This window comes from Vigna unguiculata, chromosome 5 (genome assembly GCF_037176805.1).
Source record: "Vigna unguiculata cultivar grain cowpea cultivar isolate G323 ecotype 2 chromosome 5, ASM3717680v1, whole genome shotgun sequence".
Classification (NCBI taxonomy): Eukaryota; Viridiplantae; Streptophyta; class Magnoliopsida; order Fabales; family Fabaceae; genus Vigna; species Vigna unguiculata.
In genome coordinates, this window is record NC_140796.1 from 10,385,260 (window position 1) to 10,508,478 (window position 123,219).

General features: G+C 32.8%; 11 protein-coding genes, 1 long non-coding RNA gene, 1 other non-coding gene and 2 pseudogenes across 24 annotated transcripts; 10 read left to right on the plus strand and 5 right to left on the minus strand.

The window, feature by feature from the left end:
• Positions 1–8,910: 8,910 nt before the first annotated feature.
• Positions 8,911–16,089, minus strand: LOC114183245 (alcohol dehydrogenase-like 4). The gene is made up of 10 exons (XM_028070182.2): positions 15,882–16,089; positions 15,636–15,772; positions 15,450–15,499; positions 14,855–15,192; positions 10,568–10,650; positions 10,162–10,237; positions 9,994–10,055; positions 9,800–9,895; positions 9,463–9,624; positions 8,911–9,191 (listed from the first exon to the last, which is right to left on the minus strand). The coding sequence occupies exons 1-10, from the start codon at positions 15,967–15,969 to the stop codon at positions 9,081–9,083; spliced, it is 1,203 nt and encodes a 400-aa protein (XP_027925983.1). The 5' UTR covers positions 15,970–16,089; the 3' UTR covers positions 8,911–9,080.
• A 3,404-nt stretch (positions 16,090–19,493) lies between these two features.
• LOC146886055 (secreted RxLR effector protein 161 pseudogene) lies at positions 19,494–22,296 on the plus strand (annotated as a pseudogene).
• A 7,108-nt stretch (positions 22,297–29,404) lies between these two features.
• On the plus strand, positions 29,405–41,014 carry RUS5 (root UVB sensitive protein (Protein of unknown function, DUF647)). 4 transcript variants are annotated; one of them, XR_014995055.1, is made up of 15 exons: positions 29,405–29,712; positions 30,096–30,155; positions 30,516–30,673; positions 30,798–30,898; positions 31,294–31,352; positions 31,501–31,547; positions 31,628–31,706; positions 31,802–31,874; positions 32,645–32,734; positions 33,457–33,516; positions 33,608–33,721; positions 34,144–34,204; positions 34,289–34,407; positions 39,732–39,862; positions 40,478–40,544. XR_014995055.1 is itself a non-coding variant. In XM_028070880.2 (15 exons), exons 1-15 carry the CDS (start codon positions 29,558–29,560, stop codon positions 40,712–40,714), a joined length of 1,506 nt encoding a protein of 501 aa, XP_027926681.1. In that variant the 5' UTR covers positions 29,407–29,557; the 3' UTR covers positions 40,715–41,014. The 4 variants fall into 4 exon arrangements, 3 of the variants coding, with proteins under 3 accessions (XP_027926682.1, XP_027926681.1, XP_085529379.1); XM_028070880.2 differs by having other exon boundaries at positions 29,407–29,712; positions 39,770–39,862; positions 40,478–41,014; XM_085673253.1 differs by having other exon boundaries at positions 29,640–29,712; positions 30,096–30,142; positions 30,481–30,673; positions 39,770–39,862; positions 40,478–41,014.
• Positions 41,015–47,126: 6,112 nt separating this feature from the next.
• Positions 47,127–50,604, plus strand: LOC114183829 (E3 ubiquitin-protein ligase AIRP2-like). Of its 2 annotated transcripts, none has more exons than XM_028070983.2 (5): positions 47,127–47,691; positions 48,824–48,968; positions 49,304–49,370; positions 49,507–49,741; positions 50,270–50,604. In XM_028070983.2, the coding sequence occupies exons 1-5, from the start codon at positions 47,570–47,572 to the stop codon at positions 50,448–50,450; spliced, it is 750 nt and encodes a 249-aa protein (XP_027926784.1). In that variant the 5' UTR covers positions 47,127–47,569; the 3' UTR covers positions 50,451–50,604. The 2 variants fall into 2 exon arrangements, with proteins under 2 accessions (XP_027926784.1, XP_027926783.1); XM_028070982.2 differs by having other exon boundaries at positions 47,141–47,691; positions 50,231–50,604.
• A 1,717-nt stretch (positions 50,605–52,321) lies between these two features.
• Positions 52,322–54,917, plus strand: LOC114184008 (Peptidase S24/S26A/S26B/S26C family protein). Its single transcript, XM_028071234.2, has 5 exons — positions 52,322–52,460; positions 53,071–53,240; positions 53,326–53,398; positions 53,790–53,955; positions 54,613–54,917. Exons 2-5 carry the CDS (start codon positions 53,087–53,089, stop codon positions 54,721–54,723), a joined length of 504 nt encoding a protein of 167 aa, XP_027927035.1. The 5' UTR covers positions 52,322–52,460; positions 53,071–53,086; the 3' UTR covers positions 54,724–54,917.
• Positions 54,918–55,367: 450 nt separating this feature from the next.
• On the minus strand, positions 55,368–56,087 carry LOC146886056 (uncharacterized). The gene is made up of 2 exons (XR_014995035.1): positions 55,950–56,087; positions 55,368–55,636 (listed from the first exon to the last, which is right to left on the minus strand). It is a non-coding gene; the product is annotated as an uncharacterized LOC146886056 (long non-coding RNA).
• On the plus strand, positions 55,743–59,106 carry LOC114184840 (uncharacterized; annotated as a pseudogene). Its single transcript, XR_014995034.1, has 4 exons — positions 55,743–56,089; positions 56,368–56,723; positions 56,809–58,504; positions 58,620–59,106. The product of XR_014995034.1 is annotated as an uncharacterized LOC114184840 (transcript).
• Positions 59,107–64,308: 5,202 nt separating this feature from the next.
• Positions 64,309–70,553, plus strand: LOC114185932 (protein yippee-like). Of its 3 annotated transcripts, none has more exons than XM_028073900.2 (6): positions 64,309–64,445; positions 64,702–64,823; positions 65,993–66,036; positions 66,900–67,008; positions 67,103–67,158; positions 70,399–70,553. In XM_028073900.2, exons 2-6 carry the CDS (start codon positions 64,728–64,730, stop codon positions 70,439–70,441), a joined length of 348 nt encoding a protein of 115 aa, XP_027929701.1. In that variant the 5' UTR covers positions 64,309–64,445; positions 64,702–64,727; the 3' UTR covers positions 70,442–70,553. The 3 variants fall into 3 exon arrangements, with proteins under 3 accessions (XP_027929701.1, XP_027929700.1, XP_085529242.1); XM_028073899.2 differs by lacking the exon at positions 70,399–70,553 and adding an exon at positions 67,316–67,584; XM_085673116.1 differs by lacking the exons at positions 64,309–64,445; positions 70,399–70,553 and adding an exon at positions 67,316–67,584 and having other exon boundaries at positions 64,588–64,823.
• Positions 70,554–75,637: 5,084 nt separating this feature from the next.
• Positions 75,638–79,489, plus strand: LOC114186054 (uncharacterized). The gene is made up of 6 exons (XM_028074054.2): positions 75,638–75,920; positions 76,102–76,248; positions 76,344–76,455; positions 77,297–77,411; positions 77,745–78,695; positions 78,955–79,489. Exons 2-6 carry the CDS (start codon positions 76,122–76,124, stop codon positions 79,189–79,191), a joined length of 1,542 nt encoding a protein of 513 aa, XP_027929855.1. The 5' UTR covers positions 75,638–75,920; positions 76,102–76,121; the 3' UTR covers positions 79,192–79,489.
• An 824-nt stretch (positions 79,490–80,313) lies between these two features.
• On the plus strand, positions 80,314–84,452 carry LOC114185699 (Protein kinase superfamily protein). Of its 3 annotated transcripts, none has more exons than XM_028073574.2 (6): positions 80,314–81,018; positions 81,462–81,565; positions 81,648–81,795; positions 82,035–82,272; positions 82,570–82,720; positions 83,864–84,452. In XM_028073574.2, exons 1-6 carry the CDS (start codon positions 80,943–80,945, stop codon positions 84,221–84,223), a joined length of 1,077 nt encoding a protein of 358 aa, XP_027929375.1. In that variant the 5' UTR covers positions 80,314–80,942; the 3' UTR covers positions 84,224–84,452. The 3 variants fall into 3 exon arrangements, with proteins under 3 accessions (XP_027929375.1, XP_027929374.1, XP_027929373.1); XM_028073573.2 differs by having other exon boundaries at positions 80,323–81,018; positions 81,504–81,565; positions 81,648–81,858; XM_028073572.2 differs by having other exon boundaries at positions 80,329–81,018; positions 81,648–81,858.
• Positions 84,453–92,063: 7,611 nt separating this feature from the next.
• CPL2 (carboxyl-terminal domain (ctd) phosphatase-like 2) lies at positions 92,064–99,156 on the plus strand. 3 transcript variants are annotated; one of them, XR_003604735.2, is made up of 17 exons: positions 92,064–92,595; positions 92,688–93,158; positions 94,131–94,341; positions 94,591–94,748; positions 94,835–94,905; positions 94,985–95,090; positions 95,188–95,268; positions 95,450–95,591; positions 95,686–96,062; positions 96,163–96,220; positions 96,417–96,547; positions 96,624–96,677; positions 96,947–97,043; positions 97,646–97,809; positions 97,956–98,051; positions 98,439–98,515; positions 98,804–99,156. XR_003604735.2 is itself a non-coding variant. In XM_028072531.2 (16 exons), exons 1-16 carry the CDS (start codon positions 92,323–92,325, stop codon positions 98,841–98,843), a joined length of 2,511 nt encoding a protein of 836 aa, XP_027928332.1. In that variant the 5' UTR covers positions 92,064–92,322; the 3' UTR covers positions 98,844–99,156. The 3 variants fall into 3 exon arrangements, 1 of the variants encoding a protein (XP_027928332.1); XR_003604736.2 differs by lacking the exons at positions 97,956–98,051; positions 98,804–99,156 and adding an exon at positions 97,176–97,233 and having other exon boundaries at positions 98,439–98,521; XM_028072531.2 differs by lacking the exon at positions 97,956–98,051.
• Positions 99,157–106,486: 7,330 nt separating this feature from the next.
• LOC114184232 (Carbohydrate-binding-like fold) lies at positions 106,487–108,063 on the minus strand. The gene is made up of 4 exons (XM_028071514.2): positions 107,699–108,063; positions 107,380–107,425; positions 107,127–107,290; positions 106,487–107,020 (listed from the first exon to the last, which is right to left on the minus strand). Exons 1-4 carry the CDS (start codon positions 107,885–107,887, stop codon positions 106,694–106,696), a joined length of 726 nt encoding a protein of 241 aa, XP_027927315.1. The 5' UTR covers positions 107,888–108,063; the 3' UTR covers positions 106,487–106,693.
• Positions 108,064–108,448: 385 nt separating this feature from the next.
• LOC114184249 (receptor kinase-like protein Xa21) lies at positions 108,449–110,838 on the minus strand. Its single transcript, XM_085673212.1, has 2 exons — positions 109,517–110,838; positions 108,449–109,435 (listed from the first exon to the last, which is right to left on the minus strand). Exons 1-2 carry the CDS (start codon positions 110,112–110,114, stop codon positions 109,020–109,022), a joined length of 1,014 nt encoding a protein of 337 aa, XP_085529338.1. The 5' UTR covers positions 110,115–110,838; the 3' UTR covers positions 108,449–109,019.
• On the plus strand, positions 108,653–108,955 carry LOC146886057 (signal recognition particle RNA). Its single transcript, XR_014995441.1, has one exon.
• Positions 110,839–110,977: 139 nt separating the features above from the next.
• LOC146886058 (uncharacterized) lies at positions 110,978–112,150 on the minus strand. Its single transcript, XM_085673213.1, has one exon. It carries the CDS (start codon positions 112,148–112,150, stop codon positions 110,978–110,980), a length of 1,173 nt encoding a protein of 390 aa, XP_085529339.1.
• Between the last annotated feature and the right edge of the window lie 11,069 nt (positions 112,151–123,219).

The window sequence follows — 123,219 nt, forward strand, 5'->3', positions numbered from 1 at the left end:
TGAAATTCGAACATGTAACATATGAGCCGTAAAGATGACATGTAAACTCGACCCGTAAACTGAACTAACTTAGGCCACCTGTCAACCACAATCCGTGAACCCAATCCATAAACTTGGCTCGAAAAGTCGAAACCAAACTCAACCAGTAAACTAGACTGTAAACAAAACTAACAACTTGCCCTACATACCTGACCCTTAAACTCCGGCCTAGAGACCTGACCCTTAAACTTGACCCCTAAACTCGGCCAAAAAAAGTCGACCCGTAAACCTATCGAATACACTCGATCACAAACTCTTCCCGCAAACTCATATCGTACAATTGACCCGTAAATTTGACCGTAAACTCCAACCGAAAACACGACCCGTAAGATCGACATAAAATTCGATCCCGTAAAATATGAGCCACAATCACGACCCGTAAACTTGATTAACTTATTCTACCCGTAAAACTCGGTTTGTAAACCCGATGCGTAAACTCGGTTCAAAAATTCGAAACGAAACGCAACCTATAAACTAGACCCGTAAACAGGAACAATAAACTCGACCTGAAAAACAGATCCGTAAACTCGACCCGTAAACCTGGTCCGTCAATCTATCCAATAAAGTAGATCGTAAACTTGTCACGTAAACATGACCCGAACAATCGACCTGTAAATTCAACGGTAAATTCAAACAAAAAACACGACTCGTGAGATTAAGTTAAAAATTTGACCTTATATAATACGACCCTAATCATGACCCACAAACTCGATCTTTAAACTCGACCTGTAAACTAGATCTGTAAACTATATCAATAAACTCGACCCATACACTTTATCTGTAAACTCAACCTGAAAACTCGACTCGTAAACTCGTTTTGTAAGCCTATCCCATAAACGCAACCCATAAACACAACACGTACAATCCACCCGTAAATCCGATAACACCACCCGTAAAATCCACATAAAAGTCGAACCGGTAAAATATGAGCCATAATCATGATCCCTAAAGTGTTCATGTAAACTTGACTAACCTATTGGACCTGTTTAACAGGATTCATAAACGGGATTGGTAAACTCAACTCGAAAAGTGAAAACGAAACTCAACCAATAAACTAGACCCGTAAAGATGACTAGTAAACTCGTCCCATAAACCTGAACCGTAAACTCAGCCCGAGAATTCAACCCATAAAATCGTTCCATAAACCTATTCAATAAAGTCGATCGTAAAATTGTCCCGTAAACATGATCCCAAGAATCGACTGGTAAATTCCACCGAAAACTTGAACAGAAAACAAGACCCGTAAAATTGACATAAAATTTGAACATGTAACATATGAGCCACAACCACGACCTGTAAACTTGACCCGTAAACTAAACTAACTTAGGCCACCTGTAAAACATGATTCGTAAACTCAATCCATAAACTCGACTCGAAAATTCGAAACCAAGCTCAACCAGTAAACTAGAGCAATAAACAAAACCAATAACTCGGCCCAGAGACCTGACCCTTAAACTCGGCCCTCAAATTTGACCCGTAAACTAGACTAACTTAGTCGACCTGTAAAACACGATTCATAAACCCAATTTGTAAACTGGGCTCGAAAAGTCGAAACGAAACTCAAACAGTAAACAAGAGCTGTAAACACGACCAGTAACTCAACCTATAAACGTGACCCTTAAACTCGGCCCAAAAACTCTACCCGTAAACTTGACCCCTAAACTCGGCCCGAAAAGCCGACCCGTAAACTCGGCCTGTAAAGCTATCGAATAAACTCAATCGCAAACTTTTCCTGTAAACTCGTACCGTACAATTGATCATAAATTTGACCGTAAACTCAAACCGAAAACACGACCCGTAAGATCGACATAAAATTCGACCCCGTAAAATATGAGTCACAATCACGACCCGTAAACTTTACTAACCTATTCGCCCATAAAAGACGGTTCGTAAACCCAATGCGTAAACTCGACTCGAAAATTTGAAACAAAACTCAACATATAAACTAGACCCGTAACTAGGAACAATAAACTCGACTTAACAACCTGACATGTAAACTTGACCCGTAAACCTGGTCCTTAAACCTATCCAATAAAGTAAATCGTAAATTTGTCTCGTAAACATGACCCCTACAATCAACCTGTAAAGTCATCCGTAAAGTCAAACAGAGAAGATGACTCGTAAAATTAAGTTAAAAATTTGACCTTGTATAATACGACCCTAATCATGATTTGTAAACTCAATCTTTAAACTCGACCTGTAAATTCGATCTGTAAACTCGACCAACAAATTTGACCTATAAAACATGACCCGTAATCTTGATTTGTAAACCCATCTCGTCAACTCGACTAGTAAACAAGATCCGTAAACTAGACCAATAAACTCGACCCGTACACTTGATCTGTAAACTCAGCCTTAAAACTCGACTCGTAAACTCGTTCTGTAAACCTATACCATAAACTCGACCCATAACCACAACACGTAAGATCGAGCCATAAATTTGACCGTAAAATTGAACTGAATATACCACCCCTAACATCCACATAAAAGTTGAACTCGTAAAATATGAGCCATAGTCATGACCCCTAAAGTGTTCATGCAAACTTGACTAAACTATTTTACCCGTTAAACACGATTCATAATCAAGATTGGTAAACATAGCACGAAAAGTCAAAATGAAACTCAACTAAACTAGACTCATAAAGATGACCAGTAAACTCGTCCCATAAACCTAAACTTTAAACTCAGCCCGAGAATTCAACCCATAAAATCGTTCCGTAAACCTATCCAATAAAGTCAATCGTAAAATTGTTCCGTAAACATTACCACAAAATACCCGTAAATTCGACCGTAAACTCGAACCGAAAATAAGACCCGAAAAATTGACATGAAATTCGAACATGTAACATATGAGCCGTAAAGATGACCTGTAAACTCGACCCGTAAACTGAACTAACTTAGGCCACCTGTCAACCACAATCCGTGAACCCAATCCATAAACTTGGCTCGAAAAGTCGAAACCAAACTCAACCAGTAAACTAGACTGTAAACAAAACTAACAACTTGCCCTACATACCTGACCCTTAAACTCCGGCCTAGAGACCTGACCCTTAAACTTGACCCCTAAACTTGGCCAAAAAAGTCGACCCGTAAACCTATCGAATACACTCGATCACAAACTTTTCCCGCAAACTCATATCGTACAATTGACCCGTAAATTTGACCGTAAACTCCAACCGAAAACACGACCCGTAAGATCGACATAAAATTCGATCCCGTAAAATATGAGCCACAATCACGACCCGTAAACTTGATTAACTTATTCGACCCGTAAAACTCGGTAGGTAAACCCGATGCGTAAACTCGGTTCAAAAATTCGAAACGAAACGCAACCTATAAACTAGACCCGTAAACAGGAACAATAAACTCGACCTGAAAAATAGATCCATAAACTCGACCCGTAAACCTGGTCCGTAAATCTATCCAATAAAGTAGATCGTAAACTTGTCACGTAAACATGACCCAAACAATCGACCTGTAAATTCAACGGTAAAGTCAAACAAAAAACACGACTCGTGAGATTAAGTTAAAAATTTGACCTTATATAATACGACCCTAATCATGACCCACAAACTCGATCTTTAAACTCGACCTGTAAACTAGATCTGTAAACTAGATCAATAAACTCGACCCATACACTCTATCTGTAAACTCAACCTGAAAACTCGACTCGTAAACTCGTTTTGTAAGCCTATCCCATAAACGCGACCCATAAACACAACACGTACAATCCACCCGTAAATCCGATAACACCACCCGTAAATTGTTAGGTGCTACCTACTAGTTCCTTGCTGTAGCTACTAGCTGCTAGCTGTTAGCTCTAGCTGCTAGCTACTAGCTACTAGCTGCTAGTTACTAGCATCTAGCTATTAGTTGCTAGCAACTAGTTATTAACTACTAGTTGTTAGTTGTTAGTTACTAGTTTCTACGTGCTAGTTACTAGTTGCTAGCTATTAACTTTTAGCTACTAGTTGTCAGCTACTAGTTGCTAGCTACTAGCTACCAATTCTAGCTACTAGCTACTATCTACTATTTGCTAGCTACTAGTTGCTAGCTATTAGCATCTAGCTTTAGCTACTACTACTAACTCTAGCTACTAGCTTCCAGTTGTTTGCTATTAGCATTTAGCTATACCTACTAGCCCCTAGCTACTAGCTACTAGGTTCTAGCTATTAGCTCTAACTACTAGGTCTAGCTAGTAGCAGCTAGTTACTAGTTGCTAGCAACTAGCTACTAATTGCAAGCAACTAGCAGCTAGCGCTAACTACTAGCTACTAGCTTCTAGCTCTAGTTACTAGTTAATACCTACTACTTACTACGTACTTGCTATTCGATACTAGCTACTAGCTATTAGCTTCTAGTTACTAGGTTCTAACTACTCGCTGCTAACTATGGGTTACTAGTTACTTGCTACTAGCTACAAGGTACTAGTTTTAGCTACTAGCTATTAGTTACTAGCTACTAACTGCTAGCTACTAGTTCCTAACTACTAGTTAATAACTCCTATCTACTAGCTACTAGGTCTAGCTACACGCTACTAGCTGCTAGCTGCTAGCTACTAGCTACTAGCTACTAGTTCCTAGCTACTAGCTACTAGTTCCTAGCTATTAGCTACTAGCTATAGCTGCTAGCTAGTAGCTACTAGTTGCTAGCTCTAGCTATTAACTACTAGCTACTATCTGCTAGCTATTAGTTGCAAGCTACTAGCTACTGGCTATTGGCTTCTACGTACTATCTACTTACTACTAGCTACTAGCTCTAGCTATTAGCTACTGGCTACTAGCTTCTACGTACTATCTACTTGCTGCTAGCTACTAGCTCTTGCTATTAGCTACAAGCAACTTGCTACTTGCTAGGTACTAGTTGCTAGCTACTAGTTCCTAGCTTTAGCTACTACCTACTAGCTCTGGCTACTAGTTACTTGCTAGTAGCTACTAGTTACTTGCTAGTAGCTATTAGCTACTAGTTGCTAGCTACTAGCTGCTAGTTTTATCTACTAACTACTAGTTACTAGCTGCTACCTCTAGCTGCTAGCTACTAGTTATTAACTACTAGGACCTAGTTACTAGCTTATAGCTACTTACTACTACCTCTAACTACTAGTAACTAGTTGCTACCTATTAGTTCCTAACTACTAGCTACTAGTTGCATCAACTACCTATTAGCTGTTAGCTACTAGCTACCAACTGCTAGCTTCTTTGCTAGCTACTAGCTTTACCTACTAGCTACTAGCTGCTAGCTACTAGTTGTTAGCTTTTAGCTACTACCTGCTAGCTACTAGCTACTAGCTACTTGCTACTAGCTACCTGCTACTTGTTACTAGCTACTAGTTCTAACTACTAGCTACTACCTACTGGCTACTAGGTTCTAGCTCTAGCTACAAGCTACTAGTTGTTAGGTACTAGTTATTAGCTACTAGTTACTAGTTACTTACTGTTAGTTCTAGCTACTAGTTGCTAGCTCTAGCTACTAGTTACTTGTTGGTAGCTCTAGCGGCTAGATATTAGCTATTAGCTACTAGCTACTAGATGCTAGCTACTAGCTAATAGCTATTATCTACTACTTATTAGTTACTAGCTACTTACTATTAGCTTTTAGCTACTACCTACTAGCTCTAGCTACTAGTTTCTAGCTAATAAACTATATCTAACTACTAGCTACTAGATTTAGCTACTAACTACTAGAATTAGCTACTAGCTCTAGCTTCTAGCTGCTAGCTACTAGTTTCTAGCTGCTAGCTACTAGTTTTTCGCTGCTAGCTACTAGTTTCTAGCTGCTAGCTGCTACATACTTGCTCTAACTAGTAGCTGCTAGCTACTAGTTTCTAGTTGCTAGCTACTAAGTACTAGCTGCTAGTTACTAGCTATTAGCTGCTAGCTACTAGCTACTAGCTGCTAGCTGCTAGGTACTAGCTACTAGTTGCTAGCTACTAGTTATTAGCTATAGTTACTAGCTGCTTTAAACTACCTACTAGCTACTAGCTATTAGTTGCAAACTACTTAATGTTAGCTCTAGCTACTAGCTACTAGTTACTAGTTACTAGTTACTAGTTACTAGCTACTAGCTACTAGCTGCTAGCAACCAGTTCCTACCTACTAGATTCTAGTTACAAGTTGATAACTGCTAGCTACAAGGTAGCTTTATTTACTAGCTCTATCTACAAGCTACTAGATGTTAACTACTAGTTAGTAGCTACTAAGCTCTACCTACTAGCTACTAGCTGCTAGCTACTAGTTGCTAGCTACTAGTTGCTAGCAACTACCTACAAGTTGTAACTACTAGCTACTAGTTACTAGTTCCTAGCTACTTGTTCCCAATTACTAGTTCTTAGCTACTAGTTCCTAGCTAATAGCTACTAGTTGCTAGATACTAGGTTCTTGCTACTAGTTGCTAGCTACTAGCTGCTTGCTACTATCTACTAACTGCTTGCTACTAGCTACTTGCTGCTAGCTACTTGCTGCTAGCTGCTAGCTACTGACTCTTCACTACTAGCTACTAGCTACTAGGTCTACCTACCTCTAGTACTTACTAACTACTAGTTACTAACTGCTAAGTATTAGCTAAGAGTTCTTAGCTACTAGCTTTAGAATCTAGCTACTAGCTTGTAGCAACTTGTTGTTACCTACTAGTTGCTAGCTACTAGCTACTAGCTGCTAGCTGCTACCTACTAGTTGCTAGATACTAACTGTTGGCTACTAGTAGCTAGCTACTAGCTGCTGGCTACTAGTTGCTGGCTACTAGCAGCTAGCTACTAGTTGCTGGCTACTAGCTGCTAGCTACTAGCTACAAGCTTTTAACTACTAGTTGCTAGCTACTAGATGCTAGCTCTAGCTACTTGCTACTAACCCTAGCTATTGGCTACTGGGTACTAGTTCCTAACTACTAGTTGCTAGTTATTAGGTGCTTGCTACTAGCTGCTAGCTTCTAACTTCTAACTAATAGCAACTATCTCTAGCTACTACCTACTAGCCATTAGTTACTAGCTATTAGTTGCTAGTTACTAGCTTTTAGCTCTAACTACTATATATTAGCTGCTAGCTACTAGATATTAGTTGTTAGCTATTAACTCTATCTACTAGCTAATAGATGCTAGCTACTAGTGGCTAGCTACTAGTTGGTAGCTACTAGCTCTAGCTACTGGTTGCTAGCTACTAGCTATTGGCTACTAGATACTAGTTACGAGTTATTGGCTACTAGCTCCAGAATCCAGCTACTAGCTAGTAGCTACTTGTTGCTAGCTCAGTTGTTAGTTATTAGCTACTAGTTCGTTGCTACTAGCTGTTAGATACTAGTTGCTAGCTATTAGATCATAGCTCCTAACTATTAGCTACTAGCTTTATTAGTTACTAGCTATTAGCTACCAGCTACCAGCTACTAGCACTAGCTACTAGCTACTAGCTACTAGCTACTAGCTACCAGCTACTAGCTACCAGCTACAAGCTACTACCTACTAACTACGAGCTACTAGCTACTAGCTACGAGCTATTACCTACTAACTACGAGCTACTAGCTACTATCAACTAGTTATATCCACTAGCTACTACCTACTAGCTAGTAGCTAGTAGATAGAGCTACTAGCTAGTACCTAGTAGATAAAGCTACTAGCTAGTACCTAGTAGCTCATAAGTGGAGTTATTAGCTCATAAGTGGAGCTATTAGCTACTAGCTTTAACTACTAGCTACTAGCTCTAGCTTCTCGCTACTAGTTCTAGCTTCTAGCTCAACTCTACCTACTAGCTAGTAGTTACTAACTACTAGCTACTATTTGTAGTTACTAACTATTAGGTACTGACTACTAGTTATTAGCTACTAGCCACTAGCTATATCTAGCTTCTAGCTCTAGCTACTAGTTATAGCTTCTAGCTACTAGCTACTAGCTACTAGCTTCTAGCTCAACTTTACCTATTAACTAGTAGTTACTAACTACTAAGTACTATTTGTAGTTACTAGCTATTAGGTATTGATTACTAGCTTCTAGCTACTAGCTCTAGCTACTAGTTGTAGCTACTAGGTAAAAACTACTAACTACTCGCTCTAGCTACTAGTTCTAGCTACTAGGTAAAAGCTCTAGCTATTATCTACTAGTTATAGCTACTAGCTCTACCTCTAGTTACTAGCTATTAGCTTTGTCTATTAGCTTTGTCTATTACCTTTATCTATTAGCTCTATATATTAGCTCTAACTTTAGCTACTAGCTACTAATTCTTAGTTACTAGTTCTAGCTACTAACTTTAACTTTAGCTAGTAACTTTAGCTCTAGCTAGAGTTACTAGCTCTAACTCTAGCTTTAGGTACTAACTACTAGTTCTAGTTACTAACTACTATCTACCAGCAACTAGATACTAGCTTTAACTTCTAGAAGTGATTAATTATTGTGATACATGTATAACATACAATGTTCCAAATTAGAAATTAAAAGATATTACTCATAATAAAATGTGGCAAATGCTTTTTTTTTTTTATTGTTATTCCTGTAGTTCTAATAGGAATTTCTTATGTCTACGGTGGAATCAAAATTTTATTCAATTCACATATCAATGTAATCAAAGAATATGAAGAGAAGTAAGTACGATAAATTGTAGTGAAATTTTGTTATGAGTATTAATATCATTTTCATTTATTAGTTATTTGTAACATGCACCGGTGTAATCAAGGATAAAAAGTTGATTAGCAGTACGGAACACGAGTTGGGATTTTTGGTTTGCTCTTTTAGGACGAGTCCATTTCGTCTCATTTTGTGACCCATTTTATGAGTGGATATGTGGTGGTTTCATATTTGGTCCTATCTTATTGTATTCTCCGAAGAAGTGTTTATTATGACAGCAAAGAAACAGAGAAAAAGTAGCAGTTTTGCACTCTTACCAAGTGATGGAAAGGAAACAAAAGCTGAGTACACTTACAATTATTCTCTTTTTTGTCTCTAATACATTGTTCAAAGGACCAAGACCTTACACATTCGACATTCGTAGTTGAATATACTCCTATTAAACAAATTCAAATACATCATAATTCTCACCGCCATTGCTAAAGGGCATCTTTGCTTAGAAATGCAGAAGACATCTCAGTGATTTCCCTGTGATCAAAAGATCAAAGGCTTTGTCTATCTCCTCAATGGGTAGCTCGTGAGTGATGAAATTATCCAACTTTACCACCTAAAATGATTACCCAATACCATAACAAACAAATATTAGTCCATGCATGATTTTATTAACTCTGAAACCATTTTCAATAATTTATTTTAAGACTAACTCAGTTTCACAGCTGGTTTAGAAGTTAAGATTTTAACTCATTTATATACTATAAACTTGTTTTATTTCGGTGTAATATAAGATCTCAACAAAGTTAATACTATTTGTTCATCCAAATTCAATGCATAATTTCATTGATTTGTAAAAGGAAATTGAAAGTAGTGATGATCCTTACTCCATTTCCACACTGTGTGGCAAAATGAGGCAACTGACTTTTCCCTTTGAAACCTCCAAATACCGATCCTACGATACTTCGGCCATTAAAGAGCTCCATCGGGTGGATAGGAAGCAAGTTTGGTGATGCATGAATTCCCAAGATCACAGTCAATCCCCAACCCTGTGGCACGAAATTTGGAACTGTAAGGTAATGGCTTTAAATAGTAAAATCTTGTGTAATGAATCTGAAATTGATCCATGCTTCCAAATAAAGGATAAGTTTATGAAAACCTATAACAATGATACTAGAACCATAAATAAATGTTTGAAAAAATAGCTTGAACATAGCCATATACCGCATGAGCAGCCAAAAATGCATCTCTTAGAACATTCCCGTTTCCAGTACATTCAAAACTGTAGTCTACACCTCCATCAGTCATTTTTCTTATTATCTGCAAAAAAAAAAAAAAATAGTTACTGTTTCGTTGGAGAAAATGCATGAGTATCATAATTTACTTTTTGTGAGATGAGGATGAGAGAAAATGCCAACCTCGTATAATGGCTTCTCTTCATCCTTTGGGTTTATGAAATCAGTGACTCCCATCGCTTTGGCTTTGAGCACAAAGAAAATACAGTATATTATACAGAAAGGGGAAAACAGAGGAAGATTAACATTTCAAATAAAACTTTGAAAGGTCTTTTTGATGAAGTTAGATACCTTTGATGAATTTATCAGGGTTGATATCGACACCTATTATTCTGGAAGCACCTCTGGCTCGTGCCCCTTCTGCAACCTAGATTGAATCCAATTTAAAACCAACATCTTCCTTAGATTTTTTTTCTGTTTCATATATTACTACGGCTTAAACCTAATTAATCAGAAGAGAACAAAGATAACCTAAATTACAACATTACATGTTTTTTTTATGATTCTTACTACTTTAGCCATCACTTCTAATATAGGAGAAATAAATTTAGTGGTTCGATCGAAGATATCATATGTATGAAAAAAAGGAAGAAGAAAGTGAGTCTTATTCCAAGTTTAAGCAAATTATTAAAAGTAATTTCAGCTTTAAGCAAATTATAGTGAAAGCAAAGATGTTGGAAGAAGAAGAAAAACTTACTGCTAACCCAACAGCTCCAAGACCAAAAACAGCCACGGATGAACCAGAATGCACATTAGCAGTATTCCAAGCAGCTCCAACACCTACATTTTCATTCCATAATTAGTTAATAACAATAAAAACCCATTTTAAAGTTTTCTTTTATTGAGAGAACAGAAATAAGATAGACAAAAATGAAAATATTATACGGAAGACCATCATATAATATTATTCCTCTTTCATCGTACAACATGAATTCTTTACCAAGTGGTGCGGTAAAGGTGAATCTAGTTAAATTGGTTAAGGATGAATCTAGTTAAATTCAATTAAAAAGATTTTATCGAAAAGTGTGTTTTGTTGTGCTCAAAAATAACAATACAAGTTAGTGACAATTATTGTTCTAGAGAAGATATCAACGTGAAAGAAACTTGCATTAAAAGGAAAATAATTAGGATTTTAAGTATGAATTTGATTTCACATCAGAGAGAAGAAGATATCAATGTGAAAGAAACTTGCATTAAAAGGAAAATAATTAGAATTTTAAATATGAGTTTGATTTCACATTAGAGAAAGAGAAAAGATATCAATGCGAAAAAAATTTGCATTAAAAGGAAAATAATTAGGATTTTAAGTATGAGTTTGATTTCACATTAGAGAGAAAAAAAAATATCCCGAACAATATATAAAAAGGAAGACCCATACACTTATTTTAAAGTTTTTGATTAAAAGTAAAATCTTAACTTTCTTATACTAAATATCAAATCATATCTTTTATATATATATATATATATATATATATATATATATATATATATATATATATATATATATATATATTAAATTTATTGATGTCAAATTTCCACAAGTAAGCAGAAGTTGATAGAAAATTCATATTTAGGTGGGTTGAAAAGATAAAAAATAACTATAGATTAAACTAAAATATAAGTTGTTTTTGAAAAAATTAATTTATAGATGATAATTTTTAAATTTGATAAATTAATTATCAAATATAAAATTACGTAAAAATATAATTACCCACTTTTATTATATATATATATATATATATATATATATTATTAAAAAAGATATTATTATGTAAGTATAATTTTAGATTTTTTAAAAATAATTAGGTTCTTATTAAACATTTCATTATTTTTATTTATTTGAAATTATATATTTTTTATTTGAAAAATCCATTTTATTTAATGTAACTGATCTAATTAATAATTAAATTTATATTTGTTTTTAAGAAAAATATTTTTTGTTAATTTTCAATTTAAACTACTATTACATTAGTTTTTTTTTCAATTTTTATTAAAGATAGTTTTCTCATGACAGAGTATAATAAAATATTAATTACTCCAATTTTTAACGTTATATGTTTTTTTTTAATTTTAATTATATATAAAAATAAAAAAAACAATAAAATACCCAATAGAAGTAATGTGATGGTAAAATAAATATTTAATATCATTTTTAATCATAAATTTATATTAACTCAAATTAATGAATAAAAATAAGAATAATTAATTAATTAAAATATAAAAAATAGTACAAGTAAATTAATAAATTATATAAACTAATAAATAAATTAGTAAGCAACTTATTGATAATTAAAATTAATATTATTTGTTGTTGTGTTACTTTCTACTTATTTCAAACCATCAATTTAAGGATGAAAAAAATATTCATATTTGTGATATTCACGCTAAATGGGTATCCATGGATAGAGAGAGTAACAGATATACAAATATGAATTAGTAACATCATCTTACTTATTCTCTAATTTTCTTCAATAATTTATTTTTAATTTTTATAAATAAATATGTGTGTCTCCAACTAAACATTAAATGTTTTTCCACAATTCACACGTCACTTCTCCCAACCCGAGCCCACGCATTATGACATTAAAATCTACTCAGCTACCCATCAATGTGATTCCCAATGCTTCTATTCTCATTCTCATTACTCCAAATTTCTACGCCACTTTACATGTCAACCACACAAACTATCATTATCTCCCATGGAAATCACACTTTAATGTTCTTCTATCTTAATGATAGAAATAGACTCAATTCCTATAAGAATAAAACTGGTTAAAATGAAATAAAATCTTAAAATTTATTGTTCAAGTTAATATTCATCAAAATTGTAATTTTATTTAGAGTATTTTTTTTTTCTTTGGCCAGGTAGATTCTTTAAAAACTTATGAAAGGATATCTACATGCTATTTTAGGAGTGTCAATTACAAATTTGTTACATGTAAGTTTGATTCTGGTTAGAAATTCTATTTGTTGGAGCGTGAAACTAAGTCAGAGCATCATTTTATTTATGATTGTTTTATATAAGGATTAAAACATCTTTTTAAGTGTTTTCTTTAATTTTATTTTATTCTTTGTTGATAAAAAAAAAAAAACTTCTTTTTGTCTTTGAACTTTTACATAAAGATTGTTTGCATTTCTATGTTCTTGGACGTGTCTCTTTGATTGGGAAAGATAAATCTTTCCTAATTTATGATCATAGTAGTATCTTTAGTTTGATTATCATTGTTTTCTATGGACAGATTTGAGTTTCCTGTGTGAATCAAACATTGTTGGGGTTTTGTTGGAGTAGATTGATTTCTAAGTGAGGGAAACTATCTTCGTTAAGTATTGTAATTAAGTTAGAATTTGATGTTTATATTCATGTAAGTATCATATTTACGTGCTGGAGCATGTGATTCACGAACTAGAGGAAGATATTCTTGAGAACAAATTTTTTTATTAGAATATTGTAAATATATTAGAAATCTTTTAAGTGCATAGATATTGAGTTTGGTTAAATTACCAAAATGACATGATTAATTTTAGAAATTATATATAAAAGTTGAAAGTGCCATAAGCACAAAAAAAACTCATTTTCTCAATGATTTGGCCTTTTGCCTCCTTTTTCCTGGGCAAGTTGGCAAAACAAGTATCCTTTTATAGATATTTGTACATATTTAGTGAGAAAATGACGTGTGGATGCCATGATTTCAGGAAAGAAAGTGAAAGAAAAGGTAAAGTCTGACATCATTTTTAAAGTTCACTATTTAAAAAATAAAATAAATTATATATAAAATGACATGAATATTCAAAAATAAAAATATGATTAAAGATAATTTATATAAATATATATATATATATATATATATATATATATATATATATATATATATATATATATATATATATTATTCGTATGTCTTTTAAGAGTTTTACCTTCGATCGGAAATTATATTTTTTGTTATTTAGGGTCAATTTTTTTTTTCTATTTTTCATCAACCAAGCAAACTTGAGCAAAACAATATTATTAACATTTTTTTAAGATAATATTTTTTAAGTACGAATTTATTATTGATTAAACTTTTAGGAATTACAATAAGTCTTTCTTTTGATTTTCTGAATTAAATAAATTTAACCAGTTGCAACAAAATATTGAAAAAGCACAAGGTCAGAAACACAACATGAAATGTAAGAATGAATAATGTTTTCATTTTATAAAATTTCAAAACCTTTTTAGTCAAACATTCCAAAATGAATGTTTACATTTTATAAAATTCGAAAACCTTTTTAGTCAAGTATTCCAAAATGAATATTTTCATCTTACAAAATTCCAAAACGTTTTTAGTCAAATACTACTCTTCAACTTGAATAAAGAAGAAAAGGAAAGAAAAGTCGTCAAGACCTGGTAAAAGTTTTTTTGCTGTGGAAAGTTATGATATATATTGGTCAAGTAATCATGTCGTAGATTATATATTATTTAGCAAAATTTTCAAACCATGTTTGTTTTTAATGTTATCCTAACCAAAACATTTTTAAAGGGAAAGATAATAATCATGTACAACTTTTAAATAGAGGAATATAGACCGCGACGAACACAAAAATAGTACTAAAATTGTTATCATAATGCATCATTCAACGAAGAAAATTGACAGGGCAGCGAGCACATGAAGTGAACAATCATAAACAAATTAAAAAAATAAAAAGAAAAACTCAAACAGCACGGAACGTGATGAAAATTGAAAAACGAAATCACAAATGTACAACCAAACAAACAAAACCTTATACGCAATGCTAGATGTCAGATTCATAATGTTTTTTTTACTTTTTTATATACTTATATTTCATAAATACTCTTTCAAAACTCCAAAAAATAAACATATATAGATAAATAAAATTAAAAACTAAGAAGAATGTAAGAAATAATATTAAAGAAAAGACGGAGATGAAAAAACAGTTATATGTGGTTAGTTAAAAGGTAAAAAGTATGTGGGTTTGTTTGACTAACCAGTGGAGACGCCACAGCTGAGCAAGGTGAGGTTTTTGGTGGTGAGAGTGTGATCGGAGTGACGGAACTTGACGACGCAGGCGGAATCCACCACCGTGTACTCGGAGAATGTGGAAGTGTTCAAGAAATGGAAGATGGGTTTTCCATCAACGGTCGAGAATCTGCTTCTGCCATCTCCTTCCATCACCTTCTTCATCGGGTTCACCCCATACCTCTCACACATGTTGCTCTTCTCACACTTGCAATAACAACACTCTCCACACTCACCATTGAATATTGGCACCACTGTGTCCCCTTCTTCCACCTCACTCACCCCTTCCCCCACACTCTCCACAATCCTACACAAATCCAATCAACATCTTCAATTTTCGATGCAAGTCTGTGTTTTCAATCAAAAATACATTATTTCATACACATAATTAAATTAAAAAAAAATCATTGATTAATCTCTCAACGGATGCGTGATGACCCAAAATTCTTTTAAATATTCAACAATTCATTATTTTGTCTGAAAAAGCATCTGGGTAGGACACATCAATGATCAACCAAAAATATAATTAAAAACAAAAAAAAAAAAAAGTTTGTCTTGTCTTACCCGGATGCTTCGTGGCCTAAGATACGAGGGTAAGCGCGCTGAGACTCGTTCTTTGGTAAATCACGACAACAACAGCAAAGAAAAGGCAAAGCAAAACAAAACAAAAAACATGAGACAAACAACTTATTTTATGGTTGTAATGAATCATAGGAAGAGAAATTAATGCATAGATTAAGCTGTTCTTACCTCGCCTCGCCATGCGCTGAGATCGGTGTGGCAAATGGAGGTGTAGAGGATTTTGACTCGAACCTCGAATTTCTGTGGAGGATGAACAAGAATTTCCTCCACCACGAAGGGTTCTCCGGGACCATAAGCCACCGCAGCTAGAAAATAAGAACACACCCATATGAATGAAAATTGAATATGACGATGAAAAATTAAGATGAATGAAGTGGTTAGTGTGAGATATATAGCATGTGGGTTGGTATAAACCTTTGCAAGTGATGATCTTTCCCTTGGTGTCCCTCGGTGGCTTTGAGTTCAACGAACCGTTCTCATTTGCCATTTCTGAATATGTCATGTTGCTCTCTGCAAATTTCTGTCTCTCTGGTGGTTTTGTGGAAGTGGGGAGAAAGAAGATGAAGCTAGAAAGAAAAATTATGAGTACGATGAAACGGTCCCTCTGGGAAAGACCATTTATGGGGATGTCTATCTTTTTTAAATAATTTACCGGTCTTTTTAAATTTATGCAAAATCAATTTCCAGCCTTGAATTTAAGTTTCATTTCATCCGGAATTTATTAATGGATCAGATATGTTTTTATTTTTTAAGTTTTAATGAATTTTAGAATTAGTTTTTTTTTTTTAAAATTTATATTAATTTAATTTTTAATTTTTATAATTGCATAAATTTAGTTTTTTTTATCAAATTTTGTTAAGTTTATTTGACATTTTAAACATATTTTATTATAATATTTGAGTTAACATTAAAGCGAAAATGTGTCAAACGAATTTAAATACTATTATGAAATGTACTTGAAAGTCATATAAACTTAACAAAATTTAGTTAACAGAACTAAATTTATACATTTTTAAAGATAAATGACTAAATTGATTAAAAATTTTAAAAAATAATTAATTCTAAATTTTACTAAATCTAAAGAGAGCTGAACATATCTAATTCTTTATTAATTGTGATTGATTTAAGCTTAACAATAATTATGGACAAAATATCTATACATTCATATGGTTGGAATTTATTATTGATCTAGACAAATTTACGTCAGATGAAAAAAAAAAGTAACAATAAGAGAAAATTACAGGGCGGAATGTTTCAGATTATGCATTCCTTTTTGTGACATTAAAAAAAAAACTAAAAAGATAAGTAATTATAAATGTTATTCATTTAAAAAAAAAAACACAACTTAATGTTAATTTAAATATTAAAATTTAACATTTTTATATTAATGATCTTTCCAAATTTGATGAGAAGTATATATAATTATTACAGTTTTATGTATATAGTTAGATATTAACTAAAGAAATTGAAATACTAAGTTATCATATATTTACACGTTGAAAATAGAAATGAAGATTTACCTATTTTCATATAAATTACATAATTTTATTTCTTTTAAATTTTTTTATTATTTTCCTATCTATTTACACTTTATGCATTTGTTTATTGTTTTTGAATAAACATTGAACATCGTTAAATGCTGCCAGAAAAGCAGGTATGTTGTTTTTATGTGGGTTCTGGACGTGAGTGGTTGTTAGGGTCGGTTTCATCGCTTCCAATGGGATCCGGTTTGTCTTTCTCTCATCGATTGACTTTTTAAATATTTATGACGAATTTCTAATAAAATATTTTAATATTAATGAAAAGGTTTAATTAATCGTAAGGTACCCAGATTAATACTATTGTGTCAAATCGGTACCCATTTTTAAAAAAGTGTCAATTGTATCCCAACTTTTGAAAATTGCTTTAATTAGGTCCCTTTCAGACAGAGTTGACTAACGCTGTTAGTCAACGTGTCACATGTCAATTTTTGATTTTTTTATTTTTATTTTTAATTTTTTAATTTTTTTTTAAAATTTTTTTTCAAATTTTTTTTTAAAAATTCTTTTAAAAAAAAATTAAAAATGCCACGTGTCGAGTCCCTGTGTGTGACACGTGGCATTGTTAGTGCCACGTGGCATTGTAATGCCACAGTGTCACTATTAGATGTCATTGTGTTGATTTCGATTTAGTCCCCACATATGTCTTTTTGTTTCAATTTAGTACCTAAGTATGTGTATCTGATTCAATTTTGTCCCAATTTTTTTTTTAATAGTTAAAATATTTTTGTAATCCATTTTTTATAAGATTAAAAATAATTAATTATAAATATTTTTACAAAATTAAGTACTAATATTTATAATGTTTCTCTCAATTTGACCAAATTTATTATTTGTATGAATGTTATACTATTTTTTTTTATTAAAAATGACTTAATAAAATGACTTTTACCACTAAATTTTAATATAAATATCAAATACTTAATTTTTTAAAAACTTTTATACTTAATTACTTTTAATTTTATTACAAAATATTTTAATTATTAAAAATTATTAGGTCAAAATTGAATAAAATACACATAAGTAGGTACTAAATTGAAACGAAAAAACATAAATGGGGACTAAATCGAAATCATTGGCATCTGATAGTGACACTGACACGTGGCATTACAATGCCACGTGGCACTGACAATGCCACGTGTCACACACAGGGACTTGACACGTGGCATATTTAATTTTTTTTTTTAAAAAATTTTAAAAAAAATTAAAAATTAAAAAAAAATTAAATTTTTTAAAAAAAAAATCAAAAAAACCACAGATTGACACGTGGCACATTGACTAACGGCGTTAGTCAATTCTATCTGAAAGGTACCTAATTGATGCAATTTTCAAAAGTTGGGATGCAATTGACACTTTTTTAAAACCGGATACCTATTTGACACACTAGCCCCAAACTGGGTACTATACGATTAATTAAACCTAATTAAAACATCACATTTAAGATGAAAATTAAACATGTCATAGATCTGTTATTCGCACACCCAATTTTAGTCTCACTTGTCTCATCTACATCTTTAATCAAATCAAACCTTTTGGCCATCTAAATAATAAAAAAAAAACAAATGTAATGATATAACATTTTAGATAATGAATAATACGAGCTCATAAAAACAAATAAGCACGGATAAAAACCAACTCTATCTATATTCTTCACTACAAACTAATAGTACAATTCATTTTTGTCATTGCATTTCCATACTTAAAATACCACCATATACAATTGGATACATAAGCAAACTCCAATAAAAACGTTGTATACAAATAACATGACAGAGAAGACTCAACGAAATAGCAGATGGAAAAAAATGATTTGGTGTGATTAGAGGAAAAAGGATAATTGAAATTTCAAAAAATAACTCAATATGTGAAAAAAAAAACTAAAATCATATAAAAAAAACATCCATACTGGAAAACCATAATTGTAAAACAATTATGAACATTTTGGGAAAAGAACTCACCTTATTTGAGTATGTCAACAAAACCTAAAAAACGAAATGAACCACAAAACGTCAATTAGTTATAGCCTACGAGCCTGACACTGGAGAAAGAGTACAAATGATACTATATGGACTTAACCAAGTTTCTCGGCAATAGTATCTTAAGTTCAATCTAGCATAATGTCCTTTGAATTTAAGGAAAAAAAATGTTGATCAGTGTATATACCTGAAGGTCGGTGCGAACAAATTTATATTTCTGATTTTGTATATTACTGATATCTTACTTGCGACTAATGATTATGGTCTATTAAGTGAAACTAAGAGTTTTCTCTTTAATAACTTTGAAATGAAAGTTATGGGAAGACATACTATGTAATATAAATAAAAATATTTTGTGACAGATCACAAGGATTGTTAGGTTTGTCTCAGAAATAATATATCAATAAGGAGAGATTCAAAATGGATAGATGTTCAACATTTTTCGTTCCAATACAGAAGGAGACAAGTTTAGTCTCGTGCAATGTCCAAAGAATGATTTGAAACGGAAACAAATGAAAGATATCCCTTATGCATCTATTATTGGGAGTTTGATGTGTGCTCAAACATGTACGAGGCCAGATATTAGCTTTGCAGTTGACATGCTTGGTAGATACCAGAGTAATCCAGGACTGGAGAATTGGAAAGCTGCAAAGAAAGTTTTAAGATACCTACAAGGAAAAAAGAATCACATGCTTGCTTATAAGAAATTTGATCACGTTGAGGTGATCAGTTATACAGATTCAGACTTTGTCAACTGCATGAATACAAGAAAATCTATATTTGGTTGTGTGTATCTTTTAGTTGGAGGAGCGATTTCATGGAAAAGTGTGAAACAGTTTGTCATTGTTGCATCCACCATGAAAGTTGAATTTATAGCATGCTTTGAGGCCACGATTCAGGCTAATTGGTTACGAAAATTTATTTCAAAACTTGAAGTAGCCGACAGTGTTGCCAAGTCGTTGAAATTTTATTGTGATAATTGTGCAGTTGTCTTCTTTTCTAAGAATGACGGGTATTCCAAAGGTACTAAGCATATGGAATTAAAATACTTTGTTATTAGAGAAGAAATTCATAAATGTAGAGTGTCAATAGAACATATTAGCACTTACCTTATGATGGTTGACCCCTTAACAAAAGGGTTATCTCCAAAATTGTTTGTTAGCTATGTAAAGAATATGAGCATTATGTCTACTATTGAATATTGAATGCTAATGTTATTAATTTTTATGTTATGCTCTAAGCTCTTTGATATATAAGTTTCTAAAATTTGTGTTTTATTCTTTATGTTTATGCTTGCAAATTATGATAAAGAAAACAAATTTTGTTATTGTTATTACTATTGAAATGATATTATGTTTTAATCCATTATGGACTTCTAATCCTAAAGTCGTATTAAGGAGAAAGAGATGATACAATAGTTCATGGAAGGAAACACGTCGACCAAATGATTTGCAACCACCATGACTCTTGTTACTTTTGTATCTTTGATTATGAATAATGATGAAACTAATTTATGTAAGGTCCTTTAATGCACATTATGTTTATATATGTATTAAATCGTAGAACCTTATGACATCATATGACTCGAGTGGGAGAATGTTAGAACTAATTGACAAATTAATTTCTTCTATGTGACTCATTTGAAATATTATGATTGGTCCATAAGTGATTTAATAAAATATAAGGATTTATTGATTATTATGAAAAATTATAATATAATAAAATAAAATTAAAATAAAATAAAGCTTAACCTAACTTGATGGACATTGGTTTATACAAGGGATTAGGATTCTGTCTCTCGCCATAATGTTCTTTCACAATAAGCCATCAGGAAAGAAAGTGTGAGAGAAGAAAGAAAAGCAAAAAGAGATAGATTAGGAAGAGGATGTTGAAGAACAGAGATTGAACCATGCATTCTCATTGGATCTCCCATGGATAAATGTTAGTATCCTATGATGACTTATATGTGTTAATGTGTGAGAATCATGAATCTTAAGATTCTAAAGTAGTTTTCTTGAATGAGTTATGATCATATGAAAAACTAAAAATTAATTTACATGATAAACTTGTGGTCTATCCTTGGGAAGAATGGAACCAACAACTGTATGAAGACAATGGTGCATTGTTCAATTCAAAGGGTCATATAAATATCCAAAAGATTCGTTCATGTAAAGATTTGACAGATCTATTTACAAAGTTTATACGAGATGAGAACTTTGGAGCAATTAGTTTACAAAATTGGATTTTGTTATCTCAATGATGTAAGTTTACTTGAAGAGGAGAAATAGAATATGTGATGAACAATATTGTATTAAACAATACAAAATCATGTATTCTTTTTCCTTCACTAGGTTTTATCCTAAATGGTTGTTCATAGTAAGATTTTGACGAGAGACATTCTCTTATTAATGAACACTCAATCAAGTGGGAATGTTATAAATTAATTATTGCCTATTGATTTGATATATTGATTAATTACTCTTTATGAAATTTAAATTTTTGTATTAAATTTTTGATTTACGGGTTACATCTTATATTTATAACTAGAACTTTTCTTATATGTAAAAAAACACACAAAAGATTTACTCTTTGTTATCTCTTCTTCTTTAACTTATTCTTACTATAACTATAGCTTAAATTTAGAACAGTTACAAATTATGTAACAAATAGTTAGATATTTTTAAATAAAATTCTTAGATTCTTGGAAAAACACTAATGAATTTAACTAATGATATTTTAATAGTCTATGTAAGGCCCATTTATTTCTGCCTAAATCCTTAAGGGCTACCCCAAAGTTGGTTGGGCCTAGGGCTGGCCCAAAAAGGGGGGGACCATACCCTAAGTCTGCCCTAGACTAATCTCTTCTCTCCATTCACAGAAATCGCAGTCGTCAAGCCCCTAACCTCTCCCCAGAAGCTTTGCTAGGGTTTACTCTATCCCAATCAAGCGAGTTTAGTTCATCTTCTTGATTCACGTAGGTACTCTGTGACTCATACGCCTTTTTCCCTTTCGTTGTTCATTTTTCCAGTTAGGGTTTCGTTGTAAGTTTATGTTAAGACTTATTCCGTGGTTCTGTTCCAGCTCGCCCATTCCTTCCTTGTACTGTTGCATCTCACTGTTCAAGTCGAACCCCTGTTCTAGCTAGTTCCAGGTAAGGGAAGCTAGATTTCACGTTTTTGATTCACTTTTAGTATGCGTTGTTTCTGTTTCGAGTCTCTGGTGCTAGTATGTTGTTTATGATGATGTGAAAATGTTTTGGGTGCTGTCATGAGTGAGTTCTTGATTGAATATGCATGGAACAGTGGTGGGAACTGATATATTCGCCTAGGCGAGCTCATCTCTCCAGGCGAGAATAGCGGGAACTCGCTCAGGTTTCTGCCCGAGCACTCGCCTAAGCGAGCGACTATATTTTTTGAGCGACAAACAGTCTCGCCTAGGCGAGACCGCCTCGCCTAAACGAGAAGTCGCGAAACCTTCCAGGGGCACTGTCGCAGTCTCGCCTAAGCGAGAGTCTGTAGCTTGAGCGAGACCTAGCTTGGATTTTGGCTGTGCTTCATTTTATGAATGTTGTCGGTTGTTGGATTGGCTGGATCATTGATTTATTGTATAAAGGGGGTGGATATGCATGTACTATGTATGTTATGGGTGGGAACTAATGATATGGTGATGAGCTTGGCATGGTATATATATGACTGGTGGTTGATCATGAATACTAAATGACATGTTAATGGTATGCATAGGAACTTCATGATTGGTTGGTTATGTATGAGTAAGGTTTGAGTAGGACGTAATCCCATGACCCTTGTAGTGGGGCTCATGGTGGTGTCTCATCATACGGACGTAATTTCATGGGCCCTTCTGGGGGAGTTCACGGTGGTGCCTCAGCGATAGGACATAATTCCATGAACCTCGAGGTGAGGGTTCACGGTGGTGCCTCGAGACCAAGACGTAATTCCACGAGGGTAACGTGGTGGTGCCTCAAGGCCAGGACGTAATTCCACGAAGGCCACGTGGTGGTGCCTCTTGTAAGGGTATAATTCCGCGAAGGCCTCGCGGTGACGCCTCACTGCTAGGACGTAATTCCACTGTCTCGTGGTGGTGCCTCATTGAGCGTATCCGGATAGTCAAGTTTTTGTGTCTTATATGGTTTGGTGCCTCATATGTGGATGTCTGCCATTTATGCCTGAATATGAAATTGTATGTGTCAACACCCAATTTCGTCCGGCTAAATAAATAATAGAATAAATAATAATAATTTGTTTTTTTCAGAAAAAGGTAAAAAAATAATAATAATAAATAAATAAATAAGTTTTCTCTTTGGTTTTTTTGCTTTGTCTAAATAATAATAATAAATAAATAAATAAATAAATAAAAAGAAAAAAAGCTTTGTTTTAATCTTGTATGTATTTTCTTTTGAGGCTTTTGTTTCTATTTTAGCCCAAAATACTCTATACACACACACACCGTTTTTCTTGCAACTAATGGTAGCCCAAAATTTAGTTTTCGCACCCCCATTCTATGCTTTGTCGTTTCTGCTCCAGATTAAGAAGTTAGTCTAATAATTAGAAACATAATATGCTCTAATATTTAGAATTATTTACTCTGATTTTGTGCTCTGATTTTTATGACATCTCCTTTTCCAGATGAGGAAAATATTAATATGTTTCTCAAGAATATCTTTTTTGTAACTATAATTAATCTGTCCTTATCACGTTTGATTTTGTGCTCTGATTTTATTACACCTTTTTTCCCATATAGAGAAAGTAGTAATATAATTCAAAACAAAATCTCTTTTACTAATTAAAATTAATTTTGTTGATCACGTTTGATTTTGTGCTCTGTTTTTTTATATGATTTGATTCCCATTTTGTAATAATTTTAAGACCAGTTCTTGCCTTTTAAAACTCATTGTAATTAAAGCAGACCTTTACAATGTTGTGTATATAAACCCATCAGAAGAAGAAGAAATTAACTTTTTCTCAAAAATTTCTAGAGCCCTCTTTCACTCTAAGCACACATTCTCTTTTAACCCTCGCACATAAAAAAAAAACCCACTCACCCTCAATCGCCACCCCCACGTGCTTCTTAGTGTTCTAACGCAGCTATTGTAAGTCTGATCTCCCATTCAGGTTCGCAAATTTTTTTTTATTATTTGTGTCATGCAGTATTTCTCGAGATGTTTTTTTATCTTGGTTGAACTTGATGTTTTCACTATTTCTTTTGATATAAAAAAAAAACTTTATTGTCATGCTTTTTGGGGTTCATTAGTATTATAATTAAGGTTTTGTTGATTGCTTTGGGTTGTGAACATTGTTGCGCGAGTAAGTGAGAGATATCATGTTTTGATGTTGTATGAATATGTTGTGCCATATTTTTTTCATGTTAAGGGTTGTATTTTTTTTCATATTAAGATAATATGTTTAATCCTAAAACGTTATTTCCTAATCTTTTATTCATTTTTTTTCCTAATGTTTTCATAAATTGTGAATATAAAATAGTCAAATTTTGTTGGGTATCAATGTCTTATTTTGAAAGTTTTTCTAAAGGAGGTAATAACAAATAAATAATTTAAATACCTTTTTAACTTTTAAAATGTATAAGTGCTCGTGTGACCGCTCGCGTCGACTTAGTACTTAATACCTTCGCTTTTCTATAAGATTACTAAAAAATACAAAATTTTCAAATATTAGAAAAGAGTGATATCAACATCTTCGAACAAATTATTTTCAAAAAGTCTTTTTCATAAAGAACGTGACCCTGATTCTCCATTATGAATGGAGATTCGTAGGAGCAAGGAGTAATCCTTGTCGGGCCCAAAAAATAAAAAAAAAATCTTTTTTTGTTTCCTTTGTTTTTCTTTGTCATCTTTATTTATTTACTTATTTATTATTGTTAATTTATTATTATTATTTTTTATTTTTTTTATTTTGTTTTATTTATTTATAACTTATTTATTTATTTATTTTAAAAAAAATAAGTATTTAAAGGAGACCACATCAATTTATATTTTAATTAAAGGTACCGTCTTAGGATGGACGTTGTAGGGTACTAACACCTTCCTTACGCGTAATTAACTCCCGTACCCCCAATATCTGTTTTCGTAGACCTTGTTCTTTTTTATGGTTTTTCATAGTTTCCTATAATAACTATGGTGGCGACTCCAAAACTCTTTTTTACAAAAATTTATTTTTTTGGTTCGTCATCCCGTCGCGATTTCGGTCGTGACAGATGACGACTCCACTGGCTTACCCTTTGCTTACCCTTTGCTTGTTTGTATGATTGTGTGTGGTTTCTTCCTTTGCGATGATCATCAACCTTGTTGATGTGAGCAGATGTGAGAACCTCTGGCAGTGGTAATAATAGAGATGTTGCGGTTTGATGATATCTTGGACGACTATCAGACTCATTATGGAGGGGCCTCAGCGTTTGGAGTTTAGTAGTAGTAGTAGTTTCACTCGCTCTTGGCGAGTTTTGTATCTCGTTTAGGCCTGTGGAGCCTCTTCCTTTTGTTATGGATACGTTGGGATACTGTGTATGTCATATTTCGTCTTTCCGCACTCTCTGGATATTTAATATATGTGGTGTTTATTTAAATTGATTTTATCTAATTAATTGGGACGTTACAGTCTTGATAACAATTAATTAGTTTGGGTAAAAGAATATCTGTATTTAATGAATGATAACCCTATTTAAATACATTAAATGATTATAAGAATATATGTATATTAAGGTTGAGAGGATGATATTTGTTCTTCTTTTTTCATTCTTTAATTCCTTTTTCTTTTATATAATTCCAGTTCCCAACTCCAAAGTGGAGAGCGTAAATGTGCAATTCATTCACACAAAAGTTATTAACCTCACGTTTGTTACGAAATTAAATTATTGCCCCACTAAACACGTCTATCACGAATTTGTGCGTTTAGGAACATAATTAGGAAATTAAAGTCTTGTTCAGTAAACACGTCTCTCACCAATTTGTGAGTTTAGAAACATAATTAGGAAATTAAAGTCTTGCTAAATACACGGTTTCTTTGACTCAAATTTCACAATTGTATGTAGCAAGTAATACTTATTCAAAAATATTCATATTTTTTAAAAAATTATCGATTAGAGTAATTTCAGCGTATAATTACACCATTTTAATAAGAATTAACGTACACCTATGATATTAAATTTTGTAATTCAAATAAAAGTCAAATATATAAACATATTTTAATACAATAAGTGTATTAATAAGTATGTGTATAAAATAATCGGTGTTAAAATCCAAAAATTTGAAATTGGCAGAAAATAAGAAAAAGAAAAGATGGAGCCTTAGATTAGTTTGGCTATTTGTTCTCGATATATCTAATTCGAGTTTATGACTCCGAAGAAATAAATAACTAATGAATATATTTCCCTTTTATATAATATATGTTTTTTATAAAATTTTATTTTCTTAATACACATAATATAATTGATAGATTGTAAATCCTTGTTTCAATTTTATATTTTAAAATTATAAAACTTTTTCCATGTCTTTTATTTGTAAAACGAAAAAAGTTATAAAGTTGACCAAAATGTTAGGTTTCTATACAGTGAGCAAATTAATTACAGGTTGGCTGCGGAACTGTAACTGATCTCGTCTGATTTCCAAAGCCTAACTTTACTGTGCTTATCTAAAATAAATCATACATTTGGAAAAGCTATTTAAAAAATTACTTTTAAATTTTTTGATTATGAAATATTGTATTATTAATAATTATGTTGATAAAATTAATAGTTAAGTAAAACTTAAGACATTTATATTTTAAAATTCGAGGAACTCTTAAATTATTAAATTGGGTTGTTGAAATTTGTCGTGAATCACATAAAGCGTTTATTTTAAAAATAATATATTTGTGTTTCGTATTAGTGACATTTAAGAGGCGGCGAAATTCTAAATAGGATTAAATTGTTTATATTTTTTAAAGCAATAAAATTAGTTTTAAATTTTTTAAAATATGTCATGTTTTCTTAATACATGATTTTATCACCTCCTAGATTAGTAAGAGCGACAAAATATCACGTAATCTGAAAATTTTAAGAATTACATCTGAGAAAAACTAGAAAAATTAAAATAATTTTTTTATTTAAAATACTCATTATTTCATTCATTCGGGACTATCCTAAATTCTTTGTAGATAAAGTTAGAAGTGCATAGAAAAAGAGAATGACTTATTCAATTTATCTCCCACCCATTTTCAGAATAGTATTTGTTATTTACTTAATGGTCTCTGTCCAAACTTGACTACTTTTATTTAAAAAAGTTTGACTTTTAAACTTGTCAATTGGATCTTGTTTCCTAAAAGTAAAGGCCACGTTTTGGGTCACAAATGACGTGACAGGTAATAATGAAGAGAAAGCTATGACTTATAACTTCCAACTCACATATCATTTATATTCACATTTGGTAGAAATTAATTAATATTAATGCTATAATTGCCATTTAGAAATTTGTTATACTTGAAGTGAACCTAAAGTTAAACATTTTACTGTTCGGATATTACATATAAGTAACTATATGCATTTGAAACATTTGTTTAATAGATTTCTAGAACCATCACATGACATGTCATATATATATATATATATATATATATATATAATAGATTTCTAGAACCATCACATGACATGTCATATATATATATATATATATATATATATATAAGGGTTAAGTATGTTTTTAGTCCCTGAACTTTGGTCTAAAATTGGAATTCATCCCTCGTCGAAACTTTGATAAATTTTGGTCCTTAAACTTTAAAAATGAATGAATATAGTCCTTTTAACCCAATTTTGTTAACTTTTTTTAAGTTTTAAACGCATTTCTCAGTAAATATTGGAGTTATTTACACCTTTTGACACATTTTCAACTCAATATTTACTGAGAAATGCGTTCGAAACGTAAAAAAAAAGTTAACAAAATTGGGTTAAAAGGACTAATCCATTCATTTTTAAAGTTTAGGGACCAAAATTTATCAAAGTTTTGACCAGGGACGAATTTCAATTTTGAGTCAAAGTTCAGGGACTAAAAACATACTTAACCCTATATATAATATCTTACAGGATGTATTATGATGAAAAGTCAAATTGATTTGAGAGATGAAGAAAAGATTATAATGTTGTTTGGATTAATAGATTTGGGAAGATAAATAAATAGATTTAAGGGAAAAATTTGTAAAAGTTTATAAATGATAGGATGGATGTGATAATTAAAAAAATTGTATTAATAAATTTTAAAAAATATTAATTTTTTTGTATTAAAAATAAAATAAAAATAAATTAAATTTAGTTGAAATTAATTTTTAGTTAATAGAAAATATGAATTATTTTTTAAAATAAACATTTTATTATATGTAATTAATTTAAAATAATGTATAATTGGTTTAAAATAATTTCCTTTTAAATATTGAATTTAAAAAATTATTAATACCATTAATTAATTAATTTTGTCAGTATTACATTGATTAGTAATTTAAACAATAATATTATCGTAAACAACTCCAAGTTAGGGACCGCCTACATACTGCAACAAAAATAAAAAGACATAATTGATTCTCTACTTCAAAACTCTTTCAAAAGGCACAAATTCCCATATCCAACTAACTTTTGTCTCATTCTATCCTCATTAGATAGAATGAAATTCATTAAAAAGAAAGGGGTGTAGGGGTAACATTTTATTATAATTTTAGTGAAATGTAATTTTGGATTTATGAATTGTATAGGCGTGCAAAAAGAAAGAAATGTAGGCCTAGCCATTAGGCCGAAAATAAAATATGATGGTATCTATTAAGCCCAAGGGTCTTACTACTATACCCTAATATTTTCTTCATACACCCTATAACCCTATCTATGAAAACGGTCTAACTACCTTCATTAAAAATATTAGAAATCCTAATATTCCCTCATTCTTTCCCCCTACTAAAATTGAAAAATGTTACCATGGGGAATCTCTTTAGACTTGGTTTCTTTCAAATTTGTATTTTGCCTTCTGAATTATCTTTTAATTTTGTATTACAGATTATACAATATAAAATATATTTTACATTTTGAATTGTTTTTCAAATTTATATTATTGATTATATAATTCAAAATATAAATTTACATTATAAATTGTAAATAAATTTATATTATTAATTATATAATTTAAAAAATACAAATATTATGTAATTCGAAATATGTTAAATTAATATTTTCGAATTTCAGTGTAATCCGTACAATCCAAAATTATAACTAAAACATACACACAAATCTTACATATCCTTTTTTATTAGTTTTAACATGGGTTCAATTGGAATTTAAGAAAATATGGAGGGTAGTAAGAAAACATGGGTGTAGAAAGAAATTACCAAAGTCCAAAACTAAATTCGGCCATATCAGTTAGCTTGACTATTGGTTCGTTCTTGACTCGTGGCGCGTTCTTCTCTTCCAGTTTTGGAGATAGTGTTAATCATATTAGTTTCAGCCAGACACAGAAGAAGCAAGAACCAAACTCTTTGATATTTTTACTGTTTCACAATTAAAACATAGGAAGCTTCGAAGTTTTTCGTTTCTTGCAATGTCTCACACCTTGCAATTTTCATTCTCTTCAAGTGCATTCAATTCTTCAATGAAGGTGGAGAAGATGAAGATAAAGAGACTTAGAATTCGTTGCTTTCGTGTTCTATGCTCTTCTGAGCGCTCCAGTTTCGAAGATAATGCTGATAATGCGGGGTTTGATACTTCTTTCTTTGGAAGTTTTGTTTTGCTAAGAAAATGGTAGATTTTTGTGCGGACAATGTTGACTTTTTCTCTTTACCCAAAAATTATAGTAGTTTATGGAGGATGAGGGGACGTGGATAACTTATCTCTTATAGAGAGGAAAATGGAAGAATTACCTTTGGAAAAAAGAAATTTTGCAAGTTGATGAAATATTTTACAGTGACCAATTTCATTCAACAAAATTATGGATAAGTTATCCGTGTGTGACAGGAAAAAAGTGATTATGGAGAATTTTTTCCGGGTTAACTTGCTTAAACGAACCAAACTTTTGAATTGGGGTCTGTTTCACTATTACAACAAACTATTATAGTACTATTTTATTTTCTTTGTTTCAGAGGTCAGGTTTCATCTCGGGTGATCTTGGTGGAGAGATATAGCAATGGTACTGCGAAGAGGTTTTTGCTCAACTTTACCAAAATTTGGGTTCTGTTCTTCATTTTCTTTTTAAATTCTGTAAGTGTACATGCATGAAGGTTTCTGTTTTAGTAGAATACTACTAACATTCTGTAAGTGTACATTCATGAACGCTACTTCACATTGTACTTCGTAAGAAAACGTGAATGAAATACTAAAATCTGCATGCATCAAGTATGAACAAAATGGAAATAGTGGTCTGTGTTTGGTTGTTCCTGAGAATATTCTAGCAACCTCTTGTGCTGTTCACTTTTTCGCCCTTTCCTTAATTACATAAATTTTACTTTGGTTGTCTTCTACAAACAGGCTTCAACTATTACATCTCCTCCTCTTATAAGCAGATATGTATTAGGTGATGATTCGCAATTGCAAACTTTTCTTGTTGACGATGGAAGGTCTACTAGGCCAAACAGGTTTCAGGATTCCCATTCCTCTGATGAAAGACTATCGTGGCTTCCAGACACAATCAAAGATTTTATCCTACCAGCAGGCTTTCCAGGTGGTTAACCTTTAAACACTTTATGGGATGTTTCAGAGAGAACCTTCTGGAGTTTTAGCTTCAGTAATTATGCAAAGTTGGAGGCAAATAATTTGCTTACTTAACTTTGTCAGTCATGATGCAGGATCAGTTTCAGATGATTACTTGCATTACATGTTACTACAGTTCCCTACCAATGTGACTGGATGGATCTGTCACACCCTTGTAACTTCGAGTCTTCTAAAGGCATGCCAATCTTGCTCAAACTACTGATTTTTTTCTCAAAGATGTTGTAGTGCGTTTGGCATGCTTACTGTTGAAACTGATAATTAGTACACTGCACAAAGCCCTGTTGTGCATGTCAGGGAGGTTTAATCTCAAATAAAATCATTAGAGATGGTTTTGTCATGTACTTGCTACTTGAGTACATTCTCTAATAGTGATTAAAGTTTCCTGATATATGGTCGGAGGTTATGTCCTTTGAAATCTGTTAGTACTAACCGTCTGGATCTAACATTTTGCATTTGTATGTTCTCCATAACAATGTTTTCTTTTCCTTAAAATTACTTCTTTAGCACATAAATGCAAGGAATGATGACTGTGCTTTCTATCTGTCGTGTCAAATTTCTACTTAACTACAGGCTGTTGGTGTTGGCTCTTTCTCTGGAAGCACAGCGGCTGCTTCTGCTGCTGCCATCAGGTGACTCATAAATTTTAGAGCCTATGCTTTTGCATACAAATACAACATTTATATGCATATAGTAGTATCATAAATAATTTCATGCTGCCATTATTTGTCAATGTAATTTGTATGTTGTTAATTTTATGATCTTGCTCTATAACTTTAGATGGGTCTCAAAGGATGGCATTGGAGCCGTAGGACGCTTATTCATTGGTATGGCATTCACAAAGTAAGCTGAAAGAACCAGAAGATGTGGATTTTTACTTTTAGCTAAATGTTGCTCTTTTTGACAGGTGGGAGGTTTGGAAGTCTTTTTGATGATGACCCCAAGCAATGGAGAATGTACGCAGACTTCATTGGCAGTGCTGGAAGGTCTGTGTAGTATGCCTTGTTTTCCTATGCAAACATGAAAATAAATTCTGGCCCTAGAGAGAGAGAGAGTCTTACACTGCTGACATCTCATGCAGCATTTTTGATCTGACAACCCAACTATATCCTGGCTATTTCCTTCCTTTGGCATCTCTTGGAAATCTTACCAAGGTACTTTATTGTGCATCTTTACTCTATTAAAAGAACTACTATTATTAATTAATATTATAAAGATATGGAATTAAAAGGGAACAGCTAATGGATAATGATTAACTTTGGATCAATATCATTCAATGGCTATCCTTGTCCTGCTACTAACTTTTTTATTGTTCAAGGAGGAAAATAAATAAAAATATCATAGAATTCTATCCCCAAAAGGAGAAAAAAAGCAAAGAAGGTCAGAAAGACAGGGAATGAGGGTGAATAGAATAGAAAACAGACACAAGATACTCATCTCTTGTTTATTTGGCAGAATGGAATAGATATATTGATATCTGACGTGGTTGTGCATTTTCTAAGCATAGATAAATTATATTCAGCTATGCACAGAACGTATAACATTGGTTTTTACTTAGAGGGGTGGTTGGTTTCGTGCCATTTTTATCCTTCTTTACACTGAGAGTTTGACCTTTCCTTATACCCTTTTTTATCTTTCTCTTCACATTCTAAATGAATATTGGCTACCATTTTGTTCTTGCTCTTCTGTGCATCCTCCCAAACAAGTTCCTAGCAATAGAGTCAAAATGTTCACTTCCAAGCCCACCTTAAAAGAGGATTACCACTTCGAAAATAAGTAGTTATGACAAATTCTTTTTTTAACATAAAACCTGAAAATAGTGATTTAAAAGCAGTTGTAATTCCACAGTTAAATGTTTGCAGATGGATTGCTTAATATCCAATTTATATATGATAGTGTAATTTTCTGCGTGATATTCAAACAGGCTGTAGCAAGAGGACTAAAAGATCCCTCTTTTCGCGTGATTCAAAACCACTTTGCAATTTCAGGAAATGTAGGAGAAGTAGCAGCAAAGGTATACTCTCACATTTTAAACTTAGAATTGAAATCCGTAATTTCTGGTAATAGTATTTTATTGTGATTAAACATCTAGAAAGCCTCTAGGGTTTTATGAAAATTGCATTGGTATTTCTTATTCTCATGCATTCAAGTATTAATTTAAATGTTGATCTCTCCCTCCATGAATGTTTCTCATATGAAGAAAATTTCCTTATGGTGCTCCCTTTATTAAAGCAATGAGGGAGGCTGATTTTATTTCTTAATTTATATTCACCTTCTTCTTGTCTCAATCCAAAAACTGTAATGAGCCTCTTGGGTGGGGATTAATTCACCAAACTAATCAATCATATATAAGTGTTATTTGCCTCTGTTAAGGAAGTAAGCACTAAAAAGCAGTTATGGACGCAATGAGGCTGATATTATGCTACTAATAGCAAGATGCCTTAAGTAAGAAGTCTTAATATAACCTACCTAATCTTCATGACAAAAAGAAATCATTACTTATTTTATTTATTCTTAGTTACATATACCAGTTATGCCAAAGCTTTTAATATATTCTTAGACAAATCTTTGAGCCAGAAAGCCAAATCAAGATGATGGTTGGACCTAGAGTGGACTGGTCTATACAATGTTATTCACTACATAGTTTTGTGACTTGATTCACCAATTGTCAGTGTACGAAAGTCTGGAAAACGTAAAGGTTTTTCCTCACACAATTGTTTCCTCAAAATTTCTCAGGAAGAAGTTTGGGAAGTGGTTGCTCAACTGGTTGGCCTTGCTTTAGGCATTTTGATTCTGGTAAAATTCATACATTTTCTGGAGGGCTTTGATTCTTGGCACCATGACGCTGTTAGTTGACAGGTTCCATTATTTTATTTTATTTTTGTAGGATACACCTGGCCTTGTAAAATCATATGGTGTACTTTCGTTAACTTGGTTGAGTATGCGAGTTCTGCATCTTTGGCTACGCTATGAATCACTTTCAGTTCTTCAGTTTAACACAGTAAGAATGCACTGTATAATATAATATGGAATCTAATGCATATAAATCTCTATGCTGGTAGAAAGACCTTTCATATTGGACTTCCAATAAGATATTGATTTATAATATCACTAATGATAACCGTTCTGTTTCCCATTTTTCTTGCTTTGTGGCTTATTTATTTGCCAAAATCAAGAGGGAAACAATTATCGGAAAGATAATGAATGAATTTGGATTCTATGCTGCACAACAGAGATGCTATATTTTTTGTTTTTCTTTATCTCTAACATAGATAGGTACCAAATATTGTCCGTGTATGAGGTTCAAATACATAGGATCATAAGACTATCTTCTAGCTACATCCCTTCCGTTTCTCTAAACAATAAAGGAGAAAATCCACTTATATTTGTTTAGTTATTTATCTTTTGTGTACCTATTTGCAGATAAATCTAAAGCGTGCTCGCATACTGATAAAATCATACATGTTACATTCTACTGTTCCAGGTTACATTCAGACAAATTCAATGATATGCTGCATCAGTTATTTCTCTTCACGTATGTTCAAATTGCCAAATGGTTTTATTTCAGGATGCACAGATTGCAACAGAGAAGAGAATATATTAATTTGGCCACAGTTCATGAAGCCAAAAATAATTTTTGGCTTGCCATTGGAGAAAATGGACGGTGTGGAGAGATCTCACTTTATGGTATAAGACCTATTGCTGCTATTGTCACAATTTTATGAAGCAAACCAAGAGGTTCTGTTAGGTTTCTTAGAGCTAGAAACCCAAGCTACTCGGGCAGAACTCACTCACACCAACACAGAAAGAAACAGAAATAGACTTTTATTATTCTCTCAAAGAATGCGTCCAGGGAAAGACAACAATTCCCCCCTCACAGGATCTGTTATGACTCCTGTTTACACTTACAAAAACAAAACGAATACCCCCTTTTACAACACTACCCCCCTTCTTATTTATACTTTTCCTAAAACAAACTTTCATTCCCAAACAACCTACTAACAGACTAACTAACTAACTAACTCAGTTCTTATTTCTTCTCACATACACCTTTAATATTCTATCATTACTCCCCTCTGGCTGAGCAACCTTGTCCTCAAGGTTGAAGTCAGGGAACTGCTGTTGGATAGTTGTGACGTCTTCCCAAGTAGCTGTTTCTACCCCTTTATCCTTCCACTGAATTAAGACTTGCGGTCTTGCATCTTCCTTCCCTGGTATAGGTCCCCATCTGTTATCCAATATCTTCTCTGGGAACCAATTAGAGGTCCTGCCTTGCAAACCTTCTGGCAGGTCTTTCTCAACTTGATGAGTGCCTACTGCTTTTTTTAATTGTGAAACATGAAATACTGGGTGGATCCTGGCAGTTTCTGGAAGTTGTAATCCAAAGGCTACTGGACCTACCTGTTTCAGCACTAGAAAAGGACCATAATATCTAGCAGATAGCTTTGGGTGCAGTCTGGTGGGCATTGAGACCTGTCTATGGGGGCGAATTTTCAGAAAAACCCAGTCCCCTACTTGGATGGAGGATTGTTTCCTGTGTTTATTCGCATATTTCGTCATATGCTCTTGGGCTCTTGCGAGGTGGAACTTGAGTTGGCTCAAAGCTTCATCTCTGGTCATGAGGTCTTGTGCTACTGCTTCCACAATGGTTTCTCCTGGAATAAATCTGCTGATGGAAGGAGGTGGTCTGCCATAAACTATTTCAAAAGGGGATTTTTGGGCTGCCCCGTGAAAACTGGTGTTATACCAGTATTCTGCCCATGAGAGAAAGTGAGACCAAGATTTGGGTTGTTCTGAGCTAAAGCATCTCAAGTATGTTTCTAAGGTTCTATTTAAGACTTCAGTTTGGCCATCTGACTCAGGATGGTACGCAGTGCTCATGTTTAACTGTGTTCCCTGCATTCTGAATAACTCCTTCCAGAAGAGACTTAAAAATGTAGGGTCTCTGTCACTAACAATAGATGCAGGAATCCCATGTAGTCTCACTATTTCTTTGGCAAACACCTCTGCTATGCTCTTGGCTGAATAAGGATGTTTAATTGGTATGAAATGCCCATATTTACTTAGTCTATCCACCACCACCAAGACTGAATCATACCCATTGGATTTTGGTAGCCTGACAATGAAGTCCAAACTAATGTCCTCCCATACTGCATTGGGTATGGGTAAAGGTTGTAGCAACCCTTGTGGTGAAGATGCTAGGTACTTGTGTTGTTGACACACCAAACAAGCAGCCACAAAATCTGTTACCATCTTCTTCATTCCAATCCAGTATAGTGATTGGCTTATCCTCCTGTAAGTTCTGAACACCCCTGAGTGACCTCCTGTAGATGTGGTATGGTATTCAGCCAGCAGTCTTGGAATCCAAGCAGAGTTGGCTGATAGCACGAGCCTGCCTTTATGATGAAGTCTTCCATGTTCTAAAGTATACTGCCCCTGCTTCCCAGGATTCTCTTTCAGCCCTTTTATGATCTTCTGTAATTCTGCATCTTCTTCCACTTCTGCCAATATCTTCTGGAAGTCCTGCCAGAATGGTATGGACATTATAGTCAATTCTTTGTCATCCTCCTCATTCTCGCCCCTTCGAGAAAGGGCATCAGCTACTTTGTTGGATGCTCCAATTTTATAAACAATATTAAATTCATATCCCATCAATTTGGCCAACCAATTCTGCTGGTTTTGTGTGGTGATACGCTGCTCTAACAAATACCTTAGACTCCTCTGATCTGTATATACTGTAAATTTTTGCCCCAATAAATAAGGTCTCCAATGCTGTATGGCTAAAACTAAAGCCATCAACTCCTTTTCATAAATGGACTTAGTTAAGGAAGTGTCCGATAGGCCTTTGCTGAAGAAAGCAATAGGACGTTTGTCCTGTGTTAGCACAGCACCCAGCCCACTGCCTGATGCATCACACTCAATGGAAAAAGGTTGGCTGAAGTCTGGTAGTTTTAGAACAGGGGCTGTTGTTATAGCTTTCTTTAGAGCCTCCATAGCCTTAGTGCTTTCTTCATTCCAGCAGAAACATCCCTTCTTTAATAGACGTGTTAATGGTTTTGCTACTTTTCCATAGTCTCGGATGAATCTTCTATAATACCCAGTCAACCCAAGAAAACCCCTCAAGGCTTTAAGATTTTTTGGCAAAGGCCACTGATGAATTGCTGCCAGCTTGTCTTGATCCATCTCTACCCCTTTTTTAGATATTACGTGGCCCAAATATTTCACCTCTTGTCTCCCAAACTCACACTTCTTTTTATTTGCAAAGAACTGTTGCTGCTGCAGTGTATGCAACACCTGTTTTAAGTGACCCATGTGATCCTCCCATGATTGGCTGTAGATTAAGATGTCGTCAAAGAACACCAATACGAACTTCCTTAAGTATGGCTGCAAAACTGTGTTCATGGCACATTGGAAGGTTGCTGGCGCGTTGGTTAGCCCAAAGGGCATGACCAAGAACTCATAGTGGCCCTGATGTGTGCGGAAAGCTGTTTTCTGTATATCCCCTTCATACATCCTGATTTGGTGATAACCTGCCTTCAAATCAACTTTGGAGAAATAGGTAGCACCATGTAGTTCATCCAATAACTCTTCTATCACGGGTATTGGAAATTTATCAGCCACAGTGACCTTATTCAAGGCCCTATAGTCTATGCAAAACCTCCAACTCCCATCTTTTTTCTTTACTAGGATGACTGGACTGGAATATGGGCTATTGCTGGGCCTGATGATTCCAGATTTCAGCATTTCCTCCACCTGTTTTTCTATCTCAGATTTCAGCAGATGAGGGTACCTATATGGTCTCACATTGACAGGGTTTTCACCTACTTTGATAGGTATTTTATGATCAATCCCCCTCCTTGGTGGCAGCTCCAGTTTTTCTTGGAAAATGATCTTATGTTCCTGCAAAACCTCCTCCAATTCCTCCTGCTGCTTGGCTGACAATCCTTTCCCCCCTTCTTCCTCTTCGTGACTGGTTAATCCCAACTCCCACACTAAGGAGATTGCTTCAATTTCAGTTTCCTTCAACAGGGCTTGTGGTGTCACAATTCTTTTTGTCAGAGTGGGATCCCCTTGAATGTTCACCACTTTTCCAGCCACATTAAAACTCATGGTTAAGGTGTTCCAATTTACCTTAACTTCTCCTAAAGATGCTAGCCATTCCACTCCTAAAATCACATCAACTCCTCCTAATTCAAACAGGAAAAATGTCTCTTTAACAACATGATTCTCCAAATTAACTTCTACATCTTTGCAACACCCTTGTGTTTGCTTCTTGTGTCCATCCCCTAATCTGACACAGTAAGGAGGGGTATCTTCCACCATTAATCCCAATTCTGTCACCAATTGTGCTGAAACAAAATTATGACTCGCCCCACTATCAATTAAAATTAATACCTTTCGCCCATTGATATCTCCCTGCAATTTCATGGTATTATTTTGCGTTAAGCCTCCTGCTGAGAACAGAGATAGCTCCATTCTTTTGTTTTCCAACACTCCAATTCTCTCCTCTCCTCCATCCTCCTCTCTGCCCTCACTATTCTCCTCATCTTCTGCTAGAATTACCACTCTCAAGCTTTTTTCTGGGCAGCGGTGGCCTGGCCCAAAAGCTCCTCCACAATGAAAACATCTTCCTTCTTCCCTTCTCTTTAGGTACTCTGGGTAAGGCAAGTTTCTGACTGCCCTGTTTTTACTCCCTCCTGTTGTTGGATTTCCACTTGTCCTAGAGCCCATAGATGAGGTTCCCCCTCCTTCTTTCCTTGCTGTACTCATATTGCTGGGAGAAGACTGAGAGTTTCCAGCCCCTTTAAAAGTCTCAGTTCTTGATACCACACCCATTCCTCTCTGAAATCTGGTGTCTGCTGCTGATGTTGTCCGATAGGTGTTTGTTCTTCCTGCCCATGATTCATTAAGAGACTCCTCCACATCCCTAGAGATCTCCATTGCCCTCATTAAATCCCTTGGATCATGTGGCTTTACTTGGCTTCTGATCCGGCTTTGTAATCCTGCAAAAAAATACCCCAGTAGTTGTTCTTCTGATAAATCTGGAATTTGAGCCACCAATCTTTCAAATTCTTGTACGTATTCTTCTACTCCCTCATTCTGCCTTATGGATGCTAATTTCTCAAAGACTGTACTCCTATCCTTGCCTCCAAATCTTTTATTCAAAGCTTCGACAAAACTCTCCCAAGATGGGTTCTTGGATTTCTTTTTCCAGAAGCTAAACCAATGACTAGCGTTTCCTTCCATACTTATGAATGCTAATCGTAATTTCTCTTTTGGAGAAATATTTTGAATCTCAAAGAACTTTTCTGCTCTAGCAATCCAGCCCATAGGATCACTGCCTTCAAAAGTTGGTAACTCTACCCTTTTCATCCACTGCTTCTGGACCTCTTCTTCACTGTCAGAATCAGACTCCTCCTTTCTGATCATCTTTACAACTCCTTTCTTGTTGTTAACAGAATTCTCCCCATTTTCAGAACTCTTCTCAGACCCTTCTTCTGATTTCTTGCTATTCTTAATCATATTTCTGATTTCGTGAAGATTTTCTTGAATTTCCAAGATAATCTTCCCATTCTCGCTGGTCCACCTTTCCAACGCAGCAACTCTTCCCTCCATGATAACAGGCCCTTGGATCCGGCAGGTCGGACCAATTGTTAGGTTTCTTAGAGCTAGAAACCCAAGCTACTCGGGCAGAACTCACTCACACCAACACAGAAAGAAACAGAAATAGACTTTTATTATTCTCTCAAAGAATGCGTCCAGGGAAAGACAACAATTCCCCCCTCACAGGATCTGTTATGACTCCTGTTTACACTTACAAAAACAAAACGAATACCCCCTTTTACAACACTACCCCCCTTCTTATTTATACTTTTCCTAAAACAAACTTTCATTCCCAAACAACCTACTAACAGACTAACTAACTAACTAACTCAGTTCTTATTTCTTCTCACATACACCTTTAATATTCTATCAGGTTCATAATTATTTTCTGTTTTGTTCAAATAAAGCGCTGTCAGAATCGTATAATTATGTTATAATAGAACAGGTGGAGGCACTTCTGAAGTTATATGCAAGTGAGAAATATATTCTCATGGTGAATCAGCAACCAGAAGATTTGAGGTTTTATGTTTCTTTCAAGGTATGCTTTAAATTCCCTTGTGAGAATTAACTGAAAAACAATCTTCATTCTACATAAATTTTATCATTATTATTATTCATGACATGACCATTCACCCAACAACTTAAGCCACTTGGGATATTTAGTGGTTTATAGTATTTATATACTCTTTTGACCAAATTCTTAGGAATTTGATCCTTGTCACCACCATTCATTAATAAAAAGTTGAATTTTTTGACAAGTGGTTCTGTTCATTGGTCCATACTTCTAGCCCATAAGGCCTATTATGTGAGGGGACGCGTATCTGCTGCATTGTCTTCGTTGCCTCAAGTTGATGCTTCTCCAAATTTCCAAAGAGTATAGAAATATCTAAAAAAGAATACTAGCTGCCACCTCAAGGACTAACTTGACAACATAATTGAGGTTGTAAAGTAGCAAGGAAAAAAGTATTAATGACATGAAGAAAAAGCATATAGAAGAAGCAACTTGAAGAATCAAACACAAAACAGTAATATGGGGAAATGCTGTTATGCGTCTTTGAGATGGGAATTTTAGAATTACTTATGGAATTTAGAAAAATCTATTTTTTTAGCTGGATATGTTTACTGTACCTTCTCATTGATAATGAAACTGCAGGTTGGAGCCACAAGTGTTTCAGTATTACGAAGTGTATGGCAGACTTTCTGGTTGAGTGAGAACTGGGATAGTGATGTTAATATTTGTGATCAAATAGCTAACAGCCTAATGGAATTGGAAGAAAGGTTTGAGGATTTCATTCAAAAGTTGAAAGATGCAGAATGGGACACTCAGCAATTAAATTTGAAGGTTCCAAAAAACCTCTTTATTGATGATGGTAATACCAATCCCCTCTAAATTCTAAATTGATGAAGCTGAGGATGTTCTATAATGCAAAATCATATGACCATCATGAGGTCCTTCTTTAGAGTGGAGGCATAAATGAAATTGTAGATTTTGTAAGCAGTTTTGCAAGCATTCAGATCAAGATAGTATATTCACACGCAGACATTCAACTAAGGTGGACACAGTATTTATGTTGGCCAATTGGCTTGTATTAACTCATTGAATACCAAATACCCTCTTTGATACTTCATAGGGAGGCTCCTGTTGTAAACCGTTTGTTCTCAATTTTGTTTAAAATATTTCTTGTATGCATTTTTTCTGGACAAAGCTCATTCATGACTGACTTCTGTGGATGTATCAGTTAGGTTAATCCTGCTATCTTTAGTCTAAAACAGTTCGTTAGTCTGTCTTCATAAAAAGTTCATTGATTCACCTTTTGAGGGAGATATTAATGCTGATTTAATCAAATTAATTGCCCTGCATAAAGATGATATGGAAAACGAGTGTATAGGGTGTTAAAGCCTAGCTTCATAGTTGACAACTTTTTTGGCTTGTGGTCATTCACTAGCAGTAGCATTAAAGAGAATTTGATATTATGTACTTTCTTTACTAATGTGGAAATATTCCTAAATAGCTTACTTAACTTCAATTCTTAGCTCTACCATCAAAATAGGATGACAAATGCTCCCATGCACTTCCAAAGCTGAATTCTGCAGTGCAATTTAAATCTTCAATAAGATGGTGTTCAATTTTGTATGCAATAAGTTACCTAGTCATCTAATGATAATATTTTAGCAACAATCCAAGCATTACCATTGTCTTTGTAGTAATTATTAAATGCACAAAATAGTTTTTCCATTTTAAAAACAATGCCAAAATTTTAACTACCTACATTATTGAACATTCAATTATCATCTTTTACTCTATGAAGTAAGCAGAAAAGCACGTATCTGTCTTAACAATAAAGCTAAAGCTTTTACCCCTTGAAATTTCACCTCCTACCCCATCAAACAATTTCCGAAAAGTAATTTCCAGAATGGTTTATTATGTTCCGGAAAATGAATTCCGGATGTGATAAAATAAGTGATAGGGTGTAGGAAAAAATTATAGGGCGCAAGAAGCATTACCACTACTAAAGGACAAGTGTGGCCTTGAACCGAAAATCTTTTGGAAAAAAAAATATATTTTGACAAAATTTTATTTAACAAATTTTGACAAATAATTATTTTTTAATAAAAAAATTATAAAACTTTATTATTTGTTTGTAAGTTTTATAAAAAAATTACTCTATTTAATAATTACGTTAATATTGTCAAACAAAATATTTGTAAAAAAAATCATTTTTCGTTTTGGAAATGGTAAACACTAAAATTGTGAAACTATAAAAAAGAACTAAACCAGAAAAGTGTGGAAGAGAAAAAAGTGAATTATGATGTTAGCACAAGTGCATATTAGGAGTAGGAAATATATTTTAGATATTATTACCCTCTTTGTTACTTTTTTTTGGGTGTAGGCAATTATACTTTTGGTATTTTTAACAAGTAACAATAAATATTATATTTATTAAAAGTATTTTTACTAGAATATACTTACTTTTTCCATAAATACATTATTCTTACATACTATAAAGATACACATTAATGTAATATATTTGTTGTAAATTAGAAAAAAAGTTTTCTGATAACACTAGTCGATTTAGATTAGTAAAAACTAAAATTGAAGTCACTTTAAAAGGGAGGAAATGTGTTGCTTTGATGACATATTTCACCTTTTAATTATCATTAATTTATAAATTTTACCATTTAAGTTTTCTAAGTATATTTTATCATCAAAGTTTTCAATTTTTACATATTTCACTTATTTGTTAAACCCTGATTGTGAGTAAAGAACCATAAAAGAAAAAGAATCAGAACATCATTATTTTATTATAATTTTTTGGATTAAATATGTTTTTCTCTTCAAGTTTAAGTAAAATTTAAAATTAGTCAATTTTTAAAAATTTTAACCAATTTAGTTATTCATCTTAAAAAATGCGTGAATTTAGTTTTTTTAACTAAATTTTGTTAAATTTATTTGACGTTTCAAGCGCATTTCATGACAATATTTGAATTGTTTACACCGTTTGACACATTTTCGCTGCAATGTTAACTCAAAAACTCAAATATTATAATAAAATGTATTTAAAATGTCAAATAAACTTAACAAAATTTGGTAAGAAGGACTAAATTTACATATTTATAAAGATAAAAGACTAAATTGGTATAAAATTTCGAAGATTGACTAATTTTAAAATTCACTTAGTCAAAGGATAAAAACATATTTAACTCTAATTGTTTAAAATGACATTGTTTGATGTTTCCACTTTTGATTTATTTATTAAAACTTTTTTCATTTCATCATCTTCTTAAAAATCAAATACAAACATAATTTGAATGATAAGATTTAAAAAAAATAGTTGTCTGGTAAAACAAATACTTAAGTTTATAATATTAAAACAATATTTGGTTGGACATGTAACACGTTTCAATGTCTAAGTAGTTTTCTTCATTTTTCAACGGTCTTTGTTGTTGCTGTTCCTCAGTTTTTAGTTGATTTTGCGATTTTCTTACTATGAAAAAATCTCTATTTAATTTTTTTATATTGTACTTTTGTATGTATTTAAAATACATTAATTTTAATATTTAAAAAAATTAAAATCAGTGTATTCTATAATAGCATCAAATAAGAGAATCTGGACTATAATAAGACATTGTTGATTTTCCTAAATTTTCAATCACAAAACGTGTATCATAATTTCCTTAATTTATAATAAAGACGAACTATATGCTCTTATTATTACATATTTTGAAACTATTTTGGTACATGTGTTACACTCACAAACATTCCTGTGTAACCTAAAAAACTGAACTTTGGATAGAGTTTGAATTCACGTTTGTCATGTATACACGTGTAAAAGAAACGTATATTTGTTAATATACAAGAAAAAATTGTTATGTCAATTTTTGTTTCCATCACACTGAGTTAGTATGTTCCAGGCTTGTAGCAGTTTAGTGCAAGCAACACATAACATAACTTCTGTTGCCACCTTTTTATATTATTCTTTGCTTTTCCCAATCTCTCATTAATGAGGGTGTTACCATGTCACCATCAACAAATCAAAATTGTTTAAAGGGTCATTTTCTTCATTTAATGATCACTTAACCATTTCAAACACAACTAGATTACAGTTGAATTTAAATTAAAACAAATAATTTTTTATTATTATTATTATTATTATTTAAAAATTGAGTGATATGTTTTAGGTTAAATATGTCTTTTTAAGTTTAGTGAAACTGAAATTAATTCATGTGAAAAATTTAATATATTTTGATTATTAGATTTTAAAAATAATGATATAATTATTTTTATTTTAATTATGATATAATATATTTTTTTATATGTCAGATGTATTTCATGTCAGTATATAATTGTTTATATCGTTTGACAATTTTACACTTAAATATAAGTTGAAAATCGTATTTGATGTAAAATTTTAATACAATTGAACTAAAAAGATTAAATTCATTTATTTTTAAAATTTGAGAACCAAAATATATCAAAGTTTCAAATATGAACGAATTTTAATTTCACGTCAAAATTCAAAAACAAAAAACATATTTAACTTTATAATTTTAATTTCTTATATTCTTTTTATTCAATTGGATTTCCTTATATTCTAAATAAAGTCAATTTGATCATTCCCTTAAATTAACTTTAACATTTTTAAAAAAAGTATTATGTTTCAAAATTTAAATCATCTTTTATCTTAATATCTCTCTTATTTAATAATAACATTTCTCAAATTTTGATAAATATCACCTTCTAAATGTCATTAACACTAATTTAATGAAAAAACTAAATTTACTTAAATTAACAAAACTCAATTAAATAAAATAATAAAATTCAAACTAAATCATATAGCTTAATATAAAAAACAAATTACTGATTAGTCCATCTTGAAAATGTTCTGTATCCAATAAACAATGATTTTAAAGATGCACGGTTCAAGAAACGTAGCTTCTTGAACAATTGGTTCATCACGTTACTTGCAAGTATGATCCAAAATTAATCTTTTCCTTTGGCAAGGAATCCATCAATCCAAAATCGTTGTGGACAAAACCAAAAGTTGCGTTAGGATTATATTCCGTCGTGGCGTGAAGATTAACTAACTAAACTTTATCCAACAAAAATTAATCAACAAAAGGTGTTGCATCCTTCGCAACTGCTGTCAATAATTTAATTACCAACAAATCATTCTCCGACACTCCAATCTCTTCCTTCGCTTTCGACGGCAAAGCAAATCCAACACAACAAATATGGATAACACCGTCGTTACAAACACTTTTTCTTAATACTCTTCTTCTACACATTTTTTTCAGCATTTGGTGAATTATATGTGGGGTCTGCTAAAGAGAGAATTATTGAGTTCAATTTACGAGATTAATATTATTTAATTCCCAAAATTTTAAGATAATAAATTTAAGAATATTTTATACGATGTTCAACTTTTTTATTTGTATTTAATGTGAAATTTCCACTCCCACTTATATTCTCAATAATTTATAAATTGTATGAAATCTTATTTCATAAATTTGTAAAGTTAAGTATAAATTTATTTACTTAGAATTCTTTTTATATTTTTAATTATGATAAATCTTATAATTAGGATATTTTTCATTTAAAAGATAACGAATTATATTTTACAAAATGATTTGGGTAGTAGATAAAACTATAGACTTAGTATTTCTCATTAAAGTAAAATGTAATGTCATTTAAATACGTGAATTTATATATAATTCAACTCTATAAAATTACTTAAGATGGATTTTTTTTATCTCAGATATATATTACCACTAATGTATTCTAGATATTACCACTAATGTATTCTACAAAACTGTGTTCACAAAAATAAATTTGACTATAAAAAGTTCATAATAATCTATAATTTTCAGTTAAACGTGTTCAATTTTGACTTTGAGAATGATGTAACTTAAGCAATTGTGAACATGAAATAAATCAAGGGTTAAATATGTTTTTGTCTCTCAATATTCGGTAAAAATTAGAATTTGTCTATCTTTAAAACTTTGATCCGGTTTAGTCCTCTAACTTTAGGAGTGTATGGATTTAGTTCTTTTCAACAAATTTTGTTAAGTTTATTTAATATTTTAAACGTATTTCATGATAATATTTGAGTTATTTACACAGTTTGACACATTTTTGCTTCAACATTAGTCAAGAAACTATCATGACATCTGTTTGAAACGTCAAATAAACTTAACAAAAGTTGGTTAAAATGACTAAATTTACGTAATTTTAAAATTGAGGGACCAAATTGAATCAAAATTTTGAAGAGGGACTAATTTCAATTTTTATTAAAAATGAAGAAATAAAAACATATTTAACCCATAAATAAATAAATAAAGAGGAAGCTTGGCTACATAGAAATTGCTTAATTTAGTGGATGAATTTTACTAGTACTTTGATTTCAAATGTTAATCTTTGGGAGCAAGGAAAATATTTCTTGTAACACTAATATGTCCTATCATTTCACTTCTACTATTACAAATATGTTAAAAGTACACGAAAGTAATTAAGAAAAATCTTGTTACGTAATAATTAACGACGACTATATTTAAATTTAATTTTTGTGTATTATCACTGTTAAAAAAATAGACTGACTTTGTCAACGGTAAAAAATAACCGTATTATTTGTTACTTTTATAGATAGTTATTACAAAATTTAATAAATTTATTATGTATAGCAGTTTGGGATAATATAATAATAGAAAAGATTGTATAGTAACTAAGAATGTATAAATTGCTTTTTTAAAATAAACTTTTTACTATTTTATAAAAGAAAAATATTTTAATTTGTCTTTATGGTGCCAAGACGATATGATTTTACAATAATATGATATGATTTCTTTGTATTGAAATTACGTTACTCTGCATTATTATTCTGTATTGAAGTCGTATTACGTTAGTATAACTTTAACTCGTATTTTTTTTTTAAAGTTACACCAGATTAATAATTTTAATATTAAATTACCCTAAATTGATTAAAAATCTATATTTTTTTTCAAGAAAAATAGAAAATAATACGTATACAAATAGTGTAGCAAGAGATAAAAAGAAAACTTTAATGAATAACAAAACAAACAACCATTATGCTAAGCACTTTGTTAATTGTCCCTAACTAACAACGATTTTGTTAATTATGGTAAATTATGATAGTTTATTGAAAGGAAAGAAACATATAAACTGTTATAAAAGGTCTGAAAATACATTAAATTGTTACAATAACTGTGAGTACCTACAAATTCTGTGAGTAGTATATTAAGAGATGGAGAAAATTTATTAAGCAAAGTGTCGGAATAATAATTCCATTCCAAGAGCTAAAAATCAAGAAAGAAATTCTCGTGGAAACGTTTATCACGGGAAACTAGCAGAATGAATCTTGCATGAATCTCACGAAGAAAAGAGAAAAAAGAAAAAAAAGGTATAAGTGTTGTTTGGGTAATATTTTAAACAAACTCACGATCATGACGAGATATACAGCTACTTATATGTATGTACAAATACAACACGAACGAGTTACGTGTTGCTCAAGCGAAAACCCAGCAAAATTTCCCAACACCCTTTTACCCTCTCTCTCCATCTCAAACTGCTGAAATTTATGATTAGTTTGGTACGAGGAACGGGTAAAACGGGGTATTTGTTGGGTTTCATAGAGTATTTCCAATAGAACTGTAGTGCTAGGAAGAAGGGTCACGGGATTTGTTTGTGGGTTTATCATGTTACTTGTTGTTTTCTTGTGAGAGTTCATGAATGGGGTTTGGTCTGAAAAGGAGGAAGAAGAGAGGAGAAGCAGAGGAAGAAGAAAGGATGCGCAAGTCTTTCAAGGATTCACTCAAAGCTCTTGAAGCTGATATCCAGTTCGCCAACACACTGTAAATTTCCTTTTTCCCTTTTCTCTTTTCAATCTAAAACCCCACAAGGTTTTTCTTTTCATTCAGTCATTTTGAATGCTACCCTTTTCCCAAATATCTTCCTTTTTTGGAGAAGATGCTATCTTTCTGGATTCCAAATTGTGGGTTCTGTTCTAGCTTATGATGGCTGCAATCATGTATGGGGTTTTCCTTTTCATTACAGTTTGGTTCTGTTCGTCCTTGCATCTTACAATGTCATGGTTTTGTTTTTCTCTTTTTGTAATAATTTCTTCCTATGCTTAAGCTGGTGTAAAAGACCAGTGAACTGTGTGTGCTCTTGAAGTGGAGAAGATAAAATAGGAAAGTAAGTTCAAGGAAAGGAGAAGAGGGTGTGTAATATAACCATTAAATATGGATTAAGAAAACAAAAACACAATTTTCTATTGAACTTTCTTTCAATAAAGTTTTCGTTTTGAAGGAGACTGAGCAATTCAATTCTTTTGGTGTTTTCCCATTGGGAGGCAAGGATGCCTCAGTTTGTGGCATTGTCACCTCCTTTTGTAAAGAGGATCCAATAAAGTTAATTAAAGTACACCCTTTTTCATTTTTTTTTTGGTAATGGTGGTGCTTCTTTACCAAGTTCAAATTCCCTGCAAATTTTTGACTTACTTTAGCAGACAAATTTTTCAATTTTTGAACAGTGCCGTTCAAAAGCATAGCAGATTACTGTGCTACAAGGCAATGAGACATGTTTGAATACTAACTTCCAATTTTTTGTGCATTTTAAAGCTGTAAGATGACTCACCCTTTTCAATTTTTTAATTTTAACATTATTGTAGTGTAGACTTCTTTTTGAACACATAAACTATATATAAGGTCAATTTACAATATATAAGCAAGTGTAAACCTCATTTTAACAAGTTGACTTTACAAGCTGATTTTGTAAGGTTGAAAAATGCTTAAAATTCATTTCTTAACAACTTCTATCATTAAAACAGCAAAATGAGATAAAGAAGCTTTTATGTACCCAGTTTAAATGATACATAGCTGCCCATTCTCTTCATTGTTTCATCCAATGTTAAATTTGTCTTGAAAAACGTTCATTATCTAAGCTTTTTAACTCATTCTTTGTGCTAAATATGGTCTTAATCAGAGCTTCTGAGTATCGAAGTGGAGGTGCCAGCTTCCAAATGAGATTGTCCTACAGCCCAGCTGCACAATTCTTCCTTTTCCTTGTTCAATGGACTGACTGTCACCTTGCTGGAGCCTTAGGACTGCTCAGAATTCTAATATACAAGGTCTTTTCCTGCTTTTTCCTTTAGCTTATTAGTATTGCCCTTTTCCTTTAAACATACCATTTTGAAGCATACTTTCCATACAAATATAATTTGTAAAATGTAGCCATAACCAATGTTACTATATTGTTCTCATGCTAGTGAATAATAAAGAAATTTTACATTATCATCCAATCATAAATCATGCTATAAGGTGAACTCGTTTACTTTCACAATGACTTCCTTAAAGTCATAGTAATATTGACTTCTGAATGCTTGATAATGTAGAAGTTTTTACACTGACAGAGCTTATTCATTAAACTCAAATTAAACTTTGATACATATTGGGTTCATCACAGGCTTATGAAGATGGAAAGACAACCATATCCATTTACGAAAGAAAAGCCAGTCTAAAGGAATTCTATGGTAAGTGAATAGCAATACTGGAATCATGCCATGTGTGCATTCATATGATAAGATTTGTTATCTTTACCTTAACTTTTCTGGAAAAGTGCTTCACAATCCAAATGTGATTACTTCTACACCCTGACTATAATAACAGGTGTGGTGTTTCCCTCTTTATTGCAACTTCACAGAGGAATCACTGATGTTGAAGACCGAAAACAAAAACATTTATGTGCTACTAAGTATAAGCTTAAAGATTTGACAAGCAAAGGAAAACTTTCTGAAGCTGACATCGAGAGAGAAGAAGAGTGTGGTATTTGCTTGGAGATGAATAGCATGGTTGTATTGCCCAACTGCTATCATTCAATGTGTATGGAATGCTACCAGGACTGGTAAGTGAATTGATACAACAATTTAGAGCAGAATAATTTTCATAATTAAGTTTGTGTTGTTTTGCATAGATTACACCTTCTCAGACATGTTGAACATGAATCTAATGTGAGACAAGGATTTCTGATAACCATCTTAAAAGTCATGGTCTCTTAGTGTTGGAAATCCAAGTGAGTCTAAGTCCTACACTGAGTAAAAATGAGGAAGTTAAGCATCATACAAGGATAAAGACCCATAAATTTATTACCGTAAGGTTTTGGTGACCGCTCAAATGAGTCCTATATTGAAAATGATTTGTAGTCAAATAATTGTTTCACCTCTCCAGAAACATTTTTACTTTAAGTAAAACAGAGATATGAGGTCACTACATTTTTCTTGTGTGAAATGTGCAAAATTTCTGCCAAAAGCCAAACTGTGTATTTATCATACCTGTTATTATTTGAGGGCATGCTTTTTTACTTCTAAGGATTCTTGTTTTTCTATTGGTTTAGGCATGAAAGATCTCAATCTTGTCCTTTTTGTCGAGACAGTCTCAAAAGAGTAAACCCTGATGATCTTTGGATCTACATTAGCAGCAATGAGATCAATGACTTGGCTTCAATCAACAAGGAGAATTTGAAAAGATTGGTCATGTACATAGAAAGTTTGCCTCTAATTGCCAGATCCTACATTCACCATCTCATATCATCACCGCTAGTGATTGCCAATTAGTAGAAAGCTCATTCAAGCCTATTAGTTTTTAATACTTATGATTCTCAGTTTGTGCAGGAATTTCTCCATTTGTAAATACTTGTTACCCTTGTGATCACAGTCCATATTATATACTCATTTCAATGGAATTAAGTTAAGGGTTCACCAGTACAAATATTCCACATGTCCATGACCATAACACTTATTTTGCTTTGCATTTTTGGTTTTGTTTTATGGATGGTGCTAGCAATATAAGTAATTAATTAAAGCAGAACTACATGCTCATTTTCTCTATGTAGGTATTGTTTAGACCTGTGATGCCTTTTTTGTTGTGGTGGATGAGACTATTCAGGTTGATCAATTTTATAAAGGTATCATTTTTATAGTTACACATTAAAAATGAAAATAAAAGAAGAAACGCCATTCTCGAAATATACTTATGAGATTTATTTGATCTCAGAAAAATTTAATGCTTTTTTAGTAATTACGAAATTATAACTTTATTTTTCATTTTGGATATTTTTTAAAGATTAGTACACAAATTTAGGAGTTTGGTAGCAAGTTTTATGTGAATTTCAAGTTTGGGAATGTTTCTTTCATAGGCTTGATTTATGTTTTAAAAAATAAGACTTTTTTTTTCCATTAATACTTTCTCATAGAATCATTCTTTTAGGAAAACAAAGTAGGAATTTGACTTTTACGATTTAAAAAGTGTCTCATCATAATTAAAATAATATATTAGTCCTCTAAAATGTGATAAATCATTAAAATTTATCACAAAAAATCTTCCGTTACTTTTAATTCTTGAAAATATTATATAATTTTTTTTAAAAATATTTATGGGAAAACAAGTATATTTTAATGGAATTCATGATTCTTTCAAAATATGTGATCTGTTCATATACTTTAATCCTCATTAATTTTTCAAAATTGTTATAACTTATATATGTAACTGTTCTTTAAGAAATATCCCTTTCATTGAATTTTAAGTATAATTGTTTTACTAGTATAATAGAATTGAGTTTGTAAAATAAATTAACAAAAGTAACAAACAAATATTCTAACAGAGAAATAAAAAACATAAAAGATCACTTAATTGAAATCCTATACTCGAACACTAAAAAATTTGGACTAATGAAGTCACTGAGATATCATATTAACATCCATAAATAAACAAAAATATTAAAAAAATATCAATTTAGTTATAATATATTTTAGGATTTTTATCGAAAACCATGCAAATTAAAAAAAAAATCGAGTGAAATTCTAGAAGTATTGGATATTTCGTAGCAATACATGTTATAAAAGAACTCACTTTGTTTATTTATTTAGATTCAGTATTTTAATACGAAATATAATTATAATTGTTAATTAAAATAAACATTAATACTGTGATTTTAATTTATAATTATACTATATTGTATTATTCTGTAAATAAATACATATTTTCTTTTTTTAAAATTGTTATTTTACGGTGTTTAGTTCTCATAAGGGCCCTTTTATTTATTTGTTTTAATAAAGTATTTTTGAGACCATACGAAGATGTAATTCATATTTTAGAGATTTTATATAAACGAGTTACCTTTCATTTATTTACGTTATTAAAATATATTTTATTTTAAAAATATATTATAAGAGACACAAAGTAAATTTTTTTTAAAATACAATGAAATAAAATATAATTTTCATAAGTAAAATTGAGACAAATCAACTTCTTGCTACTTTCCAAAAAAAATCATAAAACAAAAATATTATTTACACAAAATTAAAAAAAAAATCTTTTTACAAATTTTCAAAATTAATTTTTAGATGCTACATAAATGAACTATAATTAAGGAAATTAGTCACAATTTGGAATTGGGTATTGCAGCATGCGTGTAATGTATATTACCCACCTATAGGCCCAAACACTTCATTTCAACAAAAACCTTTAAATCTGAAGTCTCGTTCTCTCTGTTTAGCTCACAACACCATTTTCAGTTAATAAAACGAAGTTACCCTTACACCCATCGTTCCTCTCTTCGTTGCCTGGTAATTAAATCTCCCTCTTCTCTTTTAAGGGTACCCATATATTGATGTAAGATCTTTCAGCAATGTCACCGGATTTTTTTTTATGTGCTTTTGCACTTGTCCTTTTGTCTATGTGCTTGTAAGGTGTTTGATTAAATGCCTCAGTTACCGTTGTGTTTTCCGAAGTTTACAAGTGATAAATATTGCTACTTTCACTGGCTCTTCAAAGTGAACCTTGCAATTCGGCATTTTCAGAATGCCCAGTTGATGAACTTGTTCCATTTCTTCCAACCCTGTTGGGGGTCCCTATTGGATCACATTTCGCAGGGTTAACAATCATAGGAACCCGCTATATGCAGAAGCAAGGGAATGCGCACCTCTAAGCTTTAATGCTCTGGAAACTTGCCAATTTGATAGATTGGTTTGGCATTGAACATGTTGAAGATATCAATTCTTCTGAGTTTTATGTGCGAATTTTCTTGTTAATGTTTGTTTATTTATTTATTTTTTATATTTGAAACAGTACAATATTTTCTTGTAGTTTGTAATTTTGTAGTGTGTTTCACTTTCAATTGCTCTTTTATTGATGTGCTGTGGAAAACTGACTGCTGACTGTGGATTTTTGACATAGATGTGCACCTAAACACATGGGGTCAACCAGTTTTCTATGGAACTGTACTAAGAAGTTTGTCACAGCTGCTGTCATCACTGTGACTGTGACTGATCGTTTTGGGACAGTTGTTCCTGTTCGAGGTGGCTCTATGTCTCCCACATTAAATCCTAAATCGGGTTCTCTGATGGGTATTTTTCTTGCTGAAGGAGTTCATAAGAAAATATTACTTTTACAATTTCAGATTTTGTTGCTTGACCATTAATTACACTGCAGATGACTATGTTTTTGTTGAGAAATTTTGCCTTTTGAGGTACGGATTTTCAAATGGCGATGTGGTGGTCTTCCGGTACTGTTTTTTGTCCATCCTTTTCTAAGTATTGTATGCTTAAAATTATATGTGCATTTATATGCCGTATCTTCCTTTCTTTTATAAGATGTCTGGGAGATAATTTACCAAGTGACTTTAGAGTCTTGTGAATTATCATGTCTTTGGATTAATATTGCATCACAGTCGGAATTGTTGTCAGTTGTTGGTTTACTTTGTACCTGGCTTATTAATATTAATAGATTATTGTGATGTAACTTATATTCATTGGTTGGCTCTTGCTAAAAGTGATGCTAATTTTAAGATCTTGATCTATACTATTATGACAATTTATGTTTCATTAGAATCTATATTTGACACCTATTTGTTTTTTTTTTTCTAAGTTTTAATTGGCATTCTAAAACTTTTGTAGGTCCCCAACGAATCACAAGGAGACACACATAAAAAGAATAGCTGCATTACCTGGTGAATGGTATGGCACTAAACATAACAACGATGTGATTCAGATCCCGTTAGGACATTGTTGGGTTGAGGGAGACAACTCAGCCTCTAGCATTGATTCAAAGTCATTTGGACCGGTAAGTTGCTATTATCACTGAGTTTCTGGCATGATACTGTTATGATGTCCAAAATGAAGCAAGGAAAATAAGTCTCGTGTAAAGGGTCAATGCTTGAAATGAGAGAATACAAAATTGAGGAGGACTTCTGAATCGTACTTAGTTTAATATTGCATTGTGAGAAAAACCTTAAGATTTTTATTAACAGATGAGCAGAAGAAAGTACGGTTCATAATAATTACGGGGTAAAGCCTGACTAACTGGGCTTCTTTTGCTAGAAAAAGATGAAGATTTATTATGTATCAATTGCAATTGTGTTCACTTATTTTAAAGCATGGTAGAGCCGAGGAGTCTTTCTGATTAATTCAGGGTCATTAAATTAGATTAAATTACATTACATTGCTTAATGTTTTCAATAGTTTCACCATCAGATCAAGTTAATAGTTTACATTCCACTGTCTCAGCTTGCCTAGTAACTGTGTCTTTTGGTGCGCCTAGGCTTGACACTAAGCTAGTATATCGGTCAAATTACCAAACTCTTTGTAGTTAGGAAGTTATTATGTTTGCGTTGACAGAAAATATTTTCTAGTTGGCTGTTGTGGACTTTGTTTATCCTGTAACGTGGACTATGGTTAATGATTTTTCTTATAATTTTGGTGTGACCTGATGAATTTGCAGATTCCTTTGGCTCTAATTCGAGGAAGGGTTACCCATGTTGTGTGGCCTCCTCAAAGAATAGGAGGTGTCGAGAGTACTCCACCACAAAGATTATCTTCTGTAATAGAATAAGGCTATTTTCGTTTTTGTATATTTGGATCCCACCTCTATTGTTTAGTGCCTCAAATAATAGGTGTGAAAGAACTACTCAGAAGAATCTGACGTTCCCTTGGATGGGGGAAAACAGTTGTTATTTACTAAAGTGTTGTGATAACTAAAGAGAAAACGTGAATTGAAGAGGAAAGGATAAATCTTGTTATTTAAAATGAGCAGTAGCCGATGGCTTTTATAGCCTTTTATGCGTAATGAAGCAAAACAGAAAAACCACGTATCATGGCAAGTATACACGGAAAATAAAAACAATAAAAACCCTCAAGAATCGGGTTTATTAAGTATCATGGCAAGTATACACGGAATATAAAAACAATAAAAACTGACCCTCAAGAATCGGGTTTATTAAGAACGTAAATAACAAATAATAACTAATTGAATTAATTAATTTGTATGTATCTCATAAATTTATATATTTTAATCAAGTTTTACTAAAAGAATTGAATATTTAAAATATTTTTTACTTTTATCTAAGCATCCTATTATTTGATTTTTGTGGTCAACACCATTACTTATGAATTTTCATCCCTAACTCGATTTCTTTATTCATGGATCCACTTGTTCCATCCCCTTGGTGCACGTGTTCATTGATGAGTTAGAGAAAATAGAATAAAAATCATATTTTGACGTAAAATTCAAATAATAAAAAACTTACATTAAAAAAAAAAATTACATTGGTGAATTGAGATGTTCAAAGGGCAACGCTTTGATGAAGTCATAAAATGATCTTGCAAGAAGGGTAGAAAGTCTGAGTCAGCACTGCACTTTCTAATACAGATTCCACTTGCAATGCACACCACACACATTTTCTTTTATCTTCCACAAATATGGACGCTCTTCAACCAATCCTATCATAATTCTTCTACCATGTACACTGTTGGGGTGAAAGAAAGAGTGCATGATGTTTTACATATACCATCAAAGACTATAAACACGTATATAGTTGATTTATCTAATTTGACGTCATCTAAAATTGATTCATAGTTAATTTATTAAAAGGAATCAAACCAGACCCACTTTTCTCAATTAAGAGAAATTTAATGTTTATATTTTGAATACAAAAGCAACTAAACATAAAAGTAAACTATACCAAATGAATCAATTCAACGTAACTTCATTTGTCACTCAATCTAAAGAAAAACTAAAAAAGTAATAAAATTTACGAGCAACGTGGATTCTACCCATACCTCGTCGTGTTCAACCAAAATCCATAGTAAAAGATATCAAGCAGAGAGTCCAGTCCACATTGGTGAATAGAGATATGCAAAGGGCAACGTTCTGATGAAGGCATGGAATGAACTTGCAGGAAGGGGCACAAATTCTATCAGTCAGCACTGCACTTTCTAATACAGATTCTTCATGCAATGCACACCACACACATTTTCTTTATCTTTTGGAGAAACCGCGTCTTTGGACTTCCATTTTTTCACTGAAAAAGGTCGAGAAGAATTTTGAAAGGATATTTTCATTGGCCACTGTTATATATGCATTCCAACCAACAAATCTCATTGCCAATTTCATTCTTACAAATATATATATATAGTTGATGAGTTATCGGAGGCATTTGAATCTGAATCAATCAAGTATGGCCAACTGTGTTTGCAGTTTACTGCTTATGGCCTTCTATATGATGGCTGAGCTATCATCTGCGATTGATTCCATCAATCAGGAACGAGAGGCTTTGCTCCACAGTGGTTGGTGGAATGATTACCCAAATATCTCAGACCATTGTGATTGGGAGGGTATCAATTGCAATGAAGTTGGAAGTGTTACTGATATTGTGAGAGGTCCGTTGAGGATTCCTTCATCAAAAGGTTGGATTCATAAGTTGAACGTCACTGCCTTCCCCAATTTAGTGAAACTGGATCTATATGGAATGGGTCTCAGAGGAAGCATCCCCAAAGATATAGGCTCACTTACAAACCTTACCACTCTTGTCCTGGCCAACAATAGTCTCCAAGGTAAGTAATTGCAATTCTCTTCATATAAATTCTGTCAATGGAAGAATCTAATTATCTCTTTCTTGCTCTGATGATCCAATTGTAGGTTCAATACCAGCGCAACTTGGTAACTTGACACAGTTGGAGATGTTATCCCTTTCTGAGAATTCTTTATCAGGTTTAATTCCATCTACATTGGGTCAACTCATCAATTTGCAAATTCTCAATCTTGAATCAAACAAACTTCAAGGTAGGATTCCAACAGAAATGGGGAATTTGACAAAATTACAGACATTACATCTATCACGTAATTTATTCACAGGTTTAATTCCTTCTGCATTGGGTCAATTAGAGAACTTGATGGATTTCTTCTTTCAATCTAACCAAATTACTGGTCCTATACCTGTAGAATTTGGAAATTTAAAAAGTTTACAAACATTACATCTCTCAAATAATTCCCTCAACGGTTCGATCCCTCATACTTTAGGTCAATTGGAGAATTTGGTACATCTCTACCTTAATTATAATGAAATAGAAGGCCAAATACCAGAAGAATTAGGAAATTTGTCCAAATTAGAAATTTTGCAACTTTCTTATAATAGGATTTCAGGTTTATTACCTCCAAAACTTTTGCAGATGGACAAAGTGTTCTGTTTACATCTCTCGTCAAATCAGTTATACGGTTCAATACCATTAGAAACTATGAAATGTCCCCATACCGTTGATTTAAGCTACAACTTGCTCAATGGAAGTATAACCTCTCAAATTGGTTGTGTTAGTGACCTCAATCTTAGTCACAATTTCCTTGTTGGTGAGATTTCATCTCTTTTGAGAATGAGTTTTGTTCTTAGTCGATTGGATCTCAGCTATAATAATCTTTCGGGTAAAATACACAAGGAACTTGCTACTCTATCATACATAAACCTTTCATACAATTCCTTTGACTTCTCACAAGACCTTGACTCAAAATCAAACCTACCAGATTACTGTTTTTTTCAGGAAGACTCATTAATTGATGATAACGACATGCCCAATTTCACATACTGCCACTTGTTTAACCAGACAAATCCTCAAGATAGAAAAAGTAATCCCATGATCATGTTAATTGTTCTTCCTATCATTTTCTTCAATCTCTTAGTACTCCTTCCAACAATATATTGCTCAAGATGTATTCCTAAGAAAAAATGTGAAGGAATATCAACAAAGAACGGAGACTTGTTCTCTATATGGAACTATGATGGTAAAATTGCATTTGAGGATATCATTGAAGCAACCGAAGACTTTGACCTCAAGTATTGCATTGGAACAGGCGCATATGGTTGTGTTTATAGAGCACAACTACCCAACGGTAATATTGTTGCATTAAAAAAACTCCACCGTGTAGAATCTCAAAATCCATCATTTGACAAAAGTTTTCGTAATGAGGTGAAGATGTTAACAGAGATTCGTCATAAAAATATTGTAAAGCTTCATGGCTTTTGCCTCCACAATCGGTGCAAGTTTTTGGTGTATTCAATACATGGAAAGGGGTAGTTTATTTTATAATTTGAGTAATGAAGTGGAAGCTAAGGAGTTGAATTGGAGTAAAAGGGTAAATGTGATTAAAGGGATGGCAGAGGCATTATCCTACATGCATCATGATTGTAGCCCACCAATTGTTCATCGAGATATAACAAGTAGTAATGTTCTGTTAAACTCACAATTAGAGACTTATATCTCAGACTTTGGCACAGCTAGACTCCTTGATCCTGATTCTTCAAATCAAACCTTAGTAGTTGGCACCCGTGGCTACATTGCTCCAGGTGAATGATATTTTCTATTACAAAACCATAATATTTTTATCAATAATATATAGAATTGATGTAATAATTTATTTTTATAATTTGAGTTTACTTTCTTCTTTTTTTTTTCTAACAGAGCTTGCTTACACATTGAGCGTGACACAAAAGTGTGATGTTTATAGTTTTGGAGTGGTAACTTTGGAAACATTAATGGGAAAACATCCTGGAGAGCTAATATCCTCTTTGTCACATCCAAGAACTAAAAATATGTTGGTGAAAGATCTGTTGGATTCACGTCTTCCTCTCCCTCTCGAGAAAGAAGCTCAAGATATAAATCTTGTGATAACAATGGCATTATTATGTTTGTGCTCCAGACCAAACATGAGGCCATCAATGCAACAAGTGGCTGAAAAACTCTCAAGTTTCAAACTATCATTATCTTTATCTTTTCATGAAGTTTTGATCCATCAATTGATGAGTCAAGACATATGTCATCTTTCATTGAACTGTCAAGGATGAACTGTATTATGGCAAAGTTGAGAAATAACATTTTGCATAAGAACAGTCAAATTTCCTTGATCGAATAAAACAAATACATGTTATTGTTGTTTCTTTTCTAGTTACATTAATTACTTCACCATTTTGGTTTACCTTTATTTCTCTATATAACCCGACTTTTTTCATGATTTGGTGCGCAAATATCAATCTCCCCACGGATAAATCAATTGAATTGAAATTATTCACTATAAACTCAATGTGTACATATATTTTGATTAAAAATCGAAGTAGAGCAATTTATTATGAGAAAGATAATGATTTATTTTCCCATTTGTTTAATTAGTAAATTGAAAATAATACTTTTTTTTAAAATTGCTATTTATTAATTGATTAACATTAATTAATTTTCACAAGCATTCCACAATTTTTCATTGTTTTCCCTTTCGGTTAAATTTCTTTTTTGTCCCTTAACTTTCGGTAAAAATTGAAATTAGTCCATCTTTGAAACTTTAGACTAATTTAGTTCCAGATCTTTATAAATGTATGAATTTAGTTCTTTTAACCAAATTTTAAAAAGTTTATTTCACGTTTCTTAACTTACATTAAAGCGAAAATGTTTCAAACATCAAATGCTACTAAGAAACACGTTTCAAACATCAAATAAATTTAACAAAACTTGATTAAAATGACTAAATTCACACATTTCTAAAGTTGGGAGACTAAATTGAGTCAAACTTTCAAAAAATGACTAATTACAACTTTCACAGGACTACAAACATATTTAACATTTATATATATATATATATATATATATATATATATATATATATATATATATATATATATATATATATATAATTTCACGCATCTAAAAGGGACTTTATAATTTTTTTAAAATTATTGTATAGCGTCGATTGAGCCCATGGTAAGCCCACACTACTTCTAACATCCCAATTTTTAGCAATTTTTTTAAAAAAAAAAAAACTACTAAAATTAAAATATTTTATTAGGAATATTTCTGAAAGTAGATAGTCCAATGTATATGGTAGATTAGTACAATCATATTAGATAGGATTACAATAATATCTCACACATAGTATCCTACTATAACCAAACTATACCTAACAGGATCCAATCTCGCTCAACTCCCCAAATTGATAGCGCCTCAACCACAAGAGGTACCACTATACCTGCATCTTCATCTGCTCACATAATAAGGTGGTCATTGCAAAAGAAAATAGACAACACAAAGGAAAGAACACAGAAGAAGGATAAGCTAACTTAATAAGAGAATACAAATGCATTATAAAATAGCCTATATGCATACAAAATTCCATATTGAACAAATATAACACAACCACGCAACATATCATATTATGAATCAAACTCTTATAGACTCAATATTATCCGGATAAGTGCTCTTGAGTCAGACTAGTGAAGTCATGCACCTATGGTGAAATAATGAAATAACTTGCTCTCCCTAAGCTACCACACACAGGGTTAATCCCTTTTACAGTCATAATAAAAATGGAACCACCCTTATGACAGGACCTCCTGGTTTTCTCACCACCTAACCATTTTTCTCTACGTGAGTATGAATAACTAGTAGAGTTTAGGATAACTGCACCAAAATGGAACAATACTAATTGTCAAGGCACACCTCAATGAAACACATCATCAATGGGATTTCCTCCCAAGGAAACACCTCACAAGAGTTCACGACATACCTTTGTTTCATAATATAAACCAATCATATAAATCTTTATCACATTTTTATATTCACATATCAACCAATTACAATCTAAAACATATACATACACAAAGTACATCAAAACGGCGAAAATTATTTCTCTAACCACAAACTTCAAAACAAATATCCCACCAGTCAAAATAAAGAATCGCATGTTTAGGATTAGCTATCAAAATTTCAACTTGATTTGACGGTTAACGAAGTTGGAAGCTTCATTTTACCAAGAAAACGCAGTGCTGAAAAATTGGGTAGCACCCAACGCTAGAAAGTGGCTTTCAACGCTAATCGATTTGTAAAAACGAGCGCTCAGCGCTGCCACATGAGGTTTAGAGTTGTATCAGATATCAACATCAATTTTGCACCTTTTGGCAATTTATAGGCTTATTTCATAGCTCAAATTGGCACTTCTCTTTTAGATGTTATTTTAAAATAGTCTTTAAACCATGGAGTTGATACCAATTTGATCAATGACTAAGATCCTAAAATTCCCAATTACTACTAATTCAAGCAACAATCATAGAAATCAAGAATCATACCTCAATGTAAAAATAACAACATTCAACCAAAATCATATCAATTCAGACCACCAACAATCCAAAGAGAATTTCACAAATAACAGATTACTCAGTTCAACACAAGCTTAAAGTTAACTTCCCTTACATGTTATCCAGCTTAAACCGCTCTAAAAACATCAAACACCACTAACTCCACAAGATGCTCTATCTACACATAGAAATATCATAAAAATGATCAGAACATACTGTTATGATCACTGATCAATAGAAACTCATACAGATGATGAAAAGAACGCATGCAAGTAGAAGATGACTCACATGCAACAGAAACAAAAAATAGACAAAAAAAGAGAGTTGAAACTCAACTTATGCAATCGAAGAAATTGATCACTCCAAATTGAAGAGTTCGCTACGAGGATCATTCCTACGGTCTCGATTCTTCAATCAGACGAACAGAGAGGAAGAACTCCTAAACAGAAGTCGGAGAACTCTAAAAAAGTAGTTTCTAGATAAATTGTGTGTTTTATAATAATAAAACTCGTTTAAACCATTCTATTTATACTAAAACATTTTAATATTAAAATAATCGAGTCTCACTATTTTTTGGTGCAATCCAATTGCAGGTTCATTACCACCGCAACTTGCTAACTTGACATAATTGAAGATGTTATCTCTCTATGATAATTCTCTAGTGGGTTCAAGCCCATCTGCATTGAATCGCTCTATCTTGATTAAAACAAACTTGAAGGTCAGAATTGGAAAATTTGACAAAATTAAACACATTATATCTCTCAAGTAATTTACTCACATGTTCAATTCCTCTTACTTTAAGTCATTTAGAGAACTTAACGTGTATCTTCCTTCAATATAACAAAATTATTGATCTTATAAGTAGAATTTGGAAATTTAAAAAGTTTACAAAGATTATATCTCAAATAATTCTCTTAACCATTCAATTCCTTCTCCTTTAAGTCATTTGTTACAATTTGGCACATCTCTACCTCGACTATAACCAAATACAAGGCCATATACTCGAAGAATTAGGGAATTTTTCCAAATTAAAATCTTTTCGACTTTCTCATAAGATTTCAGATTTAATACCTCCTAAACCCCAAACAAAATGTTCTTTTTGCAGCTCTCATCAAATCAGTTTTGTGATTCAATCCCCTTAGAAACTATGAAATGTTCCTATGTTGCAGAATTTGATTTAAGCAACAATTTATTCAATGAAAATATAACTTCACAAATTGGTTGTGTTAATGACCTTATCTCACTAACAATTTTCTTGTTAGTGAGATTCCATTTCTTTTGAAAATGAACTTTGTACTTCATCGTTTGGATCTTAGTCATAATAATCTCTAGTAGGGATGTCACAACTGAATTGAACTTAAAATTAGTTTAGACAAACTAGTTGGAAATTAAGTTGGTAATGGGCCTACAAGAAACCATTCTTTTATTTAATATCAAAAGTTTAACAATTTCTTCCTATACCTCCATACATTTAAACTCGCACTCCATAGAATTTTGAAATGACCCATTTACCATTATCTTCTTCCTCTTCCACCAACATATGCACATCCTTCTCTCCTTCTTCTTCCTCTATTGTCACTCTTTTATTCTTCCTTCACCTTTACCACATTTTTCTTCCTCCACCTTTACCGGCACCCCCACTCACCACCTTCTTCTTTCTTCACTGTCATCTTCCTCCACCCTTCACCTTCTTTCCAAAAAAGACATTTTAAATTGTGCGATGGAGAATGCATTTTTTGTTTTGAATTCTAGAGTACACAAAATTTATATTTTAAAATTGTAAATTTAAAATAATTACATTTAAATTAACGTTATCTAAAGGACAAAAATATAATATAATTATTTTAATTTAAAATAATGGTTACTTAAAAGGTAGAATTAAAAAGAAAATATGTATAAAAAAAAGAATCCTTATATGAAATGAGAATCAATCTTTTAATCTCTTATATGTTATAATATAGGATAATAATATTTTGATTCACTTTTTTTTACTCACTTTTAACTCACCACTCTAATTACCCTTCAATTATCTATTTTGATTTTTTTTTAGTAGTGTAGTGTGATGTGATGATATAAGGGTGATTGGTGTGGTAGTTAAAAGTGGGTTAAAATATCATTATCCTATAATATAAAAGAATTAATTCTTTTCTTGACTAATTTTTTTTTTCAAATTTCATTGTAATTTTTTCGAATTGATTATGTGCTTGTCATGTGAGAGGGGAATCGATTATGCTTCAATTATGATAAAGAAGAATGGATTATCATATTGTATTTTGGAATCATTAAGCGTGAGAGAATCAATTCTCTGTTCTCTAGAATAGATTATGAGCCTTCATGTTCATTCATCTTCTCAAGCCAAAAACAATCTCACTCCTCCATCACCTAGAGAGCCATATATTTCATTTGGGCTTAGGTGTCTTTTCTTCCTTATCTTCTCAATTTTGCTAGAGATATATGTTTAGGATTACCCGCAAGTGCGATTGGCATTTGCTCTTTCAGCCTTTGCAAATAAAAAATCAGTAAAAACAAATACACCTTAAACACACAAAAAAGAAATGATAAGATTAGTCTTCAAGTAATTGATTTTGATATGTTATTATTGTAAAATTATCTGCACTTTACTAATTAAAAATTAGTTTTCCATATTTAAAGCTATGTTTATAAAAGTTAATTATAATAACACTAAGTCATAATAAAAACATAATATATTTTAATTAAATTCAATATTGGTATTTTTGTAAGGAATGAAAAAGATGAATAATAACAAAATTGTTTTTTTTTATAATATTATATTTTTATAATAATAAAACAAGGACGTTGCTAAAGAAAGAAAAATAAGATAAAAGTAAAAACCATTTCTGTTAGTGACTAAAAATGCAACAATATATATTGCATAATATAGATATGAATATTTCTTCTTCTACTCTGTTAAACTGTTGAAGTACTTGTTATTCATTCAAAAATGAAAGTTTTGAAACATAAAATATTTAATTATTGAGGTGACATGCACACAAAGTTTGTAACTAGTGTCATCATTCTCAAGGCCTAAGCATAACCCTTTCATACCACATTGTAATCGACAACCTCCAGAATTAGTATATTCATTCATTGTATTGCAGTACCACTCTTCTACCCTTCACAATACCCCTTCTACTCTTTCTCTTTCTTGGTAACCTTCCCATCAAAACCCATCTTCTCACTCACAATCACGTTTTTCTTATTCTAACTTTTTAATGCTTTTTTGGCTTTTGGGGGTTACATTGCATTTAAATTTCGAATTTTTACTGATTTTCTGGCTTGGCTCTATCTGGGTTCTCTTTGTTTCTTATTTTTTGTTTTTGGGTTGGCCAGTTTTAATTTTATTTTTTTTTTGCTGGGTGGTTTTTTAAAGAGTGTTTGGGTTAACTGTTTTGTGGATGGTCCAGGTTGATAGATTGGTGTGAAGAGAGTCATGGGAAGACCATTCTTGATCAATCTGGAAGGAAACTTCTATAGCTGCAAACACTGTCAAACACATCTTGCTCTTGATGACGACATTATCTCCAAGGTTTTTAAATCTTTTCTCTCTATATTTCCTTCCCTTGATTTTCAATTTGATTTCTTGGTGTCTGAATGTACAATTTTTAAGTGACAATTGTGGGTTTTTACTTGATAACTAGTTGATATATATTTATATAAGGTTTTTGTAGTTTGTTCCATACTGGTTGATCGTAATGAGAGGAATGTAGTGATTCACCCGAGAGAGAGAATAACGATGGAAGAACATAGTGTGGTAAACTCAGGTGGGGGATAAAAAATACCAGATGAGATATCCACGCCAATTAATATATTTTATCTTGTTGGGTTTATAAAACAGTGGCATTTCAGAACAGTGTTTGTGTCAAACAATGCTAACACTTAGAATGGCGCTCCTAAACAACAGTCTATTGGGAATACACACACATCACAATTTAAGAATTTCCTTTCCAACGTTTTCAATTACTAAACATTTATATATGGTTCCAATTTCGAGATACTTGTTGATGTTCTACTTTTAACCATCTGCAGTACTAGTTCATTAGTGTTTCTTACAAATTTGAGGATGAAGTGTGTGAAAGACATCTTCAAATAGGATATGTATCTTTAAAGGCTTCTAAAATTGACCATTTGATGGAATTTCCTAATTTAACTCTGCATTTATATTTGAATGATCCTGCTGCTAGTGTCAGGGAACATGGTAAAATCTTTTTGTCATTTGACATCCCTATCTGAACTTGTTTAAACTGTGGATTTTGTATCTGTCTTTGTATTCAAATCTTATAAATCAATAATTTATTTGCCAACTATGTTTCGATTTGAATCTATTTAAGAATTGGTATGTGATACCTTCCCATGAAACTTCTAGATCATTAAGATTTTCTCTCCCTGATTCTGCTATACTTTTTGAAAAATCATTTTTATAAGTGAGCGAAGTATTGGGAACGATTAGAAGTATTTTATAACACTTTAGGTTTTGTTGATTTACTGCAAGATGATTTTGTTGAAAAAGATCAAAGTCATGATATGTTTTTCACTCGGGATTGGGTTTGTCTACCTGGTGTTCTGCTTGTTGTTTTGGGAGGTATTGCCAATATGTGTTTGAATTGAATCCTTGATTGTACAGTGCATTTTGCAGACTAAATGTATGATCAAAATTTGGAACTTGTATACATTCTAACGCCCCTTTTCTTCTCTTAGTCTTTCCATTGCAGGCATGGAAAAGCTTATCTTTTTGATAAAGTGTAAGTGTTATTTAACTTCATCGCTACCACATTAACATAGGCATTACTTGGTGTGGATGTAGAACCTTTATTCTTGTAGGATTGTTGTGAATTATGTATATAGCCAATATACTAATGCATGATGGCTCTGGTATCATACCCCTTCTTTTACTGATAATTTCTTTTTTTCTTATCAAAACTTTAAAGTTACTTTGGTGTGGAATTTGCAATATTTTTTATAAAAAAGTTTCTTTCCAAATCTTGAATGTAGCAGTTCTCCAATTGCACCAGATGAAAATTGAAAAATTAAGATAACTGTTAGAAGCTAGGAGGCTTGGACACGCCTCATAAACGGTGTGTCCCGTGTCCGATATGTAATGGACACCGAAACACGTCGTAAAATTCATGTATCGGTGAAGTATCTAATTTGAGAGATATTTTTTGTCTTTGACATGATTTTGACATGACTTCATAATGTTAGTAATTACAAATGCAATAATTTTCTAAAAAACACAAATTTGTAAATTTATTACATAAGTTTCCATTATGATTATAAAAATAAGGAACAAATCTTATATGATCACTACTTTTCACTTTTTGGACATTAGATAAATAGATTAGATTCATTTTTTGTTAGATGACAATGTGTTTTGTTTATTATATTTGACTAATCTAGTTTATAGATGATTATGAGTATGTAAATACATAATGATCTAATATATATATAGATCCATGTCCTCGTGTTCTACATTTTGGAGATTACACATGTTGATCTGTCCGTGTCGTGTCCAATATCTGTGTTAGTATTCGTGCTACATAGGTTATAAGTTATTTGTTGTATAGGAATGCTTCAAATAACATCTTGTTAATCTATGTTATGACAGTGTGAATGTGACAATTGGAGAGAAAGAAGAACGGATGATGATAACCGGATTGCACACTGTTGTTGACTTATTCTGTGTTGTATGTGGGTCCATTGTTGGATGGAAATATGTAAGAACTAGCCTCTAAAGCTCATGTTTTGCTATTTACCTTTTACTTATCAAAAACTTCTGTTCTCAATATGTTTTACTTTGTTTCATTCTAGGAAGCTGCTTACGAGAAGAGTCAGAAGTACAAAGAAGGAAAGTTCATCCTTGAAAGGTAACCAGTTAGTTAATCTATATTCAGGCACACTCTACATGTTATTGAAGAACAACATGAAAAACTCATAAGAAACTGCATTTAAAACTCTGTTTTTTGAAAAATGATACCTTCTTTTAGTTCACATTTTGATGGAAAGGGCTTTATTATTGAGTAGGTATAAGGTTTTGGGATCTGATGGAAGCATCTACATGGAAGCTCAAGAAGTTCATCATGCATCAAGTGATGCAGATGATATTTGAAAATTTGCTCATTCCATGTTTAAATTGTACATTCTTCCTCAGCTTAGAACCACTATATTTGCAATGCACATCTCAGTGCTTGTGAAAGTTGAGTTCTATTTGATAGTTAGGTTAACGAATCAATGGCTTCAAGCATATTTTTTCTTGGAGGACACGTTTCATAAAAGAGTAATTTGGTTTTTTTAGAAGTTTAAAGTTGGTAAAGTATGTTTTCTGTATCAGAAATCATGTTTTCTAGAGATGGCTTTTGACCAAGTTTCTCAAAAGAATATTTTCATGAAAAATGTAAGAATCTAGCTTTTTATACTTAATACATATTTTTCAAAAACCAGAACCCAAATACAAATGATGTCACGGAGATAAAATATTTGAATTTGTTAATAATTGAACTGCTAAAACTCTCTTTATACCATTTAGTTTATGTGTATTTGTCATCACAAAAAGAAAATTTGGTGAAACCACATACTTTGTGAGTTAGATATAGATTTTTTTAAAAAATATATTTATTTTTCTGACCCTTTCAAAAGATGGGTTTTTGTAGGTTAAACTTAAACCGGCTAAAAAGGTCTATATTCATCCTAATTTGAACTGAAACATTTATTTTTACTGTTTTGAAATATAAATGAAATTATTTTAAAATTAAAAGCAACGGTGGTGGTGGAAAAATATTGTGATGATTATTAAGTAATAATTGTTGTACCAATTGTTCGTAAGTTGAAACAAAAAGTTTATTGAAGTGATGGAGCTGAATATGCTGTCAGATTTTCAGAAATTGAGAGGGGTCAAAATTCTCATAACCTTTTCTCTTTCAAAATACAAAAGACAACACAGCATATAGCTAATTCTTACTTTTTTATTCCCTTATATAATTTATTACTATATTTCAAATACTAATTTGATTTAGTGATTTACTTCTCTAAAGTATATGGTTATGTAAATTAGTAGGTATGATTTTACTCTATGCGAAACAACACATTTTTTATTATTTTTTGTAAATTTTGAAATTATTGTTTTTATTATTATAAAATTTGGTTTTAATTACAGTAAATCCATTTGATTCACATATCTTTAAATTTAGAATGTAAGTTTGTACATTCAAATCAAATATTTCCATTCTTTTTCTTTGCATTTAACTGTTAGAATCGATTTATAAAAACTTGTAACGCCTATCATTTTTTTTTCACGAACATTTTTTTGTTATATTGTCTACTAACTTGGTATAATAATAGAATGAAAGGGATTTAAAAAAAAAAAAACCTACATGTACAAAACTTATACATCCAAAATTTAATTTGTGAAATGTTGAATTGAATCTGTTTTAAATTTCAGAAGTTTTGCTTTCATGAAATATTTCCCTAAGTAGGAGGTGGAAGTATGTAAGTGTCTTTGTGCCACTACTAAGCAAAAGAAAACAACAAACCCTTTTTCCTTCTATGTAAGCTACAAAGTAAAAGTTGTATCAATCTACAAATCTCAATCTTAATGAAATGTGTGTTATGTTTCTACTTATGCACTTTTTAATTTTGACATAGAGTTTTGTGAACACCCATGAGTTGGTGTTTTGGGAAATGAAATTCCCTTCTGCCCATACTTTTCTCATTACCCTTTGAGAAGTTTGAGCACCTTCACGCAACTTGTTAAGCACCGTCATATGTGAAAAATGAACTCACTACCGTTATCACTTCTTCACGAAAACCTCGTTAGAAGCTTGTGTAAGGAACCATTGAAAATGATTTGAAATGGCACTTGATCAAACACTAATCACAAAAGATGAACACATACTAATAGGTGATGCAATCCTAACAAAGGATTAGGATGAAAGGACACTTATAAAATCAACTAAAGTAAAAAGGTGCAAAGAGTAGTTAAATATTACATTCAACGGTGGTCATAAATTATATTTTGATACAATTTAAATTTAATAAAATATAGTATATCTATAATCTAAATTCATTTAAATTAGATTTAATTGTTTAATATAATTTAAATTGAATCCACTTTGTTAATTAGATATAATATTATTAGACCTATTAAACATAGATTAGACCGACTCAACACAATCTAGCGCCAAACCAACTTATGTCAACCTAGGTCTAGTTAGTTCGGCTTGACTTAAGTTTGGGTCATCGTACCTCAGCATTGGTCAAAGCTTACTTGAGTTCACCTGGACCAGGACTTACTAGGCTTTACTTGGGCCCAAATTGACTTAACTCAACTTGGGTCCTTATTGACTTTGATGACACTACTAGACCTTGGGCCTGGGATGACTCGACTAGACCTTGGGTCCGAGATGACTTGACCCCACCCATCACCCGAGTCGACTCACCTTAACATTTTGCTCAGATCGACTCATTTTGAACTTTGGCTTGGGTCGACTTGTCTCGACCTTCAACCTGGTTAACTCATCTCGACCTTTGACCACGACAACCTATCTCAACCTCTAACCGAGACTAACTCGTCTTAACCTCTAGCTCAGACCAACTTGGCTCAGCATTCGACACGAGTTTATAACGTCACCAATTTCACGTTGCATTTAAAAGAATTCAACGTTAAAAATGTGCGGTGGAATTTTTTGTAAATAATTTTTTCAGAATTGACGTCGTATGCCCTCATAACATACGTCAAATTCGAATTTGACGCCGGACATAGGTAGTCCAACCTCCTTTAATGTCTGTTGGCCCTAGGTCTAATGTCCTTTAATGTCTGCTTTGAGAAGGCCCGACATCAATTTGCCTTTTAAATTTCAGAAATTGGGTCAACGCCCTCACCTTTCTCTTTCTCATTTGTGGGAAACCTCCAAAGTGCAACGACAATGACAAACTTTAGAAGGAAGTTCTTCAACTCATATCACTTCATCTTATTGTGTAGTGCTCGTTTGGACTCGAACTTTCATTGTCCACGATTGCATTTCATATTAAGGTTGGTTTGTTCCTTCACATGTATTCTAAAGGTTGTGTTTTTGCATTTTGACTCTTTTTTTTTTTGTATTCAAATGTAGGGTATTCAGGTCTGAGATATTGTTCACAAATTCAGAGTTGTGAAGATTTAGGGATGAAAAACTTCAAATTGGTCACAAATTCTAAGGTATGTTTTTTGTTTTCGTAGTATTTTTCACCCATTTTCCATACTTTATAGCTTTATTTAAGATACTTGCAGTACTTAGAAAATTATGAAATTTCTTGTGGTGTATTCTTGAATATTATATTGATTTTCCATGGTTTCAGTGGAGAAAAATATTGACACAAAATTAAGAAAAAAAATCATTAAATTAACGTTTGTTATCCCTACAACAAATGTCAATTAACGTTTGTTACAAAATAACAGACATCAATTTAATGTCTTCCACTGTGATGTCGGACCTTCAGCAAACATCAAAAGCCTAAAATAACATATGTTAACAGTCTTTTTTGTGTTAGTGGTATTGTTCAAATTCGTTCTAATTTTTAGTTGAATTCCTACATTTACGGGATACAAGTATGAGAATGGATAGTAGTCGACATTTTAAATTGGATACAAGGATAAATATGTAAATATATGTCATGTCCCCACTTTGATATTTCTTTTCATCCTCGTAAACGTTCCCTTTTTAAATTATTAAAACATCTTTAATTTATCAGGTAATCTAACAAATTTGTGTTGACTTTTATTTGATACTTAGTTTCCTAAGTTATTTCTAATATACACATAATATATTTTTAATTATTTGATATTTATACAATTGTTATTTATGTTCTTATTTGATATTTATTTGATTATTATTTGATTTTTTATTTGATATTTATACAATTATGATTTTTTTATATTTAATATTTAACTTTAATAAAAAAATTATATTATACTAACATTAAATATTTGATAATATCGTAATTATTTTGTTATGATTTTTATTTGTTATCATAAAAATATACTGATTTCTCAAAATAAAGACGAAAATAAAATAAAATAAAAATTTCATACCTATTAATATTAAGAATAAATAGTATAAAGATGTGCATGAAATAAGCCTAACTAATTAATCATCCTATCCCACGCGATTGTCATCCCATTTTTATTGAAATTATTTATTGGTGTGGGTGGATGAATAAATTGATCGTGATATTAATCTTATATTGATAGTAAAAAAAAGTCATTTATAAACCGAAATTTTTTGCTCGTTTGGTAATTAAGAGTAATTTTTAGTAATGTAGCGAAAATTTTAATCAAAAAGAAGAAAAAGGAGTGTTTTTAAGTATTTTCATTCCACCTTTATCCATCACTTTCCTTTTATATTAAAACAAGAGCAACGTAAAAAGTTATGTGGAACTTTTATTTTAGCCAATGACTTGAAATATATTATTTTTGTTATTCTAATTTCTAAATTATTTTATGAACAAAATAGTCTCCAAAAATATTAATTTTTTAATTGTTTTACCATATGAAATGTTGTCAATTGAGTATAAAGATTTTTAAAAAAAAAATAAGAGTTTTTAAGGAGAGTAAATTACATTGGTTCTCTTTGGGAGATATTAGTATTATGATAACTTCTCTTATGTTAAAAACAAACAATTTATTTATCAATGTTAAAGTAGATCACATATTTTCTTTATTCTAAAACACTTGAGTGCTGTATTCTATTCACTTTTCCTGTTAAAATACGTAGTTTAGTGCAATTATCTCAGCATCAATAAGAATATTCTTCAAACTATTTTTAATTAAAATATAAACTTTAATATTTTTAACTTACCAAGTTATTCTTTAACCACTTTTCCTACATCTGTAGCTTTTCTTGGCGAGGAGTTCCGAGAAAGTAAATACTTTAAAAAGTCACAATACAACTAAATTTGTTGTTGTTAAATAAAGGCTTCAAAAATACATTCAATGGAGAAAGGATTGAAAATTTTTGTTTTAGCAAAGCTTTAACAAAAAGTTAAAAATGGATAAAGATTATACACTCAAATATGTAGAGAAAGAGGGTGCACAACTTTTAATATAAAAAAAAAAAAGAACCACCTCATAATACTTATAGTTTTTTCTTTTTGTTAAAACGTAATTTACTCTGTTAAAAAACTACCTCATAAATAATACATTTTAAGAATCAAATTGTACATAACAAAAAATTTAAAAATGTAATTAAAATTACTTATATGGAACCAAATACAAATTAACGGCACTTCTAAAGAAATTGAAATTTACAAAAATGTTTTATAATAATAGAAATGAACTTTTTTTTTATAATTTTATTTGAATTGAGAGTATATATAGAATGTGATTAATAAGTTAGTTTGATTAACACAAAAGTATTTAATAAGTTGTTCTAAAATAATCTATGTTGGATGTTTATCATTTATAAATTATAATCTATATTTTTATTATTTTTAACTTCTGTTACCTATCTTTAAACTTCACATAAACAAAAAAATTCAAAATTTAAAAAAAGTTGATTAATAGTCATTAAATTAATTAATTTAAACAAAATAACTTATCCAAAGAAAATAATATATATAATTTAAAAATGAAAACATTAAAAGATTCAATGAAAGTGTAATTATTTTTAAAATACAAATAATAATATATTTTTTAAAAACATTTGAAATGAAAAATAAAAATATTTATGAGGGGTGATGAAACCTGGCAGTGTGTGGGGGCATTGATTCAGTGATGATGGTTGAGCAGTTCAGAGCCAATCATAAATGTTTTTTGCAAACTCTTCTCAATGGGACCCTCACAATCACAGAGGAGCGTCTTCCCCTAATCCAAATTTTGAACCGCACGATTTACGAGGACCCATCTTCTCTCTCCCATCACCACCGTCCGATATTTCTTTTCTACATCTCGATGAATCCAACAGCCCACGTTTCATCTTTGACCCATCACCATTTTTTAAATGTGTCACTCCCATCTTACCTTCTTACCCCCCAACTTTGAATTTCCACTCAATTAACATATTTCAATTTTGAATCATTCTAGATGACAACAACATTAAACTATTGATATACACTTCATTTGAGTCATAACATTGATGCTACATGTGATGATGTGCATCGGAGAATGTCTTTGTCCATTTTTTATACACCACACACACATATACATATATATATATATATATATGTAATACACAAAGTCTTTTTTTTTTTTGGTGGAGATAAAATTATTTTAGAGAATAGAAGTGAGAGTAAAATTCGTCTTATCGATCGGTTTAGTGAGTTTATTTAGATTTAAAATGTTTTATTATAATATTAAAATTATCAACAGTTTAATTTAATTATGATTTATTGAGTTATTTTATTGTCTATATTAAGATCACATTGTACTCGTCTGAGTCGGTTTTAACCATTGGTTTTGATACCATTTGTTAGGTTTATAGAGAGAGTTTCATTGGAGATAACAAACACTAATGAGACCTTAGTCGAATTACATAAGGCATTAACACCACTCTTAACTCAAAATCTTACGGCAATGAGTGTATGAGTCTTTATTCTTATATAATGTTCTACTTTCTCATTTCTAGTCAATGTAAACTTAGACTCACACTTAGATTCTTAACATGAAACCTCTCTCATTCATGTTTTTATTATTTGTAAGACAAAGGTAATAAATAAATAATTAATTAATTAATTAATGGATTCATCGAATTCATATGGTTTTTCATTTCAAAGGATAGATGGTATAAAAATGTGTTGTGCGCACTTAGCATATTTATAGGCAAATACCAACTAATTGTGTAATGCTTAGTGAAGAAATGGCAACAAGGACAAAAGTAATTGTAATTCACACTTTTTTATGCAATTACAAACAGGACAGAATTTATGTTTTTTGTTCTCTTCTTTTATTTTTTCACTTTTTAGTACATAGGTGCATGCATTTGTTCTTTCTGTGAACTCATTTTATTTTGGAATGATAATGCCCTACATGTTTCAAATTAAAAGAGTCATCGCTATTCAATAATAAAAATAAAAGACTCGCCTTTAATCAACGTAGTTTGGCACGTTATGCAAACCACTAAGAATAGGGTAAAAGATACCTAAACAAATGAATCTCACCCTACTTTTTGTTAACAAGTTTCGTACCTTAATTATACAAAAAATTACTAGATGTCAACTATTAATTAATAGTACATATACTTATTCATAATTATTTACTCAATTTTCACATGTTTTTTAGCCCATTTTTTGTGTTTTAGTTTTATAATTATACTCTTTTTGGGCATGTAGTTGTTATTTACAGGCTATTTACATGAGAATTATGTTGTTGTTGCATAAATGTTTACGATTTTTTTTAAATGTTTTTTTTTTTCTATTTTTTCATTACATCAACAGTTTAGTCGATTTTTTTCTCTTTTTATTTTCTTACCTTTTTTTACTATTTAATTAAATTATTTAAAAGCTTTTGTCGGTGTAAATTTTTATATATTATTGGAATAAATTTTTGAAAGTTCTAAGAAGATGTCCCGTCGTGTTTTTTGTATTTATTTCCCTTCGTACAGTTTAATCTAAGCCAACATTCATGTTATTCTTTATTATCTGTCTATTTTAATTTTTTTTTGGAAGAAAAATTGTTTTGTATTTTATAAGTTTATGATCCTTTTAATTATTATTATCCTTTTAATCATATTTTCCACACTTATTATTAATAAAATATTAATTATATTTTATCTTCTTAAACAAATAGATAAAAAGACAGATTTATTAAAAACGTGTATGAGATGTAAAGACCATTGATTTTGTTTGGTAACATTTCTTCCATTAAATAATAATAGTCTTTAGATTACATTTTCTTCTTTGAAATCACAGGTGCGTTTAAATTGCTTGTTGAATTTAATTTTCTACCAATTATAAATACATCAGGTCATCCCAACCCAATACAACTATCATAACTAATTTCATAAAAATAAATTTTGAATCTTATATAACATTTCATTTAAACATGTTCACATTATATTAATATTCTAAAATCTTAAATAAAATTTTGAATCATAAAAATTTAAAAAGAAAATATTTCTTTAACTTAAAAATTATTAAAATATAGATTTTATGGAACTTTAATATTAAAATAAAGTTATAAAGAAATCTTGTAAATAGTTTGTGTTTAATTTTCTACCATTTCAAATGGCAGCATCGTCATTAGTCTCAAAACCAGTGGACAAACTTTTCTAAGAAAGCAAAATAGAATCAAAGCAAAATATTTTAATAAAAGGCATTAATTGTGTCAGCGAAACAAAATAAATAAACCTTTCAGAAATTGAATTCAAATCTTTTGTTTTTATTATTACATGTCTTCCGTTTTCAAACATCTGAATGCCAACCAGACAAAGTTGCAAAGCAACTGCAACTGCAACGTCCAACCTTGTCAAGGCACTTCATCAATCACCAAATCGAACGTTTCGAATAAAAATAGGTTCTTCCTCTTCCAACGGAAACAGACACCACTCAATCCTCCTTCTCCACGTGACTCAACTCTTCCTCCAACACTAGCTGAGTTCTTAGCTTAAGCTTATTGCAGAAATTTTCTGTGCTGACCCATATTTTATTTCCTTGCATAACGGTAATTAATAGTTGTTGGTGCCTTTTTACCACACCCTTTTGGATCATCTTTCGTCATGTCAATTTTTAGGCTTTCAATCATTAAGTTTTGGCTGAAAGTATGAGGCTTTGGTGATTTCCACTTGGTTTTTGGCTTGAAGGGATAATCTAAGCGTGACTTTTTTTTTTTCCTTTGCATCTAGAGAGAACAGAAGCTGAGGTGATGGTGATGAAGGAGAGAGATGAGGAGCTCTCTTTGTTCCTCGAGATGAGGAGGAAAGAGAAAGAGAATGAGAAAAACAACCTTCTTCTCCTTGAAACCTCTGAAGAACTTGATTTGTCCAATCTGGGTATGTTTTTCTCGTATCATGTTTTTTGTGGCACTTGTTGTGTTCTATAATCCATTATTAACGATGCCTTTCTGTGTCATGTTATTTGACCACAGAATCCAATCATGGGGGCTCAATGAATTCTAAGATCGTGTCTTCGGTGCCACCGAGGAAGCATGGGGTTGAAGAGTTCTTGAATTCAGAGAATGACAAGTCTGACTATGATTGGTAATCTTCGACTTCAACTTTTGATTGCTGGTGGGGTGCGTGATTTGGACTTAGGAGTTTATAGATCTTGAATATTCTAATTAATTGAACCAAGGTTTTCTTGAGCATTTCGTTTTGTGTATAATCTGATGTAGAGAAATTCCTCGAGTCTAGATAGATGGAAGCTGTCATAATAGCAAAAGTGAAACTCCATGATTCGCGAATTTTTTAGGATGATTAAAGTGCATAGTTGAGTTTTTCAGCTGTCCCCATTCGAAGCTGAAAAGTCTTCTAATCCTCTTCAGTTTTTTCAATGACAAGTTTTGGTTGCACGTCTAACTCCAACTTCCACCTTTATGTTCCTGTTCTTATCAACCACCCGGGATAAATTAATTCATAATTATTTTGTTTCTTAAATATTTTATCTGTTAATCACACTCGGCTTGCAATCAATGGAGCTTTGTAATTTCCAATTTTAGTGCATGCTTGAATATGAGCTGAAAGTTTCTCCTAAGAAACAGATCACAATACTTTTCACGCGTCTTCTTCTGGCATTGATGCCAGTTCGCAGAAAAGAAAATCTATGACCACCTTAATCTTAATCTTTTATGATTTCAAATGCAAACCTTTAGAAGAGGAATCAGAAATGAAGTATATATCTTTTGCACAGTGCATTCATCCTTTCGTTTATTCGACTTTTCTGGTATGCTATTCTATAGCAATACTGAAAAGAACCAAGTTGCATAACACATATATTAGCACCTTTGTATTTTACCTCATTCGTAGTTTCTGCATCTGTATTACATTACCATTTTGGTCCATCATAATTACATTGTATTGACTAGAATTTTTCTGTTATCAGGCTTCTTGCGCCACCAGATTCACCTCTTTTTCCTACTTTAGAGAAAGAATCACAAATATCAGTGAAGAGTGAACATGAGACTCATAATGCTCGCCCAACAGCTTTGAAACCTAGGGTAAGCACCATTGTATATGACTTTTAGATGTTAGTTGGATGCACATACTCATAGCATAGACTATGTCTACACAATTCTGTCTGTTATTAGTTGAAATTTATTTGAAGTTACGAAATCATATGTAAAATTCATTAAATCAGAAGTGAGGCTCATCTTTTTTTGTTATTTCTTATAAACTTGAACTAATAATAAAGCATTTGGTCAAAATACTGTTTTAGAGACTATGTTGCTAGCATCTGGCTTTCATTTGCTAGTAATGTATTCTCCTTTTTTGGTAGGTTTAACTGATAAAATGCTTTCCACTTTCTTCTTATGTTGTATCCTGTATCTCAGGTCTCTAATATCCAAGTAGAACCTGCTTCAAGAAGCAATGTAGTTTCTAAGCATCATGCATCAGTGCCAGGAATAGGTTCTTTCACATCTGGTAGGAAACCTTCATCTGGAGCTCCAACCCCAGCCACTTCAAGATCTTCAACTCCCTCTGGAAGGCCAACATTACCTTCAACAGCCAAATCCTCTAGGCCCTCTACACCTACCTCCAGGGCTACCTTAACATCTGCAAAAGCATCAATTCCACCAGTGAGAGCTTCCACTCCTACAAGATCCACTTCCAGATCCTCAACACCTACTACTGCAAGGCCTTCCTTGGCACCCCCCAAGACATCTCAAAGATCAGCAACACCAACACTTAGATCATCAACTCCATCAAAGGCATTTGGAGTATCTGCTCCTCCTTCTAGGCCTTCATCAGCATCAAAGGCACGCCCTGGCCCTCCAGCTGCTAAGAATCCAGTGCCATCACGTGGAAGCTCTCCATCGGTCAGATCTAGACCCTGGGAACCCTCTCAAATGCCTGGTTTCTCTCTTGATGCTCCTCCAAATTTGAAGACATCATTGATAGATAGACCAGCTTCAGCCACAAGGACTAGGCCTGCAGCACCAAATTCTAGATCATCTTCTGTTGACACCAGTAGCAATGGAAAATCTAGAAGGCAGGCAAGTACCCCTACCAAAGGAAGAACTTCAACAGGGTTGGTCCACAATAATCACACCTCTATGCAAGTTTTGAGCAGAGCTCGTTTCACCGATGCTAATGATGAAAGCCCAGTTGTGATTGGGACAAAGATGGTTGAGAGAGTAGTGAACATGAGGAAGCTGGCTCCCCCAAAACATGATGACTATCATTCTTCTCGTGACAATGCCTACGGAAAATCATCTTCTGGTACCTCCGGATTCGGAACTACTCTTTCAAAGAAGTCCTTGGATATGGCTATGAGACACATGGTATGTCTTCCATTTATTCCATGTCTCATGTTTGATCTGAAATCAGTTAGATTATGAAGTTTTGATTGATGAACACAATAACATCACAAGAAAGATATTAATGCTTACAGATTCTTAATCTTTAGTGGAAGTATGTTACAACTTGTAATAAAATGTTGACAGGATCTGAATTAGATTACAGTTTTAAACAGCACTTAAAGTGATGATACACATTATGCAGCAATAAACTTGTAGTGTGTGCTTGGTTTTTGTTCCACAGGACATAAGGAGAAGCATCCAGGGCAATCTGAGGCCTCTTGTGACAAGCATTCCAGCATCCTCTATGTACAGTGTGAGATCAGGTAGTTCCTCAAAGAGCAGGACAGTGAGTGTTTCCGATTCTCCACTTGCCACAAGCAGCACTACCAGCTCTGAACCAAGTGTAAATAACAACTCCACATCCTATGATGGAAGTGAGATTGAAGAAAATGATTTTGGAAGTGATGGCTTGGCATGACCATTACTGTTCTAGCCACTTTATTTGTATGTGGTACAACAAAACAACACAGATATTCATGTGATACCATGTTTCCAAATAGATGTGCGAGTGAAAAAAGTTTGTAGTACAGTAGACTACTAGAGTTCTAAAACAATAGAAGTGTGCATCCAGAGATTTTATGAGTTTGTCGTAGGAAAATACTTGAGGATGTTCGTGTCCCGAGGATTGTTTGTACCGAACCTTGAACTACTGATTGACAATCTCGTTCAATTTTTACCCACCAAATCTACGACAGTTGCTTTGATTGGTTGAAGAAGAGAGGAAGTAGAAAACGAGATATGTTTTTAGATTAGTCGATAAAAGAGAAAAAAAAAATTTAATTCATTTTAGGTTTAAATATATTTTAAGTTCCTGTAATATAGTTTTACTTTTTATAGTCTTTTTTACTTTTATATTGTTTGGCATTTTTTAGAGGATTTTTATGTTCTTATTATTATTGGATTTTAGTCACTTGAATTAAACCGAGTTCTTGTTAAATTTTTATTTATTTTTAGTTCAACATGGTTGATAATGTTGAACTATTAAATTAATTTTATCGAGTTTGATCCATTTGACACTCAGGTTTTTCCAGTGATTTCACACTATTATTAAATTATTTCTATTGAAGATAATAAATAATCTAATGTCATACATGCCAAAATAAGCCGGACCATACCTTGTGAAAGCCCTTTGATTAACACTGGTGATGCTTCACTTAGCATAGTAATTAAGGAAAACTAGCAAGATAATTTGCATTAAGAAGAAGATAAGTTGGGCCAAGAGCGAATGGGCCAAGGTCAAAGCCTAAAAACTAGGAAAAGCCCATCACTAGTAGTATAAATAACAAGAAAATCCAGTTAGTTGATGATCTATAAACAACATTAACCCAAATACTTTTATAAATTGAAGTAAGGGAAAATTTGAACCCGAGTCATCTGTGCTTTCATGCAAAACGCACAGTATGGTGAATGTTAACCATATGGGTCCCACCAACTTTTTTTACATTTATAACAAATCACATAAGTCTTCAAACAACTCTCTCTCTCTCTGTATGAAAGAAAGTAAGAAACGGAGTCTTTATGTTTTCTCTCTGATTTTGTCTTTCTCTCATTTTCTTCTTTTCTCTGAATTCTGACTCAGTCATTTCTTGTCTTCGTAATCTTAGTCATTTTATAATCCATTATTGTTCATTATGTCAAGGAAATGTATAAATAGGAAAAAAAAACACAATAACAAAGCAAGAAATAAAAAATGGACAGTTACATGTCTCTTTCATAGTTTAACCCTTACTTCTTTAGATCTTTGTTGTCGCTCCTTGCCGTTGATAGCTTCCTTGACCCTTCATTCATTTTCTATTTCCTAAGCATTTATGGATTCACACGTTCCGTCCAACCCGGTGATACTACTACCTCTAATAATAAACTATAAACGCTTTACCTTTCTCTTTGTGAGACTAAAAACCTTAGCTTTTCAACCTTTTTAAGCTCCCATCAGTTGGAAAATTCAGAGTAGGGTTTTGGGTCTAACAGTGATTCAAATCATGCTGTGAAGTCTTTTACCCCTGCTTTGTATTCAAGTTTGCAACTTGTTTCAATGTTTTCCAAGGTAGTTTGGCTTGAGTGTTTTGTTTTCATCCTTGGTGGTGGTGGTCGGTGTGTGAGATAAATTTGAAGGAGAAATGTTGTTTGTAATTTAATGGGAGCCTAGGAGACTGGAACTGGGGCATAGCCATGTTTTGTAATTGTTTTGGTGCTTTGAATTGTTTTGGAAGGAGGGATGATCCAGCGGACCAGCCACATGAACAAGGTACTAAAAAGGAGTATAGCTTTGAATTGCGAATTGCAGCATGGGTCAACTGTTTGTGTCAAATTGAATAGGTTGTTGACTTTGTAATTGTCATGGTTCATCCTTCTCTCTCTTGCATCTTTCTATATATTTCCTGCTGAAAGGGCTACATATGTGTTCTTACGAAGGTTGCAATTGCCTATTTATTGGAAGGAATGAAGGGATGATTTCTTAATGCAGAAACTGCATTTTTGTGGAAAGAGTTTTCTTTTTTCTGTCTGTCAAATTCCACAATTGAGAACCTGGAGACAACATTATTAAAATTGTTGCAGGTCCTTGTGTGAACTGTGGCTAGTTGCTAATATTGAAATGGTCCCAAATTTACATTCTTGGTTTCTTTGTACTGTCTTTATGAAAAATTTGAATCCTGTGATTTATTTAAGTTTATGTTTTTGATCCAATAGTTGTTGCAACTAAAAAGTTTACCTATAACTCATTGAGATCAGCAACAAACGATTTTCACCCATCGAGCAAAATTGGTGGAGGAGGTTATGGAGTTGTCCACAAGGTGAGAGTCATGACTATCAATTTTTATTTTCCTTATGTTCTTGTTAAGAAGTAAACTTTAAGACTGTCATTGATATTTGCAGGGAGTTTTAAGGGATGGTACTCATGTTGCCATCAAGTCTCTTTCAGTTGAGTCTAAACAAGGGGCTCGTGAATTTATGACAGAAATTGATTTGATATCAAATATTCGACATCCAAATCTTGTGGAACTGATTGGCTGCTGCATTGAGGGTAGTAATCGAATACTGGTTTATGAGTTTATGGAGAACAATAGCCTTGCAAGCTCTTTGCTTGGTAAATACTAGTACAATTTAAATATATATTTGGATATGATTCTTACATAAGTTTGATTAGTTTGAAAGTTTTCAGTGACTTCCCTGTTTGGTTTGGTTATGATGCTGCTTAAATCAGCTAATCGAGGGGCTATTTACGAATTGGTTTGTGCTAATGCAAGGAGAACACTTTTACAGGTTCAAAGAGTAAATATGTTGCTCTGGATTGGCCAAAGAGGGCTGCTATTTGTCGTGGCACAGCTTCTGGTCTACTTTTTCTTCATGAAGAGGCTCAACCAAACATTGTTCACAGGGATATCAAGGCCAGTAACATATTGTTGGATGGGAATTTTAATCCGAAAATTGGGGATTTTGGTCTTGCAAAACTTTTTCCGGACAATGTCACCCATGTTAGTACTAGAGTTGCAGGAACTGTGTAAGCACAAATATATCTATTAATGTTTCCATTTATATAACTGGTGCCAGATTTTTTCTATTAGTAATTGCTTGTACGTAAGTTCAGCCTTTCTGTAGTCATTTGAACTCCAATATTAATCTCCAGACACAGATTCTTGAAGGAAAAAGTTATCAGTATTCTTAACTTCTATAGCTTCTTATGTAGACAATATGAACACTATTGTCTCACTCATTTTATCAGTTTGGTTACATTTTGATAATTCTTTATAAGAGACATGGCCATAATATTAAACCAAATTTACCTTTTCTGTTGCAGGGGATATCTTGCACCAGAATATGCACTTCTGGGACAACTTACAAAGAAGGCAGACATTTACAGTTTTGGGATTCTCATGCTTGAAATAATCAGTGGGAAAAGTAGTAGCATAGCAGCATTTGATGAGGACTATCTGGTTTTAGTGGAATGGGTATATTTTTTTTACTCTCGAGTATGATTAATATTGATTTGATACAATGCATGGTAGAATCTTCTCTTGGCTTATTTAATTTCAAGATATATAGGAGCACATAAAGATAAATAATAAAGTCATAAATACTAGTAGGATGCTTGAGAAGGGGGTTTAATCAAGCCCTTCAAAACGTTATCTTGTATAACAAACTTAGAACTGAAACTTGACAAAGAATTTAGTGCTGATAAAACTTTTAGCAGACAGGTAATTGATAAACCCAGAAAATCAGAGGCTTAGCAATATCAATTAAAATAAAGAAGATAGAAAGAGAAGGAGCTTGTGCAGCTGGTTTTATACTGGTTTGGCCAGGTTGGAACTTGCGTCCAGTCCCCAACAAGAGGTGAGATTCTCACTACTCACTACTCAGAAGCAAGTATTCTTTGAGTTTTGACCTCTTCAGCCTAATTAAAGTATACCAATTCACACACTAAGCACATTGGTTACTTACTAACCTACAATTCTAGAACACAAGATAGACATTTCAGCCTAACAGCATAGTTATCAATAGCAAAAGATAGCAATTTAGAAGAATTTAGATTCTCTACTGGATTTTTCTATATTATTTTTCTGTTGTGCTTTCAAATTACACTGATGGACACTGATTTTGATGTTTTAAAATATATTGAAAAGATTTTTAAAGTACCAACATCAGTGTACTTTTAATCTCCAATAGAGGACAACACCAAAAAATCAGTAGAAAATCTGAACTCAATTTAAAGCAGCCATGACATGCCACACAGTTTGTGAACTGTACCTAGAGAGAGGCTTTATGGAAAACCTAATTTTTCCCTTACAACAGCATTGTTTTGGGGGATTTTAAGGGACAAGGTTGAGATTTCCCTACCCATTAATTTGTAAAATTCTTAGTTGTATGTAGCTTTCCTCATTTCATATCCATACTGTTAGGTTGAAATGTTGTTGAGTTTTACGTCACCTCCAACTCAACTCAAAACTTCAAGACAAACATAACTCAACTCAAAACTTCAAGACAAACATAACTCGAAAAATAAAAATTGATGCATCCCTTTTAATTATTGTTGATCATAAGAAAAAGGAGCAGAAATATATTCATTTTTCCTGACTCATCATTCATGCATGCAGGCTTGGAAGCTGAAAGAAGAAAATAGGCTTCTAGACCTTGTTGATTCAGAATTAAGTGAGTATGATGAGAGTGAGGTGTATCGGTTCCTTGTGGTGGCTCTGTTTTGCACCCAATCAGCTTCTCAGCATAGACCAAGCATGAAACAAGTATTGGAAATGCTTTCCAGAGAAGTTCATCTTAACGAGAAGGCTTTGACTGAGCCTGGAATCTACAAATGGCAGAGCACTGGAAAAAGGGGTGGTTCTTTGAATGAGACATCATCTCAGGCAATCAAGCACAGAAAAACTGAAAATCCACATGAAGCAGCTTCAGCTCACTTCAGTGGTTCAGATATTGTGACAGAGATGCTTCCAAGATGATGATGGTGTTACGTACATAATAGTGGAATGTGATAATGTTTATCATTGTAGTTTTTAGGAATAAGATCAATGTGTTTCCAAAGGAAATATAAGATCATGGGAGAATTGGCCTTATTTCATCAGCATGTATATGTGTGTGTATGCTTTATACTTACTCTACTTAGCTATTTTTCTTTTCTTTCTGCTGTTAGCAGTGTGATAATAGTCTTGCTTCTTGTCAATCCTCAAAGATATAGGGTTTTTCATATAGTCTATGTTTGGATGGATTTCTTCTTACGAAATAAGAGGAAAAATATGAATTTGTTTCCTTAAGTTGAAATTTAATTGTAAAATTTAAAAGCAAAAAAATTAGAGAAATTAATTAAATGATAGAATTTTTATAAACTAATAATATACAAATTATTTTTTGTTTATAAGAACTTTATTTTATTTTATTTTTCTCATAAAAGTTCATAAAAAACTTCGTTCAAACGTCTTCTGAGTCACCTTTCTAAAAAAATGTGTGAATATGTTGTCTTCTTTGTCATATTTGAAAATTACCTTTTTGACAAAAAAATATTTTGGCAAACTTAACTAAAAATGGAATTAAAGTACATTAAAATTTGTATTAAACAAAGTTTCTAGAAAAATTTGTCAAAACTTTATTAAAAAAATTTTGTTAGTCCATAATAGCTCAATTTTTTATTCACTTTCAAGAAGATGCGTTTATTTTAGGCGAGGAGGAAATGGACGAGACGCGGAAAAGTGAGGAAAAGACAGTGGAAGTGTGCGTTTTGTTTTATGAAAGATGCAGAAAGTATATAAATAGTATAAATATCAAGAAAGAGAAAATGTTGATCCAAATAATGTAAAGATTGTATCAATATATTTATATATATAATAAGTTATACTGTAGATATTAATAAAATATTTATGTTGTTTATTTCACTAGTAATAATAAATAAATAAAATAATTACTAGTAATATAAATTTATCTCGCATTTCACTTCTTTTTTTTACTTAATTTCAGCAATTTCATTTTTTTTTTACCATTTGGTAAGATATTCATTTATTTCCCAATTGGAAAAAAATTGTTTGTTGTATTTGGTAGATTGCAATGAGAAGTACACAACAAAAGTTTGTGTATAATCAATCAAATTTTGAATATCACTTGTGATACACGTTGATTTGTCTCATATTTGATGTGATATTGATGAAGTTGCATTTTATTTTTGTCCAAAGTTTTAGAAAGTATGAAAGCTAGTCTAGGAGGTTGGCCTAGGCTTTAAATGCAACAAACAACATGAGTAGAAGTGCCTAACACTGTACAAACAAAAGAAGTGTGTGGAGTTGAGATTATTAGTTTTTTAGGGTTTAACCATAGAAATTTTAGGTTAATATATCTTAATATAGTCTCAACATCTTGTAATTTTAATTTAATCATTATAGGTTAGTTTAAATATATGTATATATAAGGGACCAAATTAAAATTTTACAACATGTATTAAGATCAAACTAAAAATATTTTACATGAATAAGGATCAAAATAAGGATTTTATATATACAATGCCAAAATTAAAAATGAGTTATACCTAATGTTAGGTATATAAGTTGCGCCACCCATTTAAACATGTTTTTTAATAAATTGGTATTAAAAATAGTCCGTTTGAATACTCTGCGTTTCATATTTCATTTTTAATGGATCACACGAGATACTCATAAATGGAAAAAATGTTGTTTTCAATTAAAATATAATTATTAAATAAATAAGTATGCAAAAATTGTTTTTTCTTTCGGCATGCAAAAATTGTTTAAATCTAACTAACATTCTAATAGAAAAGTGTGAAGCAGATAAAAAGTGCATTCAGCGTTAATTTACATAGCAAATCAGAAAGTGACATTAATATTTTTAGTTAATAATTTTTTATTTTATTTTTATATAATTGATTTTTCAAGTTTTCACTTTCTTATTATTTGTAAAATTCATTTACATTGCACATAATAAAGAATAAATTACTAAAACAAATTTAATATACATTAAATGATTTAATTTAAATTAAAAGGATAATTTCTTTTTCACATATGTTAATCTTGACTAATAAAAAATAAATTTTTATGACAATTTATTATCACAATTATAATTCATCTCTCATAATAAGTGATGCAATGACAAAATTATAAATATGATAAGATTTTTCATGCAAATTATCTCTAGAACTAACATAAAAAGTTTGTGCAGTGACAATTTTGTAATAAAGTAGAAGACTTTTTATGTTGGTTATCATTAAAACTAGCATAGAAAGTTGGTGCGATGACATTTTGTAATAAAGTATAGGATTTTCTATACCGGTTATACCTAGAACTGACATAGAAAGTGAAACAGTGACAAACCTATAATAAAGTATAAGGTTATATCTGATGGTTCGTCACTATACGTGGCATAATATATTAAATCTTCTTGTTTCACTTTCCTCCATTTGCTCCTCCTCTGTACTTCTTCTCCCATTTTTGTTGCATTGTTGCTCCTTCTCCCTCTCCTCATTAAAGTATCCTCGCTGCATTGTTGAAGTCTATCTCACATTTGCTCTTCCTTCTCACTCGTGTTGCTCCTCTCCTCGCCATTCCTCTCATTGTGCAAGTTTCTCTCGTTTTTGCTCTAGTCAGCCTTGAACCCTAATCTATTATTTTGTGTATTGGGTTTTGTTTTGGTGTTTATTGTGTTTTTTATGACAATTCCAAAGTCTCATACCTTCTTAGCGAAGAAGTGTGGCGAGAGTGGTATTGAGGTGAAGAAAAGGTGTAGTGAAAAACATAGACCTTGCAAATGTGAACGAAGGGGCAGAGGAAGCAAAATAGGGAGTAAATGAGAGTGACACTTTCTATGTTGGTTGTAGCATTACCAACATATAAAGTGAACAAAATTTTATATCGTTTGTATTTATGTCAGTTCTAGAATCGATATCAAAAGCCTTTTTAACTGGCATAAAAAGTTTTTGTTGCACTAGTGAATAAATGTAAGAAAATATTGACATTGAAAGTATATATTAGATTAACAAAACAACATTAGATGTTGTAAAAGATTGAAAATGAGTTGACACAAATTGAATGTTACACAATGAAGTTTCTTGTCAAACAAGAATGGGAACATTTTTCATAGAAGAAGAAAGAAATATGCAACATAATTCATATAAATTGTAGAAATATAAAGAAAGTATTTTGAGTTTTAGAAAGTTAAACTTTGAAATTTCAAGGAAGCTTTTTTGTAACAAAAGTTAAAGGAAGAGTGATTGGAACAACTGACTCTAGAAATGAGAGATAGGGTTGAATGAAGTCCTTAAACTCTTATTAAGGAAGGCTATATAAGAATGTTTATCTAACAAATAACTCAATTTTTTGTTGGTTCACCCAAATGCATGGATTATGTTCAACTCTCTATTAAGGAAATTGCTTAAGAAGTTTTACTAGTTAGATAAATGATTGCACGAGTACATGAATCACTATGGGTTATACAAGTACACAAATTACTCATGATTACATGAGTACATAAATCACTATTGGTTATATGAATACACAAATTACTCATGGTTACACGAGTACATAAATCACTAATGGTTATATGAGTACACAAATTACTCATGGTTACATTAATACATAATCATATATAGTTAGCACGTCTTAATATCTCTCCCAAAACTAAGACCTCACAAGCAACAAAAGAATAAATTCTTAAGGAGAGGACAACTTAAGCTCATAGGACAATTTCACAAAGTGAATACTTACATGAGTTTCACTAATCCACAAAGAACACATAAAATCCAAAGATCATTATAAGGTTGTATAACACTTTTATGTGTATTTTATTGTTATGTTATTCTTCTTTGTCTTGATGGATTCTTATAAGTTAAAAAAACGTTACTTCAACAAATATGTTAAAATATGATGTCATTGAAAAATTGTTAGTTATGTTGATATTACATTGCATCTCTTGGCTTTCGAGTAAAAATAGAGTTGTCAAAATAGGTTAGAACAAATAGGTCAACCAGGTCCACCACCAGTTTGGGTTGAAATTTTTTTACAAATTTTAGTATGAGTTAGTTTTTAACCCGACCCACCAACAATCCGGCTCACTCGAGTTGAACACGTGGTGAGGCAGGTTGGCTCACTTGGGTTGAACCCGTGGTGAGTCGAGTTAGCTCCCAACCTGTAGATAAATGGTTACACAAGTGTTTTTTATTATGTTGGGTTTTATATTTAGAGTCAGGTTAAGTTTTTTGTAATTTGTTATTATATAATAATTTTTATTTTTATGATTTTGGTTTGTATTTGAAGTTTAACATCATTTTGGATTGTATTTGGATTATATTGAAGTTTATTTATATTTTAATCAGAATTATAGTTTAGTTTCTTTATGATCGAAGAAAAAAATGTATTTTTTTAATTTAATGAGTCAATGGGTCAACCCATTTAACCCACCTACCCGTGGTGGATCGGGTCGGGTTCCATATTTTTTGGCTCGCTAATAGGTGAGTTGAGTTGGGTTAGCTCACTAAGTGACCAACCCGTGATGGGTCAGGTCGGACTAGATGACCCGTTTTGACAACTATAGGTAAAATCATACATGGAAGATTATATTCTTTCTATATAGAAACCTTTTTAGTTTATATATATATATATATATATATATATATATATAAGTGTTTATTATTTTCGGCAAAAGTTATCAATATTTTTAAAAATATTTGTTGTTACACTTTTTTATTATGTTCTTTGATATCGATACATGATTAAACATGAATAGAACTATTGTTAAACCATTTGACATTGTAAGTTTCCATTGGATAATGATTTAAAGTTAGAATGAAACACACATTAATAAAGGAGGATAATGATTTAAAGCTAGAACAAAAAACACATTAGTAGGGTCAATCAAAAATTGGAATTTAAGTAATCAAATTTGGTGCATTGAAACAACATATTTTTTTATAATAATATCAGGTGAAAAATGAAAAAACAACATAGTTAGTGGAATATATATATATATATATATATCAAAGAAAGTTGAGAGAAGTTTGGATAGAGTGTGTCGAAATGAAATGATGAGAGACATCTTTCTAGTTCTAAAACGAACTTCAAATCTACATTTTGGGGAAGTATCTAAACAAAAGCATGTGGAGTAAAAAGCAACAAAAAGTGATTTGAGAGGGCAATTAGTAGACAATTGGGGGATGAAGCAAATAAAATATTTTGGTTGGAAGCAAGGCTCAAGAAGATAAGCTAACACAAAAGTTTAACATGTATATGATTTCATTACAAATATAGAAGAAAATAAATTTACATTATATACTTTCCAATCAACTTTAGCATTCTACAACATAATGTAAACTTTGAAGTAGACCATATAAGAGTTTGTGTGAAGAGAAGGTCCTTTCAAGAGAGATTTAGAAACAAATTACCTATTAGAAATAATCTTGAAGAGGAAAATGTTGTTAATGGTGACAACTTAACACTTTCATCTATATGAAACACAAGTTCCAAGGCTTATGAATTTTGAGGGATAATACCTATGGATGAAGGTCAAGACAACCAAATAATGCAAATTTTCTTTGCAAAAAGATTCTCATACTCAGATCAAATTGAGTCTAGGGGGCTAGTATATCGTATGTTACCGAGTCACCTTGTTAGCATGGAGTGACATCATGTCGACAAGATATTTTGGCTATAACATCCCGATAACCCAAGATGAAGCCATATTAGTAGGGACATCTTGGTCATGACAATAGCATACCATAAACCCTATTTGAAGGCACACATGAGAAACAAACAAAATTAACAAAGAGATTAAGACATAAGATGAATTAATAAAATCCTAAACAACTTAAGAAAGGTAATTGCCTAGGAGACCTAGGTCCAACTAGGTAAAATCCCATGAAACCACTATAAATAGCATTGTTCACGAGGTAATTATTATGTATTCATTCTAACACTTATTATTGTCTTATGCACATATTGGACGCACGCAGGCACCACCTTCACTCGAACGTCAGAGATATATTTACTTGGTACATATTGTTTGTCTTGGTGCTTAGTAGAACACCTTGAATTAAAGAATGTTCGTTAGTGCTTTTTGAAAAACTTTTTCAAGGTACATCTCAACTTTTGTAAAAACAAAAGAGATTATACATAAATCAATGTAAAAAGAAGTTATTTTACAAGAGATAACAATGAATTTTTTTTTCATAATATATGAAGCTTTAATGTACATATGAGCGTAATGAAACTCGTTGTAATTAAATTGTGAAAAACATATAAATAAATAAAAAACATCAATAATAAACACTTTGTTGAAAATTAAAAATTAATGAATTATAGTTTTTATCATATTTGTGACAATAACTATTATTATTACATTAAAAATTTATTACACATAACGACTAAATTAATAATTTCTATCATATTTTTCTAACCTTCTATTCTACGGTGAAAACAATTGCGTGCGAAACATAGCCAAAAATACACTTAGACAATAGTGATTTTCAAGAATGTTACATTATAAAAGTAAAGAAGAAATAAAAAAACTTCAAACTTCTAACAATTTGACATTTTCCTTGCAGTAAATATACTTATTTTTATAGTAATTTTCTATTTAAGAAGTAAGAATTTACATACTTCTCTAAATTTAATTATAAGAGAAAAACTTGGAAAATATAATTAAAATTTAATTATTTTATCCCAATTAATGATACCATCCAAGCATACCGTTTACAAGATTCTATTTTCAATGAAAATTTCTTATACACGATAGCAACTTTCAATCTTGAGAATTTTTTTTTTTAAATATTATTAGTGAAAATAAATGATACTTACTTTGTCTCGATTTATAACACATTTCTAACTAATTCACCCACTTTAATAAAATTAGTTGAAAATAATAAATTAATAAATAACTTATATTATTATTCTAAAATTATCCTTGATTTTAATATCCTGAAGTACTAATATTCTCAAATAAGATTGAAGGAGAAAAACTTTATCCATTTATTTCAAATATTTATTATATTTTAGAAAAAAAATATGTAAAATAATTAAAGATACTTAAAAAAGAAATAATTGGTATACCATTCAAAACCATAAATTTTATAAGTTAAGACACATGAAATATTAACCAACTTTCTTAATTAAGACCAAAATGATTACTTTTTTGTATTTGAAATTTAGAGAAATAGTTACCAGCCCACCCATTTAAAATTGAACAAACAAAGTAATCAGAAAAATAAATTAGTACATAAAAATGTATTACTGTTCGGAAACAATAAAGTTAAAATCAGCGAAATTCGTTAATTTAATATATTAACTATATTTAAAGTGTTATTTGAGTGTTAATAATGAAATATATTTGACAATTAACATAAATAGTTAAATTTACGGATTTAAATTAAAAGAATTAGAAACTTAAATGAAACCATTCATAACATGACAATGTCATCAACTTTTATAAGCAAAGATGTCCTTTTACATTAAAATTTATGTTTTCAAGTAGCGTATGGAGTATACATTCATGGAGAAATAAAAATAAATAAAGTGATGCATTTAAAATTTCCTTTTGAAAGAGAAGATAATGTATAATGAGGTTATAAATAGTACGATACATGACCCACTTCATTGTGCGATCAACGGTGGATGGTAGTGCAACGTGTCCCAGAGGGCCTCATCATTTGTCCCCACCCGTGTAACCTTAACATCTCCCGGGAAGCGAATCGGGGCATATACGTAATCTCGCACAACATCCACGTTTCCTGTTCAACCGAACCCCTCTTTCGGGCCTATATATATGGAAGCGCTGTGATAGTTTGAAAACACAGGCTAGAGAGAGAAAGAAGAGAGAGAGTGTGAGAAAATGCTCCGAGTCTCAGAGACTGTAATAGAGAGAGAGAGGGAGTGTTTGTGACTCTGCAAGAGTATCTTCGATGATTGGAAGAACCAAACACCGAAAGAGGAAAACGGCATTCGCGAATCTGCGAGAAACTCTCATTTCCTGAGCATTCTTCTCTCCCTCTTGCGTTTTAGTCTCTACTGTCGTCGTTTCAGTTTCCGATACTCGGAAGCGTTTTTGCGCGCGAGTGATGAGTCGTTTAGGGTTCAAACATGAGGTCTACGATGGCGACAAGCACGTCGGCGAACTTGACGTTTTTCCGACGACACCGTTTCACAACTTCCGCTTCCCCAACAACGAGATTCGCATCCACCACTTCAGCGCCAAGAGCGAGCGCTGCCCTCCGCTGTCGATCCTTCAAACCATTGCCGCATTCAACGTCCGTTGCAAGCTCGATTCCTCAGTCGCCGCAGAGCAAAAGGAACTAATCTCCATCCACGCCAGTTGCTTCTACGAGATGAAGGTTAAAATCAATAAATTAAATGCGCGAAATGAGTAAATAAAGCTTTTATTTTCTGCAATTTTAGTGTTTCTGACAAAAACGGTGCGTTTTAGACGGCGGTAGTGGTGGTGAACGATGAGGAGATTCACCTCGTTTCGATGCCGAGCAAAAGGAAGAAGTTCCCCTGCTTCTGGTGCTTCGCGGTTCCTGTAGGACTCTACGACGCGTGTTTGGGGATGCTGAACCTGAGGTGTCTGGCGATTGTGTTCGATTTGGACGAGACTCTCATCGTTGCCAACACGATGAAGTCGTTTGAGGATAGAATTGAGGCCTTGAGGGGCTGGCTTTCGCGCGAGATCGACCCGTTGCGGGTGCAGGGGATGTCCGCGGAACTTAAGCGCTACCTGGAGGACCGGTTGCTGCTGAAGCAGTTTGCGGAGAGCGATTGTGTGGTGGATAACGGGAAGGTGTATAAGGTTCAGATGGAGGAGGTGTCGCCGCATTCCGGTAGCCACGAGAAACTGATTCGTCCGGTTGTTAGGCTGCAAGATAGGAATATTGTACTCACACGCATCAATCCTGAGGTTTGTGACTTTATGGTTATTAATTTGCTGCGACTTTTGTGACTATAGTTGCGCAGTGAGAACTTTGTCTGTGTTTGTATTTGGTTTTAGTTGCTGGCTAGTTTTCTGGTGTTTGGGCTTTGGGGTTATTTTTATGGAGAGTTGAGAGGTGGTTGGAGATTTCTCGATGGGGATTTTAGGGTTTAAGTTTGGTTTTTTTTTTTCGAATAGGTGAAGTTTAATGGGAGCATTGGTTTTCAACTGGTTTTCGTATTTATCTACTTTATTACTGCTTTACTCATGTAAATGAATGCTTTCAGAGATTTGGGTTAGAAGAGTAGAGTTTTGCTCGGTAGTTTTTGGCGGAATTAGGAATGTTTTATTAATTATAAGGGGGAGAGACAAAGAATAACAACATTTTGTGTTTTATTGATATGTGACATTCTGCTTTCTTTAATCTCGTATTTTGGATGATTGGCCATTTAAGAGTTATTATGGTTTAGTGTTTTGTGTTATTCCTTCTTATTTACAGTTTCAGCTTTTGCTTATTTGTTTGTTTGCCTGTGTAAATTGTAACTTCAAATTATCAGTTGAGTTACAAAAACAAGTTACGAGCTAAATAACATTGCTGAGTGGCAAATAACATTGCATTAAGTCTTAATTCTAGCTTTCTATTTCGATTAAATTGCTTGGTGGCTACTGATTCCTGCATATGCTTATCCTTGTTATGGATGTATATGGTATCAATGTACTGGGGCAGGCTTTTGGTTTGCTTAATGGATTGACTTTGTTTAATTTGTTGTAGTTAAGCATTCTAATTCATCTTCACCCCATCTCTCTCTTTAGAAAATAAATAAAATACAAACTTGATTTTTTTTTTTCATATGAATTTGTAAGCATGTGGTGTAGTTATTGATTACACTTAATTGGTGTATTTGTGTGTGGAAGCCTTTTGATATGTAGGGATTCTTAATGTGCTTGATTTTTTTACAGATTCGCGATACTAGTGTATTAGTGAGATTACGACCAGCATGGGAGGATTTAAGATGCTATTTAACTGCAAAAGGACGCAAGCGTTTTGAAGTATATGTTTGTACTATGGCTGAAAGGGATTATGCTTTGGAAATGTGGAGGCTTCTTGATCCTGAGGCTCATCTTATAGGTCCAAAGCAAATCCTTGAACGTGTCATTTGTGTCAAATCAGGTATGATTCATTTTTGTTCCTAATTATTTAAACTTTCTGTGAATAATCTTGCTTTAACAAGATACATTTTTCACAGAATTTTGAAATGAAAGAACCTCTTAAAATAAATTGTTCTATCTTGTATTTTTGGTTATTTAACCAATACAAATTGCACAACTTCGTTTTTGCTTTATGATGTCCTGTTGTGGGTTCTTATTGTGGCTAATTTCTTCTTGGCTGCAATTCATTTTCTTATTGTGCAATTTTCAGGCTCTCGGAAATCTCTGCCAAATGTTTTCCAAGATGGCATGTGCCATCCGAAAATGGCAATGGTGATTGATGACCGGTCAAAGGTTTGGGAAGACAAGGACCAGCCTAGGGTTCATGTTGTTCCTGCCTTTACTCCTTATTACGCTCCTCAAGCAGAGGTGCAATTTTATAATAATTATTGCAAAAAATATTTTCTTCTAAATGTCCATGGTAGAGACTTTAACTTTAGTATTTGTTTTATTAGACGGCCAATGCAGTCCCAGTCCTTTGTGTAGCGAGAAATGTTGCATGCAATGTCAGAGGTTGTTTCTTCAAGTAAGTTATATGATATTTAGTTTCATTAGCTCAAATAAACTTCCCACCATGAATAATAATTATTTTCCCATATTCTCAGAGAGTTTGATGAGAGTTTATTACAAAGAATTGCTGAAATCTTCTTTGAAGATGATATTGGATCTTTACCTCATCCTCCAGATGTGAGCAACTACTTGATGTCGGAGGTATTACACTTGAAGATATGTGTTTTCTAGTTTATATTGGTGTTGAAGAGGCTTATTTATTTGTTGCTCTAATATCACCATGTTCACTGGATGACAGGATGTGCCAAATGGTAATACTAATGCCCCACTCAGTGAAGGAATCAATGGTGCAGAAGTTGAACGGAGGTTAAGCCAACCAGTAAGTTTCCTTGGTTTTCAATGTATTATTTCTGATCTATGTTGTAGCAATGTTTTCTCAGACTTTCTAGTAAATCTTGGTAGGGATTTCTTTTCTGTGATGAATGTTGGTATTTACGTGCATGGAACATTTGTAGATACTACAATAACTGTCCCTTTATTTAATGTATTGTTCTTTTCAGGGTGATAAATTTCCTGTTGACTTAGTTGCCCAACCCATGGCCAACAGTGTTGAGTTCAGACATGAACCCTCTCAGCCAACTGCTGGTATTATTTCAGGTGTCACTGGCCCTGGATCTTCAAGAATGCTGATTCCGTCATTGAGTATGGAACATCACACGCTATTAGGATTTCTGCATTGTACATTCGAAAATGTATGCTTTCTTTTGATGTTTTATCTTTACCAACCTTGTTTCAGAACCTGGTTTGCTTGGACCTCCGGTCAAGCATGAAGGCAGCTCTGTTGATCGTGATTATGACATGCGAAAAGGTGTTCTAGGCATGAGACATGGTCCAGATATAAGAGGTCAAATTTCAGCTGAACCTCCTCTGATATCAAGGCCACCAAATCAAGCATCAGCATCTTCAATAACGCAGCCATTTGGAGGTGGGTTGGTAGAAGATGATATAACCAGCAGAACTCAGACAAATAATTGGTCTATAGCATCTGGTAAAGAATCTAATGTAGTAAAGTCCGAAAAGCATCAGGCTCAACTGAAACCATTTTCTCATAGTGTCGTAGGTTCACCTCCCAATGTCGTACATCAACAAGCACCGCAACTTAAGACTGAAGAGGTTTGTCAACAAACATTTGTTGCCTCCCACTTTTTACTATGTTTTAAGTGTTCTTGGATTGGAATACTGTTTCGTGATTTGAAATATTGCTTATATGCAGGCAACTTCTGTTTCTGATTTGCAGAGGCAGAATGCTCCATCTAAGTCTCTGCTATCTGGTAAAGTTTATTTTCATAATATATTCTGATTTTAGTCTTTTAAGTTGTATTTGATACTCTTATATGTATGATCAATAGTGTGTGAAAATTGACCAGATACTATGGACAAGCTAGTTTCTGGGCTTTTCATTTTCATTTTATTTGCCTATAATAATTGCTGTTTTCCATGTTTTGTTATCGACCCAACATTCTGCAGAGGATGGGATATCTCAGAATCATGCATCTTCTAATAGTAAAGATCTTCAAAATGAAGCTGGAAAATTGAACTTATTACCACCTCTATCCATTCAAGTGCTGCAGGAAATTGGGAGGCGATGTAACTCGAAGGTGCGTGGCTTCTTCTCCTAACTGATCAATTTTTTTCTTTCTTTCTTAATTGCATTTTGACGTTTTTCATTTATAGGTTGAATTTAAGTCCATTCTAAGCACCAGCAAAGACTTGCAGTTTTCCGTTGAGGTCAGTGAAATTTGCTTTCTAGTCTTTTTTTTTTTTTTTGCAATGCCTGTGTAAGCATGTCAGGTGAACAATTATTCTTAATTGCAGTACTCTTTACTTATGTAGTATGAGTTGTGTCATACTAATATACAGTAGTTGATCAGTGTTTTTAAACTAGAATTTGTTATATGGCTATTTGTTTGTTACCCATGGTCTGAAGTATTTATGGTCTTCTCTGTTTTAAGTGATTCATTGCCTGTGTTTTAAATTTGTCTTGTGACTGGGTTTAGGTACTATTTACCGGTGAGAAAATAGGTGTTGGCATGGGTAGGACGAGAAAGGATGCTCAACAACAAGCTGCTGAGAATGCCCTTCGAAGCTTAGCAGGTAAGTGTTCAAGTCAATTCCAAAAATGTATTCTGATTTTGTTGTTTCTTTTAGTTTATGTTTAAAATTTATTGGAATATAGTATATACAAATAATACAGGCTGATGGGTTAGTTATTGTTGCTGTATCCAGTGTGACATCATTGGTTGTCGTGTTTACGGGGATCTATGGAGATTTTCTTTGCTTTTTGGTTAGTGATAACATACTTGTTACTTGACAAGAAGTATTTGAATCTGCCCTTGCACTCCATCAACTATGCATGCCTGTAGAATAGTTTCGAGGTTCTTTATTTTTTATGGTTTGTGAAATTGCAAACATTGATTATTGAAGGAAATTTAACAATTGGGAATGAGTTCAAGAATATCTTGTAGTACCCGACGTTCAGTCTATGTTAACTGTTAGGGTAGAAAATATCAGCATACTTGGTCCAAGAGGTAAATATTTTTTTGTACTTTATTCTCTGGACTCAAGGAATTGCTTCTCTGCATGACACTGGTAGATGCATCATGCTAAGTCATTGTTACTAGTCTAACTAATTTTTTGCCCCTTTATTTGAACTATAGTAAGTTCTGAATTATTTTTTTGCTGTATGGAATTTACAGAGAAGTATGTGGCGCATGTGGAGCCTCAGTGCAGAGTCGTTGATAAAGAATTTGACAAGCTTTCTCTTGGACGTGACAATGGTTTCTTGTGGGATGTGGTTAATCCTGAATCCAATGAACTGCAAACAGAAGATGGAGGAGTGCCCAGAGAAAATGCTTCTGAGGTGGGTTTTCTTAATGTTTTTAGTAGTTGATTTGACTTGTTTATTTAAGGAAATAGGTGATGCTTGGATAAGGGGGGTATGTGGACTAGAAATTCCAGATGAAAGTGGTTGCTTAGAGAAATCACATCGTTTATGGAATTGTGTAGCATCAATGTGAAGGCTAAATCACTGAATGGGGAGTGAACTGGCTTCACGTCTGGTACTGCTGTCTTAGACAGGCTTCTTAAGTTTCGGCTTAAAAGGTAATGGCTTGGTGGTTAGTCCCTGGTATCTACCCATTATCCAAGTACACCCTTATCATTTCAACCGTATTGTTGCAATTGCTTGTCTCTCATTATTGTCTTCCAGTTCAGTTGGAAAACAAGAAGTCATCTATTACTTTTTCCATAAGTTTATGCTATTGGTTTAATTGTTTCAATAACAGTTGGTTAAGGGTTGACACATGGAATTTGTACAGACTCAATAATTGGTGCCATTGATAGTAATTGAACTTGGTTGTTTTCTGGGATCTTTATTGTGTGGTTTGCTGTATACCTTTAGGGGAAAAAGTTGATATACTAGGCCCTGTGTTATTTTTCTAACTTCTCACGTGGATTTAATTATCTGTATCAATTCACTATGGTTTTCAGGCTTGGGATGCTGAGACTAGATCAAGTACACCTAATGCCATTAATCAACAAATGGAAAAGCGTATGAGCTCCCCGAGGTAACATAAAATAAGATTTTATCTGAAAGTGTGAAAGCAAGAATTATTGGTTTTGAACTCTTGTATCTCATGTTTTCCCTCTCTATGTTTCTGTTTATTTTCTTCCTCCAGAATATATATATATATATATATATATATATATATATAATGGTGTCTTTATGACTACCCGTCAAAGACTAGGATCTATATCTAAACTTAATGATTTTTGATTCCTGAAACTGGTTGTTAGGAGTGAGTATTTCATATCATAAGGGGTGTCCATGCTTAGTTTTCTTTATTTACTTTCAGAATGGCTCATTCAGTTTCCAATAAACGATTGAAGGAATGAAAATGTTGGGAAGATAAACAAGATTTACCGTCAGTGAAGCAACTAGAAATGGGCCTTTTGAATTCTCAGGACGGCACATTATCATTTTGTACGAGAAAAAGTTTTGATGTAATTTGCTCCTGTAATATCTATGGCGTAGCGGTTGTAGATATGCTAAGGTAAATTTTCCTTGGCTAAATTCTGTTATAGAGAAGGGCATTTTTTTTTGGTTTTGCCCTACTATTTTCCTCATTTACAGAATGTTTGTGTAGCCTCCTTTCCAATATTAGTTGGAATATTAATTACAAGAAAATCATTTCTCCTTTGTTACCAATCGGCTTTTCTTAAGCATTGGTGTCTTCTGATTTGACTGATTAATATTTTTTAGTAGTCACTTTAATTAGTATCCTGAGATATTTGTATGATCATTTGGTTTCATTAAGTGACTAGTAATCGGTTAAGAGTTTCAGTGTCTCTTTTTAAGGGGAGCTTTTGTCAGATTCAGACATTGGTCTTCTTTCACAAGTTCAACATATGTATTGCAAGGTGACCTACGGTGGGTCATTTGATTATTAAGATGACCAATTTAAAATTTCTCCTTGCCATTTTTTTTTCATTTAAAATATTCAAAATGTAATATTTCTCTGAATATTTGGGCGAGTTTATCGTGAATTTAGGATATAAAATATGTTTTTTAGTTTATAAGTAAAAAGAATGTGAAGTAATTAAATTTGAAGGATTTTTATCGGATGTGGTAAGAACTGGGATTCAAAGAGAAGCAATTTTAAAATTTCTGGAGTGAACTTTGATGTGTCGGTAGGTTGTGTATTATGTAAATAATAAAGTTACAAAAAAAAGAATATTGAATTTGAGTAATTTTAGGTAGAAGAGAGGGTAGAAAGTAATTATAATCGTGTGTGGAAGGGGAAACCTACTGGAGGTGGTGATCGAGTTTTTTTTTTTTTTTCTTTCTTGGATATTAGTCAATAATAAAGTTAATGATGGGATATCTATCTAAAAAGATTGGTGATATTTAAAGAAAATTCAATAAGGTTTAAGTTATTAGTATGATGTAATAAAACAAACATCTGTTTTTCAGTCCATTTAAGTTTATTTCTAAAATAGATTAAAAATCCATCTTTCAGTTAATTCTTTGTTTTAAGTATTTTATTTCTCATTTCTTGATTAAACAATTCTGTATATATTTAAGATATAAAGTAATTTTAAAATTTTGGTTGCAGATATACTAAAATTGTGAATGAATTGGAGATATAAAGTAATTAAGAGGGAAATGAGTTTTGTGATATCCTATTTAATAAATAACACTAATAAATAAAATATCATATAATTATAATAATATAATTCTATTTAATAGAATAATTTTAATAAATAAAATATTACATAATTATAATAATATAGAGAAAAAGAGAGAAAGTATATTAGACTTTAATTATTACAATCATTCCAAAATATAACTAAAACAGAAGTCCATAAATATGTCTTACAACATAGAACAGATTGGTAAAAGGTTACTCAATAGATCAAAGAATTACAAAGAAAACAATCTTCAAAAAAGGTTTAACAATGAGCAAGATCTAACTTGCCTAATTAATCAGCAGCATCTTCATTATTATGTTGATCACTAGAGGTCTCTACATCTGCTCATACCGAATTGATGATAGTTGCAAAAAGGAAAACATTACCAAAAAAAAAACATAGCACAAACAGGAAAAAGGTATCATACCGAATTGATGATCGTTGCAAAAAGGAAAACATCACCAAAAAAAACATAGCACAAACAGGAAAAAGGTAAGATAGAGAAAAAATAATAAGCAAGCGAATTATTAAACATAAGCAACATGTAGCAAACCATGACAAACCCTATAACTCAATTATCCAGATACACGTAATAAAATCGGATTCACTGATTACTTGCTTCTACTACTCTGTAGAGCCATTGCCAATGGATTTCATCCTATCACACACAAGATTAATTCATGATTATCTAAGGTCATTATCCTGCCAAAAACTAAGACCTCCTGCTACTCTCACCACATGAACTAGTCTACTCTATATGAGTTTGACTGATTCATTACAATGTCAAGATGCAGCCTTACTTGAATTCTTAAGTCATTGCACACACTACTTTATCATCAAAAGAGATTTCTTCACGAAATTCCCACACCAAGTCCACATGTTATCTCATAATAATAATCATCTCATGTTAAACACATCAAATACTGTCTCAAAGCACCACAACATATATGCACAACATCATACCTTTAAGGAATAAAACAACCAATCATAGAAGAGAGCAAGTAATGAAGCATGTCCCTACACCAGTCTCACTCAAGCTAAAAGCCTTCGCTTAAGTGATAAAATTTCTCTTGCTTAAGCTAGGCATTTTCGCCTAGACGTGAGTTTGAACAGAGGCATTGTAAGGTTCTGCGAGTTCTTACTTAAGCGAGGCCTTCTCGCCTGAACGAGATTGCTCTTCTTTGCTCAAAGCTGAAGCCTCTCACCTGAGCGACAACTCGAGCAAAATCTTGGGTGAGTTTTCTGTTATTCTTGCTTAGGCGATGGTTGCTCGCTTGGGCGAGAAAACTCAGTTTCTCACCTGCTCACGCATGCAAATTCAAAAATCCATATCAAACCACAGGCAGTCCATTCTCATACAAGCACAAACATCAACCAAACATTTTAAACATGAATCAGAACCAAAAACATACAAAATGCTTCAAAAAATGTTAAAAATCCTAACTTCCATTACCTCGAGCTAAAAACGAACTTGCAGGAAGAGAGCTAACAGAGAAAGCACCACAACTCTAGAAACAAACTAAAGAGTTAAAAAACATGGGCACAAAGATAAAAATGGGGCTCTAAGGAAGAACCCAAGACATAACCAATGCAACCGAACAGGAAATAGGGAAAAAACGAATGTGTGGAGTTCAACTTACACAGAGGGATGAAATGTTTTGTTTGATCCTTGGAGAACTCCGCAACAATCTCAGGTTCAGACTCTGTTCGAAGGAGTGGAAGCAGTTGAGTTAGAGGAAAATAAAGAATAGAAGCTGTTACAATAGGAGAAAGTTGAGAAAAAAAAAATAAAGTGAAAACTGAAGGGATCTCTGAAAACAAACAAGTGGACTCCCTTTTTAATTAAACTGGATCCATACATGTGAATGAAAAAGTGACCCTTACAAGTTTTTCTTTACTATTTTCTTTTTCTAAATTTGGTTTTTTAATCTGTCTAAATTTAAATTTTTTTGTAATATTTTTAAATGTTATGATATTAGTCTATCTTGATATTTGTTAATTAACCCAATTCCAACATATCATCATGTATCAATTGAAAGAACCGACAAGATTAATCATCGTAATACTTACAAATATCTTCAATCGTTTGAATCATACATAAGGTTTCCGTTTTCATTACAAAATTTTAATTGAATCCTCAACTTCTAAACTATCTCAATTGGATTTTGTTTTTTGAAAATTTGTTTCAATTTGGTCTTTTCCGTTAGGGTATCATTGACAACGTTAACTATGTACCATGTGTCATCTTGTTGTTTTTTCTTATTTTTTTTATAATTTTTTTATAATTTTTTTATAATTTTATTTTTTTCTTTTTTTCTTGTAAAAACAGTTGACACGTGTCAAATTAGGATTTTGCCACATGTCAACTTGTGATTTTTTTTTAATTTTTTAATTTTTAAAATTAAAAAAAATTGTCACGTGTCAAAATATGGTTCTGTCACATGTCAATTATTTATGTAAAAAATCTCGATTTGGTCCCTGGAGTAATTTCATTCATTTCAAATTGAGACCAAGTTTATCTTTTATATTAATATTATAATTATATTTTTATTATAATAGATATTTTTAAATAAATCAAGTTTATTTAAATTTAAATTTTGCATTGAATTTTGTAACTTATATAAAAGTATTTTAAAATTTTACATTTGAATTTATAAAGTTGTTTAGAAATTATTAAAACAAATTTTTTAAATAAAGTTCAATGCAAAATTTAAATTTAAATAAAATTAATTTGGTTAAAAATATCTATTATAATAAAATTATCATTATAATATTGATATAAAAGTCAAATTTGGTCTCAATTCGGAAGGGATGAAATTACTTAAATTTACAAGGTTTGGACTAAATTGAGACAAAATGACAAATACAAGGACTAAATCGAGATTTTTCACATAAATAATTCACACGTGGCAAAACCATATTTTGACATGTGATAGTTTATTTTTAAATTAAAAAAATAAAAAAAATCACAAGCTGACACATGGTAAAATCCTAATTTGACATGTGTAAACTTTTTTTCAAGAAAAAAAAAATTATTGAAAAATATTAAAAAATATTAAAAAATTAAAAAATAAATCACGAGCCGACACGTGACACACAGTTAATATCGTCAGTGATGTCCTAATACAAAGATCAAATTGAAACAAATTTTCAAAAATTATGACCCAATTGAAAACTTAGAAATTGACCCAATTAAAATTTTGTAATTAAAACGAAAATTTCCGTGTGATTAAACTATTTTTTTTTCTAAATTTGGTTTTTTAATCCGTCTAAATTTCAATTTTTTTGTAATATTTTTCAATGTTAAGATATTAGTCTATCTTGATATTTGTTAATTAACCCAATTCCAACATATCATCATGTATCAATCGAAAGAAATGAAAAGATTAATCATCGTAACACTTACAAAACACTTACAAATATCTTCGATCGTTTTAATTTATACCGTTAAAATAAATATATTATTTTGAAACAGAGTCAAATCAATGAGAAAATTTTAATTTATTACGCAAATTAAATTAGAAAGTTGTTTTGTTGAGATTGGATAAGTGAATTATTATCTGGTGACCAAAATAATCCAATCCAAGTGCATCAAAATCTACTTGTGAGACAGTGTCTTAGAGTTAGAATATACAAATATGAAGGGAATGTTATAATCTGAATATTCTCTCAAAAACTATATTAAGAAAATGAAACTACGGCGAAATCACTACAAAAATTTTGCATATTTAGCTTACTGTAGCTTCTTAAGATATACATATATAAGTAAATATTTAAAAAAAAAAATTTTAGGATACAAAATTGTTTTGCTTATTTTAAAGAATATATATATATATATAATATTCATTTTATGTACACCTATTAAATATTTTTTTATCATATCATATTTTATAAATCTATAACTTTTATTCTTTCGTGTATATTAAATTTTGATGACTGTTTTACAAGTGTTGTAATAACTTGCTCGGTGGATTGTACTTTCACACGTTTTGACAGCACTTTAGATTTTTATTTCGTGTGACTGTACAAAAAAATATATCATTGAAGTTTTTAGGGTTTTTACTTCCTTATTCATCATTTGACAATGTTCCGAATCAAATGACGTCAGAATATTAAATGATATATTTGTTGCACAGAATATTAAATTATTGTCTTTATCTCTTAAGATCAAAATTTTATTGATCATCAGATTTGGAATATCTTATGACGTCTTTGTATACATAGACAAATAATTCGTTTATTCTAAAAAAGTATAGACTATTTTTATGATAATATAGACTATTTTCAAATGGGACATGGTTATTCTCAAGTGAGATTTGAAACTTAGTTTCATTACTTTTGACAATGGTGATCATATTAAACTTTTTTTAGTAAATTTTAGGTATAAATACAAATTTGTATCCTAATTTTTTCGGAAAGTTCAATTTGATACACGAATTTTATGAATGTTTAATTTGATACCCAAACTTTTTAAACAAGTTTATTTTGGTACCTTCCGTTAAACACTATATAACACCGTTTGGCTTTTGTTGAGGTGGTACTGTGCAGGACATACGTGGCAGAAACAATGGTTGGGCACGTGATTTTTGTGGTAAAAAAAAATTCAAAGTAAAAAATTTGTGAAGTAAAAAATTTTAGAAAAGCGTTGTTGTCGATTTGGGGGAAAATAAGGGATGTGAAATCGAAAATTTTGCAGAACGCAAAACTAGGGCAGAAGCAAAATTTGGGAATTAGGGTTCAATGGTTGATTTGCGTTCAGTGATCGGAGAAGAAGGACGAAGATTTCCTTTCGTTCGTTGGAGAGGGCGAAGCTGGGAAGAAGAAGCTTCAGCGGTGGAAGATGGAGCTTTGGCAGTGGAAGATATAGCTTTGGCAGTGGAAGAAGAATATTTGGTTATATTTGAGTTGATGAATGCGTGCTGATTTTTTTGATTTTCTACAGCCACCACTATTACACGACAAGCTTTGATTTCGCATCAACCATGAATTGTGAGAGTAAGAGGAAGATGATTCAGCCCTTGACATTTCTTCAATGTCTAGAAAAATCAGAAGAAGAGAAAACCACCTATTAGGGCACTCTCCACGAGATAGGACACTTAAAGTTTACAAATAAAGGGGATTCCAACTCATTTTATCTGAACCATTGTTTTTGCCACGTATCCCCAGCACAGTGCCACCTCAACAGAAGCCAAACGGCGTTATGTAGTGTTTAACGGAAGGTACCAAAATAAACCCGTTTAAAAAGTTTGGGTACCAAATTGAACATTCCTAAAGTTTGGGTACCAAATTTAACTTTCCGAAAAAGTTAGGATACCAAATATGTATTTATACCTAAATTTTACATTTGAAATCAATGAATATGAATTGAATATGAGTTGATAATTTTGCTTTAAATAAAAATAAATAGGATGATTAATAATGAAACCTCACAGGTGCTTCATGAATCATGAGAGATATTTTCTTTAATACACTCCCTTTATCATGTCATGCTCCAATGATTACATCTTGTGTTGTGATTGAATTCTGAAATCGGTTGATTTAATTTCAGAATTTATAAGAACTATTTGTATTTCACATTTTTTTTATAATCAAGAGTACCGTAATGATGCTTAAATGTGTCATAATATTTTTTAATCATATTTTTCAATCATCAGTTTAGTCAACTGATCATTTTTGGTGGTCTTCTTTTTAATCAATTTTTTTAATTATACTAAAAGAATTATTCTAAATTTATTCAAGAAAAATTTCAAAGAAAAAGTTACGACACTCTTGATTTCTAAAAATTTAAAATAAGAAAAAGTAAAGGAGACAATACCATTCTCTACTTCCATGAAAAATAAAAATTAAAACAAGTGAAGTTATGAATTTCTGCAGTTTTTTATAAAAAAAAAAAAACATATTTGACTAAATCGACTTAATCATCGTTGATTTTCTAAAACGATTTTGGCATCTTGTTCTCGGTAGAAAAACTTATAAAAAATGTAACCACTTATATTTTATTTCTGAAAAAATTAACTTGTATTCAATCACGTTTTTCTACGGTTTCATTCTTAACGGGAAGAGTGGAAAAATATGGATGAACGGAATTTGGATTTTCCGTTGAATTTTTGTGTATTATTCTTTAACTTTATTTTAAAATGTACTAAAATTGATTTTAATATACGTAATTTTAATATAAAAAATTATTACCGATTATACCTGTAACTTTCATTTTTTATTTATTTAAATTGTCTACGTTCTTTTAAAATAATCTATGAGAATATTATGGTCAATCTATGAGAATATTATGGTCAGATGTAATGTAGCACTCTTTAAATATAGTGAAGAATAAAATACGAGGCAAGATATAAGTGAAAATAAATAAATAAATAAATCTCATTGATGAAGATATGCGACAATAGAACAGAAAAGAAACACTTATTTTCTCTAACAAAAAAACAGAAATACTATGAGCAGAATGGAAATAAGTTGCTCAAAACTAACTTGGGGTTTCATTGTAGCAGTAAATCATAAAACTTTTGTTTGTGGAAGGAAACAAAATTCAGCTATTGGCTCTAAAGAGTGCTCTTCATCACCGTGGAAGCATTGGAATTTTGATTCTCTTCTGAACAATCAAGATTCTCAGCCAAATCAGCAACTTCTGACTCCATCGTGGAATCCTTATCTGTCTGACCAAGTTCAGCTTCCTCTGATGTGTTGGAAACTTCTTCATCATCATCTGTTACTGTCTGAAGTTTAGAATTTTCCCAATCCTCACAAACAGTGATTCTGTTCATTGCTTCCCATGTCTGAACAAGTCTGTCTGGCCCTGGCTGCCACATAATGTCACCATTTCTTCTTTTCAAGATGATTTTGTACTGGAATTTCCCAGCAGGTACAGCCTGATTGCATGAAATGTGTCAAGGAAATAATACTCATAATCACACAACACTTTCCATATTTTGAAAAGATTATAATTTATAACAATTGTAACAAAATAAGACTCACCATCTCTGCTGTCCAAACATGTCCTTCTGACCAGGCCATTGGTATGGCTTTTGCTGGGTTCCATGAGCCAAACATTGGATCACTACCAACTACTAGAAATTGCTCCCCAAATTTACAGTTGCGATGCATCTGAAATTTGACATTGATAATCTTTGCTTCTTCCTCTGCATCACACAAATTGACATTTTTTAGACAGCTACTTAGACAGAATATATATATTCACTAGAAAGTTTTGCTAAGACTTATAACGCACTTGGTTGTTCTTCTGGAGTTTGGAGCACCAAATTGTCCAAATCCACCTGCATCATGTCATGCAAACCAAGATTAAATTTCACACACCAAAACTCATGTCCTCTAGTTTCATTTAATGTCATTTAGAAATGAAATCAGTTTCTGTTCTTTTAATTCAGAAAGTTTGATTTCGCCACAATTTTGTCCGAATAAGAGAAAGGAGTTGTCAGTCTGATCCGATGGAGAATTTTTACAAACACATGCAAGGCGAAAACCAATATCCATCATCAAACAATTAAAACAAAGGAAAGAAAGCAAAAAGATATGAAAAAAGAAAGGACCATGGTTTTGGATGGCACTGCATGAGGTGGGAAAAGACCCTTGTTTTGAACAAGTCTTGGGAAGCCAAAGTTGAAGGCTTTTTTGTCATTGGTGGTGAAGAAAAAATTGGGTGTGTTGGAAGCATTAGGGACAGAGCTAGGAACATGGGTTCCTAGAATGGCCTTGGAGCAAGAGGTGTTGAGAGCCATCTCAGTTGAAGTAGTGGAGTGAAGTTTGGTCTGAGTCACAGGCAAAGAAACAATGTATATTCCTTTGTAGTGAAGAGGTTCTGTGGTGAGATTATGGTTGTGTTATTGAGAGTGAAAGTGGGGTTCATTTTATAATGGTGGAGTTAGAGTAGTTTGTGGCACTTGAAACTAACGATGTATGCTAAAAAAAAACACAGGTGTAAAAATTGACGTGTTCCTTTTGCTTTTTATTCGACGTGAGAATCTCAACCAACTCATGTTCGCTTGTCTATGCGAGTGGCCACACTCAACTCTCGGAGCTTTTGCCTTAGTAACTCTTTCTCACTTACAAATAATTACATTAAAGTAAGTAAGCCTATAACAATAAACACTGCCACTAATATCGAAATAATGACTATGATTAATGTTTTCAATTAATTTTTTTATATTTTTCATCGATTTGTATAATTTTATTAAAATAATTAATATTGTAAAACTGAGAGAAAGTGCAATCAAGAGAAGAGATGCTTTTAAGAAGACATGATATATTCTCTATCTCAAAATATTATATTTGTATTATATTCTCCCAAGTGTGAAGCACTTTATAGGTAAGCACAATGTACAATTACTTACGATACTTTTTTTTTTAATCACCTTAATTATGTTTGCACCTAGACAAAAGAATGTAACCTCAGAGGTGTTCTGTCTCAACGTTCTCAAGTCCCACATTGCCCAAAACATAAATGAGTGAAGTCTTTATAAATGTTCTGACAAGGATGTCAGCTCGCCGAGTTGGGTAATGCCAGCTTGTGACTCAAGTGAGGGCATTATGATGGTGGGATATCGCTGTGGCTTATCTGGGTTGGGCCTTGATTGCAAAATGTTGGCCTGCCCGCTCCAAGTTGAGAGTTGACTCATGGGACCTGAGTGAAGACCTGGGTTTCTTGAGTCCTAAGGTGGAGGGCACCGCGTGAGGCTGGTTTCACAGAGCAGCGAAAACCTCCTTCTCCCGACAGTGGAGGGATAACAGGCTGCTGCAGTCAGTGTCCACTATAACCTAGTGAGTCTAGTACATAAACCACCATCTTTTACGCAATTTTAGATATCATTATCTTATATTTTTTCCCTTCTTCTAGATGCTGTTCATATGACACTATGCTTTATCTGTATAAATGTTCTTGACAGTATGTAGTTTGTTGATGACCACAGTGATGGGCATTCGTTCACCAGGTGCATTTGCAGAGCATGACATTCCAATTTGCATCAGAGACACAAAGCACTCCTCAATCAAACCTTTAGCCGTCCCTTCAATCTCATTCTTTCTTCTTATAGCTTTCTCTTCACACTCAGACTCTTCACTTTCCCCATCAAAGTCTTGTTCACAGACTAATGAAGGATCAACTATGTCCATGACATTGTTAGACAGAGCCATTGCTACAAACTGCTGAATTCCCGAGCCACCTTCAAATGCTTCATCTGTCGGTCTTTTTCCTGTAAAAATCTCCAGTAACAGTATCCCATAGCTGTATATATCTCCAACTGTGGAAGGCTTCCCACCCATACCATACTCTGCATTTCAATTATTAGTTGGTCATTTTTAATATATGTGATAAAATTACAGTTTAACACTTTGAATTTTGAATAACACACCTGGAGGGATGTAGCCAATAGAACCCCTTAGGTTAGCTGACATAACTGGTTGTGTGGATAGCTCTCTTGATTCTTCAAAAAGAAATGTAGCTAATCCAAAGTCACCAACATGCGCAACCATATCACTGTCAAGAAGCACATTGCTTGGCTTTATGTCACAATGAACAATTGGAGTTTCACAGAAGTGGTGGAGATATTCCAGTGCACAAGCCACATCAATAGCTATGTTCAGTCTTTGCATGAATGTCAATGCCTTTTTCTGAAATTGCAAATTTCTTATAGGATGCAACCAATCTTCTAGACTTCCATTTGGCATGTACTCAAACACTAGAGCTTTGAAATCATTGCCTTGATGATCAACTCCTGAGATGGCAGTTATGATCTTGAGAAGGTTGCGATGCCTTACACTTCTCAGAACTTGGCATTCATCAATGAAGCTCTTAGATGCTCCTCTCTGTTGAAGGTTCAATACTTTAACTGCAACACTTGACTCATCGCCTGAGAGAGTTCCTCTGTATACAGAACCAAAACTTCCCGAACCAATCAGGTTATCCTGGGAGAACCCACCAGTGCACTTATTAATTTCTGAGTAAGACATTTCCAATCCCAAACCCCTTTCAGTAGTTGATGTAGGAGTTTTCTTCTTTGATCTTTTGACTATGGAGAGCAATTTAAGAAAACATGACAGAATTAACAGTGATACAAGTGCACAAACTATAGGGATGACCACCTTAGGAGCAAGAAGTCTTCTTGCCAGAGAAGCTTTCTTGACAGTGCATGCAGGGAAATTTAGTTCTGGAACACCCCCACATAACTTGTTGTTGCCATACAATGAAAGTGATGTAGCATTTTTGAATATTCCGTTCTTCGGTATTTCACCTTCAAAATTATTGTATGAAAGATTTAAATGCTTGAGCTCAGTGAACTCCCCAAGAAACTCGGGAATCTTGCCAGACAAGTTATTTCGTGAAAGATCTATGTCAAGTAAACCTCTCAAATTCTTTAAAGTTTGAGGAATGTTTCCATCAAAAGAATTTCCCTCCAAATGCAGCTTCTCCAAGCTAATGCATCTTCCAAGAGAAGATGGAATGATTCCAGAAAAGTTGTTCTCAGACAGCACCAACTCTCCAAGGTTTTGTAGCTTACCCACTTCAGCTGGAAGAGTCCCTGACAAAGCATTATTGGATACATCCAAATAAATTGCTAGTGAAGAAAGGCCAATAACTTCAGGTGGTATGGTGCCACTGAGCTTGTTGCTATAAAGGCTGAGTACCAATAAGTTTTGGCAGTTTCCAAGACTAGAAGGTATGCTTCCCTCGAAGTTGTTCTCCTCCAGAAAAATCTTTATTAGTACAGACAAATTTCCCAAGGAGGATGGGATCCTACCTGAAAATTTGTTGACGTTCAGATACAATTCTCTCAGATTTTTCAGCCTACCCAATTCATCGGGAAGACTACCAGTTAGAAGGTTTCCTTCCAAACCGAAGAGGGCCAGGCTCGCAAGATACCAATTCCAACAGGTATGTTTCCATGTATTCCATTGGAATTAAGGGCAAATGTGTGCATTTGGCTTGAGAAATTAGCAATTGATTTAGGCAATACTCCACCAAAATTATTTACTCCTAGACGTAAAACTTCTAGTCCTGTGCAGTTGACCAAAGAATCAAGAAAGTTAAGATCATCTGTTTTCCCAGTTCCCAGTCTGTTGTGTTCAAAGCTTAGTCTAGTTAACCTGTTCAAGACCCCTAAGTTCTTCGGCAGTGTTCCAGTGAGACCATTCAAGGAGAAGTCTAGAATCTCTAGTTTTGATGCATTCAACAATGATGCAGGTACAGAACCTGTGAGATTGTTGACTGCACCAGCAAATACTTGAATGTTAGGAAGAGTAATTCCAACATCAGCTGGTAAGTTCCCATGAAGATGGTTTTGAGTAAAAGTGAAATAGTATAAGGAAGATTTGTTATAGATTGAAGAAGGAACTGAGCCAGACAAGTAATTCCCATATAGCACAAGATATGCCAGGCTTGATAAAAGACCTACCTCTTGTGGTATGCTTCCGATCAAGTTGTTTAATCCAAAGCTAATGCGAGACAAAGAAGAAAGGTTTCCAATCCAAGTTGGGATTACTCCTGTAAGATTATTTGCTCCTGCGGCTAGTACTTCTAGTTTTGTGCAGTGACTGAGATTACTTGGAATACTCCCACCAAAGTTATTATAGCTGAAGTTTAGATTTTGCAGATAGAGTAAACGACCCACCTCTTGAGGAAATTCACCATGGAAGCTATTGTTTAACAATTTGATTGTGTTGAGGAATGTGAGGTTTCCTATGAATGGTGTAAGAGTGCCTCCTAGTCTCAGTTGCTCAAGGCTAAGGTCCATTACCCTTCCATTGGAGAAGTTGCATGTGATTCCTATCCAATTGCAGTGATGGATGGAGTCATTCCAAGAACTCATAATGTTGAATGGATCTTCTACTATCCTACTTTTGAAGTGAATTAAAGCTTGCAAATCAGTTTCATTTCCTGCAGCAGTTGCAGCAATCGCTGATTCCTTGATTAAGATCATGCATACTAGAACATATCTATTCAGGATTTGTGACAACAGGCTTCTAGAGCTTGCACAAGGATGATTCATATTTTAGGTGCAAAATTTTGATGCTAACTCTGAAATGATACAGGTTATGTTTTAAGGTGATGTGATGCTATTGAAAATAGTAACTGAGATTACCAATTTGCATCAATAACAGGTAACAGGTGGTCCATTTCTATTTAAAGGAAAAGTATTCTTAGGCACTTTCACATTTATTTTCTGTTGAAAATAGTCTCCACACACTAATTTGTGATTCGAAGCTTTGTTAGGTAAGAAAACAACTTGTGTGATCATATTGTGGCAAAGACATATCTGATGTAAATATTATCATACTCAAATATATTAAATGAAATGTTTGCATAATATAGTATGAAAAATCCCACTAACAAATGAAAATCAAATTTCATCAAATTACGATCATGTAAGTGTTTGGAGTCTTTGAGAGGATCTTTATTCAATTTGTGAGACTATAATTTTATATACAGTTTATATCAGACATAACTGAATGGAAAGAGGTACCTACATGATTGTTTCTTACTTGGTATTACTAATCAAGATTGAAGACTACTGTATAACAGATTTAGTTTATTAATAATTTGACATAATGAAAAATCTTATTTAAGTGAGCATTTATGTCAAGTCTTCTGAGGTGTATCATCAGTTTCTGATGTGAAAGAGATTTTGGCACTACACCATTGGCCATTGGTGAGTATTTTCATGTTCTAATTATGTCAACCAGTTCAACAAACACCTAAAAAAAGTGACTATTTAAAAAAAATGAAACAATTACACAAATAGGCACAAAAATTGGAATCAATTTTTTAGGAAGTAATTTATTATAGATTAAAAATAAACAATTATGCGATTCAAGAACTTATTTTCAGAGTTTTATTAAGTGAATCTAACTTATTACTTAATTAATTTAAAACTTCATTTTGATTTATAAAAAATCACTGTAACATTGTTTGAGTTAATTGAAATAAATTAAAGATAACTAACGAAGTTATGTTGGGACCCAAAAGATCTGTATTTATTTGTCATATTAATGAGTGTTAGTAGGAAAAAGAAAAATTGTATTTATTTGTCATAATAATGAGTGTTAGCAGGAAAAAGAAAAATCCGATTCAATGACCACAAATTATTCTAAAACCGCTTCTATTCAAAACATCTATTTTATTCTAAAATTATTTATAGAAAAGTTAATCAAAGATGTTCAACAAAACAATTCAATCGTAGTGTCACATTTTATAAATAAAATATGCAAACATTGTAGAATTTTCTTTGATATTGGTGTGAATGGATTCGGTATTGCGTGTGTGAGACCCTAGAAAATGGTGTTTTAAAAGTGATAGTGGTTTAAAAATAGTGAGACTCGATTATTTTAATATTAAAAAGTTTTAGTATAAATAGAATTGTTATAAACGAGTTTCATTATTTTAAAACACACCATCTCTCTAGAAACCACTTTTCTAGAGTTCTCTGACTTCTCTCTAGAGGTTCTGTCAATCTGGTCGTCTGATTGAAGAACCGAGACCATAGGATTGATCCTCTCGGTGAGCTCTTCAAATTGGACCGATCAGTTTCTCCGTTCGCGTAAGTTGAGTTTCCGCTCTTTTTTAGTCTTTGTTTGTTTTCTGTTGCATGCAAGCCCTCTTCCTCTTGCATGCGACGTTTTAATCATCAGTATGAGTCTCTGCTGATCAGTGATCATAACGGTATGTCCTGATCGTTCTTGTGATGTTTCTATGTGTAGATAGAGCATCCTGTGGAGTTAGAGGTGTTGACGTTTTTAAGGCGTTGACGTTTGTAAAGCTGTCTAAACAGGATAACAGGTAAGGGAAGCTAACTGTTGTACTTGAATTTCGTATAGAAATCATTCTGATGACTTTGAATTGCATGATTGATTGTCGTGTGAGTGCTTAAACTGTGTAAATGAGTGTATGCTTGGATTGTGCTAGATTTCTTTACTGTTGTATGTGAGAACAGATTGGGAATCTGGTATTTTCGCCTAAGCGAGCAGCTCTCGCCTGAGCGAAAACACCAGAAACTCATCCCTTGTCTCTGCGCGAGATCTCGCCTAGGCGAGCCAATCTCGCTTGAGCGAGAGTCACTCTCGTCTAAGCGAGACAGCTTAGCCTGAGCGAGAATTCGCCCAGAGATTGGGTTGTTCTCTGTTTCAGGCCTCGCTCAGCCGAGAATGACTCGCCTAAGCGAGAGAGCCCTTTCGCCTGGGCGAGATATTCTAGCTTGGGCGAGAACCTCTGCAGTTGAGTGTTATTTCCCTTGTTTCTAATGGATGAAACTATGTTTAAATGTTAAAATGTGAACTTAGTTATGATATGCATGAATTGTTATGACTGGTAATACGTGCGGTGAAATTGCATGAAGTTGGAATATGAGAAGAAGTGGTTGAACTAGGATTTCAAGGGAAATTCTAAGAGGAATGTTTTAGTGTATGTAAGGACATAAGGACTCAGTTTTGGTTGGTATCCTGACGCTCCTAGTAACCATTAAGACTCATGTAGAGTATGATGGATTACGTCGGGGGGAGTAGAAGGAGGTCCTGGTCTATGGACCCGATCCGCCATAGAGGTGATGGGACTTACCCTGGGAGTGGTTGGGTGATAACCCCTTGTGTCCAAACTCTGTAGAGTTTGGGAACCATCGCAGGTGCAAGCCACCAAGAGATCCGATGTCGCTTACATAATCCGGATATCGAGTCTAGAGTAATATATCTGCATTGTGTTTGGGGTGGTTTATGTGATTCTGGTAAAAATGAGAAAGATTGCATGATTTCTGTTTATAATTGAACTGCATGATTCCTTAATCAGATTAGCTTACCCTTGCTTTTTGTGTTCCTGTCTTGTGTTGTATGTTTCCTTTTGCGATGATCACCTATTCGGTGGGAGCAGATGTGGTTGCAGTGTCAAAGGCACTTCTGGAGGATGAAGAGCCATCGTGTTAGTGGTGAAGAGGAGGTTTCCAGTGGGAGCTTTAGCAGTGGTCAGTAGTACAGAGTTTATTAGTTTAGTTTAAGTGTATGAGTGATATATTTTTATAGTCATACCTTTTGTAAGACTGTATTAATATATTGGGTACACTGGATTATCTGTTTTGGAGCTATGATGAAACTCCCTATTTTTATTAGTTTTAAACTGCTGAAATTGGGATGTTACATTTATGGTATCAGAGCAGTTCGTCCTTAGGATGACCTGAGGGTTGTGGGTTTGTCATGTCTTTTTTGTGTTGGAGTTCGAGTTTAGTAGAGTTTGTCTTTGAAATCGAAAGTATTAAGAATAGAAAACGTCTTGATAAAGTAATGAGGGTGCACACTCATGACTAGATCAAAGATTATTTTCCTTTCTTAATTTTACTGGTTTGAGAGAATAAGAGAGATAGAGAAAAGTTTTGGCTATCAATAGATGTTAGAGTTTTGCTTTCTATGTCCATGTTTGTTTTGTTGCACCTCTGTGGTTTGCGTTTAGTGTTTATAGTGATAGAGGAATGCAGATTCAACGTCAACTTGACCTGCTAACCTTTGTGAGGGTTGGATATAGCTTTTGAGATAACTTTTTGTCTCAAGGATATAGGTTTGTTGTATGAAGTAGATCGATGCGCGAGGAAAGTTAAGCTTTGGGTTAGTAGACTGGATAAAGAGGTTAAAATTTAGCGTCAATGTTTAGACTAAGGAAGCTTCAAGGGCAGGCTCACGAGATCAAATTTCACAAGTTTTCCAAAAGGAGTTGAGTTCAAAGGTTAGAAATATTGAAGATATCAGTGTATGCCAGCGCAACAATGTTTGGGAAAAATTAACTTGGTTCTACATCATGGCAATTCTGAGGTTCAGAGTTATCTAGATACATGCAATGTTAGGAGAAGTGTCATTAGATATCGTCGTAAGACCATATCTAGTGCTTTATTGGATTGGTGGAAGAGAAACAGTTGGTAGATCCTAGGTTACAGAAAATAATGAGATTGTTTGGCATCGAGCAAGCTAATAAAGATAAAGATCGTGAAGTGTAAAAAGACGAAAAATCCCTAGTGGGAGGTTAAGACATATCAGAGTTTGAGGATCAGTTAGGTAAGATGATGTTTCCTAAGTAGAAAGAGAAATAATATGTGGATGAGAATGAAGTGGCATAAAGGTTTCATATTAGGTTCAATAATCAGAAGGAGATGCTTGGATCTTTTTAGTAGACAGCGGGATGTTTCAAGGAAAAATAATTCATGAGTATAAGCATCGACATTGGGCTGAGGTAGAGAAATTCAAGTGTGGGAAGAAGAAGCGAACCGTTAATTTCGATCCTGTGGGAACGATAAAAGCTAGAGAAGGCAGAGTACCGTAAATAATGAAAAGAGAAGAAAAATCTCAAGTAGTTAAAATGGTGTCTACGGTAGTTGGTGTTGGAGTTGTTAATGCAAATTATCAAATTCAGAAGGTGGTGTTTGGGATATGAGTTTTGGTTTCGTTCGTGATCATAAAACCTTGGTGTCGTCAATATGGTAAATGAGTCATGGTTAACTGCAAGGAAGAGTTGGAGTTTGAGCTAGTAGTTTTTCTTCTATGGCGAACAAGTAAATGTTTCTTGGACGTGTGGTATGTTTCGAGGTGATCAAATGATTCAAATTCAAAGTTAATTTAAATTGTTTCCTTTACAAGGTTTGGGAGCATAAATCTCAAGGGTGACTTGGTTGTTTTCAAAGCTCATTCTGGTGGAATGTGGTATCATAGGAAGTAATGTTCCTTGTTTCAAGAAGGTGAGTAAATGGTTGTGCATCAATGTATGGAACAAGTTGGAAAGTGAAGACAGAGTGTTATCGGTATGAGTGTTTATCTAGTAAAGGCCGCGAAAAACATATGCAAGGGATCTTAGTGGTGAAGCAGTTTTAGTTATGTTATGAAGCAGATGTTAGAACAATCACTGACAAACGGTGGGATTCATTATGGCATTGATATATGAAACGTAACCAGTATCAATAGTTTTACATTGGATGGTTTTGCTAAAAGTGTGGAGTCAAGACAACAGGTGGATGAGTCCTTAGAAAAGCAATGGTTTAATCGCAGTGTATCATCGTTAGTAATCTAGTCTAACAAAGTTTGGAAAGAGAAGTAATTATATGTTAAGATCTACGACTGTAAGTGGTTAAGATGAGTGGAAAATGTGTTAAGGGAAAGGAAGTTCTAAGAGTGACTTTAAGTAAGGTTTTACAAGCAAGTTATTATCAAGGTTTTGCGACAAGTTTCTCAAGTGTGAAGAGAGTCGTCAAGACGTTGAAGAAAAACATGATCGACGCTTTAATGATTGATTATTCTTTGCGGTCTTTTGTGGCTAAACACATCAGAGGTGAAAAAATGGTTGTTGATCAGAGTGACACAGCGGAATAATGGTGGGATATACTTATCAATAGTGGGAAAACAGAAGGAGATGGGGTATCTTACTCTTAACTTGGTGGTTGATGTGGTAGTGAGTTCTCTAAAACAGCAGATGTGTCAGTGTTATGAAGATTTGTTAAAGATGTTTAGTGATCATCAACAGCTAGAAGTATGGAGTTGCATAGAGGAAAATGGATAGGAAACGAGAGAGCAAAATCAAGTTATGGTTTTGAGTTGTGCTATCATCGTAGAAGTGGAAAAGTGCTAGTATATGTTTTAAGCGGAAAGAGAATTGCAGTGGTTGGTTCGACAATGAAGAGTAAGAATTAGTGGAGAGATGGTTGAAGATTAAAGGGTTTAATAAAATGCTGAGAAAGTGTCAGAATTTGGGGTCGTTGTTGCCGCAAGTGAAGGGTCTACTCTGGAAGAGGGATAGCATTATTATGGACTTTGCTGCCCTGGTCAAAGTCAGTATGAGAAACATGATGTCATGAGGATGGTGGTGGATAGGGTGGTCAAGAATGTTATGAAGTTGTGTGTGACCAAGTCAGATGAGTGGTACCTCAAGGAAGAAACTGGATAATGAGAAGTGATAACAATCGCGTTCTAGGTTGAGATTAGTTGCAAATCTTTACATTTTGGTAAACACCTACTAGAAGTAGTGGAGAACATATGGAAGGTGGGTCAGCATATCAGACATAAGTGGGTTGGTTAGGTGTCAATGATCATTCAAGTTTTAAGGTGGAAGGTGGAAAGTTACTTTGAAAGTAGTGACTAATCCAATCTATACTGTTAAATATATATCGCTTAGCACAGAGGCAGAGTTTTCAGTCAGTTTAGCTGTTGCAATCGTTAAGTTAGTCATGTCTAGGTGGTTTTTGTAGAGGACATGAGGAGACCATGGTTTTCTTTCTATCTGACGAGGGAATTTTCGGGGACGAAAATTTTTCTTGTTGGGGAGAATGTGAGACCCTAGAAAATGGTGTTTTAAAAGTGATAGTGGTTTAAAAATAGTGAGACTCGATTATTTTAATATTAAAAGGTTTTAGTATAAATAGAATTGTTATAAACGAGTTTCATTATTTTAAAACACACCATCTCTCTAGAAACCACTTTTCTAGAGTTCTCTGACTTCTCTCTAGAGGTTCTGTCAATCTGGTCGTCTGATTGAAGAACCGAGACCATAGGATTGATCCTCTCGGTGAGCTCTTCAAATTGGACCGATCAGTTTCTCCGTTCGCGTAAGTTGAGTTTCCGTTCTTTTTTAGTCTTTGTTTGTTTTCTGTTGCATGCAAGCCCTCTTCCTCTTGCATGCGACGTTTTAATCATCAGTATGAGTCTCTGCTGATCAGTGATCATAACGGTATGTCCTGATCATTCTTGTGATGTTTCTATGTGTAGATAGAGCATCCTGTGGAGTTAGAGGTGTTGACGTTTTTAAGGCGTTGACGTTTGTAAAGCTGTCTAAACAGGATAACAGGTAAGGGAAGCTAACTGTTGTACTTGAATTTCGTATAGAAATCATTCTGATGACTTTGAATTGCATGATTGATTGTCGTGTGAGTGCTTAAACTGTGTAATTGAGTGTATGCTTGGATTGTGCTAGATTTCTTTACTGTTGTATGTGAGAACAGATTGGGAATCTGGTATTTTCGCCTAAGCGAGCAGCTCTCGCCTGAGCGAAAACACCAGAAACTCATCCCTTGTCTCTGCGCGAGATCTCGCCTAGGCGAGCCAATCTCGCTTGAGCGAGAGTCACTCTCGTCTAAGCGAGACAGCTTAGCCTGAGCGAGAATTCGCCCAGAGATTGGGTTGTTCTCTGTTTCAGGCCTCGCTCAGCCGAGAATGACTCGCCTAAGCGAGAGAGCCCTTTCGCCTGGGCGAGATATTCTAGCTTGGGCGAGAACCTCTGCAGTTGAGTGTTATTTCCCTTGTTTCTAATGGATGAAACTATGTTTAAATGTTAAAATGTGAACTTAGTTATGATATGCATGAATTGTTATGACTGGTAATACGTGCGGTGAAATTGCATGAAGTTGGAATATGAGAAGAAGTGGTTGAACTAGGATTTCAAGGGAAATTCTAAGAGGAATGTTTTAGTGTATGTAAGGACATAAGGACTCAGTTTTGGTTGGTATCCTGACGCTCCTAGTAACCATTAAGACTCATGTAGAGTATGATGGATTACGTCGGGGGGAGTAGAAGGAGGTCCTGGTCTATGGACCCGATCCGCCATAGAGGTGATGGGACTTACCCTGGGAGTGGTTGGGTGATAACCCCTTGTGTCCAAACTCTGCAGAGTTTGGGAACCATCGCAGGTGCAAGCCACCAAGAGATCCGATGTCGCTTACATAATCCGGATATCGAGTCTAGAGTAATATATCTGCATTGTGTTTGGGGTGGTTTATGTGATTCTGGTAAAAATGAGAAAGATTGCATGATTTCTGTTTATAATTGAACTGCATGATTCCTTAATCAGATTAGCTTACCCTTGCTTTTTGTGTTCCTGTCTTGTGTTGTATGTTTCCTTTTGCGATGATCACCTATTCGGTGGGAGCAGATGTGGTTGCAGTGTCAAAGGCACTTCTGGAGGATGAAGAGCCATCGTGTTAGTGGTGAAGAGGAGGTTTCCAGTGGGAGCTTTAGCAGTGGTCAGTAGTACAGAGTTTATTAGTTTAGTTTAAGTGTATGAGTGATATATTTTTATAGTCATACCTTTTGTAAGACTGTATTAATATATTGGGTACACTGGATTATCTGTTTTGGAGCTATGATGAAACTCCCTATTTTTATTAGTTTTAAACTGCTGAAATTGGGATGTTACATTTATGGTATCAGAGCAGTTCGTCCTTAGGATGACCTGAGGGTTGTGGGTTTGTCATGTCTTTTTTGTGTTGGAGTTCGAGTTTAGTAGAGTTTGTCTTTGAAATCGAAAGTATTAAGAATAGAAAACGTCTTGATAAAGTAATGAGGGTGCACACTCATGACTAGATCAAAGATTATTTTCCTTTCTTAATTTTACTGGTTTGAGAGAATAAAAGAGATAGAGAAAAGTTTTGGCTATCAATAGATGTTAGAGTTTTGCTTTCTATGTCCATGTTTGTTTTGTTGCACCTCTGTGGTTTGCGTTTAGTGTTTATAGTGATAGAGGAATGCAGATTCAACGTCAACTTGACCTGCTAACCTTTGTGAGGGTTGGATATAGCTTTTGAGATAACTTTTTGTCTCAAGGATATAGGTTTGTTGTATGAAGTAGATCGATGCGCGAGGAAAGTTAAGCTTTGGGTTAGTAGACTGGATAAAGAGGTTAAAATTTAGCGTCAATGTTTAGACTAAGGAAGCTTCAAGGGCAGGCTCACGAGATCAAATTTCACAAGTTTTCCAAAAGGAGTTGAGTTCAAAGGTTAGAAATATTGAAGATATCAGTGTATGCCAGCGCAACAATGTTTGGGAAAAATTAACTTGGTTCTACATCATGGCAATTCTGAGGTTCAGAGTTATCTAGATACATGCAATGTTAGGAGAAGTGTCATTAGATATCGTCGTAAGACCATATCTAGTGCTTTATTGGATTGGTGGAAGAGAAACAGTTGGTAGATCCTAGGTTACAGAAAATAATGAGATTGTTTGGCATCGAGCAAGCTAATAAAGATAAAGATCGTGAAGTGTAAAAAGACGAAAAATCCCTAGTGGGAGGTTAAGACATATCAGAGTTTGAGGATCAGTTAGGTAAGATGATGTTTCCTAAGTAGAAAGAGAAATAATATGTGGATGAGAATGAAGTGGCATAAAGGTTTCATATTAGGTTCAATAATCAGAAGGAGATGCTTGGATCTTTTTAGTAGACAGCGGGATGTTTCAAGGAAAAATAATTCATGAGTATAAGCATCGACATTGGGCTGAGGTAGAGAAATTCAAGTGTGGGAAGAAGAAGCGAACCGTTAATTTCGATCCTGTGGGAACGATAAAAGCTAGAGAAGGCAGAGTACCGTAAATAATGAAAAGAGAAGAAAAATCTCAAGTAGTTAAAATGGTGTCTACGGTAGTTGGTGTTGGAGTTGTTAATGCAAATTATCAAATTCAGAAGGTGGTGTTTGGGATATGAGTTTTGGTTTCGTTCGTGATCATAAAACCTTGGTGTCGTCAATATGGTAAATGAGTCATGGTTAACTGCAAGGAAGAGTTGGAGTTTGAGCTAGTAGTTTTTCTTCTATGGCGAACAAGTAAATGTTTCTTGGACGTGTGGTATGTTTCGAGGTGATCAAATGATTCAAATTCAAAGTTAATTTAAATTGTTTCCTTTACAAGGTTTGGGAGCATAAATCTCAAGGGTGACTTGGTTGTTTTCAAAGCTCATTCTGGTGGAATGTGGTATCATAGGAAGTAATGTTCCTTGTTTCAAGAAGGTGAGTAAATGGTTGTGCATCAATGTATGGAACAAGTTGGAAAGTGAAGACAGAGTGTTATCGGTATGAGTGTTTATCTAGTAAAGGCCGCGAAAAACATATGCAAGGGATCTTAGTGGTGAAGCAGTTTTAGTTATGTTATGAAGCAGATGTTAGAACAATCACTGACAAACGGTGGGATTCATTATGGCATTGATATATGAAACGTAACCAGTATCAATAGTTTTACATTGGATGGTTTTGCTAAAAGTGTGGAGTCAAGACAACAGGTGGATGAGTCCTTAGAAAAGCAATGGTTTAATCGCAGTGTATCATCGTTAGTAATCTAGTCTAACAAAGTTTGGAAAGAGAAGTAATTATATGTTAAGATCTACGACTGTAAGTGGTTAAGATGAGTGGAAAATGTGTTAAGGGAAAGGAAGTTCTAAGAGTGACTTTAAGTAAGGTTTTACAAGCAAGTTATTATCAAGGTTTTGCGACAAGTTTCTCAAGTGTGAAGAGAGTCGTCAAGACGTTGAAGAAAAACATGATCGACGCTTTAATGATTGATTATTCTTTGCGGTCTTTTGTGGCTAAACACATCAGAGGTGAAAAAATGGTTGTTGATCAGAGTGACACAGCGGAATAATGGTGGGATATACTTATCAATAGTGGGAAAACAGAAGGAGATGGGGTATCTTACTCTTAACTTGGTGGTTGATGTGGTAGTGAGTTCTCTAAAACAGCAGATGTGTCAGTGTTATGAAGATTTGTTAAAGATGTTTAGTGATCATCAACAGCTAGAAGTATGGAGTTGCATAGAGGAAAATGGATAGGAAACGAGAGAGCAAAATCAAGTTATGGTTTTGAGTTGTGCTATCATCGTAGAAGTGGAAAAGTGCTAGTATATGTTTTAAGCGGAAAGAGAATTGCAGTGGTTGGTTCGACAATGAAGAGTAAGAATTAGTGGAGAGATGGTTGAAGATTAAAGGGTTTAATAAAATGCTGAGAAAGTGTCAGAATTTGGGGTCGTTGTTGCCGCAAGTGAAGGGTCTACTCTGGAAGAGGGATAGCATTATTATGGACTTTGCTGCCCTGGTCAAAGTCAGTATGAGAAACATGATGTCATGAGGATGGTGGTGGATAGGGTGGTCAAGAATGTTATGAAGTTGTGTGTGACCAAGTCAGATGAGTGGTACCTCAAGGAAGAAACTGGATAATGAGAAGTGATAACAATCGCGTTCTAGGTTGAGATTAGTTGCAAATCTTTACATTTTGGTAAACACCTACTAGAAGTAGTGGAGAACATATGGAAGGTGGGTCAGCATATCAGACATAAGTGGGTTGGTTAGGTG

Excerpts from the sequence above, each read along its gene's own strand:
- LOC114183245 (XM_028070182.2), bottom strand. The coding sequence starts at position 15,969 with ATGACATATTCAGAAATGGCAAATGAGAACGGTTCGTTGAACTCAAAG. Across the intron at positions 15,773-15,881 it reads AAAGATCATCACTTGCAAAG|CTGCGGTGGCTTATGGTCCC; the intron begins GTTTATACCAAC and ends CTTATTTTCTAG. Across the intron at positions 10,238-10,567 it reads TTGGAGCTGTTGGGTTAGCA|GTTGCAGAAGGGGCACGAGC; the intron begins GTAAGTTTTTCT and ends GATTCAATCTAG.
- RUS5 (XM_028070880.2), top strand. The coding sequence starts at position 29,558 with ATGTCTCACACCTTGCAATTTTCATTCTCTTCAAGTGCATTCAATTCT. Across the intron at positions 31,548-31,627 it reads CGTAGGACGCTTATTCATTG|GTGGGAGGTTTGGAAGTCTT; the intron begins GTATGGCATTCA and ends TCTTTTTGACAG. Across the intron at positions 34,205-34,288 it reads GTTACATTCTACTGTTCCAG|GATGCACAGATTGCAACAGA; the intron begins GTTACATTCAGA and ends GTTTTATTTCAG.
- LOC114183829 (XM_028070982.2), top strand. The coding sequence starts at position 47,570 with ATGGGGTTTGGTCTGAAAAGGAGGAAGAAGAGAGGAGAAGCAGAGGAA. Across the intron at positions 49,371-49,506 it reads CAGTCTAAAGGAATTCTATG|GTGTGGTGTTTCCCTCTTTA; the intron begins GTAAGTGAATAG and ends CTATAATAACAG. Across the intron at positions 49,742-50,230 it reads ATGGAATGCTACCAGGACTG|GCATGAAAGATCTCAATCTT; the intron begins GTAAGTGAATTG and ends CTATTGGTTTAG.
- LOC114184008 (XM_028071234.2), top strand. The coding sequence starts at position 53,087 with ATGGGGTCAACCAGTTTTCTATGGAACTGTACTAAGAAGTTTGTCACA. Across the intron at positions 53,241-53,325 it reads TAAATCGGGTTCTCTGATGG|ATGACTATGTTTTTGTTGAG; the intron begins GTATTTTTCTTG and ends ATTACACTGCAG. Across the intron at positions 53,399-53,789 it reads GGCGATGTGGTGGTCTTCCG|GTCCCCAACGAATCACAAGG; the intron begins GTACTGTTTTTT and ends AAACTTTTGTAG.
- LOC114185932 (XM_028073899.2), top strand. The coding sequence starts at position 64,728 with ATGGGAAGACCATTCTTGATCAATCTGGAAGGAAACTTCTATAGCTGC. Across the intron at positions 64,824-65,992 it reads ATGACGACATTATCTCCAAG|TCTTTCCATTGCAGGCATGG; the intron begins GTTTTTAAATCT and ends TTCTTCTCTTAG. Across the intron at positions 67,159-67,315 it reads GGAAAGTTCATCCTTGAAAG|GTATAAGGTTTTGGGATCTG; the intron begins GTAACCAGTTAG and ends ATTATTGAGTAG.
- LOC114186054 (XM_028074054.2), top strand. The coding sequence starts at position 76,122 with ATGGTGATGAAGGAGAGAGATGAGGAGCTCTCTTTGTTCCTCGAGATG. Across the intron at positions 76,249-76,343 it reads ACTTGATTTGTCCAATCTGG|AATCCAATCATGGGGGCTCA; the intron begins GTATGTTTTTCT and ends ATTTGACCACAG. Across the intron at positions 76,456-77,296 it reads GACAAGTCTGACTATGATTG|GCTTCTTGCGCCACCAGATT; the intron begins GTAATCTTCGAC and ends TTCTGTTATCAG.
- LOC114185699 (XM_028073572.2), top strand. The coding sequence starts at position 80,943 with ATGTTTTGTAATTGTTTTGGTGCTTTGAATTGTTTTGGAAGGAGGGAT. Across the intron at positions 81,019-81,461 it reads GGACCAGCCACATGAACAAG|TTGTTGCAACTAAAAAGTTT; the intron begins GTACTAAAAAGG and ends TTGATCCAATAG. Across the intron at positions 82,273-82,569 it reads ACTAGAGTTGCAGGAACTGT|GGGATATCTTGCACCAGAAT; the intron begins GTAAGCACAAAT and ends TTTCTGTTGCAG.
- CPL2 (XM_028072531.2), top strand. The coding sequence starts at position 92,323 with ATGAGTCGTTTAGGGTTCAAACATGAGGTCTACGATGGCGACAAGCAC. Across the intron at positions 94,906-94,984 it reads GTCAGAGGTTGTTTCTTCAA|AGAGTTTGATGAGAGTTTAT; the intron begins GTAAGTTATATG and ends CCATATTCTCAG. Across the intron at positions 95,592-95,685 it reads AATGCTGATTCCGTCATTGA|AACCTGGTTTGCTTGGACCT; the intron begins GTATGGAACATC and ends ACCTTGTTTCAG.
- LOC114184232 (XM_028071514.2), bottom strand. The coding sequence starts at position 107,887 with ATGGCTCTCAACACCTCTTGCTCCAAGGCCATTCTAGGAACCCATGTT. Across the intron at positions 107,426-107,698 it reads CAGTGCCATCCAAAACCATG|GTGGATTTGGACAATTTGGT; the intron begins GTCCTTTCTTTT and ends GACATGATGCAG. Across the intron at positions 107,291-107,379 it reads AACTCCAGAAGAACAACCAA|AGGAAGAAGCAAAGATTATC; the intron begins GTGCGTTATAAG and ends TGTGTGATGCAG.
- LOC114184249 (XM_085673212.1), bottom strand. The coding sequence starts at position 110,114 with ATGTCTTACTCAGAAATTAATAAGTGCACTGGTGGGTTCTCCCAGGAT. Across the intron at positions 109,436-109,516 it reads TATTGGCTACATCCCTCCAG|AGTATGGTATGGGTGGGAAG; the intron begins GTGTGTTATTCA and ends ATTGAAATGCAG.
- LOC146886058 (XM_085673213.1), bottom strand. The coding sequence starts at position 112,150 with ATGAATCATCCTTGTGCAAGCTCTAGAAGCCTGTTGTCACAAATCCTG.